This window comes from Natrix helvetica (genome assembly GCF_964273705.1).
Source record: "Natrix helvetica genome assembly, chromosome: 1".
Taxonomy (NCBI): domain Eukaryota; kingdom Metazoa; phylum Chordata; class Lepidosauria; order Squamata; family Natricidae; genus Natrix; species Natrix helvetica.
The window spans coordinates 17,293,488-17,415,280 of record NC_138548.1 but is presented as its reverse complement, the minus strand read 5'-3'; the positions used below and the strand labels follow the sequence as shown (position 1 = coordinate 17,415,280).

General features: G+C 44.9%; 2 protein-coding genes and 1 long non-coding RNA gene across 4 annotated transcripts; all 3 read left to right on the top strand.

Annotated features, from left to right (window-relative positions):
• The first annotated feature begins 6,607 nt into the window (after positions 1-6,607).
• On the top strand, positions 6,608-15,227 carry LOC309384096. The gene is made up of 3 exons (XR_014173963.1): positions 6,608-6,731; positions 12,128-12,336; positions 14,958-15,227. It is a non-coding gene; the product is annotated as an uncharacterized lncRNA (long non-coding RNA).
• A 14,925-nt stretch (positions 15,228-30,152) lies between these two features.
• On the top strand, positions 30,153-50,907 carry KLF16 (KLF transcription factor 16). The gene is made up of 3 exons (XM_081960308.1): positions 30,153-30,966; positions 45,977-48,779; positions 48,919-50,907. Exons 1-2 carry the CDS (start codon positions 30,585-30,587, stop codon positions 46,273-46,275), a joined length of 681 nt encoding a protein of 226 aa, XP_081816434.1. The 5' UTR covers positions 30,153-30,584; the 3' UTR covers positions 46,276-48,779; positions 48,919-50,907.
• Positions 50,908-52,893: 1,986 nt separating this feature from the next.
• Positions 52,894-101,885, top strand: REXO1 (RNA exonuclease 1 homolog). 2 transcript variants are annotated; one of them, XM_081958144.1, is made up of 16 exons: positions 52,894-53,231; positions 63,511-65,243; positions 69,993-70,097; positions 74,443-74,689; positions 76,788-76,945; positions 78,148-78,285; positions 79,141-79,264; positions 79,829-79,942; positions 82,714-82,851; positions 87,813-87,926; positions 89,415-89,488; positions 93,825-93,935; positions 94,964-95,079; positions 96,546-96,684; positions 97,265-97,385; positions 98,871-101,885. In XM_081958144.1, exons 1-16 carry the CDS (start codon positions 53,054-53,056, stop codon positions 98,957-98,959), a joined length of 3,699 nt encoding a protein of 1,232 aa, XP_081814270.1. In that variant the 5' UTR covers positions 52,894-53,053; the 3' UTR covers positions 98,960-101,885. The 2 variants fall into 2 exon arrangements, with proteins under 2 accessions (XP_081814270.1, XP_081814271.1); XM_081958145.1 differs by lacking the exon at positions 52,894-53,231 and adding an exon at positions 58,676-58,810.
• The last annotated feature ends 19,908 nt before the right edge of the window (positions 101,886-121,793 follow it).

Sequence of the window (121,793 nt, the reverse complement as noted above, 5' to 3'; positions counted from 1 at the left end):
TGAGCTCCGTTTTCAGCTATGACAGCCTCCTACAACCCTCTGCTAGTACAAACAGAGCTCGGGAGGGCCACTTGCTCCATTTTCACTGGCAGAGGGCTGCAGGAGGCCGTGGCAGCTGAAAACTGAGCTCAGGACCTGTTTTTGCTGGCAGAGGCATCGTGGGCTGGTCCTTTGCTGTTTTCAGGCTGGCCCGGCAGACCAGATCTAAGTACCCTGTGGGCCAGATCTGGCCCCTGGGCCTTGAGTTTGACACCCCTGATCTATAGCCTAATTTCAAATAGAAAGCCCCTTCACTGCTTAATGCAATGGCCCCCAACCTTTTGGGCACCAGGAACTGGTTCCATAGAGAGTTTTTTCTGTGGACCAGAAGGGACGTGGTTTTGCATGCTGCCTGCATCCCATGGATGGGGCTTTGCTTGTTTGCGTGGCCCGGTTTCTGGCATGCCACGGCCCAGTGCTGGTCCACAGACTGGGGATTGGGAACCCCTGGCTTATTGGACTTATTTGTGTGTGCAGGATGTGTGCGTGTTTAAAGATTTCTAGACAAACGTGTGACCGATTGGGTCACCCTTTGAAAAAGAAAGTGTGGTCTGATATGATCAAAATGAACACTAAATTTTCAACTGCCCATTTTTTTTTTTTGTACCACTATACTGGTGATCATCTAAGAACATAGATATCAATCATAAACAGGACATAATTATATTGGCAAATAACCAATAATAATAAGTTAATATTTATTTACCTAGCCAAAGAAACAGAATGAAAAAGGGTGAACAAAAAAAAAATCAATGGTAGCAGGAGCGACTTTTGATTTCCTGCTGGCTTCCCCATTGACTTTGCTTGTGGGAAGAGAGTAGGGAGCATTGGATAATACGATCAATTGACAGTAGAGACTCTCCAACAGCCACAACGTTGTAAATAAAACTGATCTGAATATCATGGAAGCTTCAATTCCACAGGAATCACGGCTGCTGGATTTTTTACTTGTTCGTTCAGTTCACAGATTTTAAGTACCTTGATTCAAAAATTGTTCCATATAATGGTTCATCATTTGAGCTAACTTGAGGATACAAACAGACAAAACACAACAAGAGCTTTAATAAAATGCAGATGTTTTCAGTAACATCACAATTCAAGTAATTATATTGTGCCAACAGAGGGGTTCAATTACTGAGCAAAGAATAATACTTCTTTTTAAGGCAGAAAACATAACACAATAAAACAATATGTACCACAAATATCAGTTGGAATGCATTAAATCCAAGAGGAAAGCATGCTCCATTTGGAGCAACTCCCCCAAAATGGTGTATGGGAATTTTAATGCTTTGAGAACAAAGTGAATATGTGCTTCAGGTGGGAGTGGAGATGTGTTTCCACTCCCACCTGAAATCAAATTTGATTTCCAACAAAGCAAATCAAATTTGCAGATGACACCAAGCTGGCAGGAATATCCAACACTCCGGAAGACAGGCTTAAGATACAGAAGGATCTTGACAAACTTGAACATTGGGCACTATCTAATAAAATGAAATTCAATGGTGAAAAGAGTAAGGTTCTACATTTAGGCAACAAAAACGGAATGCACAGGTACAGTTTGGGGGTACCTTCCTCAATAGTAGTAACTGTGAGAGGGATCTTGGAGTCCTCATGGACAACCATTTAAATATGAGCCAGCAGTGTGCAGCAGCTGCCAAAAAAGCCAACACAGTTCTAGGCTGCATCAACAGAGGGATAAAATCAAGATCACGTGGAGTGTTAATACCACTTTATAATGCTTTGGTAAGGCCACACTTGGAATACTGCAATCACTTTTGGTCACCACGATATAGAAAAGATGTGGAAATTCTAGAAAGAGTGCAGAGAGGAGCAACAAAGATGATTAGGGGACTGGAAGCTAAAACATGAAGAACGGTTGCAGGAACTGGGTATGTCTAATTTAATAGAAAGAAGGACTAGGGGAGATATGATAGCAGTGTTCCAATATCTCAGGGGTTGCCACAAAGAAGAGGGAGTCAAACTATTCTCCAAGGCACCTGAGGGTAGAACAAGAAGCAATGGGTGGAAACTAATGAAGGAGCAACTTAGAAGCAACTTAGAACTGAGGAGAGATTTCCTGACAGTGAGAACAATTAATCAATGGAACAGCTTGCCTCCAGAAGTTGTGAATGCCCCAACACTGGAAGTCTGAAGATGTTGGATAGCCATTTGTCTGAAACGGTATAGGGTTTCCTGCCTAGGCAGGGGGTTGGACTAGAAGACCTCCAAGGTCCCTTCCAACTCTGCTATTGTATTGCATTGTTTGTGGTATCCACAAAGCAGGGACATTCATAGGATATCAAAAAAGGGTGAATGTAAAAGGGTGAGGCACAGCCACTATCTACTTTTTTTTAAAAAAACCAAAAACTGCTCTATGGATGCTGTTCGCCAGAACTAACAAGATGGCAGCGTTCCAAATAATGTACCCCAAAAAGACAAAACTCTGAGGCAGAAGTAGATTCCTCAAGGAACGATTTATTGGATACTTCATATTGGCACAACTGGTGAAAACCGACTCGGAAGGTCCCCCTGATATTCAACTCATTAAAAAGTAAAATTTTCCCCTTACTCCAAGTCATCAGTCACATTGTCCAATCGAGGTGCTGGCAGGTTGCTTGGTTACTCCACTCCTCCTCTCCCCAGCCACCTGTTGGAATATCCTTGGTTCCCACAGGAAAACGTTTTGTTTTTACTACAAAACCTCCGCTATTTATTTCCCCCTCCCTGTCCCTTCTTCTTCCTTGTGGCAGCCCTGAAGCCTCCAAGATGCCCTCAGCCAGGCTCACTTTGACAGGGTTGACACAAGAAACATCAAGAGCTTAGGTGCAGAATGTTAGTTGGATCCAGTGGTGGGTTCCGGATCCCGTTCCAACTGGTACGGTTGGAACGGGCCCAGCGTCGCTCACATGGACGCGTTTGGTGCACCCATGTGCCATACCTGCCTGTAACGCCTCTGCAAGCCTCTGCGACGCACCAGCTGCTCGGCGGAACATCACGGAGGGGCTGCACGCGCTGTGCACGGAAGTGCCAAAGGCTTAAAGGACAGGTAAGGAGCTCAGACAAGTGGGCCCTCCAGAGCACCGTACCGGAACAGTACCCGTACTGGGGCGTACCGCCTGCAACCCACCACTGGTTGGATCAAACATAAGAAGACTAACTGGGTTTAGTTATCACACTGTAGTCTAAAGTGGTTTATTTGGTTCGGCATGGTGCACCAATTCAACTTTTGTGATTCATAAACCATTATTTATAACAACAGAATAACTGTTACAGAGTTGGAAGGCGTCTTGGAGGTCTTCTAGTCCAACTCCCTGCTCTGGCAAGAAACCTTAATCCCAGTGGGGGCGAATCTATGCCACGCGTGCCATAGGTGGCACACAGAGCCCTCTCTGTGGGCACGTGAGCCGTCACCCCAGCTCAGTTCTGCCGGGCATGCACACGCGCCTCCCATTGGCCAGCTGATTTTGGGGTCTCTGCCACGCATGCATGGAGGGCAAGGGGCATGCATGGGGCGCATGCGCATCCACAGGGGGTGGGACTCACGCGGGGGCATGTGCGGGGCGCATGTGGGGGTTTTCACATACATGCATGGGGGTTGCATGTGCAAGCAGGGTGGGGGGCACCCGGGGGGGCACATTATGTGTATGCGCACGCTTTCAGCACCCAAGGTTAGTCATCACTGCCCTATATCATTTCAGACCAATTGTGATCCTATCTTTTCTTTAATACTTCCAGTGTTGGAGTGCCCACAACTTCTGGAGGCAGGTTTTTCCACTGGTTAATTGTACTCCCTGGCAGGAAATGTATAGCTAAGCCTGTTGCATAAACCCAATCTAGCTTGTAGTTTGTAGCTAGAGCAAGTTCCCTTCTCGGTTTGATCTGTGAAGATCATGAGTGGCATCCAGCTGGCAGAGCCATGCTTCTAACACAGGGATGGCTAACTTTTTTGTTGTCGTGTGCGTGCTTGCAGCCATAATGCAATGCGCGCGTGACCCACTGTGTGCCCCACGCATCTGCGCACGCAGCCCACACATGTGTCATCCCCCCCTCGCCCATTTCGGTCGTCTAGGTTAGTGCAGGAGGCCTTCCAGGCCGAAAATGGAGCACGGGGGGGGGGACACCCGCAAAGCCGCCCCGTGCCCCATTTTTGGCCTGGAAGGCCTCCTGCACTAACCTGGAAGACGAAACAGGGCACGGGGCGTTGCGTGAGCCCCCAAGATGCAAAGCGAGCACCCCCAGTGCATGTGTCCCTCCCCCCACATGCATTCAGGTTTCCCCCACCTGCACCCCGCCCTCTGTGCATGCACAGCAGAGACCTGAAGACCAGCTGGCCTGCGGGAGGCATGCATGCATGCGTGGTGGAGCTGGGCTGGGGTGACAACTGGCATGCCCGCAGAGAGAGCTCTGTGTGCCACCTGTGCCACACATGCCATAGGTTCGCCACCACGGTTTTAACACAAGTTTTCTTACACCAATCAAACTTGCTGGTCAGAACCTTTTTGAAGGAAGAATGAAGAACACGGAAAAAGAAGAGCAGACATGTTTCTTCCCCCTTTTTTTAACCAGCCACTTTTGAGCCCGCTTTTCCTTTGGGAATGAATGAGGATGAAAAGAATGTTTCCCTCCCTTTTGCTCTTCCTTGGATAAGCGTCCCACTTGTCCCCGAGAGCCTCTTGATTCGCAAAGCTGATGGAACAGCCTGGAGCAACTTAATCCCGTGAGAGAAAACAAGGGTTGTGCCAAAGACACATGTATTTTTATCCTCCTCTAAGAGAACCCAGCTTCCTGTTGCAAGAGGAAGGGAGAACGGCTGGCGTGAGTTTGTTGGCCACAGGAAACTGGGCTGGGGGGGACAATAATGTCCTTGTTTTCAAAACGACACTAAAAATGCAACCCATTCCTGAACGGCTTTGGAAGATTTTACAAACATTCACAACAGAACAGAATGACAGAGTTGGAAGGGACCTTCGAGGTCTTCTAGTCCAACCCCTTGTTCAGGCAGGAAACCGTATACGTTCAATCCAGGGGCCTCCAATCTTGGCAACTTTAAGACTTGTGGACCTCAACTCCCAGAATTCCAAAGCTGGCTGAGGAACTCTGGGAGTTGAAGTCCACAAGTCTTTAAAGTTGCCAAGGTTGGAGGCCCCTGATTTAATTCTCTTCTTAAAAACTTCCAGTGTTGGAGCATCCACAACATGTTCACACTGACAAATGGATGTGATCAGGCACAATTTCGTGACTGACGTTCCCTAGACGTGTGGAACAACAGGTCCCATCCTCCTTGTCCTGCAGGGCTGGGGAAGGGGCATGCCTTAGGTAGACCAAACCCTACCCCCGTGCGGCTAACCCATAATAGCCATCCAGTTGCCAAGCAATATCCTCTTCCTCTAATGCAGGTAGTCCTCGACTTACAACCACAATCGGGAGCAGAATTTTTGTTGCCCAGCAAGACACTCGTTGAGTCACACCCAATGGAAAGAACTCATTTGCCACCATTGAGTGAACCACTGCAGTTATTAAATGAATCACATATTAAGTAAACTAGGCTTCCTCCATTGACTTTGCATGTTGCAAGCTGAGAAGGTGGCCAAGGACAATTACATGGCCCAGAAAGCAGCAATCTTTGCGAACATATACTGGTTGTCAATGCCCCCATGGTCATGTTAGCACGGGGATGCTTCAACGGTCACAAGTGTGAGGCTTGGTCATGCATTACTTTCGTAGTGCTGTTGCAATTTCAAATGGTCATTAAATGAATGGTTACAAGTTGAGGATTACTTGTAACCCCAAATCCGCTGGATCACAAACTCAGATTGGTCACGCTAGTTCTGTAGGCCATAGTTCTAACCAGAGGTGGTATTCAGCCGGTTCGGACTGGTTCGGGTGAACCGGTAGCGGAAATCGCAGATGGGCCCGCCCAGGCACTATGCTGTTCTATTTAGCCACGTTTTTGAGGCCAGGCGCATGCAGGGGAGGCGTACACGGGAGCAAAGCATATGCATAGAAGGTGCACACGAGAGCAAAGCACATGCGCGGAAGGCCAGGTGCATGCATGGAAGGTGCGCATGCACGCAAAGTAGCGTCTGCATGCGGGGCGAACCGGTGGTCAAAATAAGTGCAACCCACCGCTGGTTCTAACTCATATGAAGTATTATTATTCTGATGGTTTTGTATTCTTTCTTTTGTTTCTGGACAGGATATGAACCTAGGGAGTTCTATTTTTATTATTTTATTAATTGGAGGGGGAGGCAGGGCTCCTGTGGGAAGGATAAGGAGAGAGAGGGGAGCGCTCTGCCACAAAGAAAAGACTCTTTGAGTATTACAGCTGCATACTTCAGTCATGGGACCCCTTGTAGGCTGATCATGGGATCTGTAAAAAAAAAAAAAAAAAACCAACAACCCGAAAAACCTCAGCACCAAACCCACCATGAATTAAATCCTCTTAAGTGGAATTTAAAAAAAAAGTTCTCCCCAACTGCTACTCCTTCCATCACTTGGGATTTTCACGTGCTCATCATATGAAGGGCAATGGTATAAAAGGATCACGCATGAATCCAACTTCCACTGTCCCGAAGGAAGAAGAAGAGCAGAGAGGAAGAGGGGAAGGGGGCTTCAAGCATACAAGGCGGACAAGAAGTGCCCAGATGTTGCCAGGAGGAACTTTCCTTGAATTCAGAGGCTTGGTAAAAGTGGTAAGCTGTTCCTGATCAGGGACCCTTCCCCCCGCCCTTAGTTTTAGAATGAGGAAGCAGAATGGAGCCACTGAAAAGGCCAACATTTTCTGTGGTGTGTAAACAAGAAATTGTAGCACCTTCTTTTATTTGTGCTCCTGGGTGGATTACTTATTAATTTATCTGTTAGATTAACAGCCTCCCTTTCCTCCAGTGTGGTTTACATGGAAATTATCCTCTATTTTTTATCTCTCTTAATAGTGACCCAGCTAGAACATAGAATAATAGAGTTGGAAGGGACCTTGGAGGTCTTCTAGTCCAAGCCATGCTTGAGCAGGAGACCCTATAAATATCATTTGGGGGTCCAGTCTCTTTTTGCTTCAGTGATGGAGCACCCACAGCTGCTGAAGGCAAGCTATTCCTTTGGTTAATTGCTCTCACGGTTAGGACATTTCTCCTTCGTTCTAGCTTGCTTCTCTCCTCGATTAGTTTCCAACCATTGTTTCTTGGTTTGCCTTTTGGTGCTTTGGAAAATAGTTTGACCCCCCCCCCCCCGGTCTTTGTAGGAGGCTCTCAAATATTGAAACCGTGCTATCATGTCTTCCCTAGTCTTTCTTTTCATCAGACTAGAAAGCCTAAGTTGGCTAAACTGCTAGGTAGGCTAAACTGTGAATAGCAGGCTCAAAGTCTCCCAGGGTTGAAGGTCAAGGATATTTCTTATTCTTAGACCTGATCCTTCACCACCCTGGCTCTTGGGCTGAGAGAGAGGGGCTGACCCAAGTCCTCCAGGGAACATCAGTAATTGAGGAGGGACTCACTTGGGTCTCCCTACTGCTGGACATTAATCAGCTCAGCACACTTGCTTTGCCTCCTTACTAAATGGGCACATCCATCTTGTTCCCTTGACTGCCATTGCCTTTTTGGAGAGAATAAGGAAGACAAAATGGATGGAACTATGCAAGCTCCATTACCAAAGCAAGAAAGAGCAAAACATGTCCCTAACATTCAGAAGCAGCTCTCTAATCAAATACCTCTCCAATTCACTCTAACAAGGAAGAGAAAATATAGTACAATCAGACTTGCAAGATTCGGTTTCTTACAGCCAATCTCAATCAAAAGTAATGATAGCCTTCTTGTGGTGTTGATTTCCTGGTCTGGTCTACCTAATGGGGCTGGCACTTTCCCCAAGATGTTCTTTTGATTTCCCAGTTAATACAATCCTGAAATCTAGCATCCAGGTTTTACGTCCAACCCTGCTTATCTTTTTCAAGGTAGTCCCCTTCGGCTAAATGCTGTCACCCTCTGTTTTATTTATTTATTTATTTATTTCTTGGATTTCTAAACCGCCCCCTCTCCCAAAAAGGGACTCGGGGCGGTGTACAGTCAAATAAAATGCAGATAAAATACAATAATATAAAACAATTAAATACTAAACATTTGGATGGAGGAGATAAGACTGTACAAGAAATAAATATACTATAGAAACCCTAAAAAACATCCCCAATTAAAATACCCAAACCCAATTAAAATATATCCCCGGGAGACAAAACTAAGAGAGTGCCAGGCCAGCTGATTGAAACAGGTGAGTCTTTAATTTTTGATGGAAGGAGCGGAGGTCGGTGGTAGTTCGGATGTCGGGGGGGAGGCCATTCCAGAGGGTTGGGCCCATCACAGAGAAGGACCTACTCCTAGGTGTCGCCCGCTGGCATTGCCTAGCGGATGGCACCAGGAGGAGTCCCTCCCTGTGTGAGCGGATTGGTCGTAGGGACGTGTGTGGTAGGATGCGATCCTGCAGATAACTAGGTCCTATGCCATGGAGCGCTTTAAAGATGGTAATCAATACCTTGAAACGCACCCGAAAGGCCACAGGTAGCCAGTGCAGCTCGCGCAGGAGGGGTGTTACGTGGGAGTATCGTGTACTCCCCATGATAACCCGCGCGGCTGCGTTCTGAACTAGCTGCAGTCTCCGGATGCGTCCCAAGGGAAGCCCCATGTAGAGGGCATTGCAGTAGTCCAGGCGAGACGTCACCAGCGCATGAGTGACCGTGCGCAGGGCACTCCGGTCCAGTAGGGGGCGCAATTGGCGCACCAGGCGAACCTGGTGGAACGCCCCCGTTGCAACGGCTGCCACATGGTCCTCCATTGACAGCCGGGCATCAAGGAGGACGCCCAAATTGCGCACCCGTTCCACAGGGGACAGTTGTTCGCCCCCTATGGCCAGCGATGGTGTCAGCTGGCTGAACCGAGGTGCCGGCATCCACAGCCACTCGGTCTTGGAGGGGTTGAGTTTGAGTCTGTTGTCCCCCATCCAGACCCCGACGGCTTCCAAACACCGGGACATCACTTCGACAGCCTCGTTGGGGTGGTTTGGGGTTGAAATGTACAGCTGAGTGTCATCAGCGTACAGGTGGTACTCAACCCCAAAACCACGGATGATCTCACCCAGCGGCTTCACATATGCGTTGAACAGGAGAGGCGAGAGGACCGACCCCTGTGGCACCCCACAAGTGAGTGGCCTCAGGGACGACCTCTGCCCCCCTGTCAACACACATTGCTTCCGGTCGGAGAGGTAGGAGCCGAACCACCGCAAAACGGTGCCTCCGACTCCCATCCCCTCCCATCCCCTCCAACCGGCGCAATAGGATACCATGGTCTGTGATGATTAAGACACTAGAGAAGACCTTTGAATTGCAAAGTCCCCAGAATTGAGAATGTCTAGTTTCTAGTCACATGTCCACGCACCTTTTTTACCTTTTAGTTTCCGTCTTCCTGAAAATCAGGGCAAGTGCTGTGAGAGGTAGAGAGACTTTTGCATGATTCTAATCCAATCCCAAAGTTTCCTTCCACTTTTAGAATGGGCAAAGAGGAGGGCAGGAAACAAAAGGTCTAGAATGGGGAGACTATTCAGAATAACAGAATTGGAAGGGACCTTGGAGGTCTTCTAATCCAACCCCCTGCCTAGGCAGGAAACCCTACCATTTCAGACAAATGGTTATCCAACATCTTCTTAAAGACTTTCAGTGTTGGGGCATTCACAACTTCTGGAGGCAATTTCTGTTCCACTGATTAATTGTTCTAACTGTCAGGAAATTTATCCTTAGTTCTAAGTCGCTTCTCTCCTTGATTAGTTTCCACCCATTGCTTCTTGTCCTACCCTCAGGTACCTGGGAGAATAGTTTGACTCCCTCTTCTTTGTGGCAACCCCTGAGATATTGGAACAATGCTATCATGTCTCCCCTAGTCCTTCGTTCTCTTAAGCTAAACATACCCATTTCCTGCAACCGTTCTTCATATGTTTTAGTCTCCAGTCCCCTAATCATCTTTGTTGCTCATCTCTGCATTTTTTCCAGAGTCTCCACATCTTTTTTACATCATATTGTCTATTAACATCTCGGGGCAGACTAGATAGAGAAAGAGAATGGCTCTTTCATAGACAAATGCTGTTTATGGTCTCTTTACAAACTGAGCCACCAATTAGCCAAGTGCCCATCTTATAATCAGTTAATGTGCTACCTAAATCCAGAAAAGTGGGTTAGTTTCATCAATCATGGTTAAATAATCCACAGGGAAGCATGTTATGAAAATACATCCACAGAACATCTACAAACCCAAGATATTGCTTTAGTTCAAAAGGGGCTGGGGAAAAGAGGCTAAAATTCTATATGCTAGAAAAATTAAAAGTTCTGAGCACCCAGACAATCTGCAGCTGGTCCTCAACTTACAACCACAACTGAACCCAAAATGTATGTTGCTAAATGAGAAATGTGTTAAGTGAGTTTTGCCCCATTTTACGACACTTCTTAAATTAGTAACAAGGTTGTTAACAGAATCTGATTTCCCCACTGACTTTGCTCGTCAAAAGGCTGCAAAAGGGAACCGTGTGACCCTGGGACACTGCAACCGTCGCAAACGTGAGTCAGTTGCCAAGCATCTGAATGTAAATCACTTGACCACGGGGATGGTGCAATGGCCATAAGTGTGAAAACTGGTCGTAGGTGACTTTTCCCAGTGCCGGTGTAATTTTGAACGGTCACTAAATGAAGTGTTGTAAAGTTGAGGACTACTTGTGGTTCCTTATCAAAAATTCTGTAGTGGATTGAAATGACAGCATAATGTATTCTGCAACAATATATGAATATATTTAATATCTTTTTCTACATTTGGCAGGCACATAAGATGTGGAACCGCAGATATGGAACTCACTCACATTTTATTCTGACAGCCCTTTGGGCTTTAAAGGAGTGGTCACCAAATGGTGGTCCGTGGACCACTGGGGGTCTGTGAGAAAATTTTGGCGGTCCGCAGAAAACTCTTTGCATTTTTTTTTATTGCACTAAATCAGGGATCTTCAAACTGAGCTGGATACAGCCCAATGAAACAATTAATCCCGCTCGCTGATGGGATGAGGTCCTTCAGGCACTTAGCTTGGCTGCCTGTTTAGTAGCTCCAGACCTTCGCTCCCTGGGAGTCCAGGCGCTTCGGTGAGCAGCATGGGAAACTTCGGCTGGGCTCCATGAAAGACAGAGTTTGCAGGGGGCCAATCTAGCACCCGGGCTGGCTACAAGACAACCATTAATTCTTGGCCGTATTTGAGATTCCTAGCTGCAATGGACAGCAAAGCTAGGGTTGACCCCAGGCGCTTCTCTCCGCCAACAGATGGCCAAGCTAAGTGCCTGAAGGACCCCATCCAGAGGCGGTATTCTGTCGGTTCGCCCCAGTTCGGATGAACCGGTAGCGGCAGCAACAGCAGCAGCGGCAGGAGGTTCCACCTACTCACCCAGACATCATCACAGATGCTCTGCGCATGTGCAAAAGCGCCCCGCCTGCGCTCCCAGTTCCGAACTGGTAGCAAAGATAAAAGAAAACCATTACTGACCCCATCTCCACACTAATTCATATTAGTGGTCCAGGCAGTGGTGAAATTCAATTTGTTTTACTACTGGTTCTGTGAGCGTGGCTTGGTGGGCATGGTGTGGCTTGGTGGGCGTGGCAGGGGAAGGATACTGCAAAGTCTCCATTTCCTCCTGATCAGCTGGGACTCGGGAGGCAGAGAATAGATGGGGGCGGGGCCAGCCAGAGATGGTATTTGCTGGTTCTCCAAACTACTCAAAATTTCTGCTCCCAGTTCCCCAGAACCTGTCAGAACCTGCTGGATTTCACCTCTGGGTCCAGGGGATTTATAATTATGAATTTAGTAGTCCCTGAGATCCAAAAGATTGGTCACCCCTGCTTTAAAGGCTTCAGGCACCGTTGGTCACCTTGAAGCAAATGCTTTCAGCCAAATGTGGACTAGCAGCTTAATGAACAGGGGAATAAAAAGGAAAGCTCTCCGGCCTCTCAGGTCACATGTTTGTAAAACAGCATTAGCGTCACCTAGCCCTGGCTGAAATCCCTTTATCTTTCTTTTTCTTTGCAAGGCACCGAATTCTCACCGACATTATCGTAGCTCAGGATGAAAGCCGAGCGTGAGGGGGGGCAGCTCCTGGGAGAGAGAAGCCACAGAAGGACCTCTGATCCGCAGAAGAAGAAGAGAGCATTTGGGGAGATTAAAGGGGGCACCGCAAAAATTTAGAAGACTCTTTATTTATAAAATGGGTCTGGAAGGCCTGCGACGAGCATTCCTGAGGTAAACGTAGTTCAGTCTGTGGAACAAAATGCAAACGGAGTAAACTGCTACAGCTGGGGCCGAAAATCCGTTGCTATGGTTTACTAATTGTTTTATTGATTATTTATTGCATTAAACAAATTTATACGGCCTCTGTATGCTGACTCTGGGCAGCCTTATCTGGGAGGCTGAGATTGTCTCCCCTAATTGTATTACTATCCCTGTAATAAGCCAATGAATTAAGTTGGGTTGATGGATAGTAATTGATCCAAAATCATTGGACATGCTTAGTGGAGAAAGAGAGATTTGAGACTTTCCATTCTGAACTGTTTTCCCATCCTGGACATAAGTTTATGTAACTGGGAAAGAGATTCGAGTGAAAGTGGAGAATAATTACATGAAAAAGTAATTTCAGCCTGTAGCAGTTGTGAAAAAGGCAAATTCCACTCAAGGAATTCTTAGAAAGGGCATAAATTAATTATGAAATTGAAGAATTCAATCTAGCAATACTGTAATATATTTGTCAGTGGGACTAATATTGCTCATAGTCGACTTACAGCCACAATTGGTACCGGAATTTTCATCGCTAGATGGTGTGTTTGATAAACAAGTCACCCAATGGCTGGATTAGATTTTATTTACCACTTTTATTATCTTCCTTAAGCAAATTACCGCACTTGTTAGATGAATCCTGTGGTCATTAAATGAATCTGGCTTCCCCAACTGACTTTGCTTTTCGGAAGTCGGAACGTCTCAGATCACAATCGTGTGTAAAGGTCATGAATGTAAGCTAAGCTCAAGGTCATAAAATCATGTACGATTAAGGTCATAAAGTTGGACATAACTCAGGGATGGAGGTTCAGGTCTCAATTGTGGTCGTAAATCAAGGATTACCTGTAAGAAGATATTCAATTTTCTCTGGCCCAGATCTATTCTAACGCTCTTACACAGGAGAAAGGTGCCATTTGCAATGCATCAAAGTTCCTACATTAAGAGTTTGTGTTTGTTTAGCAAACCTTGTTTGAAAAAGTCACAGGGTTACACTATAAGTGTCCTTGGCCCCTTTCAACAAAATGAGGATTTATATTCATAAAGATCAGACAGGTGTTAGAATAGAATAGAATAACAGAGTTGGAAGGGATCTTGGAGGTCTTCTAGTCCAACCCCTTGCTTAAGCATGAAGCCCTACACCACTGTCGAATGCAGGATGACGAACCCCTGAAGACCTTGCTCAGCCATGCCAAGTTCTTCTTTGCATCTCTTGTTTATTTAGAAAAGTTGTATAGCTGCCCAACTTAAATACATAATACTGGCTAGCTAACTGCAAGAAAACCAATACAAAAACAGCTATCATAACCAAACATTTTTTTGGGGGGGGGGGGGGGGGAAGCAATGGAAAATAAGAACAAGGCATCATATAACTAACTCACAAAACACATACAGGTAGTCCTTGACTTACAACTACAATTGAATCCAAAATTTCTCTCGCTAAGCAAGACAGTTGTTAAGTGTGCTTTGGCCCATTTTATGACCTTTTTTGCCATAGTTGTTAAGTGAATCACTGCAGGTGTTAGGTTAGGGCAGAGGTGTCCAAACGTGGGAACTTTAAGACTTGTGGACTTCAACTCCCAGAATTCCCCAGCCAGCATAGCTGACTGGGGAATTCTGGGAGTTGAAGTCCACAAGTCTTAAAGTTCCCAAGTTTGGACACCCCTGGGTTAGGGTGTTAGATACATACTCCTGGTCTTACAACAATTTACTTAGGGACTGTTCAAAGTTACAATGGTACTAAAAAAGAGCAACTTGCGACCATTTTTCACACTTACGACCGTGGCCACATCCCCATGATCACGATCAAAATTGAGATGCTTGGTAATTGGTTCATATTTATGACGGTTGCATTGTCCCTGAGTCATGCGATCACCTTTTTTGACCTTCGGACAAACAAAGTCAATGGGTTGGCCAGATTCACTTCACAACCGTGTTACTAACTTATCAATTGCAGTCATTCGCTTAGCGACTGTGTCAAAAAAATGTTGTAAAATGGGGCAAAACTCACTTAACAAACGTCTTGCTTAGCAACAGAAATTTGGGGCTCAATTGTGGTCATAAGTCAAGAACTACCTGTAATTGTATGGATTAAATGTTCTGATTTTTCTCCTTTTCTCCGCCCCCCCTAATACATGGGATCCTGAAAACTCTCTTTCCTTATCTTCTACATCCTTAATTAAAGGTAAAGTTTAACTTTGCACATATGTGCTAGTCGTTCACGACTGTAGGTGGCGATGCTCACCTCTGTTTCAAAACCGAAGAGCCAGCACTGTCCAAAGACGTCTCTGTGATCATGTAGCCGGCATGACTAAATGCCAAAGGCACAAGGAACCCCTTCACACCAAAGGTGGTTCCTATTTTTCTGCTTGCATTTTTGCATGCTTTCAAACTTCTAGGTTGGCAAAAGTTGGGACAAGTAACAGGAGATCACTCCATTACATGGGATTCGAACCGCCAAACTGCCAACCTTTCTGATCGACAAGCTCAGCATCTTAGCCACTGAGCCACTGTGTCCGTAATTACCCCACTGCTTTTCCCACTCTCTTTTCTGTGAGCAGTCATTCCCCATTTCTCTTCTCTTCTTAACACAGATCTTCCAGTGAGATCCGGTTCCTGTGAACTATGTCCCTGAAGGATACCCACTCATTGCCCTGCTTGGCTCTGTAGCTTTCCCTTTGTCATCCTATGCCTGGGAAATTCAGGGAGGCTGGGACGGTGAAGGGAAGCCCACAGCGCTATAGTTCCAGCTGGAGGAGCACAATGGTGGAGCCAGCCCTGTATCTGATCAACACGCCGTGCTATGAAAAGTCGCCATCTTGTCCTGCACAGTGTTGGGGGCATGCATAAACCATCGAACTTTCTCAGTTTGCACTAGCTTCTTACTTACTTACCGACAGGGTTGACTCAGCCTTCCATCCTTCCGAAGTGGGTAAAATGAGGACCCAGATTGTTGGGGGCAATAGGCCGGCTTTGTAAACTGCTTAGAGAGGGCTGTAAAAGCACTGTAAAGCGGTATATAGGTCTAATGCTATTGCTACTTGTAAAAAGTTACACATATTATCAATGCCATACCAATTAACACCTGAGCCTTCGGCAGCCAGTAACTAGTACTTCATAGTACTTCATCGTACTACTTAATGTAACTGGGTATATAAGTGTGTAGCATGGCTGCATAAAGAACTCTCTGACAAATTGAAAGACAAAAAAGATGAGTATAAAAAGTGGAAAGGGGGGGGGGAACATAACTAAGGCAGAATATCAGCAAATAGCCCGAGCATGTAAAGATGAAGTGAGGAAAACTAAGGCTCACAATGAAGAAACGCTTGCCACAAAAGTAAAAAACAAAAAAAGCTTCTTCCAACATGTTAAAAACAAGAAAAAAGTTAAGGAAACAATTGGTCCATTGCTGGGAAAAAGTGGCAAGAAGGTGATAATCAACAGGGAGAAAGCAGAACTATTTAACTCATGTTTTGCATCTGTCTTTACACAAAGGGATAAAACAGTCCAACCTACCAAAACAGCACCGCAAAAATCAGATTAGGAACACAAGTTGAAATAGGGAAGAAAATCGTAAGTGAGCACCTGTCTACCCTAGACAAGTTCAAATCACCAGGACCGGATGGATTACACCCCAGGGTTCTGAAGGAACTAGCAGACGAGATCTCAGAACCACTGAATTATATCTTTCAGAGATCCTGGAACACCGGGGAACTACCAGAGGACTGGAAAAGAGCTGATGTGGTTCCCATCTTCAAAAAAGGGAAAAAATTAGATCCAGGAAACTACAGACCTATCAGCCTGACCTCAATACCAGGAAAGATTCTGGAAAAGATAATCAAGCAATGAATTAGCGAATACCTAGAAGCAAACAAAGTAATAGCCAAAAGCCAACATGGGTTTGTTAAAAACAGATCATGCCAGACTAATCTTATTGCATTCTTTGATAATGTGACAAAATTAGTGGACCAGAGGAATGCCGTCGATATAGTTTACTTGGACTTCAGTAAGGCATTTGATAAGGTAGACCATAACCTACTACTAGATAAAGTAGAAGAATGTGGGTTAGACAGCATCACCACCAGATCGATTCCTAATTGGCTGACCAACTGCACTCAACGTGTAGTCCTCAATGGAACTGCATCTACATGGAGGGAAGTATGCAGTGGAGTACCCCAAGGCTCTGTTTTGGGCCCAGTACTCTTCAACATCTTCATCAATGATTTGGATGAGGGAATAAATGGGGAACTCATCAAATTTGCAGATGACACCAAGCTGGCAGGAATAGCCAACACTCCAGAAGATAGGCTTAAGATACAGAAGGATCTTGACAAACTTGAACATTGGCAACTATCTAATAAAATGAAATTCAATGGTGAAAAGAGTAAGGTTCTACATTTAGGCAACAAAAACGAAATGCACAGGTACAGTATAGGTGGTACCTTGGTCAACAGTAGTAACTGTGAAAGGGATCTTGGAGTCCTAGTGGACAACCATTTAAATATGAGCCAGCAGTGTGCAGCAGCTGCAAAAAAGCCAACACAGTTCTAGGCTGCATCAACAAAGGGATAGAATCAAGATCACGTGAAGTGTTAATACCACTTTATAATGCCTTGGTAAGGCCACACTTGGAATACTGCATTCAGTTGTTTGTATTTCCATCATCTCCAGCCAGGGTCCCCTTCTCCACTCGAGGGTGGGACATTTTATGTTGCCTAAAACGGTGGGAAACTATTTCATTGGTTTATACAGGAGAGTTCCAGCTTTTCTTTTCACAAGAGATGAGCAAAGTGGGGGAGTCATTTGTTTGGTTTGCATAAGGTTTCCACCACCACCTAGTGGAAAAACTGTTCAGCTCTTTGGTTTTCTCTGTAAAGAAGTCCAGCCGCTATGCCCCGTTCGATGGCCTCAGAGATCGTATCAGCCATGCCCGGTGAGTAAGAACGGCGGCGGCAGGGAGGGGGAGAAATGTCTTCCTGGTAGAGGGGATCCTCATCGGGGGTAATGCTCCTACCACCATCCGAATCATCCCCACTGTTGGCCAAATCGTCTGTGCCCCTGGCATCCTCGGGCTGGAGAATTGAAGCCGCAGGGGAGAGATCATCCTCCGAATCCGAAGATAAGCCAGGAGGAGGACTGGTGTGAACAGGCCTCTGGGCCTGGAATATGCGTGATTCAGTGTGCTTGGTCTTAGCCCTGGCTTTCTTTGTAGGGACCTGAGAGGCACTGTTATCCTCCTGAGGGGATAGATTACCTACACCCCCGATTAGGCCTGGGGTTCCCGGAAGAGGGCTCAGTGGGGGTATCTTCCGGAGCATGCCTGCAGCTGTGGGCCCAGATGAAGGGGGTTCGGTGGTGGGAGCAGGGGCCAAAGAGACTGGAGGCAGTTGAGGCTCAGGATTAGGAAAGGAGGCCATGGCCTGTACTCATGGCTCTTGAAGAAGCTTAAAATGGCAGCCAGATGATTTTCGCGCCCAAACAAGATGGCCACTGAGGCTACAGAGCCTATGGGCCGGCGCCACGAGGTAGCTGAGGCCGTGAAGTGCGCATGGGCACCAGAGGCCATGCGGCAAGGCTTTGGAGCCAAGGACAAAGCCGCAGTGGTCCAGCGGCAGCGGGAGCGCGGAGGAATGGTGGTGAGGTGCGGCCGCAGCGGCGGTGCTTCCCAGAAGCGGTGGCGGCTTTTCACCGCTTTTGGAGGCTCCCTGCGGCATCCGACAGTTTCTGGCGGCGGCGGTTAGCGGTGGAGAACCAGGGGAAGGCAGAAGAGGCGGCAGCGCTGAGTGGAGCCTCCAACAGCTATTGCAAAATCGCGCTGCTAGCCAGGGAGAAGCCCGGAGGCAAGTTCGGAGGCAAAAGCCTCGAAGAAGCCCTGGCAATGTCTCTCCAGCCGCCCACGGGCTACTGAGAGTCCTGCCTCCAAAGGTCCAGTAGAAGCTTATTCTTTGCCTTTCCAATTTAGACGAAATTTTGTTCTTTGTGTAAAAGCCAATTAAATCCAATTAGAATAGTCAATTATTAAATACTAGTTAAGGAGGAAGCGATTAGCACAGCCGGTTCCAATCGAACCGAGTCTAAAAAAGCCGGAGCATGGTCCTCAGAGGCGATGACATCACCTTGGTAGACTCAGTTCTATTGGTTACTGACTGAGTTAACCCATGCATGACCGCTGTCTCCACCAACTTTGGATTAACATATTTCTCCATTTCTCATTCAGGGAAATATAATATTCTGCATTTTTAATGTATTTCATTCTTCTAGGAGAGGGATGGGTGTTAACTTCCTACAGGCGAAAGTGTATTTCCTTCTTCTCCAGCCAGGGTCCCCTTCTCCACTCGAGGGTGGGACATTTTATGTTGCCTAAAACGGTGGGAAACTATTTCATTGGTTTACTGTATACAGGAGAGTTCCAGCTTTTCTTTTCACAAGAGATGAGCAAAGCGGGGGAGTCATTTGTCTGGTTTGCATAAGGTTTCCACCACCACCTAGTGGAAAAACGTGTTCAGCTCTTTGGTTTTCTCTGCAAAGAAGCATGGAGCAATTTCCTGTCTGTCTCCACACACGCGCCCGCCCCATGTTTCATACGAGAGAGAAAAAACAGCAGGGGAACGAGAAGTCTGGGCCACCCCTTATTTTATTTATCAGGTTCAGACTTCAGTGAGATTCTGTCTCTTTAGCCATTTATAATCCAGACATATTTATCAATTTTTTACACCATCTCTCCCCTGAAGTGACTCTGGATGGTTTACAAAGGAAGCTCCTAAAGGAGACATAATTAAAAACAATATTAAAAACAATTTGGTTAATGAAGGAGAAAGCCATTTCTTCTTAAAGCAGAAGTACAGATAGTCCTTAACTTAAAATCGGGTGGGATTCAGCCGGTTAGGGTTAGGCCGTTTTCGCCCTCCCAGAGGCTTGAGTTACAGCAGGGGTGTCCAAACTTGGCAACTTTAAGACTTGTGGACTTCAACTCCCAGAATTCCCCGGCCAGCTCTGCTGGCTGGGGAATTCTGGGAGTTGAAGTCCACAAGTCTTAAAGTTGCCAAGTTTGGACACCCCTGCTGTAACTCAAGCCTCTGGGAGGGCGAAAACGCGCCCCCCACCCCTGATGCAGGAAGTAGAGTAGGCCACGCCCCCCATGTCCACGCCCCCCCCCATGTCCACGCCTCCCCCAGCAACCGAACAGAGAACTGGTTGCTAAAAGTTTTTCAATCCTACCCCTACTTACAACCATAAGTAATCATTCAGTGAAACAGCACGGGGAAAAGTGACTTACGATTGGTTCTCACACTTACGACCATTGCAGCATCCCCATGGTTACAACCAGCAGGCATTTATGATGGCTGCAACGTCCTGGATGATGATGCAATCGCCATTTGTGATCTCCTTAGCCAGTTTCGAACCAGCAAAGACAAAGCAAAGTCAGATTCACTTAATGACTTTGTGATTTACTTAACGACAGCAGTGGTTTACTTAACAGTGACAAAAAAGGCCACAAAATTGAGCATGGCTCACTTAACCATTGCTATGCTTAGCACTAGAAATTCTGATGGGGTCGTAATTCAAGGACTACTTATATCTACTTTTCCTAGGCTGGAAATCATGTTTGGTCATTGAATGCCATGTTAGAGATTATACTCCAGAAGTAGTAGACAATTCTAAGACAAAAACTAAATTCAGTTTTATTTCATTTTATTTCATTAAAATAAAAACAGCTACAAGTAATAGGCTTCTTCACTGTGTATTTTCATCTATCACATTAAAAATGACAACTTGGTAATAACTTTGGAAGTATTTAGTGGCCATACCTGAAGCTTTCACAGCTTACAATAATGAATATCTTCCCATGTTTTCTTTCTCGGTCTGACAGCTGAACTAGCAATGAATCTGATTCACTCAATATGCTAGATTCACCTATAATAGTTAAGTTACAATTCATAGAAGTTACAATTAATAGAAGAGAATATTTGTAGCTCAGGGTTGAAGTATGGGGTCCTTGGTGCTCTCTGAGCTGGGTTATTTGCCGGCATTTCATTAACCCAACTAGGTAACATCATCAATGCTAGGAGGAGTAGGGTTAGAGCAAACCCCACTTCCTTCTAGCATTGACGATGTTACCTACCCTGTTTCCCTGAAAATACGACCTACCCTGAAAGTAAATCCTAGCTTGATTTTCATATGTGAACCCAATATAAGCCCTACCCAAAAATAAGCCCTAATTAAGACCTCACCTACTCCAGGGAGTAAAAATTAAGAAGGCTTGGGGCGGGGTGGTGGAGCCGCCCTAATACTTACCTTCCGACAGTTGCAGTCAGGCCTCGCACATCCAGACACCTGCCTTGCCGGCCCATTTCTTTTGCAGCTAGCAAGGCCGACAAGCAGGTTCTGGAGAACCGGTAGCGGAAATTTTGAGTAGTTCGAAGAACTGGCAAATACCACCTCTGGCTAGCCCCAGAGTGGGGTGAGAATAGAGATTTTGCAATATCCTTCCCCCAGGAGCGGGGCGGGAATGGAGATTTTGCAGTATCCTTTCCCTGCCATGCCCAAAAAGCCATGCCCACAAAACCGATAGTAAAAAAAAATGAATTTCACCACTGCCGACAAGGTTTTCCAAAAGGTCTCTCCAGCCGATAACAGAGCTCTGTATCTCTGCAAAGATTTTCAGGAAAGCCATGGCGGCTGCAGAAGAACTTCCTGGATGCCTCTGACAGTGAAATGGAGGCCAGGGGTGACACACACAAGTGAGTCAGTGGATGACATCTCTCCACACACACCCCCAAAAGTAAGTCCTAGTGGCCTTTTTTTTGGTGGCAAAAAAATATATAAGACAGGGTCTTATTTTTGGAGAACTCAACCATTAGTTGAGTAATACAATGCCTGCAAGAAAACAGCCAAGCCCAAAGAGCACCAAAGACCCCCCACATAAGCCCAACTGTGATCTCAACATGTTGTGCGACACAGGCCAACATCCAATGGGGTTTTAACATCACACGCTGCCCTGTTTCCCCCGGAAATAAGACCTCCCCGGATAATAAGCCCAATCGGGCTTCTGAGCGCATTCGCTAAAATAAACCCTCCCCTGAAAATATTGCAACACCGCAGCAGCCAAGAGGTGACCACGCTCGCCGCCTCCTGCACCTCAAAAATAATAAGACCCCCCTGCAATAAGGCCAAGTGCTTATTTTTGGGGGGTGGGGGTGGTCAAAAGAAAATAAGACCTTGGCTTATTTTCGGGGAAACACGGTATGTGTCCATGGAAATAGTTAACTCACTGTTATAGCCATCAGCAGGCGGTAGAAACCCACTCTTACCACTGGGAGTGGTTTTGCCCAAGTGGGCAGGATGTAGCAAGTCCTCCTGTCCCACAACTGATATCACTTTGCAAGCCCCTCCCTTGTTTGCCAACCTTATAAAGCCACTGCGGGTGGGGTTAGCCCGGTGACATCACTGAACATTCTCGGCCACTGTGAAAGCATCTTTGTTTCTTGCCTGCTGGCAAAAACCAGGCCAGCTTGTTTTCTGCTGGCAATCAGCAATTTCCAACTAAGAAAGCACTACAACCAGCTGTCTTCTGCCTGGGTTTTGCTAGCAAGGAATAATTAACATGTCAATTTGCGTGAGGGTTTGTTTGTTTGTTTTTGGGGCAGTTTTCTGCTTGGATTATTTTGATTTTTCTACTTGTCAACTGATTTAATGGCCTATAGTAGCGATGGTGAACCTTTCAGACACCGAGTGCCCAAACTGCGCATGCGTAGGCCCAAACTGAAAGCCGCATGTGCGTGCATGAACACGCACATGCATGGACATGAGTGAATATGTGCATGCACAGATATGCGTGCATGCCCAGCAGAGCTCCAAAGACCAGCTGGCTGAAGGGAAGCCGGGCATCCCAACACTGGCAGCCTGGCAAGAGGTAAGATCCTTTTCTTTCGTGAGCTTCTGTTTCGTCATTTGTAGGGAAACAGAAGCTCACAAAAGAAACACACGGAGATCTGACCTGGGGCGACGGCACATGTGCCAGCAGAGAGGGCTCTGCGTGCCACCTCTGGCATGCGTGCCATAGGTTCACCATCACGGGCCTATAGTGTAGATTCCTCTGCTTTTCATAGAACAGGACAGAATGGGCTTATGCAGGGGTGTCCAACCTTGTCCAACTTTAAGACTTGTGGACTTCAACTCCTAGAATTCTCCAGCAAGTGTAACTGGCTGAGGAATTCTGGGAGTTGAAGTCCACAGGTCTTAATGTTGCCAAGGTTGGACACCCCTATGGTAAAGCATCCATGAATCTAGGTCGATCTTGTGCAAGGTTCTTCATCTCTGATAGGATCACAGCCCACTGTCAGCTGCAACAGCACAAGCAGCAAGGAAATCAATAGAGCTAGACCCCATGTATGACTCTATGTACTTTTATCCTATTTGCAAATATGATTTTGAAGCCTAGGTAAAGGTAAAGGTTCCCCTCGCACATATGTGCTAGTCGTTCCCGACTCTAGGGGGCGGTGCTCATCTCCGTTTCTAAGCCGAAGAGCCAGCGCTGTCCGAAGACGTCTCCGTGGTCATGTGGCCTGCATGACTAAACACCGAAGGCGCACGGAACGCTGTTTCCTTCCCACCAAAAGGTGGTCCCTATTTTTTCTACTTGCATTTTTACATGCTTTTGAACTGCTAGGTTGGCAGAAGCTGGGACAAGTAACAGGAGCTCACTCTGTTACGCTGCGCTAGGGTTTCAAACCGCCGAACTGCCGACCTTTCTGATCGACAAGCTCAGCGTCTTAGCCACTGAGCCACTGCGTCCCTTTTTTTGAAGCCTAGCATATCCAAAATTGACAACAACAACAGAGATTATGTATAGTCTCCTCAATAACAGGGTCTTTCTGAAGAGGCACATGAGCCTCTAGGTACAAGGTTTCAAGCCCCCCCCCCCCCATACCTGGAGGGGACAGATTTTTTTTCCTGCCAAGGAACCCAAATTAGAGAAGGTGAGCACCTAAAGACTTTAAAATATTCTACTCACCAATCAGGGAGCAATGGGGACGTACTGATCTTTCTCATACCTGCAGACCAGATAAACAGGGTTCCCTTGGGGTCAACAGCTGATGTGAGGCCAATGGGATGCTTGGGACCTGCAGTAACAGGAAAAAAGTCCCACCCACCATCTGCCCAAATCCCAAGAATCAACAGGCAGATTCTACTTAAGAGAAGTTTCCTTTATTGTTCTTCATCTACAGACAGAATCTTGACAGACTAAAGCAAATATTTCCATAACTACAGCTATACTCAAACTATTTTCCAAAGCACCAGAAGGCAAGACAAGAAACAGTGGTTGGAAATTAATCAAGGAGAGAACCAATCTAGAACTAAGGAGAAATGTTCTAATGGTGACAGCAATCAACCAATGGAAGAGTTTGCCTTTAGACGTCGTGGGTGCTCCATCACTGGAAGCTTTTAAGAAGAGACTGGATAACCATTTGTCTGAAATTGTATAGGGCAGTGATGGCGAACCTATGGCACGCGTGCCACAGGTGGCACGTGGAGCCATTTGTCAAGGCACGCGAGGCGCTGCCCTGTCAGCTGGCCAGCGTGCATGTGCGCGCTGGCCAGCTGAGTTCACCCTTTTTTAAAGCCATTTTTCGCCCTCCCCAGGCTCCAGAGGCTTTATAGGAGCTGGGGAGGGCGAAAACAGCCTCCCCCGCCCCCCCGGAAGCTCTCCGGAGGCGTCAGGGAAGCCTCCGGACAGTCCATGAAGCCTTCGGAGCGCTCAAAACGATCTTCCGAGCAAATCGGAAGTCACTTCCGATGAAGCCTCTGGAGCCTGGGGAGGGTGAAAAAAGCATGTAAAAAATGGGAGGGGGAGCGCCTGTAGTGCGCGCATGCACACTGGGGATCGTGCATTGCATTATGGGTGCAGCACGCCCGCACATGACCCCCCTGCGCTCCACCCACTTATGGCCCGCGAGCCAAAAAAGGTTCACCATCGCTGGTATAGGGTCTCCTGCTCAAGCAGGTGGTTGGACTAGAAGACTTCCAAGGTCCCTTCCAATTCTATTATTCGGTGTTCTACTCTGGGAAAAGCTAGTGAGGAGCCGTTTAACTCTCTTTCTGCCAATCAAACTTTCCAAGCTCTTTGCTCTGGAAAGTAGCCCTTCCCCTCTGGGAATCCATACTACATTCCACCACATCACCTTAGTCACTTCCCAATCAGACTACTGCAATGTGCTCTACATGGGGCTATCCTTGAGGTCTACCATGAAGCCACAATTGAACCCAAATGCAGAGACCTGGATAATGATGGGCATTTCTTGATATGCAATGAGACGCCATACTCTTGTGAGTTTCATTGGCTCCCAGTTTTAGCCTCCAAGTACAATGTAAGATTATCACCTTTATAGAAAGCTAGCACACATCCCTCTTAGGAGAATGAAATATTTTAGGAAAAATTAAGAAGGCAGAATATTGTGTTTTTCCTAAAGGAGAAACATGTTTCCAAAGACAGAAACTCAGAGCTTCAGCTCCCTGCTCCCAACAGGTATTTGGTGCCCATTGAGAAGGACTGGGTCAGCCTATCTACAAAGCAAAAGTTCTAAAGATGGCATCTGCCACCAGCTAGATTAGCAAAAATGTTTCCAAACAGATCACCAGAATGCTGGAAATGCAAACAGACACAGGGAACATACTATCACATTTGGTGGACCTGTCCTTCGGCAAAAAAATATTGGATAAAAAATGATTAGAAGAAATGATAAAACATCAAATAGAGTTAAAACTGGAGCTATTTCTACTAGGCATATTAACAGGGAAATATAACCCAAGAAAAAAAAAACCAATACTTAATTCTACATGTAATAATGGCGGCTAGAATAGTATATGCCCAAAATTGGAAAAATAGAAATACACCCTCTGAGGAAATGGTAATAAAGAAAATATTAGACTACGCTGAGATGGATAGGTTGACAATGGAAATCAAAGACAAAGGAGACACACAATGCTACTTAATTTGGGATTTATGGTATAATTGGATTGATAGTAGGTGCAAAGATTAGAAACCTAATAATGAAAGACGATTAATGAATTATAAATAAGTGTAAATATAATGAAATACAAAGAAGTATTATATATAATAGTATATAGTGATAGGATGTTACAAAAATGTAAAATGTAAATATTTAAAACGATAACTATGTAATGTATGCAGAACAGTATATATAAATGTAAAAAACCTGTGGATATAAACCGGTATAGAGTTGTTGCAAAACTAGAACTGTGATGTAAAAAAAAGAAAATTGCATAATAAAAAAGAGAAAAAAACATACAAAACAAAAGACCTTCAGCTCTAGGATGATGGGATTATCCTTCAGGACAAAGCCATTTATCCACAATAGAAACTGCACAACAAAGCCCCTACACTGCATCAGCCTAAGCTTCAACCAAGCCTGGGACTCAGACAGACTACAAAGTTAGCAGTGACCCTTACAACAACCAAAAAAAAACACATTTCTTGCACAGGAACAGGAAGCTCAAGGGCAAGAGCCAAGAGAGGGTATAGATAATCCTTAGTCTCCACTCCATGTGGCCAGCTACCCAGAATCACACATGCTTGGTGGTTCTGCTTCACCATTAAACCTTTTTTTCCCAATCAGCCTCCATGTTTCCAGTGTCTTTCCCCCCATTTGGAACTGAACCAGATGGATATTCCTTCCAACAAGGACATAGAAGGAGGGCGGGGGAAGAATGCAGGATGTTCCCTGCTCCACATATTCTGAGAGGGAAAGAGTCCTCTGGGTCCCTTCATTGAAAACAATGGCATTTTGTAGGACCCCAGGAGGCCTGTCTTTTTGGTGGTGGCCCCTATTATACAGAATGACCTTGGCTGACCTTGGCCTTGCTAGTCTTTAGAACAGGGGTGTCCAAACTTGGCAACTTTAAGCCAGGCTGGGGAATTCTGGGAGTTGAAGTCCACAAGTCTTAAAGTTGCCAAGTTTGGACACCCCTGCTTTAGAAAGTCAGTGAAGATCTGGCTCTTTTTTCAGGCCTTTGGGGGAAAGTTCACACCTCGATTGGATTATGCTGTTATTTATTCATTTAATTTTTATATAGCCTTTTTTTTATACAAATAACAAGGTGGCAAACATACCTAATACAGGTCGTCCTCAACATGCAACTATTCCTTTAGTGAGTTATCAAAGTTACTACCGCACTGAAAAAAGTGACTTTATGACTATTTTCCACACTTACGGCTGTCCCTATGATCACGTGACCAAAATTTGGATGCTTGGCAATTGGCATGTATTTATGAGAGTTGCAGGATCCCAGGGACATTTTTTAAAAGATCTTCTGAAAAGCAAAGTCAACTAACAACCAAGTTACTAACCACAGTTGCAGTGATTAACTTAACTGTGACAAAAAGGATGGGACAAAATTCACTGAAAAATGGTCTTCAACAGAAATCTTGGGCTCAATTGTGGTTGTAACTTTACTTCTTCCTCCTTTTTTTCTGCACAACAGCCACTTTAGTTTCGATTCTTGCACTATTGTTTGGGTTTCTTTTTGTTGTATTGTGGTTTTATATTCCCTTCCTCAGCTTTTGCTGAATGCATCTTGTAAGCTGCTCAAATCAAATCAATTCTCTTCCTTAGCTTTTTAAAACATATAATAATAATAATAAATTTGAATTTATTAGCCGCTCCCTTTCCAGATAGGACTCGGGGCGGCGTACAATAGAACATATAAAACATAAAACATATATACAAACACATAAACATACATATATACAAGGACATACATGCACGGAGGAGGTAACAAGTTACATCACATTAGACAGTTAAAAATCATCGTTAAAATACCCCAATTATAATAACAAAATTTTAAATTTAAAAAATTTAAAAGGACTGTCAGGAGGAATAAGAAAAAATTTACGGTTGAGCCAGGCCAGATAATTGAAAGAGGTGGGTCTTCAGCTGTACACGGAAGGAGCGGAGATCGGAAATAATCCTGATGTCACGGGGGAGGTCATTCCACAGGGCTGGGCCCATCACAGAGAAGGCTCTGCTCCTGGGTGTCGCCCCCCGACACTGTTTAGTGGACGGCACCCGGAGAAGTCCCTCTCTGTGTGAGCGGATTGGTCGTAGGGATGCATGGGGCAGGATGCGATCCTGCATGTAACTAGGTCCTGTGCCATGAAGCGCTTTAAAGATGTCTTGTAAGCTGCTCAAGATCGGTTTAATTTGAGTTGGGTGGCCAAATACATATTTTAAGGGACGCCATGGCTCAGTGGTTAAGACACTGAGCTTGTCGATCAGAAAGGTCAGCAGTTTGGCGGTTCGAATCCCTAGCACCGCGTGATGGAGTGAGCGCCTGTTACTTGTCCCAGCTTATGCCAACCTAGCAGTTTGAAAGCTTGTAAAAATGCAAATAGAAAAAATAGGAACCACCTTTGGTGGAAAGATAACAGCATTTCATGCGCCTTTGGCGTTTAGTCCTGCCGGCTACATGACCACGGGTATATCTCCGGACAGTGCTGGCTCTTTGGCTTTGAAATGGAGATGAGCACCGCCCCCTAGAGTCGGGAACGACTAGCACATATGTGCGAAGGGAACCTTTTCAATGGTTCACAACCCTTTCTTCATCCAGGCTCCCTTTTAATGCATTTTGTGGCAGTGGATCAGACATGCTAGTTAGGGGAAACTTTACCTTTACCTATACATATTTTAAGTAAATAAATAACCCAGAGAAATCATTGGGGAGGATTCTCAGAATCTACAAATGAATGGGTGTTACGGAGTTCTCTAGTTCCAGAGATAGTGCTCTTATTTCATTACTTATAGTACACACCTTGTTTCCTCAGAAAGGAATTCAACCTTTCCATCTTCTGTAAGCACCTTAATTCGAAAACAAACAGCTAAGTTGAACACCCAACTGCAACAGCATGTTTAGAATTGCAATTAATATTGCCAGGACCTATCAAATAAGAGATAATCCTCTAGGTCATGCAATATTTTTCAAACCTGGCAACTTTATGATGGGTGACCTTCAACTCCCAAAATTCCCGGCCAAACATGCTGGCTGGAGAATTCTGGGAGTTTAAAATACACCCATCTGAAAGTTGTCAAGGTGAACAAAATACACTTGTACTGTAATTCATTTCTAATTAATTTCTCTCTCTCAGATGATCTCTGAAGTACCTTCCAACTCACTTTTTGATAACCCACACCGAGATAGGCAGCAAACAAATTTAATAAATGCATTCTATGACATGCATCTAGAAATGGCATTCAGCAGGTACTGACCAGTTCTGGAGAACCAGTAGCGGAAATTTTGAGTAGTTGGGAGAACCGGTAAATACCACCTCTTCCTGGCCCTGCCCCCATCTATTCTCTGCCTCCCGAATCCCAACTGATTGGGAGGAAATGGGAATTTTGCAGTATCCTTCCCCTGGAGTGTGCAGGGAATGGAGATTTTGCAGTATCCTTCCCCTGGAGAGGGGAGGGAATGGAGATTTCGCAGTATCCTTCCCCTGGAGTGGGGAGGGAATGGGGATTTCGCAGTATCCTTCCCCTGGAGTGGGGAGGGAATGGAGATTTTCCTGTATCCTTCTCCTGGAGTGGGAGGGAATGGGGATTTTGCAGTATCCTTCTCCTGGAGTGGGGAGGGAATGGAGATTTTGCAGCATCCTTCACCTGGAGTGTGGAGTGAATGGAGATTTTGCAGCATCCTTCCCCTGGAGTAGGGAGGGAATGGAAATTTTGCAGCATCCTTCACCTGGAGTGTGGAGTGAATGGAGATTTTGCAGTATCCTTCCCCTGGAGTGGGGAGGGAATGGAGATTTTGCAGTATCCTTCCCCTGGAGTGGGGAGTGAATGGAGATTTTGCAGTATCCTTCCCCTGGAGTGGGGAGGGAATGGAGATTTTGCAGTATCCTTCCCCTGGAGTGGGGAGGGAATGGGGATTTCGCAGTATCCTTCCCCTGGAGTGGGGAGGGAATGGAGATTATGCAGTATCCTTCCCCTGGAGTGGGGAGGGATTGGGGATTTCACAGTATCCTTCCCCTGGAGTGGGGAGGGAATGGGGATTTCGCAGTATCCTTCCCCTGGAGTGGGGAGGGAATGGGGATTTTGCAGTATCCTTCCCCTGGAGTGGGGAGGGAATGGGGATTTCGCAGTATCCTTCCCCTGGGGTGGGGAGGGAATGGAGATTATGCAGTATCCTTCCCCTGGAGTGGGGAGGGAATGGGGATTTCGCAGTATCCTTCCCCTGGGGTGGGGAGGGAATGGATATTTTACGCTATTCTCTCCCTGCCAAGCCCACCAAGCTATACCATGCCTACAGAACCACGCCCACAAAATGGCGTTTACTCACTTATGCATTTTCAATGGTAAAAATTCTCCTGCTTGAGCAGGGGGCTGGACTAGAAGACCTCCAAGGCAGGGGTGAAATCCAGCAGGTTCTGGAGAACTGGTAGGCGAAATTTTGAATAGTTCAGAGAACCCGCAAATACCACCTCTGGCTGGTCCCAGATTCCGGAGGGAATGGGGATTTGGCAGTATCCTTCCCCTGCCACGCCCACCAAGCCACGCCCACAGATCCGGTAGTAAAAAAATTGAATTCCCCCACCGCTCCAAGGTCCCTTCTGGGCGGCTCTGCAGTATTCTATTCTAATCTCAGGCTGGCTGGAGCCCTTAATATGTTTCGTAACGTCGCCACCAGTCGCATTTCGACGACCACCTGCAGCCTTAAAGGGGAATTATTTTAGCTAATTGGGTAAATATAACAGCCTTGACTCCGATGGGGGACTTTCGCATCCGCCAAGCAACCAGGGCGCATCCCCAGTAGCGCCCTCCTGCGCTCGTCCGGATTTATTTTTTTTATTTTTTTTGCAGTTCAAGCTGGCCAGCCCTAAACCGGCGTTCTCCTCCCCCGAAGCCACCCGCTCCGCTCTTTCCCCCCGCCTGGGAAGGTGGAGACTGGGCGGGGAGGAGGGTCACAGCCTCGGCTGCCCTCCAACCTGACGCTCCCTGGCTGGGCGGAGACCAGGCAGGCGTCTCTTCCCCCCACCCTTCCTTCCGTCTCCACGTTGCGCCAGGGCGAGGCAGTCGCGTCCGTGTAGCCAGCCGCGGTATCGGGAGGCCGGGCGTCCGATCTTGGCTTAGGGAAGCCGGGCGAGCCGTTTTTGCCAAGAGAGGCGCCTCCGACGGACGACGACTCCCGGCTCTCTGGAGAGAGGCGTCATGTCAGGCTTGGATTATCTGGCCGCCGAGTGCCTGATGTCCATCTCCAGCGGGGCCTTGATCCACCCGGCCTCCAGCCTCATCAGCGCCAAAGAGGAGCGAGGCGGGCGTCCCCCTTCCCTCCCCGGCGCCCGGCGCCCCGGCTCTGCGCTTTCGGACTGCAGCGGGAGCTGCTCCTCTTCGCCCGGAGGAGGGAGCGAGCTGCGAAGCAGCGTCCCGGTCCTGCCGCAGGCGGGGGAGCTGCCCCGAAGAGCCGGCGCTGACAGCCCCGCCAACCTCTCCGCCATCTCCCCGGCCAAAAGGCACCCGTGCCCTTTCCAAGGCTGCGTTAAGGTCTACGGCAAATCCTCGCATCTGAAGGCGCATCTCAGGACGCACACCGGTAAGAGCCCCTGGCCAAGCCAAGCCAGCGACCCTCCCCCGTTGCTCCCGGCTGAGACCCCCAACAAGGGTGCCCTGAAGCCCTGCAGGACCTACTCCACCCCCTCCCTCCGCATCCTTCGGCCCCCGCTTCCTCCCCCACTTAGGTCTCCACCCACGTGGAGACCGCGCCTCTCTCGGCTTTGGCGCACGGATTTCCTCTCGGTCAGGGAGGGAGGCGTTTCGGAGGGCTGGTCTCTTTCCTACCCACCCTTGTTTCTCAGGCTCGGGAGGGTGTGTGTGTGTGTGGGGGGGACACCTGCAGGCTTAATCTCCTCCCACCCTCTCTTGATTTCCCCCCCACCCCCATCCCCAAGGAAAGAAAGATGCCGCTCCCCACCCCATGGGATCCTCCTGGCCCCACGTGCTTGGCCGGGCAGCTCGAAAGCGAAAGTGGATTGGAGGAGGGAGGCGGGGGGGGGGAGACTTTGGCGAACCCTCCTAATTGGTGCGGGTCTTTAGCCTTTAGGGTGGTGCTCGCAAGTGAGACGGCCCTGCTCATGGCGCAGGAGTGCCTCTGCGTTCCAAAAGCAGGCTACCGTAGAAGGAACTTATAGGCGCGCCAGGGGTGTGTGTGTGCGTGCGCGCGTGTGTTGCCCCTCAATAGAGCGCTTCCAATTGCAGACTCTGCCTTTCTGGCGCGCGGGGTCTCGTCCCCCTCCCCATAAGAAAAAAAAGGGTGGAGGTCTTTCTGGCTCACTTAGAGCCCCCCCGCCCCTTCCGAAAGGTTCCCTTGGAGATGGCTGCGCGTTTCAAATCTCGCCCACTCCTGTTGGCAGAGCCTGGTCTCTGCTGCCTACGCCGGACGGTCGGAGAGAGGTGTGGCCATCCGGGGTGGCCTGATGGGATGTGGGGGCCTCCCCGTTGGAACTTAATCCCAGCGCGGGGAGGGAGAGCCCTGGATTGTTCCCCATGGATCCAGAGCCTCTTCTCCGTGCACGGCTCCTCCCACCCACCTCTCAATTTAAGCCGGGGGACAGGACGGGACACAAAGGGTGGCATAATTAAAAAAACACTAAAAAAGACGGGCGTGCATAAGTGCAGCAGCGTGCCTAATGTCCCCATTTATTTGTACCCATTTCCTGTTTACTTATTCATGTTTTATTTTTATTCCTGTTATCTTGTCCATGAGTGGCAAACATACATAAATAAAACAATTTCGCTGCACCCTGTGTGTGTGTGTGTGTGTAGCAAGGCATGGGCACAGAAGCCGCGTGGGTGTGTCTGCAAAAGGATCCCCTCTCCCCTTTGCCAACACAGATGCAAAGCAGATAGCAGATTTTTAAAAAGCACACCCCCAAAAAGAGCTGAATTGTACCAAGAAGAGCCGGGGGTCTAATCAGCTAGATTATTACACAGAGCCGCCTCTTTGCCGTCTTCTTAGCAACTCCACTCCCAAGAAAAATATTCATCTGGGCTAGCCCCGCCTTGAATGAGATTCAAAGGACCATTTCTAATCTGAAGTGTGGATTTGGGACTGGGAAGAGGAGGAAGTGGGTTCAAACTACCCCTCAGGGTGGAAATCCACCGATGACCTTCAGAAGTCCTTGCTCAAAGTTGCCCTACTTTTGCGGGGGGGGGGGGGAGAGCAGTGGGAGGGCCAGCCAATGAATGATTGCCATCTTGTGGAGGATGCTAACTCCGTGGGGTTGGCTTCTCAGGGACCACACGTTCCAAAACTGGGTACAGAGTCAGTGCAGAAGTGTTAAAGGTAGCGTGGCTTGGGTGAGTTCACGAGAGGCTATTTATTTGCTGCTTTGTTTTTCTCCATACCCATACTCCTAGGTTTGGCATAGGTCTTCAAACTTGGCAACTTTAAGACGTGTGGACTTCAACTCCCAGAATTCTCCAGCTGGCTGGAGAATTCTGCAACTTGAAGTCCATAAGTCTTAAAGCTGGCTGGAGAATTCTAGGAGTTGAAGTCCACAAGTCTTAAAGTTGCCACGTTTGGGGACCCCTGCTCTAAGGGCAATTCTTCCCAACCTGGCCCTCTTTGCCACCCTGCAACTACAACTCCCAAGATGCCTCGCTGCGATCTTCCTATATTTCTAATGCGGGCAGCGCTCATCCATCTGTGCGTGTAAAAGGAGATGGGGCTGGGGAGGGGAGGGGGAAAGGATGAATTTTGATAGCAGGGATCCTTTGCGTGTGCCAGGGAGAAACCTCCGCTGCTTGTTTTGTGTCAGCTATGTTTGGTGCCCTTAATCCTCTGGTGGGCGGATAGCTGGGTTAAGCAGCTGGCAGGATTGTGTAGGCATAAAAGCTTGATTTTAAAAAAAAAGCCAGTGTGGGAGAGGCTTTCTTTGCCCAGATGCTATCGTGTTTTTAAAAGTTGGTGGTTTCTCTGAACTTGCTGAAGCTGGCACATGAATGCATTTACAAGCTGTTAAGCACATAGGGGCTTGCAAGAGCCTGCCACTTCTGCAAACCTGTTCCGCATACAAAGATTTGGGCATGAATTTTTTCCCTAGCTTTTAGAAGAAAGCCAAAGGACAGTATTGCAGGGACATGAAGACCCTGGGCAGTAGGATACTGGATATATTATAAATGATAAGCGGGCAAAGTCAAATGCTCTTGAGGATTGTAGTGGCAGTAAATCCAGAAAAAAAATGTATTATTCCAGTTATTTCAAGGTTGCAGGCATGCAATAGAACCATACTGTGTGCACATCTCTCTCTCTCTTTCTTTCTTTCTTTCTATCTATCTATCTATCTATCTATCTATCTATCTATCTATCTATCTATCTATCTATCTATCAGTGCACCTGTCACGCCTACATTGATTTGATTATTATCCCGCCTTTATTACCTCAGAAGTAACTCAAGGCAGTGAACATACCTAATAGTCCTTCCTCCTCTTATTTTCCCTTCAACAAGCCTGTAAAATGGATTGGGCTGAGAGAGATTGTCTGACCCAAAGTACCCATCCAGCTGTCCTTGCCTAAGGCAGGACTAGAACTCCCAGACTCCTGGATAATTGGCCCAAAGTCACCCAGCCAGCTTTTGTGGGCTAAGTCGAGCCTAGAACTCGAGAGCTAATTTAGGGGGACATGATAGCAGTTTTCCGGTATTTGAGGGACTGCCTCGAAGAAGAGGGGGCCAACTTATTCCCCAAAGCACCTGAAGGCAAACCAAGAAACAACGGATTGAAACTAATCAAGGAGAGAAGCAACCTGGAATGAAGGAGAAACTTCCTAACAGTGATGACCATTTACCAGTGGAACAGCTTGCCACCAGAAGTTGTGGGTGCCTCATCCCTGGAGATTTTCAAGAAGAAAATGAAAAGCCACTTGTCTGAAATAGTATAGGTTTTCCTGCTTGAGCAGGGGGCTGGACTAGAAGACCTCCAAGGTCCCTTCCAGCTCTATTCTGATTGATTGATTGGTATAATGGTTAAGGCACCATGCTAGAAAGTGAAGCACTGAGAGTCATCTTAGGCATAAAAGCCAGCTGGGTGACTTTCGGCCTGTCATTCTCTCTCACAGGGTTGTCACTGTGGGAAAAATAGGAGGAGGAAGATGTGTGGGACATGCTTGCTGCCTTCGGTTGCTTGTAAAAAAATAATAAAGGTAGGATACGAATAAAAAAAAAATTCAAATCAAATCACAGTCTACTGGGCCTAAAGTCACCCAGCCGTCTTTCATGCCTAAAACAGGACTAGAACTCACAATCCTTACATCGAGCTGGTTCTCAGGTGACAAAATTGAAGGCTGTGAAGTCATTTGGTGCTCTGGTCTTTGTAACTATATCCTGTTCTTCACATTTAAAACTGATCTTGTCCCCTAGTGAAATTGTCCTCAGTTGGAGATTGAATCGAGGTTCTTTGCAGATGTAATTTGGGCAGAAGGCAAAGGAGCAGGAACAAAATGTACTCCCTGTGATTTAATAACAGCAATCAGGAGCAGGCAAAGAACTTTTCTTACGTTAAACTGCTTAGTTGCAGAAAGTTTGGTGGGAAAGTGGATTCGTGTGCATAAGAAATGGAAGTTTAGTTCCAGGACTGAAAGAATGCCAGTTTCATCTAGTGATTAAGGAACCAGGCCAGAAAGCAGGAGACTCTGAGTTCAAGTCCTGCCTTAGCCATTAAAGCTGGCTGGGTGACTTTGGGCCAGTCACTGTCACTCTCTCTCTTTCAGCCCAACCCACCTCATAGGGATTGTTGTTGTGGGGAAAATAGCATGAGGAAGGTGTGTTGGATACGTTCAGGGCTTTGAGTTGTTTGTACAAAATAATAAGTGTGGGATAGAAACAAACAAACAAACAATAATAAAAAACTATTGGGGCCAAATGTGGGCTTTGCTTTGTTCCTTCTTCATCCTCTGCTACTGATTTCCACAGCGTTGGTTTGCATCTGTAAAGCTAAAAAGCAAAATTTTCATGCTCTATCCACCAAAATCCTCTTTCTTCTCTTTCAAAAGAAAACTTCAAAAAGCAATTTTCTTTCGGTGGGTTGTACAATAAATGAAGGTTAACTTTTCTTCATGGTGCTGGCCTTTTTCTTAATCATCCTAAAAACTTGCAATCCTACTTCTCAATTTTTTCCACATTGTGTTACATTATGAAACATGTTTTTGTTTTCCCAACTTACTTCCTTGTGCCAGGAAATTTCTATCTGATTGATGATAATCTGGGAGGTTCCAGCCCCCCCCCTTTAAAATTCATTATTTTATAAGAGGACAAAATATAGGCAAAATAGCAACACACACCAGAATAACAAAGTTTCATTCAACAATCCTTTACAAGTAAAAAACCAGAAAAAGAAAAGGGAGAGAGAAACAAACAAAAAAGGTATGCCTTATATATTAAGCTTACAGTTACTGGTTTACTAAAGTACCACATAATATTATAGTACTCAGATACAAAATATTACTTTAAAATCATCCCAAAATCTGTACCACAGAAGAATTTGCTTAACCTTTTGATTAGTGGCAAATGCTGCCTTCTCCAGAATGGATAAATTACGTATTTCCAAAAGCCAGTCTTTTAACATCTGGAATAATATTGGATTTTCCCAACTTCTCAATATTATTATTTTAGCCTCCACCCCTGTGTGGTAAACCTTGATTTCTCACAGTTGAACTCCAGAGTTTTGTTATATCCTTCAACATCATACTAACATCTTACAAAGCCAGTTTGGTGTAATGGCTAAGGCATCAATATCGAAAGCAGAAGATAGCAATTCCAAAGGTGCTTTTTTCAGGAGGCAACTGGACATTTTTCTTTTTTCTTTTGAAGACGTTTCACTTCTCATCCAAGAAGCTTCTTCAGTTCTTGGATGAGAAGCGAAATGTCTTCAAAACAAAAAAATAAGAAAATCCAGTTGCCGCCTGAAACAAGCATCTTTGGGACAACCATGATCTGGGTGACTGAAAATCTCTACTGACAGAAGATAGCAAGTTTTAGTTCAGTTTTAGACATAAAAGCCAGTTGGGTGACTTTGGACCAAACTCCAGGAGACTGTGAGTTCTAGTCCCGCCTTAGGCATGAAAGCCAGCTGGTGACTTTAGGCCAGGGGTGTCCAAACTTGGGAACTTTAAGACTTGTGGACTTCAACTCCCAGAATTCCCCAGCCAGCCTGGCTGGGGAATTCTGGGAGTTGAAGTCCACAAGTCTTAAAGTTCCCAAGTTTGGACACCCCTGCTTTAGGCCAATCACTCTTTCGGCCCATATCCCCTCAACAGGGCTGTTACGAAGAAAATAGGAGAAGGAAGGAGTGTTATGTACGTTTGCTGCCTTGAGTTATTTATAAAAATAATACAGGCTGGATAAAAAGAAATCTAAAATATATAAATGTTAGGCCAAAGAACTCCCACTTTCTTTCCATTTTTTTCCTTGAAGCACAAGGACCATCAAACACAAACAACTATTAAATTGTTAAAAGTTTGAGGGAAAAAAACCCAACGCTAGGAAGAGTCATTTCGATGGATGGGTGGCATATACATTTATTAAATAAATAAAAAATAATCAAATATGGAAATGGAAGCCAGGAACTGCTTTTTGAAAATGAAACTTAAGGCATGTAATCAAAGGAATTCTAATCCCTAGCACAGGTCTCCTGCTTGAGCAGGGGGTTGGACTAGATGGCCTCCAAGGCCCCTTCCAACCCTGTTACTGTTACTACAGAGAGATCTCCTTGTTTAAGAACCCTATTTTTCCCTGAGAAAATTTTACTTACATTGCAGTTCTACGTTAGCAGACTTCGTTTTAAGCACACGCTTTTTTTTCCTCTTATCCTGGTCATCCTCCTCCCTCTGTTATTCTTTTTTTTCCTTTTTTTTATGCTCAGATTAAAAAAAAAAAGTCCTGTCTAGTCACATAAGATCCACCATCTGCTGCCTGAGGCCAGCCTTCTCCCATAAGGACCCCCTGCAAAAACTCCCACAAGCATAATTAAAGGGAACTGTGTCTCTTTATGTTCTCTTTATGTCCCTGCTTTTGGTGCCCATCAAATCTTTCATTAAAAGCTAACATTAAGCCTTTAACAAGCACAGTGTTTCAAGCTACCCCCTATTTTTCTTAGGTTTGACTATTGACTACCACTACTTAACGAATCTAAAAGGAATAATAACCAGTTACACAATCCGCTAAATCTTCTAGGGAGGGCTCCCTGGCTTCTCCTTGGATATCTTGAAGTCAGGAGTCTCAATTTTTCAGTGGTTTACAGCAGTGGTGGGATTCAATTTTTTTTTACAGCCGGTTCTGTGGGCGTGGCTTGGTGGGCGTGGCAGGGGAAGGTTACTGCAAAATCCCCATTCCCTCCCCACTCCAGGGGAAGGTTACTTTACTTTTACTTTACTTTATTTAGAATTTATAGACCGCCCCCTCTTCCCGAGGGGACTCTGGGCGGTGTATAGACAGAAGCTAAAAACCGTATATACAATAACAATATTAAATACCCCTTTTTAAAAAACAAATTAAATATAGAGTCTGTACAGTGATAATAAAAATTAAAACAGGTTAAAAGGACAACCCCTTAAAATTTAAAATGCCGGCCAGGAGGATTGAAAATTAAAACTACGATTGGGCCAGGCCGGCTAATTGGAACAGGTGGGTCTTGAGTTTCTTGCGGAAGGAGCGGAGATCGGTAGTAGTTCTGATGTCGGAGGGGAGGTCATTCCAGAGGGTCGGGCCCATCACAGAGAAGGCCCTACTCCTGGGCGCCGCCCGCTGGCATTGCCTAGTAGATGGCACCCGGAGGAGTCCCTCCCTGTGAGAGCGAATTGGTCGCAGGGATTTATGGGGTAGGATGCGATCCCGCAGATAGCTAGGTCCTGTGCCTGCAAAATCCCCATTTCGTCCCCCCAGCTGGGACTCGGGAGGCAGAGAATAGATGAGGGCGGGGCCAGTCAGACGTGATATTTACCAGTTCTCCGAACTACTCAAAATTTCCACTACCGGTTTTCCAGAACTGGTCAGAACCTGCTGAATACCACTCTGGTTTACAGAGTCTTTCTCAACCTTGGTAACTTTAAGATATATGGACTTCAATTCAGGGGTGGGTTGCTACCGGCATTACTGCCGGTTTGGCGCGCAAAAAATATTGCGCGCTTGCGCACAACGATAGACAAAGGAAAAAACATTTTTGTGCATGCGCAGAACCAAAAATGAAGATGGCACAGCGCCGATAGAACCGGTTCGGGGGCGTGGCAGGCCGAGTTACTACCTATTTGGCTGAACCGGTAGGAATCCACCTCTGCTTCAATTCCCCAAATCTCCAGGTATTATCATCAGGGGTCCCCAATCCCCAGTCCGTGGACTATCAGCAGTCCCCAGCATGCCAGCAACCGGCCCACAGAAACAAACGAAGCCCCATTAGCAGGATGCAGGCAGCACCCAAAACCATGCCCCCTCCATTCCATGGAAAACCCTTTTCCTGGTGCCCCAAAGGTTGGAGGCCACTGTATTATATAGCATTGGTACATCATTTTGTAAAAGTTCTCTTTTGAATTGTAGCACAACATAAATTTAATCCCACATTTTTTTTGGCCACAGATCCATATTTATATTGAACCAAAGCCATTTCATCATACAGCACTTCATCTGTTCATCTGTTAGTGACAGTTTGTACACTGGCCATTATATAATCATCGTACATAATTCTATTTCAGATTCAGTTCTTCTGTTCTCAAGTCTGATTTTCCCTTTTATCCATAATATTCATTTTTGCAACAGTGGTGAATAGCTGTAGCTCGGGTGTAGGATGAGGGCAAAGGTTCGTTCCCCGAGCTTGTGGGTTGGTTTCCGAACGTTTCATTACCAGGCAGGGTAACATCTTCAGCGAAGTTTAAGGGACGTTTATATTTATTTATTTTATTAAACTTGTTTGCTGTCCATCCTACCATAAGATAGCTTTATTTGATGTCACCTTTACCAGGTAGACTAGATAGGAAACATGACGCGCAGAGGTGGTATTCAGCAGGTTCTGACCAGTTCTGGAGAACCGGTAGCGGAAATTTTGAGTAGTTCAGAGAACTGGTAAATACCACCTCTTCCTGGCCCCGCCCTCATCTATTCTCTGCCTCCCGAGTCCCAGCTGATCGGGAGGGAATGGAGATTTTACAGTATCCTTCCCCTGCCACGCCCACCAAGTCACGCCCACAGAACCGGTAGCAAAAATGTTTGGAATATCACCACTGATGACCATATAAGCTACCGTGTTTCCACGAAAATAAGACAGGGTCTTATTTTCTTTTGATCCCTGAAATAAGCTCTTGGCCTTATTTTCAGGGAGGTCTTCTTATTTTTGAGGTGCAGGAGGTAGTGAGTGTGGTCCCCCTCATGGCTGCTGCTGTGTTGCAATATTTTCGGGGAGGGGTTATTTTCAGGGGAGGGATTATTTTAGCGCATGCGTTCAAAAGACCGATTGGGCTTATTATCTTGGGGGGGGGGGGTTATTTTTGGGGAAACAGGGTAATTTTACTTTATTGTAAGGCTACATTAATGGAATCTTTTAAGTCTGAAGGTACATACCTTTCCCATCTTCTTTACAGCCTGAGAAAGTCGGGAGGGCCTCTTCTTAGTTCTTTTTCCACCCATTATGCGGCTGTAGGCTATTCCATCTCTTTTCTCTAAGCAGCTTCTGTTCCTGTCTCCCAGAGTCTGCCACATACTATTACATCTGATTATAAGAAAACCATTGAAGAGTGTCCATCTGTTGCTAACAGTTCCCTTGTTTTTATCGTAATTTCTTCCTTATCTTGTATTAATAAATCCCCATATGTTAGCCATAGTTCTTCATCTGCTGTTTTCTTCTATGGAGAGCTTCTTGGATGTCAATAATGATATCTCTGGACAAATTCTAGCTTATACAGGTAGTCCTCGACTTACAGCAGTTCGTTTAGTGACCGTTCAAAGTGACAACGAAAAAAGGGACTTATGACCATTTTTTACACTTAAGGACTATTCCAGCATCCCCTTGGACACGTGATCAAAATTCAGATGCTTGGCTATTGACTCACATTTATGACGGTCGCAGTGTCCCTGGATCATGTGATCCCCTTTTGCGACCTTCTGACAAGCAAATTCAATGGGGAAGCCAGATTCACGTTACAACTGTACTACTAATTTAATATCTGCAGTGATTCACTTAACAAGTGTGTTAAAGTCCTAAAATGGGGCAAAACCCACTCAACAAATTCCTCGCTTAACAACATACCATATTTTTCGGAGTATAAGACGCGCTTCCCCCACACCCCTAAAAGAGGCTGAACATTTGAGTGTGTCTTAATACTCTGAATGTAGCTTTTTGGAAGCTTTTTTTCAGATCTAATGAGGTGCTAATGAGTCAAGCTATTTGCTTTAGAAGCTGTTTTTTATCCCCAACTAGGGAATAAAAAGCATGCACGCTCATGCTCAAAACCAGCAAAATTATGTGCTGATGAAGTTGACCAGACTAAGGACGCTAGCAAGATGAGTACCTGGTAGGCAAAAAGTTTTTCCCCCCCCTATTTTCCTCCCCAAAAACTAAGGTGCGTCTTATACTACCAAAAATACGGTACATTTTGGGCTCAATTGTAGTCATAATTTGAGGACCACCTGTACTTGCTCTATATTTTTAATAATAAATAATTATTCAAACAAATAAATTACTTTTATTTTAGCAGTCCATTTAAACAAAAAACACCACTCAAAGCTGTTTTCTTCTTTCAAAATTCAGATCTCTGCCATTATAATAGAAATTATTCTCATTTAGTTCAGCGCAGTTTCCAGTAATCCTGGCAATATTGTTAATTCATTGCATGCATGATCTACATTCTTAACCATATTGTGATTGCTTTCTTGTCTTTGGTATGTGTAATAATATTGGGAATAATGATGTCTGTATGTATATGCTACTGAATTCTTATGATAATATAAGATTTGAGGGGTTATTATCAGCCTGACAACATGGAAGAGCATCTTAATGGGAATTGTAGCTTCATTTGATGGATTTTGGGGTTATGCCGCAGCTGTGTCAGTGTGGGAGCACTTTAGTTTCTTGGGCCTTTGATTATAAATAATCATTCTGATTCTGTTGATTAGCATCAGAAATAATTTTCCTCTTTGGTCCCTCTCCCTTGCATCCAATGGCAACAAAAACAAATATTTATCTCCGGAAGGAAACTCCCTATAAGTATGCATCTTGTGTCTCATCCATGGAGCCTAAAGTTGATTTAGAGCAGGAGTAGAGAACTATGGCCCCCTTATGACCTGTGGACTTCAACTCCCAGAATTCCTGAGCCAGGTCATAAAGGGGCCATAGATCTCCACCCCTGGTTTAGAGGAAGAAGAACATTTAGCATCGCTACCATCAAAATCATATCCAGTATTCCAGGTATCTGTTTGCCTTTGGAGCTGTGGCCCATGAATTTTTGTGCAAACTTCTCTTTACCAGTATGGATCCCTATAAATAGAGATTTCAAATTCATTGAAAATCCATGGTGAATTTCACTCTATGAACATTGAACGTAGAATATCAGAGTTGGAAGGGATGTTGGAGGTCTTCTGGTCCAACCCCCTGCTTAAGCAGGAAACCATGGCGAACTATGGCATGCGTGCCATAAGTGGCACGTGGAGCCATTTATCAGGGCATGCGAGGTGTTGCATGTGCGCGCTGGCTAGCTGACTTCAGCCTTCTTTTGAGGCTGTTTTGCACCCTCCGGAGGCTTCCCTAAAGCCTCCGGAGTGTGAAAAACCAGCCCTACGGGCAAACCAGAAGTTCAGGAATGGACTTCTGGTTTGCTCATACGACTGTTTTTTGCCCTCCAAAAAAGGTCACTTCCCTATATCATTTTAGACAGGTGGCTGCCAAACCAGAAAGGCTGTGGATCTAGCAAAGCTGCCATCAATGTCTTCCAAACTGAACCAACCATATACAGTAGAAGGAAGCCTGCAGAAATATTTTGGGTATCTCATTAAAGATGGGAACCAGAAGTGAAAGACTAGACGGCATCAGGCAAGAAGACACTGTTGTGGACATTCTGGAAGAACATTTCACTAGACAAGCCAGATGCAATCAGATTTCATTTATCCATAAAGTTCAACACCCCATCCCACCCCCTTCCCCTGGAGATTTTATTAAATGCCTAAAATGACAAAATTATGTAAATATGAAGTTAAGGGATCCATGGCTCTGTGTCAAGTTTTGCTTACAGCATTAAAAAGATTTATTATGGCTCGTCAGCTAACCAGATGTTCAAACTGGATTTGGCATTTTTGTCCACCTAACAAGACCTTCCCAAGGACGTGGGATAGGCACAGAGGAGGGTTCCTACCAGTTCGGACCGGTTTGGCCAAATAGGTAGTAACTTGGCGGCCTGGGTCACTGGAACCGGTAACGACCCAGGCCTCCTACACCCCCAAAATTTTTACGTGCACCGAACCAGCAATAACGCCGGTAACAACCCACCTCTGGATAGGCAGGTGTGGATGTTTGATGCTATGAAAGCTATTGTGGCAGAATGCAAGCCTATACGAGTAAAGCTGCCTTTTGCAGTTGACTGATGGCGATTTTGTCAATGCCGATGGTCTTCAAGTAGTGCTCCAGTTGTTTTGGGATTGCACCCAAGGCGCCTGTGACTGTTGGTACCACCTTTGCTTTCTTTTGCCACTGTCTTTCTACTTCTATTTGCAGATCCTTGTATTTTATTATCTTCTCCAGGTCTTTCTTACTATTATCAATTATTATCATCAAATGGAGAGTGGTAGGCAGGCACGTGCAAGTTCACGGAGCTCCATTTGTGCGAGGGGAGTGCAAAACGGCAGCTGCTCGCACGAGGGGAGTTTCACGCACGAGTGCAAGCAGCTGCCACTCGCACGAGGGGAGCTTCGCACGTAAGCGCTCACCTGCCGCCTGCGCGGCCTACTTCCAAACAGGCCATGGCCTGGTAGTGGGCCGCAGCTCAGGGATTAGGGACCCATCCTGTACATGTCTCCTTCTTGTGAGAGCAGCATTATACCCTCGATTTTTGATGCCACCTTTTAGCAAGTTTCTTCTAAGCATCTCAAGTTCCTTTTGCAATTCATCCATTGTATCCTAGTTGTGGGCACTTATAAAGAAAACCAGCAATTTCTTTCCTTAAGAGGCAGATTTTTGGGATTGAGAAATGAAATATATTGCAATTCCCACATGTGGCCTCTGCTTCAGTGCTGTTTAATGTTTAGTGCTCAAAAACTGGTCCTGATAAAACATCCACCACCTGCTTCTTTCAGTGACTGCTCACATCTGGGGACCTTTCTGCAAAACCAAACATAACTAGAGGGATAACGCTTGCATTTGCTTATTTGTTCACTAGATTTTTTTATCCCATATTTACTACTTTTTAAGTAACTCGAGGCGGCGAACTTACTTAATATTCCTTATTCAGCCTATTTTCCGTACAACAACCCTGTGAGGTTGGTTGGGCTGAGAGAGAATAGCTGCCAAAAGTCACCCAGCTGGCTTTCATGCCTAACATGGAACTAGAATTCAGTCTCCCAGTAATTGGCCCAAAGTCATTCATCTGGCTTTCATATCTATAGTGCAGTGTTTCTCAACCTTGGCCATTTGAAGATGTCCAGACTTCAACTCCCAGAATTTCCCAGCCAGCTGGCTGGGGAATTCTGGGAGTTGAAGTCCGGACATCTTCAAATGGCCAAGGTTGAGAAACACTGCTATAGTGGGACTAGAACTCACCATCTCCTGGTGATTTGCCAAAAATCACCCTGCTGGCTTTCAAGCAGGATTAGAACACACAGTCTCGTGTTCTAGGTCAGTGCCTTAATCACTATATAAAAGTATCTTTTTCACACCTACACATAACACAAGCCTGATTTTTTTTTTAAAAAATATTTTTTTTATTGCTTTTTAATTCATAAGAAAGATTTTAAGGGAAAACGCAAACTTTTTAGCATTCATACTCGGCAGTACTTATCTGAAAAATACCTATTTAGATGTTAGTACATTATTAAGACATGATAGTGTTGTAAAGCTAACACTGGGGGGGGGGGGGGGCAGATTTGAAAGGATGATCTGTTCTCCATTTTTTCAAAACACACACGGACCCTTTTAAGCTCATGGAATTTGCTTCGTTTTCCCCCTGGAAACAGCTTGAGCCCGGTGGATGTGACTAAGGGTGGAACCACTTGTAAATCCCATTGTGGGTGTTTGGGTGTACAACACAGGGCTGTGGAAGAATCGCTTATCTACATCGGTGAAATCTGCCACAACAAGCTGGTGAAAATGAGGCCAAAAAAAAAAAAAAAAATGGAGAAAGGCTTGCAAAGAGCCAGTTTTGATGTAGCAGCTAAACTCCTGGGGCTAGAAACCAGGCGACTGTGAACTCTAGTCCTGCCTTAGACAAGGAAACCAGCTGGATGGCTTTGGGTCGGTCTCTCTCTCTCTCTGTTGGTTCAGCCCACTTCACAGGGCTGTTGTTTTATAGAGCCGTATTTCTCCACCTCAGCAATCTTAAGACATCTGGGCTTCAGCTCCCAGAATTTCCCTAGCCAGTTGGGGAATTCTGGGAATTGAAGTCCATGCGTCTTAAATTGCCAAAGTTGAAAAACACGGTTTAGAGCAGTGTTTCTCAAACTTGGCGACTTTAAGTCCTGTGGACTTCAACTCCCAGGATCCCCCAGCCAGCATAGCTGGCTGGGGAATTCTGGGAGTTGAAGTCCACAGGACTTAAAGTCGCCAAGTTTGAGAAACACTGGTTTAGAGCAATGGAAGATGACACCATTTAGCTACACCGCCTTGAATTGTACAAATAAAGGTGTGATACAAAGCTTATCATATATAGGAATAAGCTCCGCTGAAGTGCTTTAGGGTTCAAGGCACCTCTTCTTTTAAAGGGCTAAGATTAGGGGGAGGCAATGGAAGGTTGTGCATAATTCCTGCCAGCATCTCTTTTAAGCATGTTAATACCGTAACAGGACGAGTAACAAAGCTGTTTGTGCCACGGATAATTGGACTTGTTCCTTTTTTATCCTGGATCCTCCAGAGATCTGAAGGAGGGCAAACAGAGACTTAGATAAGTTAATGCTGATTCGCAGGTTATTATTGGAACAGTGATGGGCCAGTGATAGTAAAGAAAGATCAGCGCACGGACGCTAGAAAGAGATCTATGCATTTAAATTAATCTGTTTATCCCCATTACGACAAGTTCTCGAATTGCAACTGTTCATTTAGTGCCGTTCAAACTTTTACAACAGCACCGGAAAAAGTTACAGCTAATTCTCGCATTTATAACCATTGCAGCATCCTCATAGAACAGGATCAAAATTGGGGAAATTCGCTTTCGGCACGCGGCGACAAAAAGGTTAGCCATCACTGCCTTAGGGGATTTCTTCTATTTCCAGCTGCAGCTAGCCAGAGGCATTGGGGACTATTGCCTATTTAAAATCTGATAGATTGCTTCTGCCTATGGAGGCTCTATTAATACCTGCTGTTGAGAGTGACCAAAATAACCATCTCTCTCTCTCTCTCCCCCTCCCTGCCTTCTTTTCTCCTTGCAGGCGAGCGTCCATTCCCGTGCAATTGGCCCAGCTGCCAGAAGAGGTTTGCACGCTCCGATGAGTTAGCCCGCCACTTCCGCACCCACACCGGCGAGAAGCGCTTTGCCTGCCCACTCTGCGAGAAGCGGTTTATGCGGAGCGACCACCTGACCAAGCATGCCCGCCGCCACCCAGCTTTCCAGCCCGGCATGGTCCGACGATCTGACTGCTACATAGCCTCCCCTACTGACTCAGCTGGCAGCAGCTTGGCTGGAAGCCCCTCCCCTGGCAGCCCTGCCTCTGATAGCCCCGCCCCTTAAAGGGGGCATGCCACCTTGTTTTTTGCCCTTCCTAGACCCGGCCTCTAGGGCGAGACCAGGTCCTATTTTAGAGGCATTTTTTTTTTTTAAATTCAGGAACTTGGTTTCCCTGTCACTTCCGGTTATGATTTAATATGCCTTATTTCAGAAAAAAAAGAGCTTCTTCTTGTGCTTGGTGGGCATTTTGATTACTGTACCAATCCCTCTCCCTGCTTGCTTCCAAGCTGTAGCCTCTATGCACATTCCCATCCCACCCAGGCTGAGGGTGGCAGGATTTGTGGAAACCGATCCAGCACACTTGATTAAACTTTGTTGATGTTCCTTTGGAAAAAGGCTCCCTTGTGGCCCCCAGTCACAAGGCAGTAAGAGATGATTTCCTAGCCCTTGGTCAAAGAGATAGTCCAACCCTCATTTTGCCTCAGTTTCCCAGCTGCAAAGAGAACTTTATTCCAGGGGTGTGCAACCTTGGCAACTTTAAAAACCTGTGTGTCAGTTTCCCCAGCCTGGGGAAATCTGAGAGTTGAAGTCCACAGGTCTTAGAATTGCCCTGATTGGACACCTCTGCTTTATTCCAAGGTCTGTGCTTGATATTGTTGGAAATGTTCAGCCTAGCTCTTCCCTATCATGGCTGATCTTCACGTTCATTGTAGCCCTCAGGAAAAGAAAGTACTTTGTTCAAGTTTCACTTAGCTTTAAGTCTCTCTTTCTGGCCAACCTATTGATAAAGGAGAATCTATTGACTCTTCGCCTTTAGAAAGAGCGTACGTAGATGGTGGAAACTGCTCTCTATGCGTTTGGCCTCCTTGCATTTGATAATCAGAATTAACTTGCCTCTGAATAAGGAGGAGCCCTCTTTAGTTACCAAGGCTAACAACCAAACATACGAAATCATGGCTTTCCATCTTGTCTCCCCATCCTAAATTGATCGTTTGCAAACTATTTTTTTAGGGGGGGGAGAGGAAATGTTCAAGTTGACGTAGGCCCTTTGACAATAGAACTGCAGCACCAGTGGGAGATGATTTTCCCTCCCCCCACAGGGAAATTGGATGTTGGTAACTAACTTTTTGACCTGATACTGTATGTAAATATATCCCCTCCGCCGCCCCCCCCCCCGATCAACTTTACTTAAGGTTAAAAAAAAAAGATGAGGACCTGTTTCTACGGGTGTATCTGTTTCAGGGTGTGTCAGCGTGTGTATGCGTGCGTGTTTATGGTTTTTTTAAAAATAAAAATATGTATTTATTCCTTTTAAGATAGAATGTAGGAGACCAGTGGTAACGTTTTATTGTCTGACTGGTTGGCACATGGATGAACTAAAGCTGAAAAAGGAATGGGGTTTTTAGTACGACTCAGGACACCTATAAAAGCACTTTTTCTCACTTTTTACGGGGCTGCGGCGGCTGCTCTGCCCAGTTGCACACCAGGCGAGAGAGAGAGAGAGTTAGAGAGAGTGTGTGTGTGCGTGTTCCTTGTTTAAAAAATGGATGCTTTGATGCTTTTGGTGATGATGATGGTTCTTTGCAAGCTGTCAGGTGTCTCTCAACAATGCGAGACAGGAAGCAGGCCCCAGCAGGCATTCGAGGACACAAAGCTCCAGATTTATGGTGGGAAAAAAGGAATGCAGCCATTATGAAAGAATTTCAGTGATTGCTCTGTATTCAATGCAAAGTACGCGCATTGTGAAATCAGGGTTTTATTTTCTGGTGGCTTCTGGTGCCCATAAGGCGTGGCTGGTGTGAAGCTGCTGTATCAAGCTGTTTGCTTTTGACTGGGTGAGAATTGGCTCTTATATACATTAAAAGCATCTTTGATTTCCTTCGGTGCTCTGCTTCTGAAAATGTAAATCCATTCATGCAGAAATGGCTGTCTTTACACTTGCATCTTGAGAATAAGCCATGCGGTCACCATTCTCTGCCTTGCAAATAAGGTGCAGTAGAATAATGAGATCTGGGGGGAGGTACCATTCAGATCAGGGGTGTCCAAACTTGGCAACTTTTAAGACTTGTGGACTTCAACTCCCAGAATTCCCCAGCCAGCCATGCTTAGATGATTCAAGGGATAGCAATAGAAGGAACTGGGAACAGAAGATGATGCCGTATTAACGAGCCTTGCCCTTGGCAGTACAGGTAGTGCTCAACTTACAACAGTAGTGACTGCTCAAAGTTAAAACGACCCCGAAAGAAGTGACTTATGACCGCTTTTCACACTTAACTGTTGCAGCATCCCCATGGCCATGTGATCAAAATTCAGATGCTTGGCAACTGAATCATATTTCTGATGGTTGCAGAGTCCCAGGGTCATGGGAACTTATGACAAGTAAAATCAATGGGGAACCCAGATTCAATTAGCAGTCGTGTGACTAACTTAACAACTGCAGCGACTCACGTAACAACTGCGGAAAGAAAGGTTGTCAAATGGACCAAAATTTGCTTTATAACCGTCTCATTTAGCAACATAAACTTTGGGCTGAATTGTGGTTGTACGTCAAGGACTGTACTGTATAGGTCAGGGGTGTCCAAACTTGGGAACTTTAAGACTTGTGGACTTCAACTCCCAGAATTCCCCAGCCAGCCTGGCTGGGGAATTCTGGGAGTTGAAGTCCACAAGTCTTAAAGTTCCCAAGTTTGGACACCCCTGGTATAGGTAGACCTCAGCTTATAGCCACAATTGGAACGGGAAAATCCTTCGTTGAGCTGTGTGGTCATTTAAGTGAGGCATCCTTTAAACAGGCATTTTTTTACCACCTTTCTTGCCATGGTTATTAAGCGAATCACTGTGGCTGTTCAGCGAGACATCACATGGTTGCTTGTGAACATGCCCGCTGGCTTCCCCATTGACTTTGCTCACCAGAAGCCAGCTAGGAAGGTGACAAAAGGCATGTGGCAATGCGCAATAAATGCAAACCAGTTGCCAGGCACCCAGATTGCGATTATGTGACCGCCTGGAATGCGGCAGTGGCTGTAATTGTGAGGACCGATCATAAGTCGTTTTTGTAAACTTAAAACAGTTGCCAGAGAAATGGTTGTAAATTGAGGACTACTTGTAACTTAGGCCAGGGCTCTCTAACCTTGGCAACTTTAAGACTGGTGGACTTCAACACCCAGAATTCCTCAGCTGGCTGAGGAATTCTGGGAGTTGAAGTCCACCAGTCTTAAAAGGTTGGAGACCCCTGACTTAGGCTACCTGTGACAGCAATCTTTCACTTGGCTTGGACTCCAGCTTCTAAACTTCCCAGTCTAAGAGGGGAGGGAGTGGTTGAGAATTGTTGAATTGGGACCGATTGGGGTAACAAAGCAATTAAGTGGAATGGTAACTGGGGAGAGAAGAATATACACAAAGTAGTCTAGGAAGTAACATCCAACTGGTTTAACTTGTAATAGGAATCCACCTGGAGGAGCATTAAATCTTGTGTCTTCAAATGCAGCCCCGAGGACTGATTCCAGGATGCACTGCCCCCGTCCTTATTTATTTGAACTCAGGACCCCGCTGATCCTAGGCCTTATAGATTTCCAGTGGTCAAAAGCAATGGCAGAATTTACAGTATTGGAAAGAGGCACTGTAGCCAATGAGTTAATCCAACTGTCCATTGCAAGAAACCAAATGAGAGCAATCTGGATATCCAGTATAGAGTTCACCAATGTGTTTGATCATTGGTTCCAGATTGCTCTTGACATACAGAAGGCTTTCTTATTATTGAAGAAGTATATGCTTTTGCATAACTTTAAGACCATTGTTTTGTGTCCTGGTACCGTAGGAAAATGGAAACGAGGTTAGATGTCTTCTTTTGCTTGAATAACTTCTGCTGTAGAAGTTTTGGGTGCCTATATATATTTCTGATGTGCTCTAGAAGTGAAGTGGAGTAAATACCTTATCCCATATCCCATAGACAATTGATTTTTTTTTTATAGATAGAGAAATGGATATATTTAAAAAGGATCCAACCTTCCTCTTTTACAATATATAATCAAACTGGTATTTTATTAAAGGAAAGTACAGTATATTTTCTTTCTTTTGAAATAATAATGAAAGCTTGCGCTTACTGCTGGAACATGGGTATTTTTGTAGGAAGAAATCAAGTCATGTTGCACTTCCAAAGTTTTAGAGGAGAATTCTGATTTTGGTGGAGATGCTACAGTATTTTTTTATTAGAACAAAAGACACCCCTCTTTATCCTTTCCCCAAGCATTTACAATTGATAGACTCCTCTGCTGAGATACTGGCTACAGGAAGAAGGAAAAATAATATATGCAGGAAATAAAATTCTTACCAAGGACCCCCCACCTCTGCCAGAATGCCATGATTTTTAAAGGTTTATAATCCGAGAACCTCTTATGGCGATTGCTAATGGAAAAGTGATGAAAACGGTTTTTCAGATGCATTTATTTTACATGATTATGTACATATGTTTATGCGCTGGTGGCCCCTCTGCTTTAAAACCCATCTCTGTATTTTGATCAGTGTATCTGTTGCATGCTGTTGTGTGCTGTGTTTGAGTTGAGAAGGAGTTATTTTCATTTTCTCCAAATCTGTATTTTTAATAATATGCACTGAAATTTGGTGCACCAGTTTTGCGTGTATTTTCTCTGTTCTATTTTTAAATAAAAAGAAACAAAAACAGGCTCCACTCTTTAACCTGTGTGTGTGAAGAGATTTAACATGTTTGTGTGTTTGAAGAAATATAATCTTTACAGAGGTGACTTATTTGCTGAGTGGCGTGGTGGCCTAATTGGTGAAGATGCTGTCCTCCCGCTTGGGAGCTGAGAGTTCAATCCCAGGTAGTGGCAGATGTTTCTCTCTCAGGATAGAAAGAGAAAATTGCTGCAATGAACTCCATGTAGGCATCAGGAAGGGCATCCGGCAGAGTAAATGCTCAGCTCCATCCAGTCACCACCAACTCTTACCTGAATTAAGGGTAGAAGGTTGTAAAAAAAGGGGAGTTTTATATGTGACTGCCTCAATCCAAAGGGATTGCTAATAAAATAATAAATACATTACATCGAAACATTACAATGGAAATTTTCAAATCATAGAGGTATTTGTAGGGGAGTTTTTGCTTATAAGGCAAGGGGCACTTTACCCAAAATTCACTTCTAATTGTTATTTATTTATTATTTACTAAAATGGGCCAATGAGCATCATTTTAAAGAGCCCTGGTTATCCATAAGAGTAGGCATGTCTCAACCTTCTCTAATCTGGTGTCTTCCAGATACTTTGGGATCATAAAATTCAAAAGTAACAATCCTGTTGGAATTTCCATGTTGAGCAATCCTAGAAGCTGTATCTGAACAATCTGGAAGATGCCAGATCTAGAAAAGGCAGAACAAATTACAGCCTCTGTGGTTATCTGCAGTATTTTTAAAATCTTGTTATCCTGGGCACAGGTTCCATTGGGCAAAATTCCTGGGGGGGGGGGAGGATTCTCATGCAAGTAAGGATGTCTGAAGGGGTCAGAAATGTCAAGATGGCAGCCACAACTATGTGGTCAAAGTTTTGTCTTTAATATAGTATGCATCATATATTATTGCATATATCTTGACTTTTTTGGACATGCCCTATATACAAGTTACATTTTGTAAGATTGTCCAGTGAGCTAAAGAAGACAAATCAATTGTCACCTTTAGCTCACTGGAGAATCTTACAGAAAATATAAGAGTTCTTTTTTTACAATTATTTTTTAATGACTCCTAGGATTGATGGCTTTACACAACTTGCAGCTAAATGTTAATTTAGGCTTTGAAGAACACACTATCCACTATACAAAGCAAACCACATCACAGCTCAGCATATTGCATGAAAATGTGTATTTAAATCCATTTTATTTAAATTTACTGCCCATCCAATTTCAGCAGACTGTGTACATGTAATACTGCAAGATGTTCCTTTTGCAATAATAAAAGCAGGAGAACCAGTCTTGACAATTCTCAACTTTTGCTTTTGCTGCCAGTTGCGAGGACCAAATGAAAGGCCGGTATCCAATTTCCATGTCTTCCTCACATGCTTAGCAGCATCTGTCTACTTTTCATAATTGCTTGTGAGTTAGCCTGTCTCCTGGGCTGACTTTCGCCTGGGGAAAAAAAAGCCCATTTAACAATGCACAACCCTGGCAGTTTTAAAACAGGTGAACTCTTAGGATTCCCCAGCCAGCATGTGTGCATATTGCTCTAAGGATGCAAATTCAGCTTTGCCAACTTTATTATTTGGGCCTTATGTCTTGAATGTAGGGAAAAGTGCAAAATTTTGATTTCTTGCTTTATTCTAAAATCTGGAGGTTTGGAGACCCCTGGGCTCTACACAAGTCATTTTTGAGCAGGCACCACCGTAGCCACCTTAAAGCAAGCCAGCTGTGTTGCCATGCGAAACCCGGAAGGGACCTGCCCTTTTTTAATCCAATGGCGAACGCGCATTCCTTCTGTTGTCCTCAACTAAGATGGCGGCGAATCTTTCAGCGTCAATCCCGTGGCGCACACCCTTTGACCTCTTGCCTTAAAGTCACCCCCGACGTCCTCGCGGAGCATGCGCCCTTGGGACTCGGCTTTTTTTCCTTTAAGTGAGATGGCTACCTTGTTTCCTTTCTTCCTACGCCTTGCCCTTAGTGACGACGGCAAGGCCGGCTTCTTTCGTCGCTCTGACCCTGCGCATGCGCCCATAACTTCGGACTGATACTCTCTTGCCCGAAAGGAAGATGGCCGCAGCCTGAAGCTGCGAAAAATCAGCTGAGGGGAAGTGACGGTTGGGGGTATTCCGCGACCTGCTTTTCTTCTCCTCATGCGACACCGGGATGCTCTGCTCGAGCGGCTTCTTCCGCGGCATCGAATGCCCCTACGGGCAGGCCTGCGGGAGGCCCTACTGTCACTTCAGGCACCCGCCAGGGGCTCAACACACCACCGATGGCCCTATACCGCCTCGACGCCTTTTGGCCCTGTCTGGCCCCCGCAGACGCCCCGCCACAGTCGGAGGTAAATCGGACGGCAGGGTGACCTCTCCTCCAACCGCGCCCTGGAGGTTAAGGCCCCACTATCCGTGCTCCGTGGCGCTGTTTGAACGCGGGGACGAAAAGCACCGGCGCCCCTGTCTCGCGTGGGATAAAGGCGTGGACGTGACTGGCTTTTTTTTGTACATTAAATTTTTTGTACATTAAAAGAAATCCCCTGTTCTCTCTAATACGGCGACCGCTCCCCCCACCCCTCCCCGCCGGCTTTATTAACCCACCCTGTCTCGTAGGACGAGGTGCGGTCGTGGGGTGGGTATCACTGAGGCGAGGCTTCTTCCTTGCCCTGATCTGGAGGAGAAGAAACCTTGTTTAAGGGTGAGGGGGGATTTCCCGAGAAGATTTGGGATGGGAAAAAAGCAACGGAGAGCCTTCCCTTTCCTCCCCCCACCCGCAGCAGAGTCGCTCATACCCCATTAAAGGGGGTAGGGGTGGTCGGGAGGTCTCCTGCTTGAGAGGGGGGGGCGGGGTTGGACTAGATGACCTATAAGGTCCCTTCCAACTCTGTTAATCAGGCGTGAAGCAACTCTCCTGAACGGAGGTGGGCAGAACTAAGCCTCTCCCAAGAGAATTACGCCGCCTCTTCCTTTCCTCCTCCTCCCTGACTCCCATATCGCATCTGCGGGAGGAAGAAGGGAAAAAAAACAATGTGTACGTTCGTAAGTTATTGTGACCAATTCAAGAGATTTTCTTTTTTAAAAACTTGTCCTGGAGTGTGTGTGTCTCTGTGTGTGTTGTTCTGTGTGTAGACGCTTGCCGGCTACAGCAAGTGCCTTTTGGATCCACGATTGCTTTTGTTATACCAGGCTGTTTCCTCGCAAGGCGTTCATTTGTGGGAATCGGTGTCGCCAAGTGGGTGGGTGTGGTGACTTGTGTACAGTTAAAATCTCAAAAAGTGCCTGGATTGTGGTCATGTGAGTTTTACAAATTTACAGTTGTTAAATGTGAAAAGTGGTCACAAATTTAAATTTGAGTTAAATTTTAAAGCCTCTGCATTTCTGGGAAAGGTTCAGCTCTGGCTGTGTGCGTTGCTGATGCAGATGGGCAAAAGTAAAAAAAAAAAAAAAGGCCACTCTCCTTCCCTGGCCTGCTTCATTTTAAGCCAGTGAAGGTGCAAGATTTTGAAAATTGGACTAGCCTAGAGAAAAGAAGAATTAGGGGCGATGTGATAGCCTCTAATTCCAGTATTTGAGGGGCTGCCACAAAGAAGAGGGAGTAAAATTATTCTCCAGCGCACCGGAAAGCAAGACAAACAATGGATGGAAACTAATCAAAGAGAGAAGCAACCGGGAATTAAGGAGAAACAGTGAGGACAATTAACCAGTCAAACAGCTTGCCTTCAGAAATTTTGGGTGCTCCATCACTGGAGGTTTTTAAGAAGAGACTAGATCAGTGATGGTGAACCTATGGCACGTGTGCCAGAAGCTGCATACAGAGCCCTCTGCGGGCATGCATTCTGTTGCCAACTGCTCTTTTGGTTTCTGGTGTGCGCATGCATCTTCGTGCGTGCTGGAGTGCTGGAAACCCAAAGACCAGGTTGGCCAGGGCACACGTGTGCACCGTCAAGCTATTCTTTGGGTTTCTGGGGCTCTGGCACAAGCGAAGATCAGCTGGCTGGTGCATATGCACATGCTGGAAACCCAAAGACCAGCTGGTCTTCAAGTTTCTGGGGCTCCGGTGCACACACATGCACATTCCAGTTTGGGCACTTGGTGTCGAAAAGGTTCGCCATCACGGGACTAGGCAGTCACTTATCTGAAATGGTATAGGTTCTGCTTGAGCAGGGGGCTGGACTAGAAGACCTCCAAGGTCCCTTCCAGCTCTATTCTAAAACAAGTTGCCAGCTTGCTTGCTTGCTAGATAGCTGCTACAGAGCCTTGTTTTTTTCCATGAAGTCACTGCTGGGCTATGCGTGGCCAGTTACCAAACATCAGTTTCCAAGAAGGTAAATTGATAAGATATTCCCACACCTTTGGTTTTAGTTTAAACAGTTTTTAAAATTAAATTGAGGGGGGGGAGGAGAACCTGGTAGGTAATATGTATGGGCAGTGTAGAGTGCATATCATGTTTGTTCCTCCAAACTAAACAGATACAATCTGGCTATAAGATTCTTCCTGCGAGATTATACAGAAAATCCTTGAATTATGACCACAATTGAGCCCAAAATCTCCGTTACTAAGCAAGATAGTTAAGTGAGTCACACTTCATTTTACAACATTTTTTGGCACAGTAGGTAAGCAAATTACTTCAGTTGTTAAGTGAATCCTGTGGTTAAGTAAATGAAGAGCTGTAGTGGCGCAGTGATTAGAATGCAGTAATGCAGGCTAAGTCGCTGCTCACTCCAGGAGTTTGATTCTGAGTGGCTCAAGGTTGACTCAGCCTTCCATCATTCCAAGATCGGTAAAATGAGAACCTAGATTGTTGAGGGGCAATATACTGACTCTTTAAACCACAGAGCTGTAAAGTACTGTGAAGCGGTATATTATAAGCTAAATCTGGATTCCCCTATTGACTTTGCTTGTTGAAAACCAGCTGGGAAGGTTAGAAATTGTAATCATATGACTTTAGGACATCATAAATAGATATGGTACCAGTTGCCAAGTGTCTGGATTTTGGTCATGTGACCATGGGGATGTTGCACCACTTGTAAGTGTGAAAATGGTCATAAGCCACTTTTTTGAGCGCCACTGTAAATTTGAATGGTCACTAAACAAATAACATATTTGGTGATATTGTACGTTCCCATTAAGTACTTTATATCCTCAAAGATTTATTTAAAAAATGTTAGAGAAAAGGAAGAAGCTTTACTGGACAAGACTGAGACTAAGCTGAAAGAGTGTTTAAAAATGACAGACTCCAAGAATGATATGAAAAAAATGTTACATTGAATATACCAGTGAAAATGGCTGATGCCTTAAAAGGGATATACAAATAACAAACCAAAAAAGCAACCTAGATGACTCCCCTCTCTTGGACTTAAAAAGGGACTTGTTAAAGTTTGAAGAATTTTGTGAAAAGGGAGAAAGAAAAATGAAATCAAATTCTAGGACAGTACTGTATTTGCAAAAATTATAGATCGAGTTTGTTGAAAGTAAAAGGAAAGAATATAAAATAGTTATATTTGATCAAGGTTAAATATTAAAACTAGAGAGTTTGATGTAGTGCACATACCAAACTGACATCAGGCTAGAAACTGGGAGACCATTAGTTCTAGGCCCCGCTTAGACCAAATACCAACTGGGTGACCTTGGGCCACTCATTTTCTCTCAGCCCTTGAAAGGAGGTAATGGCAGACTGCTTCTGAATAACCTTGCCAAGAGAACTGCAGGGGCTTGTCCAGGTAGTCTCCAAGAATCAATCCAATTGAACAGAAGAGAACAAAAGGTCTATTTATTTCTGGTAAACTTTGGTTTTGCTGACCAGCACTGAACAATGAGGTTGTAAGGATTTCTTTATAGATAAGAGAGGATATATAGGATGAAGAGTTCGTTTGTTGTATTTTAAGAGAAGGTGATATGTTACTAAAATTGTTTATACTTGTTATGATGAAGGGAGAAGTAATTTCTTTATACATGTATTTTCTTTTTCTTTAGTATATATTTTTATTTTCTTTTTTTCCTGCACATTTCTCTTTTCTTAGTTTGTATTAGTTTATATCTTTTAATTGTATTTTTTAAAAAAACAAACGATTTATAAAATGGATTTTTAAGGTATTCCTATCTTTTACAAGGCATCATCTTGCTAGCTATTGGCTGATCCAAACTTAAGCTTTATATACAGATTAGAAGTCTCTCATGCCTGATATAATACCATACACAAAGGTACTTTATCATAAAATAATGTGTTTGCACATCAGCATAATGCAACCAGAGACCACTTCTGAATCAATATCAATAATTCTTAAAAACTGTTTCTTCTTGGCTGCCATAGCAGAAAGTCTGGTCAAAAACTGCTCTCTCTCTCTCTGTGTGTGTGTGTGTGTGTGTGTGTTGTATTTGTGCTGATAAATAAATGGAGACTAGTATAGATCTATTTCAACCTATTTAGGTCTCATCAGCTAGCCATACCCTTACTGGGAATCGAACCAGGGCTGTATTGCATATTAGGCCATATATATATATGTAATTTGGGGCTGGATTGTAAATTAGGCATACAGATTTTTCCACTAGTTTTCCATTGTGCTATAAGAATTGAGGAAAAGAAGTGGAAATTATTATCATTGTATTTCCAAAGCCAGTGACATCATAAGCAAGACAGCCCTTGCTAGGGGACAATCCTTTGGACCTTTTGCATCTGCAGCAGAGTAAGCAAAGCCTCAACTGATGAAGATCTCAGTGTTGAGCTGGTATTGTTTGAAAGGCCAGCTTTTTTGCTTCTCCTCAACTTTCATCGAGCTGGTAGCCATTTTGTGAAGCTATTTGAGTGGTTTCTATTTCCAATTGATCCCTTTATGATCTATTCTTCAGTTGTCCCGGGTATCAGGATCAGACTGACTGCTGATGTCTGGTGCTTTCCCCTTTCCAAAGATGTATACAGCGGTCACCTTCTAGTAATTGGGTAATCCATAAATACCGTACGTGCTAACCCAAGGTATACTCGGTGAATCTTGCTATTCCATTTATATGCCGCTGCAATTCAAATATAACTCTCAGTGGTTAAAAAAGAAATACCCATGGTAAACTATATAAAATGACCATGGTAAACTCAATTAAAACACTGCAAATAAGCCAGCAACAGCGCATAAACGCCTTCAGTTAATTATCCCCAATGAATCAGCTCAATGCATTTAACACACATGATGCCATCTTAAAGCACAAGCACACTTAAGAAGAATTCAGTTTTCAGCATTTTCCTAAGTGAAAACAAGGAGGGTGGTATTTCAAAGAATGGGTGATGTCATCGAGAAATAGCACTTTCTATCTTCAGTCCACTCCCTTCCTGGAAAATTGGGGCTATTTGTTTGTCGTGAAAGGGCAGCATTGGCCGGAGCAATGTTGAAGTACGCAGTTCTGTAGGTATCTTGGTGCAATGTCACACAGGTCTTTTAAAATCACCCAACACTTTAAATTGTTTCTATAAGCCTATGAGGATCTAATGTAGGGCCTTTCATAAAGGTGTAATGTGCTTGTGATAGCAGGTGCTAGGAAACATATGGTTGCTGCGTTATGAATCGGATGCAACGTCAAGTAATTTATAATGTGGAAATTTATCTACCGTACGTTTGGAGATTTGGTGTATGTGTGGTGCTTGTTGTGAATGTGAGCTATTTAAAAAAAAACAAAAAACACTGGGGCCGTTTAAGAGGGAAGTACCTCTTTAAGAGCAGTGTATGTGAAGGTGGGACTAACAAGTTTCCTGTCTGCTATCCTGCAGCCCTGAACAATCTTTGCTGTCCAAGAGTTGGCAGTTGTACAGTAGGACGTGTTTTGATAGCTTGGTGTGTCAGGGTGGCTGTAGAGTGCAAAGAAGACATTTAAAAGGCAAAGAGAGCTTTGGATGAAAGTATGAACAAGTACCTCCATTGTCTGTCTGTGCACGAGAGCCCAGGTAAAAAGAGAAAAGAAAACTTTTGTCCAGTGATTATTTTGCCTTTGTTATGTCAGCAAGAAATAACGTTGTGGCAGTCTTTTTACATACTGGTAGTACCATTGAAACTTACCAAAGAGCTGCTTAGTTTTATACATTAGTGGGCTATTTAGCTCTTCTTTGTCCAAAACATTGGTTAACGAATTTTCTTTTAAGTCATTCTTGATTTATATACTAAAACATTGACTAGAAAAAGTTTAGAAATCAATTAAATAGCATCATCTACTGTGTTTCCCTGAAAATAAGACAGGATCTTATTTTCTTTTGACCCCCCAAATAAGTGTTTGGCCTTATTTTTGGGGAGGTCTTATTATTTTTGAGGTGCAGGAGGCAGCGAGCGTGGTCACCTCATGGCTGCTGCTGTGTTGCAATATTTTCAGGGAGGGCTTATTTTCGGGGGAGGAATTATTTTAGCACATGCGCTCAAAAGCCTGATTGGGCTTATTATCCGGGGAGGTCTTATTTTCAGGGAAACAGGGTAGTTGTAGGCAGTGTTAGGTAGAAGATAAAATATTACCTACATTTTTACGTCTTCCCCTTTCAGCTTTTAATAGCAGAACAGTGTTTATTGTCTGAGCAATTGAAATTACATTAAGATTGTGGTTAAAATGTTACATGAACAAGAATATGGTATGGTAGGAAAGGATCTGAGTTATGAAATGCTTATGCATTTTGGCTCTTGTACACTTCCTCGTAAGCTTAAAATCTTTGGTAGGTATTTATTCAATGAACGTATCCAGAATTTAAGGTGACATTTGTACAGATAGTATTATTTTCCTGAACTTTTCCCGATGACAGTGACTAACTTTAGGAACATGAAAAACGTCCTTATATGAAGTCTAACATTCTTATAGATTTGATCTACTGTCAGTGATGGCAATTTTTCAGAAATTCAGACAGAAAATTAACTTTTACAAAACTTGTTAATCTGAAACTTTTAACTGTTTAAGAAATGATGGTGATTATTATTTTTAAAGGCTACTAAAATAACCCTTTTGTGGGGTTTGGGAGCTGATTTGACCAACTGTGCCTATAAAAGTCTTTCCTTACTAATTATAGACATGTTAATTTTTGAACTGCAGATGTTCAAGAAAGATTCAAACCCTTGCTATGCATTTAAATGCAGATTTTGGAGGAATGAAACTTGCAAGGGTTTCTAGAATAATTTTTGAGTTGTAGTTTCAGTAAAATCTTCCTGAGGTGCTACAGAGCACTAGGTAGCAATAAATGTATTTCTGTGTGCATTTCAGTCTGTTTTTGACTCCTGCCGACTGCCTGAAAAAGGCCGTGCAGTTTTCCTGGGGAAGGTGTTTGCCATTGTCTTCTTCCCAGGGCTGAGAGATAGTGATCTGCACAAGGTCACCCAGCTGGCTTCATGCCTAAAGCAGGACTAGAACTCACAGTCTCCTGGCTTCTAACCTGGTACCTTAACCATTTAAACTGGCTCTCGCAAATGCTTTGTAGACCTGCTCAAAACAACATTTCAGGCATATTTAAGTTTTGAAGTTTGGATAGCTTCCACTTGTAGATTTATTCATAAATGTGGTATGGAGTGAAAAGTAGAAGAAGATTGTACTCTTGGGTGTGGAGGTACATTTCCACATGGGGTGGTTTGGATAAACCACTCCTTTATCTACAGTGGTCTTATCTTTAGTTTTCAAGAGGGGAAGAAAAAGTGACAAACAAGAAGCTGTTTACAAAAAAGGAGTTGGAGACAGCTTTTTTTAAGCAATAGTTTTTCCCCTAAAACTTTTCTTGTAATAGGTGCCCTATTTCAGCTTCTTCTGAGGAGTCTTTGCTGATATCTCCAAAGACATTACTTAGATGAGATGGGGGCTCAGTTCCTATTGCTAAGCTGTTCCTTTCTCACAACATTTGTTCCTGACTCCTGGAGTTCTGAACGTTTTTAAACGACTGTAGCAACAGTGCTCATATAGTGGTAGTATGTATCAGTAGGCGTTGTGCAACTTTCTTCCAAGTCTTATCTTTTCTCTTTTTGCATATGTGGCTAAGGAGGAGGGTCTGAGATGATAGTGAGGCTTCCAAACTATCGTGGCTAATGGCTGCTAGGTGAACTTTCTCCATGAATGTTTATGAAACCCCCTTTAACTCCTGCATAACAGTATGGTACCCTGGTTCAAAAGCTGCGGACAGGAAGGCCCTACAGAGAGTGATTAACTCGGCACAAGAAACCATTGGTTGCACCCTAACACCACTGAATGACACCGCCAGGTCTCGTCGTTTCAGCAGAGTAAGGATGATACTTAGGGATGATTCACATTCTGACCAGTGTCTCTTCTCACTTTTACCATCGGGCAGAAGACCTAGATATAGCCAGCCAGACAAACAGGTTTAATAGCAGCTTGGTGTCAGGCCTGGAAGCCATCTTTTGCATTGGGCCCTCAGGACTGCCACATTTAATGCTGTGGGAAATTGGGAGGGGGGATTATATGGAGTGGGGTAGATATAGTCAAAATAGCATTCCTTTCTCAGAGAGTCAAGGACATCTTGCCCTGCACCTCAGAGAGTCAAGGACACCCAGTGGTGTGACTGGGAGGAATCTCCAGTTGGGACGGTGCCTGATTGGACCATGTGATGGACATGTGGGTGCTGGGCAGGGGCTTGGACTTTCCTTTGGGTGGGGGAAACGGGAAGCTTTCAGATTCGGGTTTTCCCAGATGTGCCAATATGAAATCTCTAATAAAATGGAACTTTGAGGAAACTCAAACCTCGGAGTCTTCTTTCGTTGGGGGTGTTACTTGGAACCCTGACACATGGGCTGTCAGACTCCTAAATGCAACTACAACCACTCCATGCATACATGGAAACATATGGCTGTTTTCTCCCTAATTACTTGTATAAGGACCATTTTCTATGTTATCCATGTTGTTTTGTATTTTTGATATGGATTGCACCAGTATAGGCTACACCAATTTCATTGTATATATGTACAATGACAATAAAGGATATTGTTGTTATTTCAAAGCAGCCTCCCTAAACCTCAGTTCAGAACTCGCCTGCACTGTGTGAATCTTCGTTTTTCTTTCTACGATAAAATGTTGGAATTATCAAGCAGAAATATGGAATGAAAGAGATGGTAGAACTCTCCTATATTTCTCCCACATCGGGTACTCAGTTAGAAATTAAAAGCACATTTCTCCTTTAAAAAAAAAAGTTAATGACACTCGTTCACCATGAACTGGAAGTGAAAATGGCTTATGTGTGTCTCCTTTTAGTTTGTGCTCCAAATGAAATATGCCTCTGCAGTTCTTATCTGCTGACTGTTTTTTGTTGGCTAAGGTTCCTTCACCTTTCTTGCAACAGTCCTGTGGTTTTCTCTCTCATTTTGGACCACAGTCTCATTATTGGTGTGTGCTAATTCATGTGTTGCTTTTGAGTGCAGTTCTCCTGTTAATATTTGGAGGACTAGTTTCTCCATAATAGATTTATCTTCTATCACTGTTAGTTACCATATGCTTTGCTGTATAAGACACAGCAAGATTTTAAAAAGGTAAATTAAAAAAAAGTGCATTCTGTAGACCTCCCAACCCTCTATATGACTCATTTTTTGTGGAAAACGGGGCATGCAGAGAGTTTGAGAGGCCTGCAAAATGCTCCTGGTGGGGGGGGGGGAGGGGGAGGGGGCAAAAACAAGCAAAAAATAGCCCGTTTTTTTTTTTTTTTGCCAAAAAAAGGGCATGCATAGCCTTTAGGAGGCTTATAGAGTGCTCCTCAGGGCTGGAGGGGCCAAAAATGAGCAAAAACCGGTCCATTCTTTGCAAAAATGGCCCCGTTTTTTGCCCCCCAAAAAGGGCATGCATAGCCTTTGGGAGGCTTGTAGAGTGCTCCTGGGGGCTGGGGGGGGGGAAACGAGCAAAAAGTCCAGTTTTTTACTCATTTTTGGGTTTCGGGAGGCCAAAAATGCTGTATTCAGTGTATAAGACGCACCCAGATTTTCATCCTCTTTTTTGGGGGAAAAAGATGCGTCTTATACTCTGAAAAATACGATATGTTAGTATTAGGATAACTCCCATAGGAACATGATAATCCAATTAGCTGAGATTTACTCCCTATCCTGTCCGAAACAAGGTATACCTAGTTAAAATTCCTCACTTTCTTCAGGACCAAGCAATTGAAAAATCTCCATTATTTTTACAAGCCAATGTGAAATACTAGACAGTACTAATCTATCTGAAGTTCTTTGCTTGAGACCAGAAAGGTAATACTTTGTCATGGATAGGTGTCCTCTATGTGGGGTGTTGAAGGGGCACGTTTTCCATTTTAGATAGGAGGAAAGATCTGGAAAGTTGTTTATTTATAAAATTTATGTACCACCCACCTCACTGTTGAAGCGACTAAATTTGAAGCGACTTCAAATTTAGATAAGAAATTCCAGCATATTCATGTTACAGCAGGGATTTGTGTCCCAAGTCTAAAGAAAAGAGAGAGAAAACACAGACGTCTCTTCGGCCATACTTTTATGTAGTGACTTTGGATGGTATAACAGGAACGATTGCTGATGCAGACCGTTCTGAGGGCCATGTGGGAGTTGGTTCCTTGCCTTCTCATCTTTTATAATCAAATGAATTTTTATAATTGGGATTTGATGGGTGTTCTGAGAATGGTTGATACTCATATTCTCGTTTTCCTTCCTTTTCCAGGGTGTGGTTATGACCCCTACAACCCAGAACTTCCCAAACCTGTGGCACAAGACAGCAATGGCACTTTGGAAAATATCGTTTCATCAGCTTCTGGAATTCTGGAGCTTGAGCTGTTTGACAAGGCAATTGAAGCTGCCAAGAATGAAGTTGAACGTGAGCAAAAGAAGTACGAAGAGCTGCTGGAGACAACTAAAGAGTACGGCTCCTCTGAACCTCCTTTACTTGCTTCTAAGGCTGCTGGATTAACAACATCCAACCCTTTCAGTTCTCTGGAGTATAACCCAGGTAGTTACAATGCAAACAGTGGTAATGACTACAACCCTACTCCTCTTGCAGTGGTTGCTTCTAGTCAGTCCAGCAAATATACTTTGGACTCCTTCAACAACACGAAATGCAAAGGCAGCTCCCTGGAATATGTTCCCACTGTGGTCACTCAGCCGAAGAAATACAGCAGCCCTGCTGTCAATAGCAAATACATAATCGACAACTCCAAGCCTTCGACAGATTTAGAATATGATCCTCTTTCAAATTATTCTGCCAGGCTGTTGAGCAAAGCTAAAGAACAGAAGGGGACCAAGCGGAAGAGGGAAGTTGATCGCGAGGACGCCTATTCTCCTTCATTCAAGAAATATTGTGACGAAACTAGCAACGATGAGCCCATTGCCCGGTTCTCTGACTCGGAGGATGAATGCCGCGAAGCTTCTGCCATCCCCCTTAAATCTAAAGGAGGCTCAGAAAGCAAATTGGGCCCAGCCAAAGAAAAGGGAGCCCCACCAATAGATACCAGTTCCCGGCAAATGAAAGAGACTGCTGTGCAGTATGACATGGGGGACATCGAGAGCCCGCAGAGAGACGCTGTCAAAGATTTAGTGGAGAAAAATGCCAAGTTGGTCAAAGTGCCTTCTAACCGAGATGCGAAAGCCAAGGAAAAGAACAAAGTGGCCTCAAAGGATAAGTTGAGAAAGAAAAAGGAGGATGACCACAAGAGTAAGCAGGCGAAGAAAAATCAAGTTAAAATAGGAGACAAGGAGAAGACGGGTGTGAAGGCACAGCACAAAAATGGGGAAAGGAGTAAGGAGAAACCAAGCAAGTCCCACGCTGATAGGCAGGCACTGAAGCTCCATAAGCCCAAATCTGGGATCACACCTGGCATTAAGGAGGAGAACTCTGGCAAGAACAAAGATGTTGGCAAAGATGCTGCTACTGAAAAATCAGGGACTAGTAGGAAAGAGAGCAAGTTCCAGCCTGTAGAGTTGAAAAGGAAGCCCCAAATCCCTAGTGGAACTGAACAGAATAAGAGAAAAGACAAGCAACCAGCCTTGAAAAGGTCTAAGGAAACCTCGACCAACTCCCAGGCCAAGGAGAATTCGGAGGCCAAGCACAAGATTAAACAGCGGTCCCTGAGCCATGTGGATCTCTTTGGGGATGAGAGTGGAGAGGAGGAGCTGGTGGGCCAGCCTCTTCTTCTGTTCCCTGATGTAAGTTCGGACTCAGTCAGAGAGGATGCTGACTTCACTTTGCCCTACGACAATGGGAGGGCAAATGTTAAGAAACGTAAGTTCTCCCAGGCTCCTGCTGCTTCCTCCTCCTCCTCCTCCTCTGACGATGAGGTTGATTATTCTCGCCTAGAGAACGATTTGGACTTTGAGTCTGACCCAATGGAAGAGTGCCTTCGGATTTTTAATGAATCCACTGATGTCAAAACAGAAGACAAAGGCAGACTGGGAAAACAGGTAAAGTGCTAAGAATGTTGGGATGGGCTGACGAGTTAACAGGCTCCGCAACCTGTTTAATTAAAAACATACCTCTCTTGATCGAATAATTTCTGAACGGGATGTCCCTGTGCCTACCCTTGAGTTTTAAGAAGATTTACTTAAAATAAAATGATCGGACATATTGAGTGTGTTATGAAAGGAACAACTACAGGTAGAATCAAGATCATGTGAAGTGTTAATACCACTTTATAATGCCTTGGTAAGGCCACACTTGGAATACTGCATTGAGTTTTGGTCGCCACGGTGTAGAAAAGATGTGGAGACTCTAGAAAGTTTGCAGAGAAGAGCAACAAAGATGATTAGGGGACTGTAGGCTAAAACATATGAAGAACAGTTGCAGGAACTGGGTATGTTTAGCTTAAGAGAAAGAAGGACTAGGGGAGACAGGATAGCATTGTTCCAATATCTCAGGGGTTGCCACAAAGAAGAGGGAGTCAAACTATTCTCCAAAGCACCTGAGAGCAGGACAAGAAGCAATGGGTGGAAACTAATCAAGGAAAGAAGCAACCTAGTACTAAGGAGAAATTTCCTGACAGTTAGAGCAATTACCATATTTTTCAGAATATAAGATGCACTTTTTTTCCTCAAAAAAGAGGCTTAAAATCTGTGTGCATCTTATACACTGAATACAGCATTTTTTTGCCTCCAGAAGCCCCGTCCCTTCACCAAAATGGTCGTGCATATCCTTAAGGAGGCTTTCAGAGAGCTCCTGGGGGCTGGGGAGGACAGAAATGAGAAATAAATGGGCCTTTTTGCCTCCCAGCCCCTGGCAGCACTCTATAAGCCTCCATAAGGCTATGCATGCATTTTTTTTTGACAAAAAAACGGGCCCATTTTTGCGAAAAATGGGCTATTTTTTGTTCATTTTTGCCCCCCCGAGCATTCTGCAAGCCCCCCCAAGGCTATTCATGCCTTTTTAAAAAACAAAACAAAAACGGGCCGTTTTTGGGAGGTTTGCAGAGTGCAAATCTCTCTCCCCCTCTCTCTCCCTCTACTTACCTACCTATCTACTCTCTCTCTCTCTCTATCCCTCTATCTACCTATCTACCTACTCTCTCTCTCTATCCCTATCTACTGTATTTCTCTCTCTATCCCTCTACCTATCTACACACTCTCTCTCCCTACCTGCCTACTGTATTTCTCTCTCTATATATATATTTCTTTCTATCCTTTTATCTACCTACTTACTTAACTGTTCTCTCTCTCTCCCTACCTACTGTATTTCTCTCTCTCTCTCTATTTCTCTCTCTCTATCCTTTTATCTCCCTACCTACCTACATACTTAACTGCTCTCTCTCTCTCTCTCTCCCTACCTACCTACTGTATTTCTCTCTCTTTCTCTCCCTCTCTATCCCTCTATCTACCTACCTACTTTTTTTAAAAAAATTGTCTCTTCAAAACCTTGGTGCGTCTTATACTCCAGTGCACCTTATACTCTGAAAAATACGGTAATCAGTGGACAATTTGCCTCCAGAAGTTGTGAATGCTCCAACACTGGACGTTTTTAAGATGATGTTGGATAACCATTTGTCTGAAGTGGTGTAGGGTTTCCTGCCTAGGCAGGGGGTTAGACTAGAAGTCCTCCAAGGTCCCTTCCAACTCTGTTATTCTATTCTATTTATAGTCCTCAACTGACATCAATTCATTTAGTGATCTTTCGAAGTTACAAGGGCACTGAAAAATGTGACTTATGACCAATTTTCACACTGATGACCATTGCAGCATTCCCATGGTCACGTGATCAAAATTCATTACTTGGCAACTGACTCGTATGACGGTTGCAATGTCCTGGGGTCACGTGATCACCTTTTGAAACCTTCAGACAAGCAAAGTCAATGGGGAAGCCAGATTCGCTTAATAACCGTATTACTAACTTAACAGCTGCATTGATTCAATTAACAATTGTGGCGAGAAAGGTCGTAAAATGAGGCAAAACTCACTTAACAAATGTCCCACTGAACAGTAGAAAATTTGGGCTCAATTGTGCTCGTAAGTCGAGGACTAACTTTAGAACACTATGAGGGATGGTAGTTTCTTTAGACTAGGTGATGATCAAGACCTTTTCCATTCCATTCATTCTGTGAGTTTGCATTTTCCGGGAGTAATGTGTTCTAGGTTACCACAGGGGTAAAAAAGGTAGCCAAAGCTGTCATTAAAGGAATCGAAATATACAGAAATATATATTTAATATACAAAATGTTGATCTCAGAAATCCATCACAGCAGGTGTCCAAAATGTCTGCCCGCCTTACGCAGAGTTTATTTGGCTTTTATACAGTTTCAACAAGCAAAGCAAGAGCATAGGCAGCAACAGCATCTTATTAGTACACTCTCCTTGTCAATCCCTAAGACCATCCCAACTAGGGTTGAATCTCATTTAACTCCATGGTACTGCCTGGTTCTGCTAATTAGGTGAGCTCATAAACAGTTGAGATAATCGGTTACTAAGACATGGCAGTTTGCTGCGCATGTCTGTCCATAACCTTTGTATAACCTCTACAACAAAAACAGTAGAAATTGGGTCATAAAGCACCTTAGTATTTCAAGGATGGTTGGCCCTTGGCTTGCAAAGTCAGTTGCAGTAAGCAGGATATTGACTGAATTAAAGATACATTTTCAAAGAGTCTAGGAATTGCTTAAGGATTTGGAGCAGTTTTACTACCCGATGCCCTAATAGACCTCATGCTTTAGGACTTACGTATATTTTCACTGCGTAATTCTAGAGGAAGATATTGAGTGAGGAAAGCCTGTTGCCTCAAGCAATAGAGTGTCTTCACTGTTTTCTTTCCTGGAAAAGCCTGTAGCTCAGACGGTAGAGAACTTCATGTTTCTTGTGGAAAGACTTAGATTCAGATCACAGCATGTTTGAAAAGGTCTAATTAGCCGTTGTTGGGGCAGGGCCTTTCTCTGCTGGAGGTTCTGGGAAATCACTGCCAGTCAGAATAAAAACGGGGCCAGACTGTTGAACCACCTAGGGCAGCGATGGCAAACCTTTTTTGGCTCGCGTGCCACAAGTGGGGGGAGCACAGGGGGGTCGTGTGCGGGTGTGCCGCACCTATAATGCAACGCGCGACTCCCCCAGTGCGCATGCGCGCACAACGCGCAACCCCCCCATTTTTGCATGCTTTTTTCGCCCTCCACAAGCTCCAGAGGCCCTCCGGAGGCTTCAGGGACTGTCTGGAGGCTTCCCTAAAGCCTTTGGAACGCTTAAAACCACCCTCCGAGCAAACTGGACTTCCGGTTTGCTCGGAGGGTAGTTTTAAGCATTCTGAAGGCTTCAGGGAAGCCTCCGGACAGTCCCAGAAGCCTCTGGGGGGGGGAGGCTCTTTTCACCCTCCCCAGGCTCCTATAAAGCCTCTGGAGCCTGGGGAAGGCGAAAAATAGCTTTTAAAAAAGTGAACTCAGCCGGACAGCGCGCGCATGCGTGCTGGCCAGCTGACAGGGCAGCGTCTCGCGTGCCCTGACACATGGCTCAGCGTGCCACTTGTGGCACGCGTGCCATAGGTTCGCCATCACTGACCTAGGGAAGTCATTTCCTGAGTTTGTGTGGCTTCTGTAATCTCTTCCATTGTGTGATACAGGTAATCCTCAATTTACAACCATTTCGTTTAGTGAACACTTGAAGTTAACAGTGGTACTGAAAAAAGTGACATGACCATTTTGCAGCATCCCCATGTTGATGTGATCTGAATTCAGACACTTGGCATATTTATGATAGTTGCGGTCTCCCAGAATCATGGAATCACCTTTTTGCGAAGTCAGTGGGCGAGCCAGATTCACTTTACAACGGCAGCTGCTAACGTAACAACTGCAGTGATTCACTTAACAACTGTGGCAAGATCGGTTGTTAAATGGGGCAACACTTAACAAATGTCTCGCTTAACAATGGAAATTTTGGGCTCAACTATGGTCATAAGTTGAGAAGTACCCTGTTTCCCCGAAAATAAGACCTCCACAGACAATAAGCCCAATTGGCCTTTTGAACGCATGCGCTAAAATAAGCCCATCCCTGAAAATAAGCCCTCCCCCAAAATATTGCAACATAGCAGCAGCCATGAGTGATCACGTCACCGCCTCCTGCACCTCAAAAATGCGACCAAGCGCTTATTTTTTGGGGGGGGGGGGGCAAAAGAAAATAAGACGCTGTCTTATTTTCAGGGAAACACGGTACCTGTATTGGTGAAATTATGGATGTGTCAATTACGTACAGTACATATTCAAATACAGTGGGCCAAACATGAATTGTTTTTAAAAAGTATCCTCCTTTTAAAAATTGCTATCTTACAGTAACAATTCTTTTAAAAAATGTGCAGTTTCTTGGTTTTAGAGGTTACAGGTCCATAAGGTGCAAGGCAAGACCGAATAAAGTTATTTGCTTGTCTGCAAAATTACTGTAGCCAATTCAGCAATAAATTTTTATCAGTCGTCCAGATGTGTTCACAGCAGCTGCAGAAGTCCCTTCCCGTTTCAATCTCAATATATCTGGAAGGTGGTTATCAAAGAATGTAAGAGATTGTTTCCTCTTCTTTACTCTGTGAGAATGAGAATATCTCCCCCCTTCCCAGAACTAAGCTGTTACAGGCTGCGCTGACCCTATTCTGCTTTTCAAAATGAGTTTTGTGATTTTGTTATTTTGAAAGATGCACAAATATCAAATCTATTACTACTTTGGAAATTTACTTTTTTCTCCCTCTCTCCTTCTCTTTAGGTATCAAAAGAGGAAGGGAGTGAAGAAAAGTTGACAGAAGACAGTTTAACCACACTCTTTCCTGGACAAAAAAGGAGGATTTCTCATGTAACAAAGCAAGGGCATGTAAGTAGATCTTGAAATGGCATCCGAAGCTTGTCTCTGATGCTGTCTTGCCAATTTCTATTCTTGTTGATGAGTTTTGGGAGCATATTCCCGTATCCAGCCGAGTAATGTGAGGTTGTGAATGTAGTGCTGAAACCTAATACCTGTGGATTCCCAGGGGCCTTGACGATGTACACTTCTGTGTTTGTGGTTTTTAGACACGTGGTACAACAGCACTCAGGACATTTTTGAGCTGTCTAACTTACACTGTTTCTAGTATGTAAGATTCTAGATGTAGCTTTGCAATTTTCAGGATGATCCTAAGCGCGTAGCCTTTCATTTTCTTTGTATTCCTGTTGCTGTAAGAGATGAAGAACATTAAAGAGAATCTAAGGTTTTGTACGTAACATTCATATATATATATATATGTGTGTGTGTGTGTGTGTGTTGTAATTGTACTGATAAATAAATAAAGGGAGACTAGGATAGATCTATTTTGAGCTAATTAGCTCTCATCAGCTAGCCATACCCTTACTGGGATTGGAAAGGAGATTGTAAAAACTCATGGATGAAACTCATTTAACAATGCTCTTGCTTAGCAACCAAAACTTTGGGCTCAATTGTGATCATAAGTTCTCTTCCTTTTTCTTTCTATCTTTCTTTCTTTCTTTTTCTTCCTTCCTTCCTTCTTCCTTTCTTTTTTGTGTCTCTCTCTCCCTCTTTCTTTCCTTCCTTCTTTCCTTCCTTTCTTTCTTTCCCTCCTTCCTTTCTTGTGTCTCTCTCTCTCCAACGTTCTTTCTTTCTCTTTCTATCTTTGTCTCTCTCTCTCCCTTCCTTCCTTTCTCTCTTACTCTTTCTTTCTCACTCTCCCCCCCCTCTCACACACCCATACGTACCTTCCAATTGGCAAAAATTTCTGTTTTGCCAGCTGGGAGGCTGGCAAAGAAGCCTCGTTTTCCCTGCCGCACGTGGCACTTCACTTGCTGCAACTCGGACAATGGGGAGGTGGGCGTAGCGCTGTCCGGGTTGCAGCAAGAAGAAGGATCGGCTGCGGGAGTCCGGCAGAGCAGCGTGCAGAGCCCGTCTCCCCGGGGCTCTGCGCGGCTCCGCACGCTGCTCTGCCAGATTCCCGCAGCCGATCCTCCTTCTTTAGGGGTCAGCGGATGATCGGCAGACCGGCAGAGCAGCGCGCAGAGCCCGTCTCCCCGGGGCTCTGCGCGGCTCCGCACGCTGCTCTGCCAGATTCCCGCAGCCGATCCTTCTTCTTTAGGGGTCAGCGGATGATCGGCAGACCGGCAGAGCAGCGCGCAGAGCCCGTCTCCCCGGGGCTCTGCGCGGCTCTGCATGCTGCTCTGCCGGACTCCCGCAGCCGATCCTTCTTCTTGCTGCAACCCGGACAGCGCTACTCCCACCTCCCCATTGTCCGAGTTGCAGCAAGTGAAGTGCCACAGGCGGCAGGGAAAACGAGGCTTCTTTGCCAGCCTCCCAGCTGGCAAAACAGAAATTTTTGCCAACTGGAAGGTACGTATGTGTGTGTGAGGGGGGGGGAGAGTGAGAAAGAAAGAGTAAGAGAGAAAGGAAGGAAGGGAGAGAGAGAGAGACAAAGATAGAAAGAGAAAGAAAGAACGTTGGAGAGAGAGAAAAGGTCTTTGCTCCCTCTCTCTTGCAGCAAGCCCCGATGCAAAAAAACACCAAGGACTTGCGAGTGAGTGACAGGGGCGGAGCTTCCGGGTTCATTGACCAACCGCAGAAACCCACCACTGCCCAGGTGGCTACATTTGGCCTATAAGACGCACCCAGATTTTCACCCTCTTTTTTGGAGTAAAAAAGTGCGTCTTATAGGGCGAAAAATACGGTATATGTATATGTATATGTATATGTATATGTGTTACAATCCCTGGTATGCCTAAATATGGGAGGAAGGTCACTACTTCCTCTTTCTGTCCTTCGGCTCATCACAGAAGACCATGCAGGCAGAAAACCATATTTTTATTTTTAATGTTGCCTTTTTATATTTGTGTTGTATTTGTACTGATAAATAAATAATTAAGTGAATTCAGAACAAATCCCAGTAAGGGTATGGCTAGCTGATGAGAGCTAATTAGCTCGAAATAGATCTATACTAGTCTTCCTTTATTTATTTATCAATACAAATACAACATATATATATATATATATATATATATATATATATATATATATATATATATATATATATATATATATATATATATATATATATATATATATATATATATATATATATATATATATATATATATATATATATATATATATATATATATATATATATATATATATATATATATACATACATACATACACACACACACACACACACACACACATACATACATACATACACACACACACATCTATATATAATCCCAGCTAATCTAGGAGCGGGGAATCCCCTTCTTCCTTAATAACTGCTTCACCCATGCAGTTCAACTTTGGAGCAGAGGTGGGCTGCTACCGGTTTGCACCGGTTGGGGTGAACCGGTAGTAGAATGTTGCCCTGGGTTGCAGAACCTGCAGTGACCCAGGCTGGCCACACCTCCAAACCGATTCCCCAGTTGCCGCAGCATGGGTTTGTTTTTTTTTGGGGGGGGGGGCATTTTTGAATGTTCTTTGCATGTGCAGACCTATTTACAGGCAACTATGCAAGTGCGCGGAGCACAAAGTGCGCGTGCATCGAACCAGCAGTAATGCGGGCAGCAACCCACTCCTGCTTTGGAGGCCTTGCTGTATGTTTCTCTACCGTCAGGCGTTTAGGAGAAGGTGCAATAGGAAGCAGGGGCTTCTTTACTGTGGCAGGTAAGGATTAAGAAAGGCAATAAAGCCACGTATAAAACAGATTTTTCCCTGGGCTTTGTTTTTTTAAAAAGGCAGCTGCTTTTTAAGAAAAAATGTTATTATGCTGTTACCCAGTTAACATTTTGACGGTGGCTGTTTGTCTATTTGAGTTATTTGTATTGTATGTGACAGATTTTAATTTTCCGTGTTTGTTTATTTGAAGCACATTCTCACTGATTTGGCATTCTACTTGCTGAATTCAGTTACCTTGTAAAATTGCAGGATTTAGATGTGTTCTAAAACAAAAAAAAAGTACCCCTTTTCAATTAAGTGAATTCAGAACAAATCAGTCATTTGTTTTCTTCTGTTGGGATGAAATAATAGCAAAGAACGGTAGTTTAGGTAACCACCAGTATTTTTCAGAGCATTTACCTCATTTCTGAGATTGTTAATGTGGCCTGTAGATGTTCCATTTGCTGTAAGTACTTAAACTATTTTTTTCTTCGCAGAAATTATTCCTAGCTTCCTTCCCCTTGAAAATGTGTTCTCTATATTTTTCAGTTTGCGGGTTGAAAACAAACTTTTAAAAAAAAGTGAAGTAAGGAGATTCTAGCTGCTGGATCTTTAGTTTGTGTGTGTGTGTGTGTGTGTGTGTGTGTGTGTGTGTAGACCTTGATTAGTCTCTTTTCTGGAACATCAGTGGGCTCTTTGTTTTCACAAATCAGGCTTTTGGTCTCCACACACAACATTCCGGCCGATTGTACATGTTTCTTCCATTTGTCCATTAAGCACTGTTGCAGAGCAAGAGGGGGGAAAAGGACTCTTGTGAAATGGATTGGAAATTCTGAAACTCAAATATTTACGGGTTCTTAGCACATCTGCTGTTCCCAAACCCTTTTGCAAAGGTGCATAGAGGTTCAGCACCTGTCTTCAGTATCAAAACATCACGGGTGGACAAATATGTCCTGAAATGTGTAGATGGAACATTGTTTGCACTGTCTTCAAATCCTTGCTTCTGTTTTGTCTCATATGGGTGAATCATATACTCATGATTGGTAAGGCCAATCTGTCAGGGTTCCAAGTAATAACTCCATGGAAACCAGAACTCCGAGGCATACAAGTTCCTCAAACAACAGTTTTATTGGAGATATCATATTGGCATGAACTGGTGAAAACCAACTCTGAAAGTTTCCGTGGTTTTCACCGATTTAAAAAGTGAAAGTTCCCCCTTTCCCCAAACCATCAGTCACATTGTCCATTCGAGGTGCTGGCTGATTGCCTGGATACTATCTCCAGTCACCTGTTGGAATGTCTTTGGTTCCCACAGGAAACTGTTTTATTTTGGCTACAAACTCCCATCTTACTATGTTCCCCCTCCCTATCCCTTCTTCACACTGTGGCAACCCTGAAGCCTCCAAAATGGCCCCAGCCAACAAGTCAGAGTTGACACAATCATTCTCATCCAAGTCAAAATACATGGGTTCAGATTGCATAAGTGTCAAGCTTCTTCTTTATCACACAAACCAATGTCCTTACATTTCCTTTTCAGGTTGAAGTCCCAAGCAAGCCAATGGTCCGGCCTTACCGACCCCCAACTGCCCAAGAGGTCTGTTACCAGAGGATTCAGCTAGCGCAGAAGCAGGCGGCGCAGCTGGCCCAGCAGCGGCCAAAGCAGCCCCTGCCGACCGCAAAGATTCCTGTGGCACCTCAAAGAGCCTCCATTGTTATGCACAAGGGAGAAAGGAAGCGAGTTGCTCATGTGCCCAACGCGGCTCTTTCGGCAGTCTCCAAGTTGGGCAAGTGAATGTTTCCAGGTTTTTATTTTCCTTGAGGAAGAGTTCTTCATTCTTTGAGGAGAAGCAAACCAGAGTATCCTCATCTTCTGACCCGCTGAAGGGGATCTTGAGCCAACTGAGCAGTTTGAGGGGAAAGAGGAAGAAGCAGGGATGGGATTCAGTCGGTTCGGACCGGTTCGGGTGAACCGGTAGTTCCGGCGATCGGTTGGCCCCGCCCACCCGCCCCTGCGCTAGTCTGTCCTATATTTCCTTTGTTTGAAGCCCAGCTGATAGGCGCGGCAGAGTGGATTGCTGCGCCTCAGCTGTTTTACACACCAGGGCTGCAGTAGAAGGTACGTTTTAGAGCTGTTTTCAAACGCACTGCGCGTGTGCAGCGTGCTTGTTTGGCGTGCACCCGCTCAGTAAACCAGTGGTTACACTGGTTGAATCCCACCACTGGGAGGAAGGCCATGCAGATGGCCACACCCTTCTCCATAAAGACTCCCCAAAGACATGTTGCTCACGTAATCAGAGTTTTGCAGCTCAGTCATGAAAAAGTAACGAAGTCAACCTCCTCCTGTGCTGTCTGTGGATGTCTCTGTCTATTGGTATATTTTAATTCTGTTTTGAGTGCAGTCTGTAGTCATAAGTTCCCCAGGTAGCAGGACCCTTGCAGGGAAACCAGGTGCTTTGTATCAGTTGGGCAAGAATGTTAACCCATGGCTAGATAATTACACCTTTTATCATTCCATTCGTGCCTTTAGTCTGGTGTATCCTTTTTTGTTTTGTCTCTCTTTTCCCCACCACTCTCTGTAATCCAGCACTAAGTAGCAAATGTGCAAGCTAGGAACTTTTTATTTATTTACGTTTTTACCTGTTCACACCTTATCAACACAGAGACCTTTTTTTTGGACTTCGTACATTTCACTAAACAGAGTGAAATGTAACAAGAACATGTAAAACAGGAAGTGAGGTAATAGCCAACCCTGGAATACCTGAAGAGCTAGAGCAGAACAAATCTGCACTAAATGCTGATGATTGTTGTAGCCTTGATTGAGTGACAGCTGTATCTGAATAAGGCGTGACCAGTTCAACCGACATTAACACGGCCCCTTCCAGATGACTTAGAACTTCATTCACAGATTTAGTAGCAAAGGCTGAGAGAGAATTCTGGGAGATTCAGGAGAGGGTGTCAGGGTTCTAAGCAGTGGTGGGTTTCGGATCCCGTTCCAACCGATACGGTTGGAACAGGCCTGGCGGCGTCCACATGGACGTGCGCAGCATGCGAACGCGTCTTAGCGCGTCCACGAGCCTCCGCAATGCTCCAGCTGCTCAGCAGAGCATCGTGTAGGTGCTGTACACGCCGTGCACGGAAGCGCTGAAGACTTAAAAGGAGCTCGGGCAGCCAGGTGGGCCCTCCGGAGCATTGTACTGGAACAGTATCCTGTGCTCCGGGCAGGCTCTGGTACGCCCATAACGGGGCGTACCGTCCGCAACCTACCACTGGTTCTAAGTAACAGGCCCAACAGTATCAAAACTCCAAGGCAGGCAAGTTCCTCAAAGAATAGATTTATTAGGCACGTCATATTGGCACATCTGGGGAAATCCGACTCAGACCCCCCCTCTGGTTTCCCCCTAATTAAAAGTAATGTTTTCCCTCCCCTGCCCAGGCAGTTCAACACATGGTCTAGTCAGGTCACAGTCCATGGTCACTCTTACCTCCTTGCACCTGGTGGGAAAACTCTTGACTTTCTTCGCTGTGGCAGGCAGAAAATGCCAAGGGGGAAAATGACTCCAGGGCTAACAGAGGGTTTTGGGCACTTGTTCCACTCTTCTTCTCAACTCTCCCTAAATCAGGTGTACCCAACCTTGGCAACTCTAAGACTTGTAGACTGCAACTCCCAGAATTCTCCAGACATTATAGCTGGCTGGGGAATTCTGGGCGTTGAAGGCCGCAAGCCTTAAAATCACCAAGGTTGGACACCTCCGCCCTACCAGACGTGGGCAGGTCAGTCCTCATCATTTCCATGACTTACATAATTCTAAGATTTTGTAGCGCATTTCAGAGTTTCACCCTGCTTCTGAATATTGTCCTTTTTTTTTGCCCACACCCTTTCAGCTCCTGGAAATCTTAAGAAGACCATTCTACCTGTACGTGTGGGATCTTCCAATGGTATTGATGCTCCAGCATTGAAAGCTCGAACGCTGACGGGGATGGCATCTAAAACAACTACCACAGGTCTCCCAAAAAGGGTAGCACATACTCCCACTCTGCAGGTGATGAATTGCCAGTATATGCTTCATAGTTCATTTTTTTAAATTGAACACATGAAACATTTCAGCCTTTAACTATTTTAGCCTTTAACTTTAACGTTTGGAAGTCAAAGGCTGTTGAAGATAAATGCTTGTGGAAGATTGTGCTTCCTTTTGCTTTCTTCTAGGATTTATCATTCAGCTTTCCATATAAAAGGTATTTGAGTCATTCTTAGGAAGAATTTTGGATTACTGTATTTTTCAGAGTATAAGACGCACCGGAGTATAAGACGCACAAAGGTTTTGAAGAGACAAATTTAAAAAAAAGTTTTTGCACTCTGCAAACCTCCCCAAAATGGCCCGTTTTTCACGAAAACAGCCCCTTTTTTTCCAAAAAGGGCATGAATAGCCCTTGGGAGGCTGATAGAATGTTCAGGGGAGGGCAAAAATGAGCAAAAAATGGCCCATTTTTCGCAAAAATGGGCCCATTTTTTGTCCAAAAAAGGGCATTAGGAAGCTTATAGAGTGCTCTTGGGGGGTGGGGGAGAGCAAAGGTGAGCAAAAAACGGGCAATTTTTTGCTCATTTCGGCCCTCCCCAGCCCCCAGGAGCTCTCTGAAAGCCTCCTACAAGCTATGCATGGCCATTTTGGTGAAGGAGGCGGGGTTTCAGGAGGCAAAAATGCTGTATTCAGTGTATAAGACGCACCCAGATTTTCAGCCTCTTTTTTGAGGCTGAAAAAGGTGCGTCTTGTACTCCGAAAAATACAGTATTTGGAAAGTCCCAATGAAGGAGAGAACATTTATAGCTCAGGGTTGAAATGAGAGGGTCCTTGGCGTGCTCTGAGTTTGGTTGTTTCCTTGCAGAAGTTTCATTACCCAAACTAGGTAACATCGGCAGTGCTAGCAGATGTGATAAAACATCTGCAAGAAAACAACTAAGCTCAGAGAGCACGAAGGGAGAAGTTTTATTCCGATCATGAGTGTTGTTTGAAAAATAATAATCACATCAAACAAATTTGATTGACTCGCCGATGAACGAGTCAGTCAACGATGAACTTGTGGGATGTTGGATACCACAGAAAGTTGACCATTAGACCACATGTACTTAGCTCATAGCCCATATATAGCTTAGTAGAAGAACCAATCAGAGGCAGGGAAGGTAGTGTAGTGACCTGTGCTATCAAAATAGCTTATTTCCTCTCCCCCCCTTTTCCCTATTCTCTAGAGCACCACTTTGAAAAGGCCAGTTATTCCCACAGAATACGGTGCCAAAGTTCCCACCAACATCCGTCAGAGGTACCTCAACCTCTTCATCGATGAATGCTCGAAGGTCTGCCCCTCGCAGCAGGCAGCATTTGACAAGGTTTGTGTTTTTGTAACGATAACGATAGGAGGGACCCTTGAGCATCTGTCAGTTCTTACGGTTTGCCCTTCTTTAACGGTAGGCCCAAATGAGAGAGGGATTGAATCACTTTAAAAAATTGGGAATTCACTGAGCAAACATATTTGCAAGTTCAAAGTTAGGACAACCAACCCAATGTTGAGCTTCCTATTTGAATAGTAAGAGGATCACAGGTCTACATTTCTTACCTTATTTTTAGAAGTACTGTTCCCTATGTTATGAACGCAAGTAGTCCTCAAGTTACGACTGCAAGTGAACCCAAAACCTCCATGGCTAAGCAAGACAGTTGTTAAGTGAGTTTTGCCCCATTGTATGACCTTCCTTGCCCAGTTGTTCAGTGAATCGCTGCCGTTGTTAAGTGAATAGCACTGTTGTTAAGTGAATCTTAGCTTCCCCGTTGATTTTGTCAGAAGGTCACAAAAGGGGATCACATAACCCCGGGACGCTGCAACCGTCATAAATATGATTCAATTGCCAAGGGGCTGAATTTTGATCACATGACCATGCTGTAATGATCTTAAGTGTGAAGAATGGTCATCAGCCACTCTCTTCGGTGCCATGGTAACTTTGAACGGTCGCTAAACGAATGGTTGTAAGTCGAGGACTGCTTGTAGAAACACTGGCCTTTTTCTTCCTGCTTCTCTTTGTCTATGAATATTGGACCATTCTCCTGGTGGCATTGGAAGCCACTATATATATATATATAGTAGAACATAATAGTTCTCCCTAGCCTGGGAACTGCTCTTTCCTGCCTTAGCAACTTCATTTGTATTTTAAAAACTCAACAAATGCTGATGGTGGGAATGCTGTTCACAGGCTCTTGCTGAGGAGAAGGTGGTGTATGAGCGCAGCACCAGCCGCAACATCTACCTGAATGTGGCAGTGAACACTTTGAAGAAGCTGAGGACTCTGTTGCCCAGCCCTTCTCAGGAAGTTCAGAGTATGTACTTAGACTTTACTTCTTACTTACAGACGGAAGCTTCTCTGCTACTTTACTACTTTCGTTTTATTCTTTCCTTATGCTCTCCAGCCTCCCATTTCTAGACACTTGGAGCTTCTTAACAAAACCCACTTCAGGGTTGCACAATAGACCGGGTAAAAAGACTGCCTACCAATCCCACAGGGCATAACTCTGTGGGCAGAACTTGCATAATACATCTCTTGGCCAGCCCCTTAACACCTGCACAAATAGAGACAGCTAGCTGGTTGCACTGTAGCATTATGCCATACAACGGTCCCAGTCCCTGCCCACCAACTGCTGCTATTACAAAGGATATTTAGCACATTGACGAAGCAGGGTATATATGATGTTAACCCTGAAATAATTATGGTACCTATTATATCACTTCTTCCTGAGCTTAATTCGTAGCATGCGGGCCTCGACTTTTAAAGCAGTCAGCGAGTGGAGACCTGTGTGGCACTTTCAATGACTCAGAAATTTTATTTGTGGTTGACCCAGGATGTTTGCTGACGTTCTAGTTTGACATCTGCCTTTTTCTTCCAGAGTTCGGCAATAGGAGAGTGGTTTCTCATGAAGCTATGCTAGGAGGGAAACTGGCAGCCAGGACCAGTTATACACTTAATCGTTCTACAAGCTTACGGCTAGAAGATCTAACAGGTAGGTTTCTCCCTTTTTTGTCATGGTACACAGTGACCGTGGTGTGTGTGTGTGTAATTCTATTCCTTTCGGTCTGTTTTAAAGACCTTCAGGTTGATTTTAGAAGTAGCCTGATTGTTTTTCAGCATCACTGATGGGATCAGTGTTGAAAGCCAATTCAGAGCTATTTAAAACGATAAAGAGCACAAAAAAGCTGTGGAGGAGAATGGGCTGAGGTCACTTTTTAGAGGGTCGTTGATGCATAGTGCATGCGATTCTGCTAAATGTCCCCCCTTCAGTTTGACCCACATTTTACCCTGTAAGGCAGGGCATTTCATGATAAAAGTGCAATTATCCTGAAGTAAGCCTGTTACCCAGTTAACAACTTCCACAATCCGTTGCAGAAATTGCAAATGATCTAACCTGTGTCAGTTTTGTATGTGGATAAAGCATTAGCTTTGAAGCAAAACAAGTTGCTTTTTTTTATCAATTACATAAACGGTTGATAGATATTCCAGGTCTGTGTGTGGGGGAAAAAATAATCCTTCAAGTTGCATGGTCCTAAGTTGTGAATGGGATGTCTTTGCAAAGGCATTCTGTCTCGTTGAGAGGGTCAGGGTTCCAAGTAACACCCCCAATGAAAGAAGACTCCGAGGCTTGGATTTCCTCAAAGTTCCATTTTATTAGAGATGTTATATTGGCACATCTGGGAAGGCCCGAATCTGAAAGTTTCCAGGTTTTCTCCACCCATGTGAAAGTCCAAGACCCTGCCCAGCACCCTCATTTCCATCACATGGCCCAATCAAGTACTGTCCCAACTGGAGATGCCTCCCAGTCACACCACTCCAGGTGCAGGGCAAGATGACCTTGACTCTCTGAGAAAGGAATGTTGTTATTAATTGAACCTATTTTCCCCAAAGAGCATTTTTTGCTGGAAACCAAAAGTAAACATTGACTGAATATTTTTATCGTAAGTGTATAGAACAGCGATGGCGAACCTTTTTTGGCTTGCGTGCCATAAGTGGGCGGAGCGCAGGGGGGTCGTGTGCAGGCGTGCCGCACCCATAATGCAATGTGCACCCCCCCAGTGGGCATGCGCACACTACAGACGCGAAACCCCCCCCCCCCATTTTCCATGCTTTTTTCGCCCTCCCCAGGCTCCAGAGGCTTTATAGGAGCCTGGGGAGGGTGAAAACAGCCTCCCCGCCCCCCTCCCCCCGGGAAGCCATCCGGAGGGTCCCTGAAGCCTCCGGAGCAGTCAAAACGACCCTCCGAGCAAACAGGAAGTCCGTTCCTGAACTTCCGGTTTGCCCGTAGTGCCGGTATTTTGCGCTCCGGAGGCTTCAGGGAAGCTCATGAAGCCTCCGGAGGGCCTCCGGGGGGGGGGGGGGCTCTTTTCGCCCTCCCCAGGCTCTTATAAAACCTCTGGAGCCTGGGGAGGGTGAAAAATGGCTTTAAAAAAGGGTGAACTCAGCTGGCCAGCGTGTGCATGCGCGCTGGCCTCGCTTGTCCTGACAAATGGCTCCGCGTGCCACCTGTGGCACGCTTGCCATAGGTTCGCCATCACTGGTATAGAACAACCGAATAACAGAATTGGAGGGGACCATGAAGATCTTCTAGTCCAACCCACTGCCATACCATAGCATTACATGTTCTTTCTGTAGACTGTTATCTATATGCTTTATGTCAGATGCCAAAAAGCAGCTAAAACTGCTGAAAATTATGGTCAGTGACCATGGGATACTGCAAACAGACGTAAAGGTGAGCTGGTTGCCAAGCACCCAAGATTGGCCACTGGGGTGGGGGGGTGGGGAGAGATAGTCATTAGAACTTCGAAAACAGGTCATAAATAGCACTGGGGAAGTCTGTACATCAAACAGTTGCTAAGCAACCAGTTGTTAGGAGAGGACTACCTGTAAAGTTAAAGCCATGAAGGACAGATCTCTCAGGATTAGTGTTATTTCTGACTTGGGGAGAGCCCATCTTGGAATCCGTGTATTATTGGAGGGACAGTTACAAGAGACCATAGACATGTACACAGGTAGTCTCCAATGTATGGCCGTAATTAAGCCCAGAGGGCTAGTGTCTCCATCACCCCAGGGGAAATGACCACCATAAGAAACAAAATGCTGAACTAGCACAGGCCTTGGCCTAGTCCAAGGGTCAGAAACCCACGGCTCTGGAGCCACATGTGGCTCTTTCATCCCTTTGCTGCGGCTCCTTGTCGCCAGTCCACACCACAATTTTGAGAGGGGTTTCCGGTTTTGGGGGGCAGGGAGTGGGAAGCCGGGCGTGTCAGGAGGAGACTCAATGGCAAGGGGCAGGTTTTCCGGTCAGTTAAACAACTGATAGGGCTTTTGGTTAGGACAGATAAAGGAAAAAAGACGCCGTGCTAGGAGGAGACACTATGGTGGGGAAACCGGACTTCTGGTCAGCTCCAGAATTGAACGGGGGGCTTCCGGTTAGGACCTTTGTGGGTGTTTGAGTGTTTAAGGTCGCCGATTCCTGGCCTAGTCCAACTGGATTGCTCTTATAATGATCTCTGTAGAAAGAACTGCCTGCCGTTTCTCCTCAGCTTTTCCTCCCTATTTCTCCCTCTCCCCCCGTCCCCCAGTGCTTAGATCTGCCTTTGCTTTGGTTTTATGCTGCTTCAACTGCAATTACCATTTTGTTGTTGCGTAAGCTGTCCTGAATATTCCCGTGTGCGTCCGTGTGTGTGTGTGTGGTATTGGTCTGAGAATAGCTAGAGAAAAATGGCTAGATAAACATTTCTTAACCTTTGTCATTCTCAGGGGCTACCTTGTACCGAAGGCTCAGAGAGTACGTGCTGACAGAGGATGACTTGAAGGAGCATGGCTACCCATTACCTTGTCCTGAGAGACCTGGACGGGCTGTTGTCTTTGCTGCCGAAGAGAAGAAATTGGCTGATGGTGAGTTCCGCTGGACTGGAGAATTCCTGACTCTTGAGAGCCATTCAGACGTTCTGTTTAATGGGCTGGGGTGGGGGGGGGCAGGAAAGGAACTCCCTCAGCCAGTTTATTCCCTTCAAGACAGACATCTACCCTGGCTGCTTGTGGATGGGGATTCTTTAGTGAGCTTTTAAACATATTGTGAAGTTTCTGACTAATGCAGGGGTCTCCAACCTTGGCAACTTTAAGCCTTGGCGGACTTCAACTCCCAGAATTCCCTAGCCAGCTTTGCTTCTGGGAATTGAAGTCCGCCAGGCTTAATGTTGCCAAGGTTGGAGACCCTGGACTAATGAACCCAAGCAAATCAGTTGACACATATTTTGAAGCTACCTGTTGTAGATGTTGTTGCTGTTATTTGCATGTAGGCCTCTCTTCCTGTGCTAAACCTGAATATATTTTAATCCTTTGTCATTTGTGACTTCTATAACGGCAGGTCATGTAGAAATAGGTTCATGCAGAACTCTGTACCTGCTATCTGCGGCCCCAAACAGGGATTGGTGTGTTCCCCTTTGCACCAATTATGGTTGAAAAATGCAGAGTAATGCCACTGAGGAACATGTTGTGGTGTCCATTGTGATCCCCTGGATCCTTGTCTCAAGTGTTGTGTGTACAGGCAAATCCTCTGGACCAGAGGTCAGCAATCTTAAACACTCAAAGACTCACAAAGGTCCTAACTGAGCACCCCTTCCCGGTTCAATTCTGAAGCCGACCGGAAGTCCGGTTCCCCCACAATAGAGTCTCCTCCTAGCACGGCGTCCTTTTTCCTCTGCCGACCGGAAGTCCAGTTCCCCCACCAGTTCCCCCACCATACAGGCAAAAATGGCTGTATTCGGTGTATAAGACTCACCAACATGCTCTTTTAGGGGGGAAAAAGGTGTGTCTTATACTCCAAAAATACGATAACTTTGAACGATCATTAAATGAATGTTTGTAAGTCGAGACCTACGTGTATAGTTTCTGCGGTGGCCATTAAATGAATGCTATGGGCATTAAGTGAATGCCACAGTCATTAAGCAAATCAGTTTTCCCCAATGAGTGTTTTTTCCCCAGAAACCGGCAAAAAGATCACAAATCACAGTCACTGCAAATAGTCATAAAGGGGAGCACCCAAAATGCAGTCAAGTGAATGTAGGGATGGGTGCAGCTGCTCTACTGGTCGTAAATAGCTTTGGGGGAGTCCGTTGTAACTTTGAGCAATTGTTAAGCCATAGGTCCCTGTAGTGAAGAGGTGGGTGATCTATGGTGCCCTTTGTCCGAGGTAGTGGTATGTCTCTGTCTGTTTAACAATAAAATTTTACCTCAAAGTCCAGTAGTATGTGATTCACTCTGATACATGATAATTAAACTGAGTTGCTAATTGATTGAATATGACAATGGAAAGACAACTAAGTATAGGTTAAAATATACATAATATGGATGCATATAAAATTTTAAGAAGATGAACAAAGTGAGGTGTGTACTGCTTATTATTCTACATAGTAGATTCAGGGAATTGTAATGAACATTGAACAGCAAGGATTATTATTTAAAGACAATTAAAGGTAAGCTACTATAAGTCAAGATATGGAAAAATAGAGGGGGAACATGAAACTTACTTATAATGGAAAATTATTGAGATTATAAAGACAGGACTGAAGATTTTGGGCATGTAATGATGTATAATTATATAATATTATGATGAGAATAACTGGGAATTGTAACCAGGTCCACATTCCGGCCAAAAATAGTTTTTTGGGTGGGGTGGGGAGGAGTGTTTAAAAATATAATTGCTATATATGTATACTTTTTTTTCTTTCAAAAAAAAGGAGGAGGATATATGTTAAAACTAAAGATATTTATCGAAATGAAATTAGAAATACCATCAACATAAAATGGAACTTGCTCAGAAGCTGAAATACACCAAGTAAATGAGATGAAGAGTATGGAGTAGAGGAGAGAGGTAAGGGAAGAAGGAAAGGAAAGAGAGAGGGTGAGGGGGGGGGAGAGAAGGAGAGAAAGAAGGAGTGGAAAGGGGAGAGAGGAGAAGGAGAGGGGAAGGGGAAGTAGAGAAGAGAAAGATGACAGAGAGAAGAAAGGAGGTAGGGAGGAGGAGGAGAGAGGGAGAAGAAAGTGATGGATAGGATATAAATATGGTGTATGGAGAGCAGAAGAGCGAATAATTGATTTTGAGGGTTGATGGTAAGATGAATTGATGTAAATATTTAATAATATTTTTAAAATGTTGGTTACGTAACAGTATACATGTGGTTATTTGTTATGAAAATGAAAAAATAAAAACTTTTCAATAAAAAAGTCCAGTACATTGATTACCCCAGAAGGCCTTCAAGGCTGGTGCTAGGATCTTGGGAGCAAATCCATCTCACGGAGGCTCAAGGGCCCAGGCTAGGTTGCAGCTACTCCTTGTTAAAGGTCTGAAGTAGACCATCAGAGAGAATAGGCTTCTCCCAAATACCACAAAAAGCCGCTGTCAGTCATAATAGCAGATATCAGTAAACCGGGTGAAGGGATTCTGTTCCTAAATCTATAGCAGTTCCCTCTCTTCGTGCCATCAAATCAGAAAATGGTGGGTGTTGAATTGTCCAAGCTTGTGAAAAGCCGAACTGTAATTGGTGTGTGTGTGTGTGTGTGTGTGTGTGTGTGTGTGTGTGTAGTTTCAGCTCTGTTAGAAAGAATGTTCCAGTCAGTGGGGAGCCTATATGATAGGCATAACTATAGCACAGATTCCTAATTCAGGGAAGGGGATAATGTTGCTGTTGGAGTGATAAGCTGGCAAACAGTCTTAAGAGTAACCATGGTTAGAACAAACAAGGATGGGGTCTGAAAGCCCCGGGTGAATTGATGGAAATACAGCGATGTGATTACTAGCTGGGGTATTTAACAATCTTCCCCTTCTTTCGTGTTAGAACTCATGCTATTGTTTAAAATTACCCTAGGGCCAGAGCCAAGGCTTATGGAGCCATATGCGGCTCTGGGGCTTCAGTTTATATGCCCTGCGGGGGACAAAACAGAAGTGTCTTGTTTTCAGTCTTTTGGGTTGAGCTTTTTATATTAGGGATACCCTGATTGAGGTGATACCCGCTTAGGTCTTCCTAAGCTGAATCACTGCAAATTCTTTCTGCCAAGAGAAACAAAACTTCTCTTCAGAATAAAAGTTGTTGTTGTTAGTTGCAAAGTCTTGTCTTCTCTTGCCCTCGGTCTTTCCCAGCATCAGGCTCTTCTCCAGTGAGTCCTTCCTTCTCATTAGATGGCCAAAGTCTTTCCTCTTCAGGATCTGGCTTTCTAAAGAGCAGTCAGGGTTGATCTCCTCTAGGACTGACCGGTTTGATCGCCTTGCAGTCCAAGGGACTCAATGCAGGAGTCTTCTCCAGCACCAGAGTTCAAAGGCCTCAACTACAACAGCACTGAAACACGTGACTTGTTAAGACCAGGTGTCATACTACAACTCTCTTAGCATCCCCCACAGTCACGTGAACTAGATTCAGGCGCTTAGCAAAAGGCATGTATTTATGACGACTGCCGCATCCTGGGATCATTTGTAACTTTCTCAGCTGGCTTCAGTGGCGGGAAGCTGGATCGTTTAATGGCCACATGATTTACTTAACTGCGGTAATTTGCTTAGCATGGTAAAAAAAAAAAAAGTAGGAAAATGGGGTGCAGTTCACTTAACAAATGATTTGCTCAGCAGTGGAAATTCAGTCCCAATTGTAGTTGCAAATCAAGGACTACCTGTACTTGATTTCTTTCGTTATTTCTCAGTCCTTGACACAATTTGTTCCTCATACCACAAGGTGGCAAGCGGCGGAATCTCTTTAACAGCTTGTCTGATGGGAGTCTTGCGTTTTTTGTTGGGTTGGGAAAAATAACAACCAATGCAATGTTTGAATATTGGTTAGAAACAGTTCATAGATGAGAGAAAAATGGCCATTGGCTCTTCAGATGTCACTTCATACAATCAAGTACAGTCATCCTTGCACATGAGTTCAAGGAATACTGCATTAAGTTTTGGTCACCATGATGTAGAAAAGATGTGGAGAGTGCAGAAAGAGCAACAAAGATGATTAGGGACTGGATGCTAAAACATATGAAGAACGGTTGCAGGAACTGGGTATGTCTAGCTTAAGAGAAAGAAGGACTAGGGGAGACATGATAGCAGTGTTCCAATATCTCAGGGGTTGCCACAAAGAAGAGGGAGTCAAGCTATTCTCCAAGGCACCTGAGGGTAGAACAAGAAGCAATGGGTGGAAACTAATCAAGGAGAGAAGCAACTTAGAACTGAGGAGAAATTTCCTGACAGTTAGAACAATTAATCAGTGGAACAGAAGTTGCCTCCAGAAGTTGTGAATGCCCCAACACTGGAAGTCTTTAAGAAGATGTTGGATAGCCATCTGTCTGAAACAGTATAGGGTTTCCTGCCTAGGCAGGGGGTTGGACTAAAAGACCTCCAAGGTCCCTTCCAACTCTGCTATTGTATTGTAAGGACTCCTGTTCTGATGAACTCCCAAACTGTATGATCCATTTATCTCATTGGGAGAAAATAGAAGATTTTTTTAAAAAAATAGTGTTTTAGGCTGATATATGAGAAAGGACTGAGAGCCAAAAATCTTCCTCTCTATATTTATTTTAACATCGTATTTATTGAATTTTCCAATATTTAAAAGATAAAAGGCAAAACACAAATTACACTTTTAACAGCTTTTGCATATCGGTATCAATATCTTTTGCAACAATCCTATTTACAAAAATTCTAAAATGTATAATATATAGAATGTAAAAGATATAAGAAGTATATGATATTGACTTGATGTTACTTTATAATAACATGTTATTATAACTTAAATAAGGATATAACTTAGGATAGTGAAATTGAGATATAATTTTTGCAAAAAATTATATTTTTAACACACCCCTTTTTCTTCTGTAAGGTTCTTGCAGGATTTGTTGTCGTTGTGGCACAGAATACATGGTATCACCTTCTGGAAATTGTGTCCGTAAAGAAGAATGCATCCATCACTGGGGGAGATTACGAAAGCAAAGAGGTAATAGTTTTTTTTTTAAAGTATATTCTTTCTCCAATGGAATTCAAAGTGCACAACATTGATTTTATTCTCACAAGAAACCTGTTGAGGCGATGCACAGGTGGCATTTTGCAAGCTGCTTTGAGAGCCCAGACAACTAGGTTTTAGATCTCTGCTCATGGCCATGAGTTTATCCCATTCTCTAGTAGTAATGGTCATACAGTCAGGTTGCATGTTGGATATTGAAGGCCAATGAAAAAAAAATGAGACAGGCATCACATTTTGGCTCAGAGGAGTTTTTTTTCAAAAGGCAGCTGGACTGTTTTTTGAGAAAGAAGACGACATTTCGCTTCTCATCCAAGAAGCTTCATCCATTGTGACTGGATGGTGGGGGAGATGGAAGGATAGGATCCCCTCACAGTCCAGTCACAACTGATCAGGTTTCTTGGATCAGAAGTAAAAGGGCTTCTTCTTCTTCCTCCTCAGAGAATAGTCCAGTTACTTTTTGAAAAAGCACCTTTGAAACAACCCTGACCTGGATGATGTGAATCTCTACAGACATCACATTTGGCAGAATTTGTTCCCTCAAACTCTGTTTATATATCAAGAGGGCTTCCATGAAGCTCAAATAACATTCAGTAGCAGAGTTGCAAAAAATCTAGGTAAAAAATCAAAAACAGGTAAAAACATTCATTCAGAGCACTTTTTAACATGCAAGCTAATTGTTGTCTTAAGTAACAAGCATGGGGACACAACTGAAAGACAATAAACCCAATTATGTTCGTGGTGGAGGCAAAATGGGATCCATTTCATCAGAATCACCTTAAAGGTAAAGGTGTGCTAGTCGTCCTCAACTCTAGGGGGCGGTGCTCATCTCCGTTTCAAAGCCAAAGAGCCAGCGCTGTTCGAAGACGTCTCTGTGGTCATGTGGCTGGCATGACTAAACGCCAAAGGTGCACGGGACGCTGCTACCTTCCCACCAAAGGTGGTTCCTATTTTTTTACTTGCATTTTACATGCTTTCAAACTGCTGAGCTGGCAGAAGCTGAGACAAGTAAAGGGAGCTCACTTGGTTATGCGGTGCTGGGGATTCGAACTGCCGACCTTATGATCAACAAGCTCAGCTTAGCTTAGCTATGACCCTAGCTGTGACCAATTGCCATCAAACCCCACTCCTCCAAGAACTAGTCTGTAATCCTTTAGAGACATATTTAAATGATATTTCAGACGTAAGTCTACTCTAGCTTTCCGTCTTCATTGTGTAGTTGTTCATACTGCTGTTTGCTTTCTTTTTCCCTTAGCATCATTTTCCTAGCCTGCATCTTCATTAGAAGTAATGATTTTAAACATAACCCTCCCCAAGTAGTTTGATAGAAAAGAATTGTGTTAGTATTTAAAATAAAGATTATGTCGATCAGACTAGTTTTTGCTTAATCTTTGATTGGTGGTTATGTGCGCAGTGAGGATTTCCCATTTAGCAGTTCTCTCTCTTTTCTATTCTTTTTTGCAGTGCCAGGTGGCTGGGAAACACATTATAGCTGTTGTTCGGGAGCCGTAGGTTCACTCGGATGCCAAGTTGCAAAAGTAGGTACCCATGTTAGGTCAAACCATTGAAGTACAAGGTGAAGTGGCCCACCTTCTGTCTGAGTATAGTCACAGCTTTGCCACTTTGATCTCTGGTTCATGGAAGATGCTTTGGAGATGCTTTTCAATCTTACTTTGGCTTGAAAAAAACCCCATGCCCCGTTCTACTAGCCATTCTCTGTAGTAATAGGACAAAAATATTACGTTTATTATTAAATTTGTGATAGTGGTCGAATCCGTTAGACCAAGGGATGTTCAACGTTGGCAATTTTCAAGACTCGTGGATTCACTCTTGCAGAATTCCTCAGCCAGCAGGGGAGTTTAAAGTCTACAAGTCTTTAAAGTTGTCAAGGTTGGATACCCCTGCATTAGATTTTGAATGGCCTGTAAAATTCAGCAAAGAGTAACACACACACACACCCCGCAAGTAAATGGCCCAAGCTAAAACCATCAGAATGTCAACAGCTACAATGGGATCCCACAAATACATCAATACACACATTAAATCCAGGCCCATGAAGAAATGCAGGTTTTAAGGGCTTTCCAGAACCCCAGGAGAGGGGGTTCCATCTGTATCTCTCGGGGAATGCTGTTCCATAGGCAGAGGAAGAGAAGGCACACTTCCTCAGTCCCACAAGATGGCAGCATTTAATAGAGAGGAGCTGTTCAAACATACTGGGTTGTCAGAAACAGTTGGAGATATGCAGTCCATCAGAAAACGAGGCTCTATGCCAGTGGGTCTCAACCTTGATAATGCCGCGACCCTTTAATACCGTTCCTCATGTTGTGGTGACCCCCAACCATAAAATTATTTTATGTTTTCCGTATTTTTCCCAAATACATGTGTTTTCCGATGGTTCAAAGGCGACACCTGTGAAAGGGTCGTTCGATCCCCAAAAGGGTCCCGACCCACAGGTTGAGAGCCACTGCTCTATGCCATGAAGCACATGGCCCATTATATCAAAAATGCTTCCTGTTCTTCTACTTCTAATTAATACTTCTGAGTATTAATTTCACCCAATTAGTCATTGCGACTTGTTACTCTTCAGCAGACTGATCGCCCATGAATTGTCTATAAAAGCTTGAGATGGAAGCTCAGATTAGCCCTCAATAGCCCTGGCTATTGAGGACAAATGCTGCAGTCTCCATCAAGTTAACGCTTTCCCCAAGTAGAAGGGGAGAGATCAAAGAATGACAGAATGTAAGATCTGGGAGGGATCTTTGGGGTCATCTAATCCAACCATGTGCTCAGTGCAAGAGTCTACTATTGTAGTATCTCCAACAGATGGCCTCTGTTCAGGCACCTCCAGTGAAAGCTGCCCAAATCAACTTTCCAGTTATTTTAAATCCATTCTTTCTTGTGTGTCCCCGTCCCCCCCTTTGTCTCAGTTTTATCCTATCTTATACACAACAGCCCTCGGGATTTTTGAAGGCAGCTATCAGTCTGGGCCGGGTTTTTTTTTTCCTAATCTAGATAAGGCATACCCAATACCACCACCTCACAAGTTTTTTTTCTTCCAGGGCTGCTATCATCTCCGTTCCTCTCCGCTGAACATATTCCAGTTTAACAAAGCCCTTCTTAAAATACCAACTCCGAGGCTTGAGGTTCCTCAAAGTCCCATTTTATTAGAGATGTCACATTGGCACATCTGGGAAAACCGGAATCTGAAAGTTTCCAGGTTTTCCCCACTCAAACGAAAGTTCAGGTCCCTGCCCAGCACCCACATGTCCATCACATGACAGAGAAGCAACTTAGAACTGAGGAGAAACTTCCTGACAGAACAATTAATCAGTGGAACAGCTTTCCTCCAGAAGTTGTGAATGCCCCAACACTGGAAGTCTTTAAGAAGATGTTGGATAGCCATTTGTCTGGAACGGTATAGGGTTTCCTGCCTAGGCAGGGGGTTGGACTAGAAGACCTCCAAGGTCCCTTCCAACTCTGCTATTGTATTTTTGTTTGGTCCAATCAAGCACTGTCCCAAGTGGAGATTCCTCCCAGTCACACTCCTCTAGGTGCAGGGCAAGGTGACCTTGACTCTCTGAGAAAGGAAAGTTATTTTGACTATATATCTCCTATACTCCATAGAATCCCCCCTCCCATTTTCCCACAGCATTGAATGCGGCAGGTCTGAAGGCCCCATGCAAAAGATGGCTTCCAGGCCTGACAGGGGTGTTACGTGGGACCCTGATCTAAGTGTGATCTAAACAAAGGCTTATCTTGATCTGAATACCAGCCTTTGGTTCATGCAGCCTAGGACCATGTATACCTTTTTTCAGCTGGGTCGTGCTGTTAGCAGATGTTCTTCCACCCCCATCCCAAAGCTATAATTCAGAGTATATTGTAATTACATAGTAACCCTGGTCAGAGTATGATGACATCAACAGGACAGAGAAGTAAGAGAAACTGGTGGTGGGAGAAGGAAGTAATTCCGTTCAGGCCCAAGTCTGCTGCATTCCCTGAGGATGTGGGCTTCTGAACCATCTATGAGAAAGACTGTGGCTCAGTGCCTTTAGAGCAGTGCTTCTCAATTATTTTCTGTCATGCCCCCCCTAGGAAGAAGAAAACATTTCGCGCGCCCCGCGCGACTGTAAATAGTATCATTTGTCTATAAAATTGCTATAAGTACACCTCTGCATAACACTGTATCCTTATTAACATATAAGAGAATAAAAAAAGAAAGAAATGTGGATCAATTTACAACAAAGAATAGCTTTATTAACTGTAGCAGAAAAGATTTAAAGGAGCACAGCTAGAACATATACATACATATATTTATATAGAGAGTATCACAGAAGTGAGTACACCCCTTAACATTTTGTAAATATTTAAGTATACTTAAATATTTACAAAATGTTAAGGGGTGTACTCACTTCTGTGATAACACTGAAGAAATGACACTTGTATGTGCATGTATACACCCACAAACACACACATATATATCCTGCACGCAGTGATTTCTAGAAACAACACCTGCTCGTCTCAGTGGGAAAGACCCACGCATCCCAGATGCGAAGACTGTCCAAGTGGTCCTTAAGATGACTGCCGACTTAGGGAGGGAGGGAGCCGCAGAGGCTTTTGACTTTTATGCCAACCAAATGCTCGCCGATTGGCTCCCTCAACGAGCTTCTCTGCAGCGGGGCTCAAAGGGAAGGAGAACGGGATAAAACACCGGAGCGCTCTAAGCTTTGGAAACTCTTGCCTTTCCTTACCACGGAGCCTTGGAAACTCTCCAGACAGAGACGCATCCTTGAAGCCCGGGTTTCGCTTCTCTCCGCCGGGGCCCCGCCTTACTCCCCACCCATTTAGCCGGCACTAGATCCGGTTCCCGTACGGCTCCAGCGGCTGAGGGAAGAGAGACGCAGGCGGGCTCAGCGATCCTGACGGGCAATCCCTGCCGCCAGGGCGGAACAAAAATGGGCAGAGGAGACGCACCGGAGCGCCACCGGGGTCAAACGAGCCCCCCTTTAGGGAGCCTCGCACCCCCCCTGGGGGGCGCGCCCCACTATTTGAGAACCACTGCTTTAGAGGGAGATAGAAATTGAGGTCTGAGGAAAACTAAAGGGGATTCGATCATTTTCCTCTCCAGAGATTTTAGTCCACACCTCTCTAGGAATGTGCAAAAATGTTTTTCTCAAAACTCATGCTCCTGGGAGCTGTCCTGATACATCTTCATTTTCAAGAGAGCCTTTTCCACTGCAAAGAGGATGGAATATTAGGCCTGCCGTCAAGGTTCCTTTCCTCCAGTATACAAATGAAACTAACAAAATGTTAAAAGGTTATGATATTTATGCAGCCACTTATCAAGCACATCTAAATCATATTAAAGTAACCAAAATACCTTTACAATCCCCAAGGCTTGTCGCAACTTTTGAGTAGCCCTAATGTTTGGAAATTGAAAGTTGAAAAATTTGACGCGCCTTAAATTGTAGAAGATATTCTTTTCTCCCCCGAGACATCGCAGTTTTGCTGTTTGAAAAGATTACTGTCCAGATACATTTTGTTATTCTCTGTGTTGTTTCCTTGGATGTTCTTGAGAACTTGCCAGTTTTTTTTAAAAAAATCTGTAATAATGTGAGGGTGTTTTCTTTCACTCTTGCAATTGTTATTGATCTTTTGATTCTGTGTTATGGAGCAAGTCAGTTTTCAGTCTTCTCTCCAGCCCCCATAAAAAAAGGGACCTTTACTTCCAATATTGTGTCTACTCAGGTTGGCATTTGGCAAGAGCAACAGCCTGCTAACTAAAAGAGGGCAAGATTGGAGATCTCCTGATCAAATGTGTCCAGGGATAGTTTTTTTGGTAACACCTCTTTAATTCTCCCCCACTCTTACCTTAAGCAACATGTCCATGATGGCCGGAAGGAAAGTCTGGAAGGTTTTGTGAAGACGTTTGAAAAGTTGACAAGAGCAGATGGGCATCCTGGCATCTACGCCTTGGATTGTGAAATGGTAGGTTGGCTGTGCCTATAGAATAAGGTTAAGGATTCCATCTTTCATCAGGAGTGTGTTTTTAAATGTACCCCGACAGTCCAGTATATTTGTATGGAAACAACTTTGATACCGTTATGCACACTTAATGAAGAGCTTGGGTAACATAGAAAGAGTTTTCTAAGTAAAACAAGGCTGTTGAGATTCAAGAGGAGGCAATCAGCAAGGACATAAACTAGGATATGGTTAAAGAAGCCAGGATGGTGACCACAATGGCACAATCGAAGCCCCACATGTTCGTTTGCATTGTAGAAGTAGAAACATACAGACACACACACCTGAAAAAATGACGAGAAGGCAGTCCCACAAGAATACAGTTAGGAAAACCGATTGTGCTCAGAATCCATAAAATGTTGCCTGCCTCGGGTTCATGGAAAGGTTTCCGGGGACGTGGAATACGCTGGTGCGTTCTGGAAGAGGGAGGAATTTAGAAGCCGGAACCAAAATTTCATCACATTTTCCATAAGGTGCGTGTTTGCAGAATTGAACTTTTTAAAAATTCTAGTTTGAGCATCATTGAGAAAGGGCTAAGGCATACATATACCTGTTACGTCCCTTCCCCAAGCTGGTTTGTTGACGCTATATCCCTTAATATTCCCACCAATCTAGCTCTGCTGGTTGGAATTTTGGGAGTTGCAGAATCCATACGTCTGGAGAACAGGTGGAGAGCAGAGGGATCATTGATAATAGACTTAACCCTAGCTCAGAAAGGTACTGTAGAGATAAAATATAGAGTGGAAGGTACCAATTACAATTCCTGAACTCCTCAGAAAGAAGGCAGAATAGAAATGTGGTTAAAACAAGGCATTCCTAAATTACTAGAAACATTTCTAAATCCTTTTTTCCCCTGATTCTTTTTCACATCTTTCTATTTGATTGCAAAATTGGCCAGGGTCTGATGAGTGAATGGCTGCTATTGTCCAACAGCTGGTGGGAGCCCTTCCTAAAACATGCTTTCTTTTGTGTCTCTCGTATCTCGTCTTCTGCAGTGTTACACTAAGCAAGGTTTAGAGCTGACGCGCATCACTGTGATCAACTCAGACCTGAGAGTGGTCTACGATACCTTTGTCAAGCCAGACTCCAAAGTTGTGGATTACAACACTCGGTGAGGTCCCACAAAGGGTGAAAGGGAACGAGTATCATAAACAAACGTCTGTGTCTGGTGACAGCAGTTGAGTAGCCGAAATACCAGCTAAGCATCTGAATCTTTAGAGTTTATTTTACTTATGGTATTTATTTATTTTAGGAAACTTATATTGCCGCTTATTTGTACATAGCGGCTCAAGGCGGCTTACAGGAATATAAAAGCTCATATGTAAAACAATAAAACTAATAAAAGAGAATAACACATAATAAAATAATATAATAACCCGCCACCCCGGTGACAACACATCACACACGCCATTTAATGGGCTCCATCCCGCTCTGGGTTCCCCAGGCCCGCTGGCAGAACTGGGTTTTCAGTGCCTTCCGGAAGAGTATTATAGAAGGGGCCATTCTAATCTCTGGGGAAATGATGTTCCAGAGAGAGGGAGCCACCACGGAGAAGGTCCTTCTTCTGGGTCTCACCAGGGGCATCTCCCTAGGGGATGGGACCTGCAACATTCCTTGCCTCTGGTGGATTGGGTAGATGTACCACAGGAGATGGTCCCTTAGATAATCTGGTCCCAAGCCATGAAGTACTTTAAAGGTGACAACCAGCACCTTGAATTGCACCCAGAAGCAAATTGGCAGCTCCTGCAGGAGAGGAGAGACATGTGCGCGCCGGGCTCTGCACGAAACCATGTGGGCCGCTACATTTTTCTGCCAATGGGAGCTTGCGTGCTGAAAGTCCGAAACTCTGGAGGAAGTTAGGCCCACAGCAGGTGTCAGTCCCACTCACCCATCTAGGCTAACTTCCTAACTTCCTCCATGTGGCTTTCTTTTCAGAGTTTCAGCAGATGATCTTTGTTTTTGAATTTCAGATTCACTGCCTGCTTTGTTCTCTACTTGTCTTGCTTTGTGAATCAGAAAAAAGAATAAATTCAGAAATTTAAATTTTGCACCCCCAAACAAACCGTTGATCTGTCTAAATCACATTGCCCCAAGAAATGAGAGCTGGGTGTTTTTCCTATGGAGGAACCTGCTTTTCGTGTTTCTTTCCGAGTTACTGCTCTGAACTTTGTTCTTTTCCAATAAGGCAGCACTTTTTGTGGTGATATTTGCAAACATACCACATTGAGGAGATGCCAGAGGGCCCTGTGGAACATGCGGGTCGTGTAGTGCTGGATTTCAGGGGGAAGTTGACCTTGTGTTGTTTCTACATCCATGCCCGTGTGACAGCTTTTATCTATTTCCCAGAACAAAATGGTGGGGAAGCATGGCTTCTGCTTTTAGCCATCATCCCCAGAGTGCTGTCAAAAAGAAACCAGGATCCATTTCCCTCAAGAGATTTTGTGAAAGAAAAGGGAGGAGGTTCTCTGAGCAGGAGTTAGCCTACAGTTGCACCTGTGAGGGGTGGTAACTATATGTCTGAAAAGCAGCAGAATTAAAAAAAAAAACCACCTGATGATACCAAACTTTCTTTGGCAGGTTTTCGGGTGTGACGGAGGCAGATCTGGAAAACGCATCAATAACTCTTCGGGATGTCCAGGCGGTTCTCTTGAGCATGTTCAGCACAGACACTATCCTGATAGGCCACAGTTTAGAAAGTGACTTGTTTGCACTAAAGGTAAATACAATACAATACAATAGTAGAGTTGGAAGGGACCTTGGAGGTCTTTTAGTCCAACCCCCTGCCTAGGCAGGAAACCCTATACCGTTTCAAACAAATGGCTATCCAACATCTTCTTAAAGACTTCCAGTGTTGGGGCATTCACAACTTCTGGAGGCAATTTCTGTTCCACTGATTAATTGTTCTAACTGTCAGGAAGTTTCTCCTCAGTTCTAAGTTGCTTCTCTCCTTGATTAGTTTCCACCCATTGCTTCTTCTCCTGCCCTCAGGTGCCTTGGAGAATAGCTTGACTCCCTCTTCTTTGTGGCAACCCCTGAGCCACAAAGAAGAGGGAGTCAAACTATTTTGCACGGAAACACATGCATGTTTTATGTTACACCCTTCCCTGAAATGATGGTCGTGGCTAGTTTATGGGCAAATCCCCCTTCAAACCCATTGCCTTCTCTGGCCAATCTTCTAAGATGCACTTCTTTGAAACATATATTCTGGTACTTAAGCAGTCTTCATCAAAAGTCCAAAAGGAAAGAAAGAATATAAAGACGAATCCAATAGATGATGTTCTTCCTTCCCTTCCTAGCTTATCCACTCTATGGTGGTGGACACAGCTGTCGTCTTCCCTCACCGCCTGGGTTTGCCTTACAAGCGGGCCCTGCGTACTCTGATGGCGGATTACCTCAAGCGCATCATCCAGGATAGTGGTAAGATTGGGGGGCCAAAATGAGGACCCAGATTGTTAGCTGCCATATGCTGACTGTGTAAACCACTTAGAGAAGGTTATAAAGCACTTGTCAAGGGTTCCAAGTAATATACCTGTGATGGGGAACCTATGGCATGCGTGCCACAGGTGGAGCCATATCTCCCAGCATGTGAGCTGTCAGCTGTCAATTCCAACACGCATGCGTGCGCCAGCCAACTGAGTTTCAGCTTTCCAGAGGGCCAGGGAAGGCCACTTTCGCCCTCCCCAGGCTCCAGAGGCTTTCCTGGAGCGTGGGCAGTGTGCCCCCCGGAGGCAATAGCAAGCTCAGATTGGAGGCGAGCAGTGCAGTGCACATGGGGGAGGGATCGTGGGGGGGGGGGTTGTGCGTGCATGCGCATGTGGGGGCGTGCTTTGCATTATGGGTGCACGCCCTCGCATTTTTGGCACCCAACAACAAAAAGGTTCGCCATCGCTGTAATATTCCCATAGCAAACAAAACTCCGAGGCAGGCTAATTCCTCAAAGAATACATTTATTGGATATATCATATTGGCACAGGCTAGTGAAAACCAACACTGAATGTTCCCGTGGTTTTCACCTAATTAAAAGTAAATGTTTTCTCCCGTCCCCAAACAATCAGTCACATGGTCCATCGTTGCAGTCCGGTTGCCTGGTAACTTCATTCCTCCTCTCTCCTGTACCTGGGGGAATGTCCTTGGTTCCCAGGAGAAAGTATTTTGTTTTGGCTACAAAACCCCAGTTGTCTCTATTCCCCCCTCCCTATCCCTCAGCTCCAGTGTGGCCACACTGAAGCCTCAAAATGGCCTCAATCAGGCCAGCTTCAGGGTTGACAGCACTGTGAAGTGGTATATAAGTCTACGTGCTATTGCCATTGATGGTCGTTTGCAGTGTCCTGCGATCACCTGGCTCCAACTTACAGTATTTTTTGCTGGAAACCAGTGTTTGTTTCCAGTTTCCAGCAAAAAATGCCCATTGTGGACAATGGATTCGCTTAACGATCACTGAGTTCTCTTACCTACTGTGTTGTTCAGTTAACAACGTCAGTGATTCACAACCGTTGCTGCAATTTGCTGCATTTGGAAAACAATTAGCAGATTTTTAAAGTCTACCTAATATGTTAGCCTTCTTAACTTGGGAGGCAGCTGGGCACCCCAGTGTAACAGCTAATTCCCCCTCCCTCCCATATGGCAGAGACCCAAAGACCCCGCCCTTTCAGAAAAGCTGTTAAAATATGTCCCCCCCGCCTCCCAGGTATTTGAGTCTGGTTGAATGGAGTTCTCCTTTGCTCCTTTTACTATTGTGTTTGGTGCCATTTTATATATCAGGTATGCTTTTTAATGTTACATGTTTATTTTGGGGGTTTTCTGCTGTACCCTACCCGGAGTGCCACTGTTCTAAGTTAGGTAGACCTATAAAGCCACGAAACAAGTAAACGAATGGCTTCTTATTTTTCTGGTTGCTCACAGTGGACGGTCATGACTCCAGTGAGGATGCCCGGGCCTGCATGGAGCTGATGATCTGGAAGATCAAAGAAGATGCTAAAGTGAAGCGATGATCCGCCTCCGCTGCTGCTGCTGCTGCTGTTCTCCTTTGCATTTTTGTCACAGGGCAATAATGAAGCCTGCAGAGACACACCTGTAGCCAACAGCAGACCCTTCCCAGACTTTCCCCCTCTCGGTCCACAGGTGTCCCGAGGAACTGGGAGCAAGTAGCTCCTTCCGCTGGCAAAAGGACGGGCCGTGTCTCATGCCAGGCATTGTAGTCGAGGCAAAACGCATTGTGACCCAAAGGAAGGTCAGCCACCCCCATGGTGGGGAAAGATTTGGGAATCGTCTCATCGTAGAAGAAGATGGGAGCCATTCCAAGAGGCACTGAGTTCCACTATTCCCTCTTCCTGTTTATGGACTTTAAAAAAGCTAGCTTTAATTTACGTTTTTTTAATTTAATTTTGGGGTCTTGCGATTGGTCTTGGGCTATACAGGAATGGCAGAGAAGGCGGTCACGGACCCTGGTCTGTCAAGAAAGGAAGGCGAAGAGATGATGACACCATGCTGGCTTCAGTCGAGGGAGGGGAGCTAGGAGCAGAGTTGCCCAGGTGGAAGGAACCTGGCTCAGAGACGGTGTACTGAAACACAGGAAAAGGGAGAAGGTCTGCATTCTAGGGGAGATCATTGGCAGAGAAATAAAGCTATATATATAGAAAGTCAGGGATTTCGAGCCTGGGGCCCTGGCTCCAGCAGCCCTTTCCTGCTCAGGTCTCGACTGTAAGAGACAGAGACTCTCCCAAGTGAAAAGCTGCTACCCAACTGCAGGAGACGGTTCAGAGGGCTTGGTCTGGGCTGCTGGTGGCATTTCATTGAAACTACTGAGGGGGGCAAAGCTTCCCTCTGACCCTCTATCCCTCCCTGCTCAGGAGTTATTCGAACTAGCTGCTTCTGCCTTTGGCCTGGGGTAAGATTTTAGCCTTTCTGGCTTGAAAGCTGTTCAGTTCTGTTTTCTGCAAATGAGGAGAAAGAGGCAGGATGGTGTTTGGCATTGATCACATTTTCAAAGGGCTGTTACTCAAATTAGGAGGGAGAGGTGACGGGGGGGGGGGGAAGAATTCATAACTTTCTCCCAAATTCTCCCTCTGGTTAAACTTGAATATTTTATAGTAGGACCTTCTGGGGGGCTTTTTTTCTCTCTCTCTTCATCTCAATGGCTTTTTGTAGTTGCCAGTTGAGCAATTGTGTACAAAGTTTCTCGCTCTGGCCACCGAGTTGTTAAAATATAAATATGTGGAATAAATTATGTTGTCCTGCGGAGAGCTCTCCCGCCTGCCTCGCCTGTTTTCTCACAAGCAACGGGGATGTGAGAGGACCCTGCTAATACAGGGCAGGCTTTTCTGTGCCTCTCAGCATTGGAAGCAGCCCCCCTCCCACCAGTTGTCCCCCCCCCCAAAAAAAGATAGTGGTCATTTGCCGGGATTGCTGTCCAGCTTTGTAAACAGCTTTTTCCACATTAGGCAACTGGTTGTGAAGGAAGAGTGCCAGCAATGGACAGTTCCATTAAACAACGGCTAGTAACACGGTTCCTTTGTTTTGTCAAAGTCCTTCTCTTCCCACCCAACTGGCATCTAAGAAGCATTCTTTACTAACCTTGCTCCAAGAGTCCAAAGCCCATTGATGGAGGTTGTGAAAGACATCCCTTGGGAGGGATTTGGCTCATACCTCTGTAGTGTACCGTGTACGTTGGGTACCTATGTTGGTGGCCTAGTTAGGGCTATTGGGTGCTGTGCGAGTAGCCAATTCTCAACAGTGACCTATCTACCGGCCTCTAGAAGGGCTGTGGGTCTCAGGCACGTCTGCGCAAAGGCTCTGTTGGGCCTCAGCTGTCAATTTTTACCTCAGTCTAATCTTTTCTGACGCGACAAGTCAGTGAAAATGAGGTTCCTCACAGCAGCCAGGACCCAACCCGTTGATTGGTGGTGTATGGATCCTGCCTTGATGGAAGGCAGGAAAGTATACATTTCTCTTTTGACAGCACGGGTGCATTTTAAGCCCCAGGCAGTTTTGGAAAGCGAGAGGTGTACAAACCTGTCAGAACTTTTCCTTGGGAAAAGTCGGCAAGGTTTTCCCTGCAGAGTATATCGCACTCTGAAGCCCAGCGGGAGCATTTTTAAAATGCCAGGAAATTCATGTTCCTATTAGAGCCGGGCCAGTGTTTCTCCAACCTTGACGGCTTTTAAGATTTGTGGACTTCAACTCCCAGAATTCCCCAGCCAGCCACAAGTTGAAGTCCACAAGTCTTAAAAGTAACCAAGGTTGGACACCCTTGGTCCAGGCTGTGAGTCCTGCCTTGGGATCTGGATGAACACTGCCAGAGTTCCCGTAAACACAGAGAGAAGCTGCACAGCTGATTGGTTTTCAACGAACCTGTTTTATAGATGTGACAGATCCATAAATCCGACAAATGTATGGGAAAAGCAGAACCGCTAACAATCCTTGCTTTGGTATTTTAAAAGATGGTGGTTGAATCCACCATCTTCTTTGATTCAGATATGCATGTGTTTACTTGGCATAAGAGTTAAAAGTAATGGTTTAAGGAAAGGGAGACCCTTGGGGTGAGTGGATGATCTATTTAACCAAAGGAATGTCTTTGCACTACAAGCTTGTACCAGGATTAATACCGATTCATCCATCATTATTAGAGAGCTCAGAAGCTCCCTAACCTCCAAGGATGGAAGTTCCCTAGACGCCAACATGATGGTTAATCTCCTTCTCTCTCCCCCCACTCTTTTCTGCTATCATTTTGATGCTTGCTCCTCATCAACCAGAGACTGCCCTTTGCTCTTCCTTTCACAGGCAAGGTTTGAAATGATTCCTAAGTAGTTTAGACTTAAGAAAAACAGGATTCCCCACCCACCCCCACCCCAATGCCAACCCGGGGCTGCGACTCTTCTCTGATTGTAACACTGTACAGTAATAAAACTCTCGACTTTGTATACGTGCAACTGTATACCTGTTAATACTGTTTTGTATTTTTTTTTTAAATAAAGCAAAATACGACATCCCTACATAGTGTGATTGTAAGGGTGCAGGGCTAGGATTTGGGTGGACTGTTTCAAAAGGGTAACTTTTGAAATTATCGTTAAGAAGAAGCTTGTGCTCCAAACCCAATTAGTTACAGTATTTTCACTGAATGTTTGGGACTTGTTCATCTACTGAAGCTGCTGCTCCCCGTGAGTGTTAAGTCACAGTGAATTATGGTTGGGCAAAGCAACTCCAAGTATGATTTGAAATTTAATGTGGTTTTGTTTGATGGGGAAATGGGGTGGACAAGGGCAATTTGCATCTCTCTCTCTCTCCCTCTCTCTCTCTCTCTCTCTCTCTCTCTCTCTCTCTCTCTCTCTCTATCTCTCTATCTATCTATCTATCTATCTATCTATCTATCTATCTATCTATCTATCTATCTATCTCTCATCTATCCATCCATATCTATCTATCTATCTATCTATCTATCTATCTATCTATCTATCTATCTATCTATCTATCTATCTATCATCTATCCATCCATATCTATCTATCTATCTATCTATCTATCTATCTATCTATCTATCTATCTATCTATCTATCTATCTATCCATTCATCTACCGTGTTTCCCCAAAATTACGACATGTCCTGATTATAAGGCCATGCAACATTTTTCTGGTGGGCAAAAATATAAGCCCTCCCCCGCAAATAAGCTCTCTGAACAACCCCGCACCTCCGGCCAGGCAGAGCGCCGCTCACCAACCTAGCAGTATCCCAAAGATGCCAAGCCGCGGGAAAGGGGGGGGAGGCAAAGGTGATCGCGTTGCTTAGTGCCTTCGGGATACCGCTAGTTGGTGAGTGGCTCTGTGCCCAGCTGAAGAGGGGGGTTGCCAGGCGGCTGCTCTCTTGCGAGCGGGCTCCCAAAGAGCCGGGCACAGCCTCATGGGCGAATGGCTGTGTTGCACTGTCGCAGCAGTGCAGCACAGCAGCCATGAAGTGACCACACTCATGAGCAGCCACCCGGCAAACCCCCTTTCCAGCCGGGCACAGCGCCATTCACTGACCTAGGGGTATCGCCAAGCCGTGTGAGCGCCTGTTCGCCGCCGCCCAGCTCCCACGGCTTGGCTCCTTCGAAATGGCAGTGAATGGTGCTCTGCACGGCTGGAGGGGGGTTGCGCGAGCGGCTGTTCCGCTCTTGCTCACGCGCCTGCCAGCCTCACGATGCCCTGGCCCAGCTCTCTCCGCAGAGCCAGGGCACCTCCGATGCCGATGCATGGCTTTTTCTGCGGCTTCCAAACCGAGTCTTCCGGCAGTGGCCACTCTGGGCGTACGCTCTATGGTTGTACGCTGTGCCGGCAGCTGGCCCACAACCATGAAGCGTATGCCCAGAGCGGCCACTGCCGGAAGACTTGGTTTGGAAGCCGCAGAAAAAGCCATGCGGTGGCGGCGGCACTGGCAGCGGCTGCGGAGGTGCAACAGCACAACATAGCCATTCGCCCATGAGGCTGTGCCCAGCTCTTTGGGAGCCCACTCGCAAGAGAGCAGCCTCCCAGCAACCCCAAAACAATAAACCCTCCCCTCATAATAAGGCCCAAGCCATATTTTGTGTGTAAAAAGAAAATAAGACCCTGTCTTATTTTCGGGGAAACACGGTTATCTATCTATCTATCTATCTATCTATCTATCTATCTATCTATCTATCTCTATCTATCTATCTATCTATCTATCTATCTATCTATCTATCTATCTATATCTTCATCATCTATCCATCATCATCATCATCATCATCATCATCTATCATCTATCTATCATTATCTATCTATCTATCTATCTATCTATCTATCTATCTATCTATCTATCTTCATCATCTATCCATCATCATCATCATCTATCATCATCTATCTATCTATCTATCTATCTATCTATCTATCTATCTATCTATCTATCTATCTATCTATCATTTATCTACAGGTAGTCCCTGACTTACAACAGTTCATTTAGTGACCTTTTAAAGTTACAGCAGCACTGAAAAAATGGACATACGACTATACACTTACAAACTTTGAAGCATCCCCATGATTATGTGAGCAAAATTCAGAAGCAAATGGTTCATACTTATGACCGTTGCTGCGTCCCAAGGTCACGTGATCACCTTTTGCAACCTTCCGACAAACCAAGTCAATGGGGGGGAGCCAGATTCACTCAACAGCCTTGTTACTAACTTATCAACTGCAGTGGTTCACTTTATAACAGTGGCAAGGAAGGTCGTAAAATGGGGCACGGCTCACTTAGCAACCAGCTCCCTTAACAACAAATTTTGAGAAACCACCTCATTTGTGGTCATAAGTCGAGGACTGCCTGTATATAGATAAAAATCTAGCAAACTGCTAGATTTGTATATCTTGGGAGAATGTTAAAAGAAAATAGATTTTGTGCAAAACTAAAGTGTGTGTGTGTGTGTGTGTGTGTGTGTGTGTGTTCCAGCATAACTCTGAAACGCCTCGAGCAATTTCAACCAAACTTGGTACACAGATGACTTACTCTGGAAAAAATATTGTGGGGGTAAGACACCACTAACATCCCTCGGTGTGTGTGTTCTGTTAAGATACAACCTATTGTGCCTTAAAATGGATTCTACTGTACTGCCACAAAATGGCTTCTACTGTACAGCACAGTGAAGTTGCCATGGTAACAGCTTCACAGCAGTGGTGGGTTTCAAAAAAATTTAGAATCTCTTCTATAGGTGTGGCCTGCTTTGTGGGAGTGGCTTGCTGGCCATGTGACTGGGTGGGCGTGGCCAACTTGTAAAATGTGGTGAAACTCACTTAACAACGCTCTTGCTTAGCAACCAAAATGTTGGCTTAGAAAGTCTGGCATTTGAAAGCACGCAAGTCTTAAAGCTGTCAAATTACAAAACCCTTACACCCCTAACCCTTTAGAAAGAAAACCCCAGGGGTGTTCAAACTTGACAGCTTTAAGACTTGTGGACTTCAACTCCCAGAATTCCTCCTCTCGCTCTTCATCTTGATGATGTGCGGACGGGCAGGGGGAGGGAGCCGGTTCTAAACGGCACTGTAGATTTGTGGAACCTCTTCTATAGAAGAGGTCAGAACTGGTAGGAACCCACCCCTGCTTCACAATATTCCACAAGGGGGCTCCCTCTGGTAAGGGGGAAAATCCAACATTAGAAATTACCTTTGGTCTGGACATTTCCCCCCTCCCCCCCTATAAATAAATACCCGGGCAATGCCTGGTTATCAACTAATATAGATATAAAGTAGCAGGTGATGTTTGTCCTGTTGCAAATGAATGTTGAAAGAAGCAAAACTGGCTGTGTGCATGCATATGTTTCTGTGCCCCTGGCTACATGAAAATGAAATTTGGGGACATCAGAGAAATAGAAAAGTCAAATGTATTGAAGAGTGGATCAAACAAGAAGAGGGAGCTGAATGGTTGTGCATTGAATAGAAAAGCAAGTGCCCAGCATGAAAGAGACACCTTGAGGTTCTTTGATCCTATTGAGAGAATGAATGAAATCTTAACTCTCAAAACACAAGTGTGAAGAAAGAATGAATGGGTAAAGAGGTATGGCAAGATGGAGGAAGTTGTGATTGGACGGATTGGATGATAACATTTTTTTTAATTAATTCCCTTCAACCACAACGTCCTCCATCTTCTACCAAGACGAGAAGTTTAGTGAGCAAATGGCAGTGTGTGAAGTGGTATTTGGATGTGATGGAAACATTGAAGTTGTGAGAACAAAGATACTTGGACATACACAGGTAATCCTTGACTTAAAACCACTCGATTAGTGACAGTTCAGAGTTACAGTGGCACTGAAGGAAATGACTTACGATTGCTTTTCACACTTATCACAGTTGCAGCTTATCGCCCCATGATCATGTGATGAAAATTGGGATGCTTGGCAACTGGTTCACATTTACAATGATTGCAGTATCCCAGGATCAGGTGATTATTTTTTAATGACCATCTAACAAGCAAAGTCTATGGAGAAGCCAGATTCATTTAACAAATCATGTTACTACCTTAACAACGGCAGCAATTCATGTAACAACCATGACACAAAGAGTCATAACGTGGGGCAAAACTCACTTAACAACTGTGTCACTTAGCAACAGAAATTTTGGGTTCAGTCGTGGTCATAAGTCAAGGACTACCTGTAGTGAATGGGGTGGCTTTCTTTTTCTCTGCCTTTAGAAGGATGATGATTTATTTTTTGTTTACCCTTTTCTATGGTGCATGTGAGGGATCCTCCATTTCACCCAGGTTTGGAGAAAACATGATTATAATAATATACCTTGCAAAGTGATGGCTAATCTTTTTGTTGTCGCGTGTCGAAAGTGCCTGCACCCACGCAACAGTACATACACATGTGCCCACAGTCCATGGTCTCCATCCTGCTTCCCCTAATTGCCACGAAGCTAACCTGCAGGCTGGTGTGCTACTTGAGTAACAGTTGTTGCCTGCACTGACTTTGTGGGGGAAGGTCAGAGGTGAGGCAACACTGCTTGATCCTCACAACGAAGACGCTGTTGCTTTAACTTGCTTTAACGCGGGGTGGGGGTGGGGGGTTTGGGTCCAAGTGCCTTCTCAGTTCACTGCAGGGGTCATGGCCTGATTGCCCCCTGACCCCAAATCTTATTGTCTCAGTTATTGATCAAGGTGCTGAGCTTCATTCGGGACAAATTTGAGAAGGGTGAAGGATGCATGACTGTTGGGTGTCCTGCTGAGCTATTGACAGATGTGTCAAAAGCAATTTGTACTTTGTGATGCCCGTGATGTTGCTAGGCCTTGTCCCAGAGTGAAAAGCTTAACTACTCAATAGACAGAAGGTGCTTATTTTATCCGTAGAGTATATTGTTCCACCTTGCCTCCATGAAGTTGCAAGGGCTTGTCATGGGATTACCAAGAAAGGACAATTAGTCCTATTTTTCTGGTCTTTATAGCTGCATTGAAGTTTGGTTTCAGTCACTCTCATCAGGCAAAATTGAAATCTCGGACTTGTGTTGTGAAAGGCTTCCTGTTCTGGTTATACAGCCGAAAAATGGAGGGTGTGAGGGCAAGATAATCCTGACCCTTGTGATTGGCAAACTCAGTTTGTGAACCCTTTTGAATTGTCAATATTTCTGCATAAATATGATCTTGTTAGGCCTGCAGTCCTTTTTTTCTTTTGGACCTTAGGCCTGCCACACTTTCTATTATTCTACTATGCATTTTGTATTGTGGGAAAATGGGAGGGAGGATATTACGGAATTGGATGGTATGTAGCCGTAACAAAATTCTTTCTAGAAAGCCAAGGTCATCCTTTGTCTCTGCACCTGGCCAGAACTGGATGGGTGGACCTGCCTGCATGGCAGTGGAAGATTGGACCATGCGATGGACTTGTGGGTGTGGAGGCAAGATCTTGAACTTTCAATTGGGTGGGAAAACCGGGAAGCTTTCAGATTTGGGTTTTCCCAGATGTGCCAACATGGCTCTGTTAATAAAGTAGAACTTTGAGGAATCCTTTGCCTCGGACTCTGATTTAATTTTGGATGCTATTTGGATGAAACCCCAATTAAATGAATCACAGGGGTTATACTTGTTTATTTATTGAGGAAAATCATTCAAAGCTACATACTTCTGTATGGCCATTATAGTCAAACCTCTTGGATTATCAGTTTCAATCAATAGGTCTCTGCTGAGAGAGGCAGCCCATAATATTAGGCCTCTGAATGATTTCCTGCTTTAGACTAGGTTATCTGACGCCTGCGCTTTGCTTGATCCTAGTCTGCCAGGAACTTTGGGGAGAAGGAGTTGGATGGGAGGGGAAAAGTTCACAACACTCCATACCTCCTGGAGATACAACGTAAAAGTTAGATAGCTGGGAATGGCAGGCAGCTGCATACCAGCCAATCCAAGGTTGAAGAGACCATTCCCAAAACATTTTATCTGAATATGATTGGACAATGGGAGACCAGCAGTGGGAAGTGACTTAGGGGGAAAAGTTAAACTTAGACATTTTGGCGTGCGAACTTCAGCTCTGGCTTTGCTTTATTGTATTTTGCTTGATCTTTAGTAAATTATACTTTTCTCACTAAATGGAGTCAAGGATCTTTCTTACTTAAAGGCTCCAGCTGAGGCAGGGCTGACACTCATCCGTTTTGCTGAGGTAAATTGCATCCCTGCACTATTCATATTGGAGAACAACTTCCTTTATTTTGATGTTGAGTAGCCCACAAACATTGGATAAGATTGGTTGAATTCGAGCTGACTCCAGATAGCCAGACATATACAGAGAGTCCTTGACTTGTGACTGGTTGAATTTATGATGGACCCCGAAAAAGGGACTTACAATCCTTTTACAGACCCCCTTCATGACTATATATTTTGGGTGCTTGGCAATTGACCCAAATTTATGGTTATAAGCAGTGCCCCATGGTCACATGATGCAGATTTATTTTTCCCGCAAAAATTGCCCCATAGCAAACAAGGTCTTTGCTTTACGGCCACTGCATTTGCTTAATAACTGCTGCAAAAACAGTGTCACGTGGGGATTAGCTTTATGACTGCCATATCTTATGACCAAAATTGTGGGTTTAATTGTGGTCATAAAATGAGGAATACCTGTACCTGATTAACTATCCTTATCAGCAATGCAGATGAAGCAACATACAGGTTGGTTTAACAAATGCTAACTTGTCAGGTTGTTTGGCTTGTTCATCTGGATCTGATGCGTGAAGCTGGCCATTAAGATTTGTGAACTGGGAGCACTGAGGCCATTGTGGCTGGCTGAATATCCTCTGATTAAGCAAGCCATGGCTTTACCCGTCACTAATCTGATCTCCTAATTCTGTTGGCCCTTGCTTTGTGTCCAATAAAGATCTTTGGTAACACGTCACCGACTTTGACTTTGTTCTTCCAATGAAGAGGCGTTTTGTTGACTTAATCTTTTTTTTCCCTGAGAGTGGGGATCAAGTAAGAATGGAGGGGTAAAAAGATTTGGGTGACATCTTCCCACCTCCCCAACGCCCACCCCCGATATTGTGTACAAAGGCAAAGAATGCTGCTCCATCGCCGGAGTCTGCTTAGCATTGCCTGTCCAGCAGTTCCCCAATTCCTGATCAATACTTGGGCCACAAAGCCCCCCATTCCTTTGACTGTCCATGATCCCCTCCTCTCGTTTGCTGCGGCTGTCAAATGGTTGGGACTCAATGGAGCTGAAGTGGCCTTTCAAAAGGCTGCATCGATCATCTCCCGTCACCTCTGACCCCGAGGGTCTAGAGCTCTTGGGAGAGCAGTAAACCGCACAGACGTCCCATGAATGCTACTCGGCAGGGGCCATTCAGCCCCACACTGGGGTGGGTCTCCTGGACAGGAGGAGGAGGCTGGGGAGCAAGGCCAGAGCTGATGAGCCCTGGATGATGCTTCTCATGTAACAGCGTCTCCCAGTCATGGATCAAATGAGAGGGGAATCAAGGAAGATGTTGACTTGGTCAAATGTGGCAGGCAGGAGGTCAGTTCTGATACCCTCCAAAGATGGACATGAACATTACAAGTAGTCCTTGACTTCTGACCACAATTGAGCCAGTGGTGAAATTCAATTTTTTAAAATTACTGGTTCTGTGGGCGTGGCTTGGTGGGCGTGGCAGGGGACGGATATTGCAAAATCCCCACCCCACTCTGGGCCCAGCCAGAGGCGGTATTTGCTGGTTCTCTGAACTACTCAAAACTCCCGCTACCAGTTCGGAAGAACCTGTCAGAACCTGCGAGATTTCACCTCTGAATTGAGCCCAAAATTTATGTTGCTAAGTGAGAAATCTGTTTTGCCCCATTTCACAACTTTTCTTGTTACATTTGTTAAGTGAATCATGGCGGTTGTTAAATTAGTAATTTGGTTGTTAAGTGAATCGGACTTCCCCGTTGACTTTGCATGTCAGAAGGTCCCCAAAAGGTGATTACGTGACCCTGGGACATTGCAAGTGTCATCAATGTGAGTAAGCTGTCGAGCATCCGGATATAAATCGTGTGACCGTGGGGATGCTGCAACGGTCGTAAGTGAGAGAAAAAGTCGTAAGTCACTTTTTTCAGTGCTGTTGTAACTTTGAGCGGTCACTAAGAGAACTGTTGTAAGTCAAGGACCACCTGTATTTACCTTCAAAAACAGATATATTGCCAGACCTTCAACAATTGGACATACAGTGTAGGAACTGCAAAGAGAAGGCCTCCGAGTATCTGCAGTCTGTTTCTCCCCCCATTTCTATATATTGCAAATTTGCACCCAGGTTTTAAAATTTCTCTTTCCATTAGTTACCCAAAACTGGATGCTTCCTGAGTGGCAGATACAACCGGCTAATTTTATACATACCGTATTTTTCAGAGTATAAGACACACCAAGATTTTGAAGAGGCAAATTAAAAAAAAAAGTTTTTGCACTCTGCAGACCTCCCAAAAGCGGGCTGTTTTTTGTCCAAAAAAGGGCATGCATAGCCTTTAGGAGGCTTGTAGAGTGCTTCTGGGGACTGCCCCCCCGAAAAACGAGCAAAAAACCAGCACATTTTTCACCAAAACGGGCCCATTTGTAAAAAAAAAAAAATAGCTGTGCATAGCCTTTAGGAGGCTTCCAGAGTGCTCCTGGGGGCTGGGGGGGGGGCAAAAACGAGCAAAAAACAGGCCATTTTTTGCTCATTTTTGCCCTCCCCAGTAGCCTTTAGCCTTTCGGAGGGTCCCGGAATGCTCCTGGGAGCTGCGGAGGGCAAAAATTAGCAAAAAACGGGCTGTTTTTGGGAGGTTTGCAGAGTGCAAAAACTTTTTTAAAATTTGCCTCTTTAAAATCTTGGTGCGTCTTATACTCTGAAAAAATATGATAATATTTTATTAGATTATAGAATAAAATACAAAGACAAACAGTAGTAGGACATAGTTGGGAGGGGGAGGCGGAAGAAAAGTGAGAAGGAGAAGGGGTTGTAAGTCGAGAACTACCTGCACTGTACATATATCCCAAGCCCACGAGCTTCTATTAACTTCTGGGTTACAAACTTGAAATTGAGTTTTACCCGACTCTTTTACACCCTGGGAGTGGATTTACACGGATGCCCTTATGTAAAGCCTCCGATCGAAGCATTCTTCAATCTTGCAGCTATTTTGTCTTGAAAACAAGGAGACTTCCGTTCCACTCACTCATCCTTCCCTAAGCGAAGAGCTTCCAGATCAATTGGAGCTATCATTTCCATCATCCCAGCTATGCACACAGAGGGCATCTGCTTGTAAAGGCTTTAGATAATTAATAGTTTTCGGTCTCCAGATCTCAGATGGGACTTCACAGCTGTGTGTGTCATCTGGTGTGGAGAGGGGGAGTGGGCGGGAACTCTCCCCCCCAAAAAAGGTTTGCAGTTGGGTCATTCCAGCTCAGCTCAAGTCTTCTCCTTAAACCCTTTGTCTGCTTGTCGCATCCTCTTAACACAGCAAACAACTCATTTTTTTCCTCCCGTAACCACTCCCTTTGAAATGCAATATTCCCTCGGCCAATGGAGTAAGGAAGATTAAGGACCTGAGGGAATGAGTAGAAAAAAAAATTGCTTCTAACTTGGGAAAAACTGAATATTGTTGGGTTATATATTCAGGTATCAAATATTTGGAAATTATTCATTCAACTTTGCAACTTTAAGGAGTATTGGATTTGGTATTTCCCCATAGAGATGGGTTGAGTGGCCCAAAGTCACCCAGCCAGTTTTCATTTCCGAAGAGAGGATTGATGTTGTTGTTAGTTGCAAAGTCATGTCCGACCCATCGTGACCCCATGGACAACGTTCCTCCAGGCCTTCCTATCCTCTGCCATCCTCTGGAGTCCATTTAATCTCAGGCCGACTGCTTCAGTGACTCCATCCAGCCCCCTCATTCTCTGTCGTCCCTTTCTTCTTTTGCCCTCAGTCTTTCCCAGCATCAGGCTCTTCTCCAGTGAGTCCTTCCTTCTCATGAGGTGGCCAAAGTCTTTGAGTTTCCTCTTCAGGATCTGGCCTTCTAAAGAGCAGTCAGGGTTGATCTCCTCTAGGACTGACCGGTTGGATCGCCTTGTAGTCCAAGGGACTCACAAGAGTCTTCTCCAGCACCATAGCTCAAAGGCCTCAGTTCTTTGGTGCTCAGCCTTTCTTATGGTCCAACTTTCACAACCATACATTGCAACTGAGAAACTTCTGCAACTATACGTATTTTGTTCTCAGGATGATGTCTCTGCTTTTTTGTATGCTGTCTAGATAGCTTTCATCTCCAAAAGCAAGCGTCTTTTAATTTCTTGGCTGCATTCCCCTGCATTCATCTGCCGTGATCTTGGAGCCCAGGAAAATAAAATGTCGTTACCTCCATTTCTTCTCCATGTTTTTGCTAGGAATTGAGAGAGTCAGAGGCCATGATCTTCATTTTCACTAATGTTGTTTCAAGCCAACGTTTGCTTGAAGAGAAGATTAGAACTAACAATCTCCTGCCTATGGAGGATCTCAGTCATGTCCAAGGCAGAACTAGAATTCACAATTTCCTGGTTTCTAACCTGGTGCCTTACCAACTAGACCATTAGTGTTTAATACCATGAATACATTATCAGAATAACAGAGTGTGAAGAAATGATAGCTAGAAAAAAACCCATGAGATCCTAACATCGTCAGTTTGAGATAAAGAGATGTTTTGACAGATTAACAAGTTGGAAGGGACCTTGGAGGTCATCTAATTCTACCCCCCACCCAAGCAGGAGATCCTACAACATTTCTGACAAATGGCAGTCCAATCTCTTCTTGAAGGCCTCCAGTGATGAAACTCCCACTTCTTCTGAAACTTCTGAAGGCAACTTCTGTTCCATTGGTTGATTGTTCTCACTGTCAGAAAATGTATCCTTATTTATAGGTTGGATCTCTCCTTGTTCAGTTTCCATCCATTATTCTTTGTCTGGCCTTCAGGTGCTTTGGAAAATACCTTCCTCTCTATGGCAGCCCCTCAAATATTGGAAGACTGCTATCATGTGTCCCCTGGTCCTTCTCTTCATTAGACTAGATGTTAGATAGTGTTAGGTAAAGTGAAAGAGCTAGAAGATCTTATTTGGAAGTAAAGATGAAAAGTGAAACATTTGGGCTTATGTTAACCATTACAAAGATAACAGAATCCATAGTTAACAAAGAGTAAAGATGTTTACAGCATTCTCAACATGTAGCCACATTTGGGACCAGAATTTCCATTGCTAAGCAAGGCTTAGTGAGTCTGAAGTGAGTCTGCCGAATTTTACAGCCGTTTTTGCCATGGTTACCAGGCAAATAATTGCAGTTAAGTGAATCATGTGACCATTAACTAAATCTGGCTTCCTACACAGACTTTGCTTTTCGGAAGCTGAGAAGGTACCAGTTGGTAATCACATGACCCAGGATGATGCAACTGTCATAAATACATGCCAGTTGCCAAGCACCCAAATTCTGATTATGTAACTAAAGGGGATGCTGCAATGGTCGTAAGTGTGAGGACTGGTTCTAAGGTTCTTTTTCACTGCTGTTGTAACTTTTAATGGACATGGTGGATCAGTGGCTAAGATGCCGAGCTTGTCGATCAGAAAGGTCGACAGTTCGGTGGTTCGAATCCCTAGTGCCGCGTAACAGAGTGAGCTCCCGTTACTTGTCCCAGCTTCTGCCAACCTAGCAGTTCGAAAGCACTTAAAAAATGCAAGTAGAAAAATATGAACCACCTTTGGTGGGAAGGTAACAGCGTTCCGTGTGCCTTTGGAGTTTAGTCATGCCGGCCACATGACCACAGGGACGTCTTTGGATAGTGCTGCCTCTTCGGCTTTGAAATGGAGATGAGCACCCCCCCCCCAGAGTTGGGAATAACTAGCACATATGTGCAAGGAAGAACCTTTACCTTTACCGAAACAAATTGTGGTAAGTTGAGAACTATCTTTACAATGGCAGATAAAATGTCTATGGAGATTCTCTGTCATCCAGGTCATGGTGGCACCAAAGGTGTTTTTTTCAAGAGACAAATGGACTTTTCTTGTTATTCTTTGAAGAAGTTTTGCTTCTTATTCAAGAAGTTTCTCCAGCTTGAAGAGCTGAAACCAGAGCTGAAGAAGCTTCTTGGTTGAGAAGCAAAACATCTTCAAAGAAAAAACTGAAAGTCCAGTGGCCTCTTGAAAAAGCACCTTTGGGACAATGGCACATACCAGTAGTCCTTGACTTACAACCATTCAATTAGTGACTGTTCATAGTTACAGTGGCACTGAAGAGAGTGACTTATGACCATTTCTCACACTTACGTCCCTTGCAGCATCCCCCTGGTCATGTGATCAAAGTTCAGATGCTTGGCAACCAACTTATATTTATGAAGGTTGCAGTGTCCTGGGTTCATGTGATCACTTTTTGCAACCTTCCGACAAGCAAAATCAACAAGGAAGCCAGATTCAATTAACAACCATGTTACTAACTTAACCATCGCAGTGATTCATTTAACAACCGTAGCAAGAAAGGTCATAAAATGGGGCAAAACTCTCTTAACAACTGTCTTGCTTAGCAATAGAAATTCTGGACCCAGCTGTGGTTGTAAGTTGAGGACTACCTGTAGTTTAATTTTCTTGTGCTGAAGAATAAAGACGGATGGCGTCCTGGAGAAATAAATAGGAGATTAGCGCTATTGAGGAAGGCAATAACAACACAGATCGGAAGAGTTAAAGCAATGGCCTTTCCAATAGTAACTCCTGGCTGTGAAAATTGGTCATTGAAAAACAGCAAGAGAAAGAAGATAAACCCCTTCCAATTATGGATTTGGAGGTGGTTACTAAGAATTCCATGCACTGCAGAATCAATCAGTCAGCCCTGAACCAAATAAAAATTGACCGAACCCTCAAAGCGATGATCAGCAAGCAAAAACTCCCAGAGTGGTGGCATTTGTTGTGAGCAAATGGCGTTGTAATGGCAAGGCTTAGGGAAGTAGAACAAGACCACCAGAGATAAGGATGATCATAAACTGGTTAATTGAATGGCGGTGGAGGAAATAGCGTTGTTGCTTGATTGATGAATGGCTGACCTGAAAATTAACCAGATAACAGAGTTGGAAGGGACCTTGGGGGTCTTCTAGTCCAGCCCCCTGTTCAAGCAGGAGATCTTCTACTATTGGTTGTTCAATATCTTCTTAAAATCCTCCAAAGTTGGAGCACCCACAACTTCTGGAGGCAAGTCGTTCCGTTGATTAATTGTTCTAACTGTCAGGAAATTTCTCCTCAGTTCTAAGTTGCTTCTCTCCTTGATTAGTTTCCACCCATTGCTTCTCGTCCTGCCCTCAGGTGCCTTGGAGAATAGCTTGACTCCCTCTTCTTTGGGGCAGCTCTTTGGGGCATCTTTGTTGCTCTTCTCTGCACTCGTTTCTAGAGTCTCAACATCTTTTTTTATATCGTGGCAACTAAAACTGGATGAATGAAGGAATGAATGAATGAGGAAGGAAGGAAATAAGATCATTTTTCTGTGCAGTCACTTGGAGTGACTCACAACATGAAGGTACTTAAGAAAGGTGAATTGGCTGTGGAGAGTTGGTTGCCATGATGCAGGGCCAGAGGTGGGCTCCTTCCAGTTCAGACCGGTTTGGCCGAGTAGGTAGTAACTCGGCTGGCCACGCCCCTGAACTGGTTCTATTGTTTTTTTATTTATTTTATTCAATTTATAAGCCGCTCCCTCTCCACAATTAAATATATAAACATATGGTATGGAGGAGGTATATACATAAAACATTTTACAATTTCATAAATGAATAGCTATGAAGTTAAAACAGTACAATAAAATTAACAATTAAAACACCCAAAAATTTACCATTTAAAATTGCCAGGGGGGATTCGAGAATATAGTTCTTATTTAAGCCAGGCCGGCTAGTTGGAACAGGTGGGTCTTGAGTTTCTTACGGAAGGAGCGGAGATCGGTAGTTGTCCTAATGTCGGGGGGGAGGTCATTCCAGAGGGCTGGGCCCATCACAGAGAAGGCCCTACTCCTGGGCGCCGCCCTCTGGCATTGCTTAGTGGACGGCACCCGGAGGAGTCCCTCTCTGTGAGAGCGAATTGGTCGCAGGGATGTATGGGGCAGGATGCGATCCCGCAGGTAACTTGGTCCTGTGCCATGGAGCGCTTTAAAGATGGTAATCAACACCTTGAAACGCACCCGGTAGACTACAGGGAGCCGTGCAGCTCGTGCAGGAGAGGTGTTACATGGGAGTACCTCGTACTCCCCATAATTGCCCGCGCGGCCGCGTTCTGGACCAGCTGCAGTCCCCGGGTGCATCTCAAGGGGAGCCCCATGTAGAGAGCATTGCAGTAGTCCAGACGGGACGTCACCAGCGCATGAGTGACTGTGCGACGGGCATCCCGGTCCAATAGGGGGCGCAATTGGTGCACCAGGCGAACCTGGTGGAATGCCCCCCTTGCCACGGCTGCCACATGGTCATCCATAGACAGCCGGGCATCTAGGAGGACGCCCAAATTGTGTGCCCACTCCACGGGGGCTAGTTGCTCGCCCCCAATGGCCAGCGATGGAGTCCACTGGTTGAACCGGGGGGCCGGTAGCCACAGCCACTCCGTCTTGAAGGGGTTGAGCTTAGGTCTGCTGTCTCCCATCCAGACCCCGACGGCTTCCAAACACCGGGACATCACTTCGACAGCCTCGTTGGGGTGGTTTGGGGTTGAGATGTACAGCTGAGTATCGTCAGCATACAGATGGTATCCCACCCCAAAACCACGGATGATCTCACCCAGCGGCTTCATATATGTGTTGAACAGGAGGGGCGAGAGGACCGACCCCTGCGGCACCCCACAAGTGAGCGGCCTCAGGGTCGACCTCTGCTCCCCTGCCAACACACATTGCGTCCGGTCGGAGAGGTAGGAGCAGAACCACCGCAAAACGGTGCCCCTTATCCCCAGCCCCTCCAGCCGGCGCAATAGGATACCATGGTCGATGGTATCAAAAGCCGCTGAGAGGTCTAATGGGACCAGGATAGAGGAACAACCCCTATCTCTGGCCCTCCAGAGATCATCTACCAACGCGACCAAGGCCGTCTCTGTGCTGTGCCCGGGTCGGAAGCCGGACTGGCGCGGGTCTAGATAATCAGCTTCCTCCAGGTGACGTGGGAACTGTTGGGCCACCACACTCTCTACAACCTTCACTAAAAAGGGAAGGTTGGAGACGGGACGATAATTAGCTAGCTCAGTTGGGTCCAGAGAAGGCTTCTTGAGTAAGGGCCTCACAACCGCCTCTTTCAAGGCAGCTGGTAGGAACCCCTCACTCAATGAAGCGTTCACTAGTCCCAAGAGCCAGCCTCGTGTGACATCCCAGGATGCCAGTACAAGCCAGGAGGGACACGGGTCCAATAAACATGTGGTGGCTCGCAGTCGCCCACGCAACCTGTCCAAGTCATCGGTGACAACAGAGTCAAACTCCTCCCAGTATGGTCTCTCAAGACTCGCCTCGGATGTCCCTCCTGGATCACTGAGGGGGACCCATTCCCTCCGGATTTGAGCGATTTTATCCTGCAGATATTCCCCAAATTCCTCTGCTCTGCCCTGCAAAGGGGCTTCCTGCGGCCTCTGTGACAGGAGGGAGCGGGTCACCCGAAACAGGGCGGCAGGGCGGTTGTCTGCGGATGCAATAAGAGCGGCACAATATCGACGTTTGGCCACTCTTAATGCCACAAGGTATGTCCTCAAGTAGGTTCTTACCTGTGTTCGGTCAAATTCGGAACGGGAGGATCTCCATCTGCTCTCTAGGCGTCTCTTGTGGCGTTTCATCGCCCTTAGCTCCTCGGTAAACCAAGGAGCCAGGGCGGTTCGTTGCCACAGGAGGGGCCGCAAAGGCGCAACCCGGTCTAAGGCCCTGGCGGCCGCATTATTCCATGCGGCCACCAGGTCCTCCATCCGGGAGCAGGTCAGGTCTACAGGAGGTGGCCCAAGCTCCGTCTGGAACCTATCCGGTTCCATCAGGCGCCTGGGGCGGAACCATCTAGGACATTCTGGTTCCGCCTCCCCGCGGTGGGGGGTAGTGCCAGGGAAGTCAAGCCGGAGAAGTGAGTGATCTGACCATGACAGGGGTGTGATGGCTAAGTCCCCTATTCCCAGATCACTCGTCCACTGGCCAGAGACGAAAACAAGATCCAGCGTGTGGCCTCCCTCGTGCGTGGGGCCCTGAATTAATTGAGTCAGGTCCATGGCTGTCATGGAAGCCATGAACTCCCGAACTACCTCGGATGCTTCACCCATCGACGGCAGGTTGAAGTCCCCCATAACTAAAAGTTTGGGGGTCTCAACCGCCATCTCTGCGATCAGCTCGAGGAGTTCAGGCAGGGCCGCTGATGTATAGCGAGGAGCCAAGTATACAATCAGCAGGCCCAGCTGTCTCCCTGGGCCCCATCTCACGCCCAGAGACTCACATTCGGATGTCTGTGGCACAGTGAACTCTCTCGGTTCCAGACTCTCCCGTATAACCACCGCTACCCCACCACCCCTACCCTGGGCCCGTGGCTGGTGGAATACTCGGTAGCCTGGTGGGCACATTTCCACGAGGGGTAAACCTCCCTCGTGGCCCAACCAGGTCTCCGTTATTCCTGCGAGGTCCGGCTCCCCCTCTGAAATTAGGTCTTTTATGAGGGGGGCCTTGTTGACAATGGACCTCGCATTACACAACATCAGCCTCAGGCCCTGGCTCTGTAGATCCTGGCCACCTAGAATGCGGGGGTTGGTACGAGTGACCGGGCGTGTCCAACTACCCCCGTCTCCCAACCGACTGCAAGTTCTTCGTCTGTCCTCGCATCCACCCCTCCCTATGACCGTTGGTATAACGAAGCCCTCTGTTGGAATGTTATTTTCCCCCCTCTCCCCCGCTTCACTCACTCCCCTCTCGACCACACCTGTTCGCCTGGCTCTAATCCCATTCCTGGCCTGTTTAACCCTCCCCCCCTCCGGAACCCCCTAAAACTATTAAAAAGCTTTTTATTAAAAATCCCCTGAGCTTCTGTTTTACTACTGTGCATGCGCGCACGTGCGCCGAAGCACGTTCCTGAGCAAACCGGCAGTAACAGAAGCCGGAGGCCACCCCTGCGCAGGGCTGTCTTGCCTGTGGGCCCCACAAGCATAGGGACCCCATGCTAATCTGTGTATGTTAACCCTTCAATGCACCTTGTATCATATAAATACAGCAACTGTATGGCCTACCGAGTGTTGTGTTTTTCAACACCGGTTGTATTGGAAGTGCCAATAAAATAAATATATGTTTAATTTTATTGACCATGTAGATTTTATTCCTGTGAGTAGTTGTCATAAGGGCCCCAGTACACTGCTTGGCCTGGGGCCCAAAATGCTGTTAAGATGGCCCTGGCCGTGCGTTGTCCACTCCACTTAAGAGTGGGCTTCCTTGGTCGTTTCAGTATTCCAACCTCTGGCTCTCTTAATTGGTTGATTATCTTTCTTTAAACATTTTTCCAGCTTTGTCTTCAAAATGTTAAAAGTTACTGGGTAGGGCAAATTAAGGTTTCAACCTTGAGGAATCTTTTTTTCATGTAATTGAATGGCGCCTTGGTTTTTCCATTCAATTCTGTTTGGAAATTAATGACCGCTTAGTAGAAAAGCTAGAAGCCGAGGCCCGTTTGGAAGGTCAAAGAAAGCAGGGAAGCCCCAGCCTTTCAACTCCTGGCATTCTTTTATCCCTCTGAAAATCAATCCACATTTTGAATGGTGAACAAAATGGACCCATGGACACATGCACACATGTCCCTGAGCTCCACTTAAGCCTCCTCAAATCCCCCCAGCCCCTGCCCCACTCCCAGAGAGGGGGAGAATACGCTTTTTAATCCGGCTTTGGTTATGTTCCTCTTGAATGTGGCCTGAGCAGGTGGGGAATGAGTTTGTAGAGAGAGGTGGGGGTGGACAGTGGATGGACATATATTGTTTCCCCCCATCCCAAAGTGGTTAAATAGCAGAAGAGAAGAGGAGTGGTCACCAGGTCCACAAAGCTGAAAGAGTAAAGAAGAGATCTTGGAGCTGGTAAGTGCCCTCTCAATTCCTGGCAAATAGATGGGGAAGAAATGGAGGTAGTGACAGATTTTATTTTACTGGGCTCCAAGATCACTGCAGATGGGGACTGCAGCCAAGAAATTAAAAGACGCTTGCTCCTGGGGAGGAAAGCTATAGCAAATCTAGACAGCATACTAGAAAGCAGAGACATTACCCTGACAACAAAAGTGTGTATAGTCAAGGCTATGGTTTTCCCAGTTGCAACGTATGGCTATGAATGTTGGACCATAAGAAAGGCTGAGTACCAAAGAATGGAGGCCTTTGAACTATGGTGCTGGAGAAGACTCCTGCGAGTCCCTTGGATTGCAAGGGATTCAAATTGTTCAGTCCTAGAGGAGATCAACCCTGACTGCTCTTTAGAAGGCCAGATCCTAAAGAGGAAACTCAAATACTTTGGCCACCTAATGAGAAGGAAGGACTCACTGGAGAAGAGCCTAGTGCTGGGGAAGATTGAGGGCAAAAGAAGAAGGGGAAGACAGAGAATGAGGTGGCTGGATGGAGTCCCCGAAGCAGTCGGCGTGAGCTTAAATGGACTCCAGAGGATGGTAGAGGACAGGAAAGCCTGGAGGAATGCTGTCCATGGTAGTGATGGGTCAGATACGACTTCGCAATTAACAACAAATGGGTTTGACAAGGGTCACATCTCTGAATTAGAGATAAGCGCAATGTGCCAAATTCAGAGAAATTTGATTTGTAGTGTGGTGTGGTTTGGTGATTTTAGACTGTAGATTTTTGCAGATGGTCTTGAGGCACTAATTTGTCTGAACGCACAAAGATTTCTCAGAGTAAGGAAGTAAGGAATGGTCTTCCTTTCCTCCTACACCCGAGACTTGATGGAACTGGTTGTATTCACACAACACAGGGAATCATTTAAATATAAACCTAGCAGATGCAGTCACATACATGTTGTGTTTGGCTACTGTTAATCTTGGTGAGGACTTAGAGTTTGAGATGTTTTGTAAAGCTAAGCAAGTGTTTAGTACCTTGTACCAGCTCAAAATTCAGGTTAAGAGTACAGATAGTCCTTGACTTACAACGGTTCATTTAGTGGCCATTCAAATTTACAACAGCCCTGTAAAAAGTGACTTATGACCTTTTTTCATACTTACGACCGTTGCAGCATTCCCATGGTCCAGTGATTAAAATTCTGACCCTTGGCAAGTGATTCATATTTATGACAGCTGCCGTGTCCCAGGATCAGCTTTTGCGACCTTCTGACAAACAAAGTCAATGGGGAAGCCAGATTCACTTAAAAATTGTGTTTGGTTTGGTTTGGTTTGGTTTATTTGGATTTATATGTTACTAACTTAAGGACAGTGGTGATTCACCAACAGCAGTGGCAAGAAAGATCGTAGAATGAGGAAAATTCACTTAACAACTATCTCACTTAGCAACAGAAATTTTGGGCTCAATTGTCGTTGTAAATTGAGAACTACCTGTATTATACAAACCTAATTATTTTTCTTACCATATTTCAGCCCTACTTTATTTAGTGGCACTTTCTGTTTATTCTGCTTGTATCTTAATATCCCTGTCCTCATGACTTGGATTGATTCTTGCTTTTCCATGTTGTAACCAATTTGTAGACAAACCCTTCTAGCTTAGGAGATGTGTTGGTGCAGTGGTTAGAATGCAGTATTGCAGGTTAATTCTACTGACTGCCAGCAGTTTGATTCTCACTGGCTGAAGGTTGACTCAGCTTTCCAACATTCCAAGGTCTGTAAAATGAGGACCCATATTATTGGGGGCAATATGCTGACTCTGTAAACTGCTTAGAGAGGGCTGTGAAGCACTAGGAAGCGGTATATAA

Coding starts and splice junctions, on each gene's coding strand:
- KLF16 (XM_081960308.1), top strand. CDS start 30,585: ATGTCAGGCTTGGATTATCTGGCCGCCGAGTGCCTGATGTCCATCTCC. Junction 30,967..45,976: donor GCATCTCAGGACGCACACCG/GTAAGAGCCCCT, acceptor TTCTCCTTGCAG/GCGAGCGTCCATTCCCGTGC.
- REXO1 (XM_081958144.1), top strand. CDS start 53,054: ATGCTCTGCTCGAGCGGCTTCTTCCGCGGCATCGAATGCCCCTACGGG. Junction 70,098..74,442: donor ATGTAACAAAGCAAGGGCAT/GTAAGTAGATCT, acceptor TTTCCTTTTCAG/GTTGAAGTCCCAAGCAAGCC. Junction 89,489..93,824: donor TCGGATGCCAAGTTGCAAAA/GTAGGTACCCAT, acceptor TCTTACCTTAAG/CAACATGTCCATGATGGCCG.